This window comes from Pristis pectinata, chromosome 17, assembly GCF_009764475.1.
Source record: "Pristis pectinata isolate sPriPec2 chromosome 17, sPriPec2.1.pri, whole genome shotgun sequence".
NCBI classification, from domain to species: Eukaryota; Metazoa; Chordata; class Chondrichthyes; order Rhinopristiformes; family Pristidae; genus Pristis; species Pristis pectinata.
Window position 1 is genome coordinate 9,073,571 of NC_067421.1, and position 141,604 is coordinate 9,215,174.

At 40.5% G+C, this 141,604-nt stretch overlaps 2 protein-coding genes across 3 annotated transcripts; both read left to right on the top strand.

Moving 5' to 3' along the window:
- The first annotated feature begins 1,401 nt into the window (after positions 1-1,401).
- Positions 1,402-40,959, top strand: top3b (DNA topoisomerase III beta). 2 transcript variants are annotated; one of them, XM_052031851.1, is made up of 17 exons: positions 1,402-1,520; positions 6,762-6,893; positions 10,289-10,395; positions 12,420-12,494; positions 13,885-14,081; positions 16,731-16,887; positions 19,277-19,390; positions 20,454-20,544; positions 22,167-22,321; positions 22,800-22,905; positions 25,736-25,882; positions 26,973-27,146; positions 28,320-28,448; positions 34,059-34,208; positions 36,194-36,294; positions 37,556-37,757; positions 38,685-40,959. In XM_052031851.1, exons 1-17 carry the CDS (start codon positions 1,451-1,453, stop codon positions 39,170-39,172), a joined length of 2,595 nt encoding a protein of 864 aa, XP_051887811.1. In that variant the 5' UTR covers positions 1,402-1,450; the 3' UTR covers positions 39,173-40,959. The 2 variants fall into 2 exon arrangements, with proteins under 2 accessions (XP_051887811.1, XP_051887812.1); XM_052031852.1 differs by lacking the exons at positions 1,402-1,520; positions 6,762-6,893 and adding an exon at positions 6,894-6,998.
- Positions 40,960-49,158: 8,199 nt separating this feature from the next.
- ppm1f (protein phosphatase, Mg2+/Mn2+ dependent, 1F) lies at positions 49,159-102,615 on the top strand. The gene is made up of 7 exons (XM_052031853.1): positions 49,159-49,485; positions 74,056-74,177; positions 85,994-86,193; positions 90,840-91,028; positions 92,072-92,215; positions 93,405-93,498; positions 95,841-102,615. Exons 1-7 carry the CDS (start codon positions 49,304-49,306, stop codon positions 96,257-96,259), a joined length of 1,350 nt encoding a protein of 449 aa, XP_051887813.1. The 5' UTR covers positions 49,159-49,303; the 3' UTR covers positions 96,260-102,615.
- Positions 102,616-141,604: the final 38,989 nt, after the last annotated feature.

Consider the following 141,604-nt stretch of genomic DNA (forward strand, 5'->3'; position numbering starts at 1 on the left):
CAAGTAATACTTAAAAGGGAGGAGTACTGATTCATCAGTTGTGGAAGGGTGGTCATCCGAGAGCGGTTTTCATGCCCATGTTTTACCTGCATGCCATGAGACCACTAAGGATTTCCAGAGCCATTCCTTCCTGACTGAGTACCACTATGCTCCCACCTCTGGTGGGTCAGGATCTACCCATGGATTATAACATTGACTAAAAGGTACAAATCTGTGAGTACTTCTATGACAGGTTGCTATTTTGACTAATCAATGAGATGGCTCTCCCAATTTAGGCATATACTCAGATATTCATGGAGCAGACTTTGCAGAATTGACTGCTTCTAGATGTGCTTTTGCTGTGACAAACCCTGCATCTTGGTCATTACCCGATGCTCTGTCCAGTTCAATTATGCTTTGACACAGCAGTTCAATACCATTAGGTGATATGTTCAATCATATCAGAAAGGCAGTTGAGAGTCAACTTGATAGGTTGTCAAGTATTCAATATTTCTGTTCCTTTCAGGATATTGAATACCTCCAATTTACTCAGTTGGTGTGGGCTGGTTGAGGGCCTGTTCAGTCAATTTAACTGGGACCATTGTCAGAGAGCCATACAACACACAAACAGCCCTTCAGCCCACCATGTCTATTGCCAACCATCAAGTACTCATTTATACTAATCTCATTTACCAACATTAGTCTGTTTGGCTTAGTGAATCAAATGTTTATCTAGATACTTTAAAAATATTATGAGAGTACCTGCCTCTATCACATTTTCAGGCAGTGTGTTCCAAACTGTAACCACCCTCTGGATGAAAATAAAATTGGATCCTCTCTAACCCTCCTACCTTTAACCTATGCCTTTTTTTTCTATGTCTCCGTTATGGGGGGAAAAAAGGTTCTCACTATCCACCCTATCTATGCCCCTGCGAATTCTGTCAGATCCTGCCTCCACCTCCAGCCTGGGCATCCTAAACATTGGTCATCTTCATTCACATCAGGACAGGTGTCTGGTTGGGAGAAGGTGGCTTCGCAGAAATGTCACCCAGGAGCAGGGTGAGCAATGGAGGTCAACACCTAGGCTTGACTTTTAAGGACGGTGGATCATTGATTTGAAACCCTGATCCTATTTCTGTCTCCAGAGGTGTTGGCCTGGCCTGCTGAGGGTCTGAGGCTTACCTCATGAAGAGGAGGATAAGTTCGTGAGGCGGAGGTCACACACAATGAACAATGACTGGGCTCCACGAGTGGCGTCTGCCTGAACTACTACTGCATCCGATGGCGGCACCGACTACGTCCTGAGGTACAACAGTGCCTCCTGCTGCACCTCCCAGCGCTGGGCGGAGGGGACGCCGCGGTTGCCCTGGCAACAGCGGCCTCCCCATCAGGCGGGAACCGGAAGCCGCTGCGCTTGCACCGGAAGTGTCGCTGCTGCGGAGCGTGGGGCCGGTGGCCCGGGGCTGAGGAGATGAGGACGGTGCTGATGGTAGCGGAGAAGCCGTCCCTGGCTCATTCTATTGCCAAGATCCTATCGCGGGGTAAGTGAGCCGCAGCGGTCCAGTCCGATGGAAACCTGGAACTGCTGAATGTATGGCTGGTCCCTTTGAGCTCAGGTTAAAAATACGGGCATCAGACCCTGGCTGCCCGGGGCCAAGCTGTGGTATTTATAAGGTGAAGGAAGAAGAAAGTCCCCGCTGACAAGTTAAACTGTTTGCCAACTTTGCAAAGTTTGGTATGAAAACAGCACATGCTGGAAATACTCAGCCCAGACTTTGGCAGCATCTGTGGAAAGAACTTCTGACGAGGGGTCTTGGATCTGAAACATTAACTCTTGTTTCTCTCTCCACACATGCTGCCTGACCTGCTGAGTGTTTCCAACATTTTCTGTCTTATGTTTCAGGTTTCCAGTATCTGAATTTTTTTTTATTTTCATTTGCAAATTTTACTCACATGATTCCCAGAAACATGAGATAAGCCATCAGTTCTTTTCCTTTTGATGTTTTAAGGATAAATATTGGACAGGACACTGGAAATTAAATGATAATTAAATAAGAAATACATTAAACAATAAATATTAGTGACCTGATTATTTTAAAACGTCAACAATTAAGGCTATTTTAATTAAATAATTATAGAATAAACATGTTTTTGGATAAACAGTATGTAGACATATGTCGAAATACATGCAGTACTTGTGGATTTCTCACTGAGTGGTATTATATCATGATGTACAAGATAAAATTAATTGTGCTATTTCCAGCACATGCTTGTGTCCATGATACCAGCAAATGCTTACAGTGCTCCTTGAGTTTAAGTTGGAGACCTGGACAGTTTCTTTTTTCATACCCACTTTTACTGCTGAACACATCAGAAACAGCCAAAATACACTGCTGATATTTCTGGTTTCTTCTGACCTTAGCTGAGACAGCAGCAGAAATGCAGCAAATTTTATTTTTCAACCCCCTTTGGCTAGAAGGGGGAACAAGTCAATATTAGTTTCATGATCAATATCTAGTGTGACCTGCTCCAGAGACCATGTGGGATTCTGCTGTGAGCAGATTTAGTCTTGGCAGATGTTCGCAGTCAAATACTTTCCAACACTCATCATCTAGGTTCATATGTGAAATAGATAGTTGGGTGAAGAACCAGTAATATATCTGGTATCAGTTATAGAATAACAGCACAAAAGGAGGCCATTCAACCCATCGAGTCTGCTAGTTCTTTCAAAGAGCAGTCAAATTAGCTCCACACACTATAATTTCTCTTAATGCTGTAATCTTTTTCTCCTTGAAATGCTTAACTAAATGACAGGGTAGATGATGAAAGGCTTTTTCCCCCACCTGGAAAGTCTAGAACTGAGGTCATGGTCCTGGAGTTGTACAGTCTTTGCACTTCCACACGAAGGCCCCTCTGTTCCTCAATACTCCCTGGGACCTTACCATTCATAGCCTCATTAGTACTCCCAAAATGCATCACCTCACATTTATCCAGATTAAACTCCATCTGCTATTTCTCACCTATTTCACCAACACATCACCTAAGACTAACCTCCACACTGTCAACGACTTCATCAATCTTAGTATCATCTGTGAACTTACTGATCAAGCTTCCTACATCCATATCCAAAACATTCATGTGTATTACAAACAGCAAGGGACCTAGCGTTGTTCCCTGTGGAACACCACTAGTCACAGACATCCAAGCACAAAGGCAGCCCTCTGCCTTCACCTTCTGCCTCCTATTGCCAAGCCAATTTTGGATCCATTTTGCCAATTTGCCCTGGATCTCGTGCGCCAAAACATCTTGGTCCAGTTTCCCACGTGGGGCCTTGTCAAAGGCCCTACTGAAGTCCTAGTAAGCCACGTCTGCTGCACTACCCTCAACAATACACCTTGTTACCTCCTCAAAAAATTCAATCAGATTGGTCACACAAGATCTGCCCTTGACAAAGCCAATGCTGGCTCTCTGATCAGTCCCTGCCTTTCCAAATAATCATTAATCCTGTCCCTCAAAGTTTTTTTCCTGATAACTTTCCTACTACAGATGTTAGGCTCACAGATCTGTAATTACCAGGCTTTTCCCTTCTGCTCTTCTTGAACAGAGGGACTGCATTTGCTGTCCCCCAGTAATGTGGTACCTCACTTGTGGCCAACAAAGATTTAAAAATCTCAGCCAGAGCTACAACTGTCTCTTCCCTTGCCCCCCTCATTAGCAGTCTGTGATAAATCTCATCCAACCCTGGAGATTTACTACCTTTAAGCCTGCAAAGGAATTGTGTGCCTCCTTTTTATTTATAGAGATTTGAACTGGAATTTCACCTTCTCCTTTGCTGAGTTCTCCAACTACAAAGTCTTTTTCTATAATGAATAATCTCAGGATGTGGCATTGGCTATTTAGGGCTGAGATAAGAAAAACTTCATTCACTGAATAATATGAGTGTTAGAATTTCCCTACCTCATTGGAGTTTGTATCTTGCTCAATGAGTAAATTAAAGACTCATCAGTCATCATGACCATAGAGGGGGTATGTATGGCCAAGATGATGTCCTTTGGATGAGATGTTAAACTGAGATCTTAAATGCTCTGTGATTTGAATGTAAAAGATCCCATGGTTTATTTTAAAGAATAGCAGGTTATTCTGACCAAACACTACTCCCTGACTTAACAGCGCTAAAACACATTATTGATCATGGTTTCATTGCTGTTTATAGGAACTTAGTGTGCACACATTGCCTTCTGCATTCCCTACTATGCAACAGTAAATGAACTTCAAAAGTACTTAATTATTGGTAAAGTTCTGTAGGACATCCTGAAAGGGATGGAGAAAGTACCATAAGAACGCAAATCTATCTTTAAAAGTTCAGTCATGAATTCAATGAATGGCAGAAAAAGTTTAAGGGATCTTGTGGCCTGCCTGAGCCTCTATTAACTTGACTGCCTTCGTCTATCTTGTCAATTATTTCATCAAACAATACATCAAGTTAATCAAATGAGGATTAATGACTTTGAGAGTATTGGTGGGGGGGGGGGGGGGGAACAAATATTATTTTGGGAGTCCCAAAATTATTTGGGGCACAAAGAATACTATTGATAGCTTCTGCAACACACAGGACTAAGTGGAGATTTGTTTGGGTATAGAATATGGTAATATGGCCTTATACTGTAAAATATTATGAATTTACATAGCCATCCTGAGATCAAGAAACTGCATGCAATATTGCAACCCTTATAAGATGTGGTTGTCCTCATCGCACAGACCTCTGAATCCAGAACATCTGTTGATTCAGTAAAAAGCTCTGGTGAATGTTCTGTTTATCCAAAGCAAGACTTTTTATATATAAGAGTACCATAATGAATTGGATCACTAATTGAATGTTTACTTATTTTAGTTACTATATACACATTTTAACGCTTTGGAATTTCCAGGGTAATTTCTGTGGTAATTTACAGGAGTTGGTAGGGGCATCTGCAGTAATGGAGAGCTTTTGGAACTACTGCTAATGTAATCATGTGTTCTCACATGCAAATTTATGAGAATTGAATTTGTTACGGTGATTTACATCTGTCCAGTGAGACTGCAGCAGCCCATTGTCCTTGTGAAATACTGTACTTATTTTCAAATTCTATTCATTATGAGTGTAAAAGCCATTCATCCCTTATGGTGTAGTTGTTTACAAGCAGGCATTGGATTTTCATAAATATGACTAATGCTTCCCCTTGGTATCTCAAGTGCTTCTTGACTAATGGGGGGGGGTTGTACAAATGAGGATTTACAGCTCTGTGTAAGTAGTGAACTGTTGAGCCATGCAAACTTAAATGATTCCAGATTGTTGCTGGCAAGGCTGCAATTTAATGGCTGTCCCTCTATACGATGCCAGTCTGCTGCTGCCTTGTGATGTGAATATTCCCAGAATTCGAATTTTTTTATTCCAGTGATAAAGGAACAGTGATAAATTTCCCATGTTAGGATGGTGTGTGATTTGTCAGTGATGACATTCCATGTACCATGTGCTATAGGTGACAGTTTTGATAGCAGATATTGAAGAAACCTCAGTGAGTTGCTGCAGTATTTTTTTCCCTATTGTTTGTAGAGCATACAGTACAGCTGTAGTGGCAGGAATGAGTGTTCAGGCTGATGAATCCAGTGGGCTGTTTGATCCCATATGGTATGGAATATTTGTGTTTTGTTAGAGCAGCACTTTCCCAGGCAAATGTAGAATATTATATCATACTCCTGATTTATGCCTTGTGGATAATGGAAAGAATCTGGGGAAATCCTCTTATTTCCTTACGATGTTTGAAGGAGGCCAAATCTATGCTGGCCCCATCAATCCTATTCCTCCACTTATTTTCCTGTGTTATTTTTTTCTCTCATGGCCATAAGCTCTCCTGATTCTCCTGCTATTCACCTACTGCAGGGGCAATTTACTGTAGCCAACTAACGTACCTCCACGTCTTTGAGATATGGGTCAAAGCTGGAGCACCTGGAGGAAACCCACACAGTCACAGGAGGACATGCAGACTGCACTTGCACAGCATTAGAGTTTAAGGTAGAACTCAGGTCACTGGAGCTGTGTGGAAGCAGTGCTAATTCCTATGCCACTGTGCTGTGAATCAGATGCTGCTAAATATCTAACTGCTAGCATGTTACTGTACATACTGAATGTTGATATCACCCATTATCTAGCTGTTTGCAGACATGGCCTGCTTCACCCTCTAAGGAATTGGGTGCTACATTGATTCTTTGTGGTCTGTCTTAATGGACTGCTAGGCCAATCCAGAGGTTAAGTATAAGTCACATTACTGGGGCCTGGAGTCACAAGGGTTAAACCAACACTTCAAAGGGCACTGGTGAGAAAATTGGGCTTTTATATCAATCTTATTGTTTCATGGCCACCATTGTCAATAATAGCTTTTTATTGTCAACTTAGTTAACTAAGTGAATTTAAGTTCTCTCCCTGCCTTGTGATTATTTTTTGGATCATTAGTCCAGTTACTCATTGACTGCCATAACCATAGTGTAACCACTCCTGTTTCAGATGTACTGGTTTCTTTTTTGATGCTTGGTTTCTCCTTGGCTACAACTCCCATCATGTATTAGCATCATATATTATTGATAATTAGTGTGTGTCCTTAACTGGGGGGAAAAAAAGCATTGTAAATTATTCAATTTGAATGTAACGCTTGGAAACTCATTGTATGAACTCCTGTGTTTTGCTTCAATGGATCCCCTGAAAAAAGTTGTGGATTAAACTTGTTTCTCTTCTGCGTTCCATTCAGGTACCTTGAACTCCCGGAAAGGTTTAAATGGAGTATGCTCTGTGCACGAGTATACTGGGACCTTCATGGGGCAGAATGTCCGATTCAAGGTGACATCAGTCTGTGGTCATGTGATGACCTTGGACTTCATAGGTAACGTGGATTGTGGTGCAGCTTTTACGTGGGTAGAGATGGGAATTATTGTCTAATGATTGAGGATACAGAATACTGCCGTCTGCTTACAGTTACAGTCTTCAAGTGGGTATTCCTCATTTTTTCTTTGTTTTATGAGGTCATGGGTCAAAGGGTGCATTTCATTGAACTGATCATATCTGTGCAAAAGTAAGCCTAACAACTTGGATTGAATGAAAACATTAACATTAGGGTTCTTGACTTTAGCTCAATATGGTCCTGGAGGTTTCATTGATTTCGTACTTCAAGTCAACCCCACGCGATAGGACAGTTTTTATTTTTAACCTCCTCCTCCATTATTTTTGTAACTAATAATCAAAAGTTCTGAAAAAGAATGTGAAAAATTAATTATCTTTTCCCCACTGGTTACTGTTAGCAGTGCCCTGCAAATTTGTATCAAAATAAAACCGCAGAATCATCTTGGTGTGTTGGCATTCCCAAATAAATTAGGCTTGCATGCCTGCAGATGCTGATCTAAGAATCCTAATTTAAAGTTAGATAGATCTTACCTTTCAGTCTGATTGCTGTATTTTTTGTTATTTTAGTGACTGCCATTCAGTTGCTAATAGCTAATTCAGCATGAAAACAAATTCCATTTTGCCAGTGAAAAATGTATGCTGGTTTGCACAAGATCACAAGACAAGGGAGGAGAAGTAGGCCATTTGGCCCATCGAGTCTGCTCCAAGGAAAAGGGAAAAAAGAAAAAGAAATGAGAAATTTGTGGGGGGGGGGGGGTTCAGGCACAAAAAAACACTATTCTAACCCCAATTTCTGGCCTTATCCCCCTATCCCTTGATACCCTGACTATTTAGATATCTATCTACCTCTTCCTTAAACGCCTCCAATGATCTGGCCTCCACTGCTGTACCTGGCAAGGAATTCCACAAATTCACCACCCTCTGGCTAAAGAAATTTCTCCTCATCTCTGTTTTAAACCTGTACCCTCTAATTCTAAGATCGTGCCCTCTGGTCCTAGACTCACCCACCAAGGGAAACAGCCTAGCCACATCTACTCTGTCCAGTCCTTTCAACATTTTAAATGTCTCTATGAGGTCCCCTCTCATTCTTCTGTACTCCAGTGAGTACAGTCCAAGAGCCAACAAACACTCATCATACGTAAGCCCTTTCATTCCAGGTATCATCCTCGTAAATTTCTGAACCTCCTCCAACATCAGCACCTCCTTCCTAAGATATGGGGCCCAAAACTGTGCACAGTATTCCAAATGAGGCCTCACCAGTGCCCCGTAGAGCCTCATCAGCACTTCCTTACTTTTATACACTATACCTCTCGAAATGAATGCCAGCATAGCATTTGCTTTCTTTACCACCGATCCGACCTGGTGGTTAACCTTTAAGGTATCCTGCACGAGTACCCCCAGGTCCCTTTGTACTTCTGTACTTTGAATTTTCTCTCTTTCTAGATAATGATCTGCCCATTTATTTCTGTTTCCAAAGTGTACAACTGCACATTTCTCAACATTGAATCTCATCTGCCATTTCCTTGCCTATTCTCCTAAACTATCTAGGTCTCTCTGCAACTTCCCATCTCCTCAATACTCCCTACTCCTCCACCTATCTTGGTGTCATCCGCAAACTTAGCCACAAAACCATTTACTCCATCATCCAAATTGTTAATGTACAAGGTAAAAAGAAGCGGCCCCAACACTGACCCCTGCGGAACACTACTAGTAACCGGTAGCCAACCAGAACAAGATCCTTTTATTCCCACCCTTTGCTTCCTGCCAACCAGCCAATTCTCCACCCATTCTGTTATCCTATCTGTAATTCCATGACCTCTCATCTTATTAATCAGTCTCTTATGCGGCACCTTGTAGAAGGCCTTTTGAAAGCCTAAATACACAACATCTACTGCCTCTCCCTTATCCACCCTACCTGTGATTTCTTCAAAAAACTCCAATAGGTTGGTCAGGCAGGATCTTCCCTTCACAAAACCATGTTGGCTAGGACCTATCTTGCCTTGCACCTCTAGGTATTCCATAACCCCATCCTTGAGGATCAATTCCAATAACTTTCCCACCACTTATGTCAGACTAATAGGTCTGTAATTTCCTTTATGCTGCCTCCCACCTTTCTTATACAGCGGAACTACATTTGCGACCCTCCAGTCCTTTGGAACCATGCCGGAGTCTATTGATTCCTGGAAAATTATCACCAATGCCTCTGCTATCTCTAAAGCCACCTCCTTCAGAACCTAGGGATGCACCTCATCTGGTCCGGGAGACTTATCAGTCTTTAGCCCATTTAGTTTTCCTTGCACCTTCTCTCTAGTAATCTTAACTGAACTCGGTTCTATTCCATGAGACCCCTGACTAACCGGTATATTGCTGATGTCCTCCACAGTGAAGGCCGATGCAAAATATTCATTTAGTTCTTCTGCCATCTCTTTATCATCCATTATAATCTCTCCTGCACCGTTATCAAGTGGTCCTATATCAACCCGTGTCTGTCTTTTACTCCTTATATATTTAGAAAAACTGTTAGTATCCTTTCGAATGTTATCTGCCAACTTCCTTTCATAATTCATCTTTTCTTTCCTAACGACCTTCTTAGTTTCTTTCTGCAGGTTTTTAAAAGTTTCCCAGTCTTCTGTTTTCCCACTAATTTTTGCTTCCTTGTATAATTTGTATAATTCCTGTGCCTTACTTTCTTACCTATTTGTTTTATGTTAGTATTTGATACAGTGGAATGCTACGCTTGGTAATTTCAGAGAATGACCAGCTGTTGAGGAGCTGGTACTATATAGGCTAGGCTCGGTAGGGATGGCTTATCTACTTCCCCGAAGAAGGAAAACAAACAGTAAACCAGTTTAGCTTTTTATTTCGTGTTTATTTACTTGACAGAGTTCAAATTCCACAACTGCCATGGTGGCACTGGATGACTAATTTAAATCTCTGGATTATTAATCCTGTAACATGACCACTATGTTACCCTATCTGGTGCATTTTATTAACTTTTTTAATATATGAATAAAATAGCCAATAACTTATCCAAATGTGGAAATACCTGTAATGTTAGTTTCAAATTTTATTGCCCAGTTCATTACCGATAAATTTAAGAAAATGGTAAATTTCAGGACAGCAGATTTACAACTGAAGTAGAATATTAATTGTAGGAAGACTTATTTTGTTTTGATGTGACTTAGTTTCAGCAATGCTGACATACCCTGGCCATTGTAATTTATCTGCAGATGAGGTTCTGGAGCAGGCTTGAGTGACAGGGAAGTAAATAGTTTTTGTTCTGGTGCATTGTTGTTTTCAGTACTCTGTGATAGTAGGATTGTGGATTGTGTGGATCGCTTCAGCCATAATTTATAACATCTTATTTTCATTTTTCAGGAAAATATAACAATTGGGACAAAGTCGATCCAGCAGAGCTTTTCAGCAAAGCACCAACAGAAAAGAAGGAAGCCAACCCCAAACTCAATATGGTGAAGTTTTTACAGGTGCCTAAACCATCACTGTGCATTTCAAATGATTATATGTACACTTGTGCTGTATGTGGTACCAGACCCAATTTTGTCAAGTGTAAGCAAATACTTTGAAGAATGTTTAAATACAGCTTATCGTCAGTAAGTTCTGGTCAATCACTGTAGAACTGTGCAATGGTTCATTTAATTAAGAAAGGTTTGGTCACTGTCTAAGTGAATGAAGTTGCTATTTATTCATAAGAATCAGGAGCAGGACAAAGACGATCAGTCCCCTGAGTCAGATCTGCTGTTCCATATCTGTTGAACCAATCTTGGTGTGACTACCACTATCTTTCTCTCTATATATACTACTACTCTCCCTTGCAGTTCAAATGTGCATCAATCTTTGCCTTGAATATTTTCGTTAACGCTACCTCTGCAACTCTGTGTTTGAGAATTACAAAGAGTCACAACTCCCTGACAGAAGAAATTCTTCTTCATTTCTGTCTTAAATGGGTGATCTTTTATTCTGAAACTACACCTTTCTTGTTCTTAATTTCTCATATTAGGGGAAAAAAAACTTTCAATATCCACCCTATCGTTTCCCCTCAGAATCTCTTCTATTTCAATTAAATCTTATCCCGTTCTTCTAAACTCCAATGAGTATAGGCCCAATCTGCTCTGCCTTTCTTCATATATCAATTCCTTCATCCCAGGTATGAACTCAATGCACCTTCTCTCCACTGTCACCTGAGCAAGTACATCTTTCCTTAAGTTTGAAGACCAAAACTGTACATAATACTCCAGATGTGGTCTCGCCAGTGCCCTGTAAAGTTGCATCCAAACTTTTATCCTCTGTACCCCTTGCAAAAAAAAGGCCAACATTCTATTGTGCTTCCTGATTACTTGCTGTACTTTTTGTGTTTCATGCACTAATGCCCCAGATCCCTTTGTACTGCAACATTTTGTGGTATATTCTACTTAAGTAATGTTTTCTTATTCTTCCTTTCAAAGTGGCTGACCTCGCACTTTCCCACATTCTGCCAACTTCTTGCCTATTCGTATAACCAACCTTTGTCTTCTTACGGGCTCTTTTTTGTTAGGCTCTTTGTTATTCAGCAGGTTAGTCCCTACGGCCCACAATGTTGTGCTGACCTTTAAACCTCGCTTAAGACTATCTCACCCCTTCCTCCCACATTTCCCTCTATTTTAAGTTCCTCCGTATGCTTATCTAGCAATCTCTTGGACTTGACCAATGTACCTGCCTCCACCACCACCCCAGGCAGCGTATTCCATGCCCCAACCACTCTGGATAAAAAACCTTTCTCTGATATCTCTGTTGAACTTCCCACCCATTGCTTTAAAGCCATGCCCTCCTGTATTGAGCATTGGTGCCCTGGGAAAGAAGTGCTGGCTGTCTACTCTATCTATTCTTCTTAATATTTTGTATAGCTCTATCATGTCTCCCTTCATCCTCCTCCTCTCCAAAGAGAATCTTTCCTCATAATACATACTCTTTTTATGCATTATGGTTAGGAATTATAGTAGTTTGGTGTTTTCATATGGTTAATACCTTATGTGCTCTCAACTTGTGTGAGATTCACCTTTTTTTTAAATGTTAGTTTTTTTGCTTGTCCAACAACAACATCCATTCTTTGAGTTATTGCTTTAAACAAATACTTCTTCCTTTTTTGTTGCCTTTCTAGTTTCTTTAAGTTCTTCATAAAGTGCTGGACAGGCCATGGTGTATTCTTGAAGCGTACCCCATTGCGGGGGAAGAAAATAAACACTAATCAACTTGCATGCAGCAAGCTTTCACAAGTGTCAATGTGATAATGACAAAAATATGCTGATTAATGCATTAATGTTGGCTGGGATATCAGTGATAATTTGCCTGTTCTTCAAAATGGTGCCATGAATCCTTTATATCCATCTGTGAGAGCAGACAGGGGCTCACTCTAACTTCTCATCATGAGGATAGCATCTCCCTTAGTATTGCACCAGAGTGTCAGTTTGAGTAGTTAATCCCATTTATTCACACACTTGTCTGTTTTGAGCAGGTAGAAGGGCGAGGCATTGACTACATTGTGCTCTGGCTGGATTGTGACAAAGAAGGAGAAAACATCTGCTTTGAGGTATTTTTTTTAAATCCTGTGTTTTAAAAAAGCTCATTATATTTCATACCACCCAAAAGACAGTTCCTTATCCACCTAAACATGAGAACTGGGCAAGGATGGCCTTTGCAAACAACTATACAAAAAGAGAGACATTCTTCTCATTAGGAATAATCGAGACATAAAGGTTCAGAGTTTGAGCAGATAGAAAATGATGGCCAAGTAGAGATAGCCAAATAGTTCCAGAAGAGTTTACTTGCAAGATGCTTCAGAGTTGTGTTCTGAAGTTTTTCCAATACATTTGCTTATTTTTAAAATTTTAATTGTTCTTTTGGATCCATTGTGACATAACTGTTAGTGCTGAATTTTAGGCAGTTGGCTGTGTAAATTCACATTATAAAAATCAACATAGTCTTGGTTTTAATAAAGCTACATTTTTTGAGGAATATGTGTGCATAAATGCAGCTATATTCAGCAAGTGACATTTATTTCTATAAAACTATACATTTTTTTATCTAACTGGGCAAGGTTTTCTTATTTTCTAAATATGTATAATTCTTGATGCAAGAATTATATATATTTCAACTGTTCCAAAGGTTTTGAATAGCCTTAAAGAATTGACAATCAAGCCACAAAGATCAGCCAATTCTGATCAGAATCAGAAATGAATCTTCATTAATAAAAATTTGCTTTGTTTGATGTTGAGAAGGTACTGATTTAAAATAGCATTAAACTGACAATGGCACTGATTGGAAACTGATATGTTATAAATGAGGAAATATGAATTTGATTCTTCTAAGTATTAGCTAGCGGTTTGGGCTACTCTCCAGCCACAAAGGACAAATCCTGAAGCTACTTGAGAAGATTTTCAGAATTTTTCCAGGTTTTGATTAATGCCAGGTATATCCTGACTATAGGAATGTTGCATATGCAGGATAAAACAAAATATCTTTGAGGAGAATCCCACTTACTATGACCAAGGAAGCCCAATTCAGTGTTTTCATGGTGATGGTTATGTAGCCGTCTAATAAGTCATAAGTCCATTGAACTAGTTCAGATGTGTCTGAGCAAACTCTTGGAAGGAAATTTTCAGGAATTAATCTTAAATCTGGCAACCTTTTTTTTGAATATTCCTTGGAAGTGCCAGTTTCAAGAACCATGACATGCACTATGTGCAAAATCAAAAAAAAATGTATGCACACTCTCTCTCCAGAATGGCCAAGAACATTTTCATTGATTGATTGCTATTTGGAGGTAACAATTCCCCAAGGGAAATAAGGAGCATTATTGTAATGCATACTATATTTTGTTTCAGAAAATCACACAGCAGGCCTAATTTGGTGCATTTTCCTACAGTACGTATTCTTTAACATTTAGACTTGCACTGCGCTGTGTCTTTGTGTTCATTCAGGTACTGGATGCCGTTCAACCCGTTATGAACATTCCACGTGGAAATGAAAGGGTGATTTATCGTGCAAAGTTCAGTGCTATAACGGACAGTGACATTAGCAAGGCCATGAACCAGTTGGGAGAGCCTAATCGGAACGAAGCACTTTCAGTTGATGCACGTCAAGAGCTTGACCTGAGAGTGGGTTGTGCTTTTACAAGGTACAGCAAGAGTCTATATGTGCAGTGTTCAGAAACACCAGGTCTAATATTCAACTATCAACTTACAGATCTTGAAGAAGTAGATTGGGTTTGATAAATAAAATATCATCAAACAAAGGCCTTTGAATTGTTGGTAAACAATCCAGTAGAATAACCCTAGTACCTATAAGGTATCTGAATCTAGTACTTGTTTTCATCCAATATAACTTGAAGTCATTGTAAACTTGTAAATATTGCTTTGTTAGGAACTTCCTTGATGATTCATTTAAACATCCTCCACAACAAATCCAATTTCGTCTTTAACAATATTGCCTTTTCTTTGACACTCAATTAGTTCATGGATTTAAAAAAGAGGTTCTAGTAATATTAGCAATGGTCTTGAATTTCATTTCAAAAGTAAAATCAAATTTCCACTGTCAAGCAAAAAAGTCTAGCTACAGTAAAACCTTTGATAATCTGATATCCGACTGTTTGGAAATCCTGATGGTTTGGCATCGGGCTCACTCATTAGCCTGAAGTGTGAGCAGGGAGTTCATAATGTGTGGCTGGTGCTGGAAGTCCAGAGGGTCCAGACAACCCGCTGTCAGGCTGAAATATGCAGACTCAAACTCACTAAGTTCTATTTCCCACTCCCTTTATATTCACTGGATTCACTGAAAAATACAAGAAGGCGTGGCTTTAAAGTAATGGGGGCGGGGGGCAGGTGGAAGTTCAAGTTCAAGGGAGATATCAGAGGAAGGTTTTTTTACCCAGAAAGTGGTTGGGGCATGGAATGCACTGCCTGGGGCGGTAGTGGAGGCATGTACATTGGTCAAATTCAAGAGGTTGCTAGATAAGCATATCGAGGAAGTTAAAATAGAGGGATATGTGGGGGGAAGGGGTTAGATAGTTTTTGGGTGAGGTTTAAAGGTCGGCACAACATTGTGGGCTGAAGGGCCTGTATTGTGCTGTACTTTCTATGGTTCTATGAAAAATTTATCCTACTACTGTGTAACGTAAAAACAAAAGGAAATACAAGTGTGTTGAGGTATTAAAAGGAGTAACATCCAATAGTCCATAAAATGTACTAGATTGCCACTGCCAAAGTCCTGAGGGTGCCAGATTATTGGAGTTTTACTCTAGCTGATCCTTTTTTTTTGTTAAAAGTAAAACTTTTTTGCAACAGTAAAGGCAGGTATGCTCACTTCCTTCTGTCAGTCATTTTAAGGACTGCAAGTGCACTAGTCTTCAAAATTTGTTTTCAAAATATGACAACCCCCACCTGCTTGCTGCATTGTACTTTGCAATTTCTGAGCTGGACCCTTAAAGACCAATTCCACTGAAAGGTTGTTTCAGAAGTTGCATCGGTGTTCTTTCAGCACTGTTTATAGGTATAGTCCAAATGCAGTGCAAAGTGAATTATTTCTTGAAGGAATTACCTTAACGGTGCCCCTGTGTAGTAAACACAATTGAGTGGTGGCAAGTCCCACAGTGAAGGATAAGTATGTACTGTATAACGTGTATCTGCATATATAAATGTGCACCCGCTTGACACGGAGGTTCCAGAAATTGACAGCATGCATTGGAATCGCAGAGCAAACTGAATGATCCATTCGGCCTAATTATCAGTGTCTGTTTCCAAAGTGAACAGTGTACAGGAACAAATAGGGGTTAAGGGGTTCCTTGTACAGTTTACAGTTGTATATTTAGTGAAACTGTGGACGAGCATCCCTGTCACAGATTTTGTGGACTTCTTGTATGGTGCTCCTGAAATTTTCTTTTTTTCATTTTTTTTAGGTTTTTTTTCAGGATTTAGTTTTTTCAGGATTCTCCTGAAAATTTCACTTGCTTGAACTCTGGTATTGATTAAAAAATACTCAACCACTCTATTTGATAGAGATAATTTTATTACCCTACTTAATTGTTGCTACAAACTAAGAGTACACAAAAAGCTTAATTTCACTGTCAGTTGTATAAAACAACCTCAAATAATCATCTGTGCTTCGAATGCAAACATGAGCAATCTTGGCATCTTGAATCATCTCAAGAGTTTCCTTACCTGCGGGCTTATATTGGAGTTCTCTGTATGATTTGCCCAATAACCCAATTTCCTCCCTATAGTCACCCTCACCAAGCTTTTTGGCTGCTTACAATTTTTTTTATATAGAGAGTTGTTTGTTTTAATTATCTGAAATTAAAATCGTAAAGTCATTGCAATGCAGAAGGCAACCATTCAGCCCATGAAGTCCTTCTGTAGAGCAATCCCGTCAATCCAGTTTCCCTGTTCAGTCCTCAGAACCCTGCAAGTTCATTTCCCTTAAGTATCTAACCAATTTTCTTTTAAGATCATCGATGACATCCTTTTTTTTATTACTCTAATAGGCAGTGTGTTCCAGGTTATTGCTAGGATGCAAGCCATCTGGACAAGCTGATGTTTCCAATATCATCTGTCTATTAATTATCACTCCATCTCCATAATCCGATACTTCTACTGATATCTTATCAACACAAATAAGTTTCTTTACGATATTGTTTACACAAAAAATCTTCTGTATTAGAAAAACCATATACAAATGGGTTTTTGAATTGAATTTTAAAGGCCCCTATACAAGGGCACAAACCTATTATTTCCCAGTAAGTGACCAACATTTCCACTGTTATGTTTTTCAGGTTTCAGACCAAATACTTTCAGGGTAAATATGGGAATTTAGACAGTTCTCTCATCTCATTTGGACCCTGCCAGACACCCACTCTTGGTTTCTGTGTAGAGAGACACGACAAGATCCAATCTTTCAAGCCTGAGGCTTACTGGGTCCTGCAAGCAAAGGTTTGTGATGAAGTCGTAGTGATGTATGGACAGGCCCTTCAGCCCACCAAGTTCTTGCTAACCATTAAGCACCCATTTGCACAATGTTGTACGAATCCCTTTTATTTCAGAAGGCTGATTATTTAGAGAGGAGGTGATCATAGACCTGAGAGACTCTGGATAGAGACTCTGGATTTGCACTCTGGATAGTGTCCTCAATCTGCTGGAGAGCAGTGTCTGCTGTGGCTGTGGTGGCCCACACGGGAGTGGCGGTCCCTGGTGCATCTGGTGTACTTGAAGTTGGACTTAATCATGCCTGTGTGCTGTTTTATCTGTGCACATGTGGAGTATTCTAATGTGAATACTATGGATGTTACAAATTTTGATTCACATTAATGATACTCCAGTAAGTTTTGAATGTGATAATATGTTTATAGAGCTTCAGGAAACCAAGAAGCATTTTCCATTCACAGACAGTAAATGAGGTTTGTAATTTGCAGTGTCCATTACCCAGATAACACCATATTTAGGAAATAGCTAGATCTTATCCTTGGTTGCTTGCCATTCATAATGCATACACATAAAGTTGCCTTATTCATTTCAAATAATAAACAAACAGTTGTCTTGGTATGATATGTTGGAACATCCTACTTTCACCAGTTTCTAGATGTGAGTGTTGCAACCCTTTAATTGCCAGTGGTCATTGTGCAAGTTGCCCTGCCAGCACAATGCATCAGAGCACCTTCACTGACCATTGCCTGCTGGGTTTGAGCACTGTTCTGCTGGCTGCGGGGTATAGGACCTCCTTTTTGTTGAGTGTAGAGTTTCATAGCTTTCTATTGGATACAGGATGTCAACGTTGGATTACTAACACTTTCATTTTTGAATCATGAGATTGAGGATTCGAGCCCCTTTCTAGAAACTTAACCCAGGCTGCCACTCCAGTGCTTCATTGTCACTGTGGAAACATTAAACTGAGAACCTGTCTACCTCCTAAGTTAGAGGGAGGTCTGACAAAACTTTTCAAAGAAAGTTACATTTTTTCTTCCTCATATTCCTCAACCAGCATCATTATCATTAACATGATTACTGTTTCCTTTACAACAAAGAGCCATGGGTATAGAGGTTGAGTGTCCTGGTACAAGGTAATGCCAAGGCTGAAAGGGGTAAAGAGAGCAAAGTAAATAAATGATTTTGACCCAGAGTTTGGGTTTCAAAACACTGAGGATTATATATCAAAGTTTTGTTTCGGGGGAATGGTAGAAGTGGGGGCAAGAGGAGGTGGTTATGAGGATTTTATCTCAAAGTTGTTGTGGAACAGGTGAAGTGAGGATTCTTTTTCAAAGTGGGGATTCTACCTGAAAATGGGAGGTTGGTTGCTCCAATTTTGGGTATTTCGAAAATAAGAGAAATTTATGACATAGGAGGAGCCATTCAGTCTATTATGACCATGTGGGCAAGGAAAGCTTATGTTATCCCATATATCAATTCTTGGTCCACAACCTTATATGTTAGCAAAATTCAAGTGCTCATAAATATGTAGAGAGTTTCTGACTCCATGAGCCTTTCCGCTGGTGAGTTCCAGCCCCCACTGTGCTTGGGGTGTTTTGTTTGCCTCCTCTGACTCTGCTACCAATGTCCCCTTGTAGTATTTGTCCTTTGCTAAGGGAGGAAGGACCTTCCTGTTCACCCTAGCATTTTATATGCCTCAATTAAATCTTCCTCAGCCTCCCTTTGTGCCAAAGCAAACAAGCCCCAGCCTAGCCACTCTGTCCTAATTACTAAAATTCTCCAGTCTTGGCAGCGTCCTTGTGTTTTGATGGGTGATGCACACAGATTAGGATGGAGTGAAAATATGTAGGATAGCGTATTTATTGTTTTAAAACAGCTTAGGGTTCTAAAGCATTTCACCCCTTTTCAATTTTATAAATATCTATCATTGTGTTTGGCACATAAGATTCTTTACAAATTGCTAAGTATTGCAATAATAATTTATTATGAAATCATCAATGATTCCTTGCCCATCTCCACTATTCCCAAGTGCTGCAGAATACCTGGCATATACCTTACTAATTTATATATATACAGATTAATTTAATCATTACTATATATACACACTGATCCACCACCTTGGAATTACCAGTTCATCCCAACAGATTTATTGTTAACTCTTTGCAATTCTTTGGCATCTGGTCTGTCCAAAATTATCTCAACCTTCTCTCCATTGTGTAATGTAAGCAGACTTGGGTTCTGATTGATACCCTGCAGTTGTTACTGGTATTATCACTCCAGTGTTTCCTGTTGCCATTCCAATTTTAAAAATAATGAGCTTCTGAATGATGAGCAACTCTTAGGCACAGACGAACAATTTGGAGGTCATTCCATTCTCAACCTCTTTGTTTCACTCCAGGTCAGTAATTGTGCTGGTGATTCCATGGTTCTAGACTGGGACAGAGTCAGAGTTTTTGATCGAGAAGTGGCACAGATGTATCTGAATATGACAAAATCCACAAAAGAAACAAAGGTAAGTCGGGGAAAAACATGGATCAGTCCCGTCACGCTCACAGTGATTGTGTCCCTTGGAATGTTCTTGAGAGAACAAGAGTGCATTTAATGTACTGGGTACAATAATTTAATAATCATGTACTTGGGAAGTGATTCAAAGACTTAGATGATTCACAGACCGAGTCCAAAAATCCTCTGACTTTTAAGAATTTTCATTGAGTTTAAGAAACCTAGATATAAAACCTAGGAAAGTGATCATGATGGCTATGGGTTGTTATAAAAGCCCGACATGTTTATTTAAAGTCCTTTCAGGAAAGAGGTCCACAATGTTTCTGATCTTCACGTGACTCCTCCCTTTTAAACTGCCTTGTGCTGTGATGTAAAAAGTACTCTGTTATTTCAAGACTGCTACAAGCAGGGTCTGCAGACGTTGAAAAAGACCCTTAAGGGCAATGAGTGCTGGCCTTGGCAATAACACACGTCATGAGAATAAAATAATCTCCTAAGTGTATAGAGAGGTAGGAATCTCCTTCATAGAAAGAATGCACTTATTTAATATAGGAGTGTAGAAAGAATTGGAGTGAGAGCAAGCAAGGGAGAGGAGGAGGAAATAAGGGGAAAGGTTAAGTTAAGTGAGGGAGTGATGGGCAGGAAGGGGGGGAGGGAGATGCAAGGGGCGTGGGTAATGGGGAGAAGAATGGTGGTAGATTCATAAGGAAGCAGATGGGGAAAAATGGAGGAAGAGGAGAATTTTAAGTTGAAAATAAAACTCTTAAGGTGCTGACTCTGCAACCTATAGGGAAGATGCCTTTGTGCTAGCTGACACACCAGGGTAAAATTGCAGTGTGCATGCAGCTCACTGGAGTCCTTGAACAAACACAAGTCCCTTCAGTTTTATACTTCCAGCTACATGCTTCAGACATTCAGATAATGTTATGCTGTCAACTCCAGGACTTTTGATTTACAAATAAATGCCATTCCTGTAGCATAACCCTACTTATGATCGACAGCATCTAAAGTTCTCGTCCTTAACTCTAGAAGTAGTTTGTGACCTGGTTATTTATTTTCATGTGTTATTACAGGTGCAGTCTGTGAGTAAAAAGGAGAAGGTGAAGCAAAGACCACAGGCACTGAACACTGTGGAGATGTTACGTGTAGCAAGCTCTGCCTTGGGTATGCCTTGTATTATTAACAGCTCTTACTGATGAGTTGGGTTTCTTCAGCTGAGTAAGACCAAAGTGTCTGACTATTTCGAATGAATAATACCTACTTTATTTCCTTCAACCTTTCTGAATGAACAGCTGTTTCGGTGCTTGTCAGAGTGACAGGTAACTGGTGGGGAATGGATCATTGAGCATTTAAAGCACCAGTGTTAAAAACAAGCACTTCCAGATCATCTCATCTCACCATCCCACCAGTATTATAATTTCCTCAACAGACTTCCTGTGTTCTCACTTAGTGAGATGAATTGCTTGCTAGATAATGAGCTTTTCTTTCCCTGTGTCCTTTTGGTTTGAAGCTACCTAATTTATCTTCAAATCCTAGAAATAAATGAGGAATCTTGTGTCACATTTTCTTCTCTATTGTAGAAAGTCCCCAAAAACAAATTTAAGTCTGCAAACAAGTTCTTCGTGCCAACGGCATGATCCAAAACAAAAATGGAGCAAATGAGATACAGAAACTTAACTGTTCCTTGTTTATAACTAACGTGAATTTTTTGCTTGTTAACTGCTTGATTAGCTTCAGGAGATAAAATAAATGTGGACAATATACCACAATGTAATTGCATGTGTTTATCACAGTTACTGCATGCGTTACACTGTCAAGGCTGTATGATGTTAGAGAGTAAAGTGTTATTAGTAAATAATTGTAAAAATAAAGAAGAAAAATTCTGAAAGTCCACAAGAATTGAATGAACTATTTCTATGGACTCATTCCTGCCGGTTGCATGCCATTGATAATGGACAGGATTTTCCAAAGAACTTGAATTTGTTTTTGGGGACCTTCTACAATAGAGAAGAAAATGTGACACAAGATTCCTCATTTATTTCTAGGATTTTGAGCAAAATGTAATGTAGCCATTAAAATTGGGCAGACATTTTGAAATGATGGAAGTTAGACTTTGGATGTATTTCGTAGACATCTCAGTTTCAGGAATGCTGTTGGTTGAATGTGACAATCTTCAAGTCAGTCCATTGTGATTATTTCTGCTATTTATTTGCCTTATTTTGCCTTTAAAGGCTTATATGCCTTTTATTTTCATTCTACAAAAATTGACATTCAAAGTGGAAACTGCTTTATTCTCTCCATGGATGCTGAGCGGCTTTTGTATTTTCATAATTTTCTCATTTTGTTTCAAGTGTCCAACATTTTTTTGGTGCATTCGTGGTGTGAAGTGTTGCTGATAGAGCCAGAGTACATCTTTCATTATTACTTTTAACTGGTACCAAATTCAATACAGAGTAACTTGATTCTGATGAGAAAGATGTACTTTTCAAAAAATTGCATTGGGTGGACATATTATTCATCTTTACACTATTGCATTTCACATTGTAGATATTGTAAAACGCAAATCAATATTCTTCTTCAATCTATCCAAAGGCCTTACTCGTTCAACAAGGCAGAATAGCAGGTTGCCAGGAAGATATAAAAATTAAAACCCAGCATTTGCTTTCTTATCAAAGTTTATCATATTATGCCATATCTATGCAGAATTAACTGTATGTTGATTGTTTTTGTCTCTGACTTCATGATGTGTTTAATTAACATTATCCTTCATATTGTTGTCTAACCAGGGATGGGCCCACAGCATGCCATGCAAATAGCTGAGAAACTCTACACTCAAGGATACATCAGCTACCCTCGAACAGAGACCACACAATATCCAGAAAACTTCGACCTCAAAGGAACCCTCCGACAGCAAGCAAACAACCCCTACTGGAGTGATGTGGTTGGTAAAAGGAGACTTGCATTTACATACATAAGCATCTTTAACATCATTCAGGATGCCCCAAAGCACTTTGAAACTGACACTGCAGGTCAACAAGTGATCCCCTTAAAGGGTGAAGGGTTTGCTCCAACCTCTGTTATTTTGCTTCCCAACTGGGATGCAACCAACACATTTTTTTCAGTCATTTGTTGTTTTGCAAATTAGCTTTAAAAATAATCTCAAATTGCAAGTCAAAATAGACGCTTTCCCTTGCTTGCTGTACTGCTCCCATTGTGCCTTAATATGGTACCTTATTATCTCTTTGTTCTATTCTCTACTTGTTCGTCAAGAGCACAGAATGCCAATTTATTACTTGTTACATAATTTGCATTTTGTCACCCTATCCCAATTATTATTTTGCAGGATGAAATTAAAAAGAGTGGAGCGATAAAGGTGAAATCTCTTATCTGGCAATGACAGAATTAAATATATTTTGTAGGTGAAGGCATTACTTGCTGAAGGCATCAATCGTCCTCGGAAGGGTCAGGATGTTGGTGATCATCCACCCATCACCCCAATGCGTTCAGCCACAGAAGCTGAATTAGGTACGTCCGAATTGCATTGCAACAGCAGATATGTCTAAACTACAGTCCATGTGTGGGCTGATCTTTGTGCTTGTTAATCATCTGTGGGTGAATTTCATGGCCCTAGAGGTTTGGAAAGGATTTTTTAGTGCTGCCTTGATTGATTAATTCTAAATCAAAGTGTCAGATGTACACCTAATGGTCTGTGGCCTATAAAGTGATGTAGTTTGCAGGAAATTAACTCAGGATATTAAAAATCAAGTATACAATTCCTGAAAGTGAATGGGTTGAATTAAAAACAGAAGATGTTGAACATGTGCAACAGGTGAGGCAGCATCTATGGAGAGAAAAGCCAAGTTTACATTTCAGGTCAAAGATGTTTCATTAGAACTGCATAAAAATGGGGGGAAAAAACGGAATAAATTCCTTAAAAGATTGCCAGACTCTGTTCTCAAGGAGTATGACTGTACAAAAAGTATGACTGTAAAAGGAAAGTATTGCTGGATATGGCCATGCAATGAAATAGCTAAGGGAGATGAACCAATTGTGGGTGAGTAGTTCAGTCGTAGTAATGCATTCTAAAGTTTGAAATTGAACTAGTAAGGATAAAGGTTAGCTTGAAAGCTGTTTATACCAAGATTGAATTTGGGCAGATTTTAGAAGGATGAGGCACTGGATGAGGTCAAATGGAAGGAGAAATGTGTACACAGTGGAATGCTTTGAAAGAAATTGCAAATGTATGGAATAAAAAGGTTCTACTTTCTAAAAATGGGACTCAATTTTAGGATATCATGAATAAATATAGAAATTTAAATCCTCCTGACACCTAGGTATACAAATACTGTAGGCATTTAGAGTTGCAGACCAATGTTGGTGTGAGGAAAGTCAAGGGAAAAGAGGATTTCTGTTCAGCCCCGTCTTAGACCAATTCAAATTCTCCATTTGGATATTTCTGGTCTTTTTTGGATTTCCCCAGATTTCCCTGGCAGGTTTGACACTGGGTGCATTTCCCCTGAATCATTATGAAAATCTCAAAGCAAAACTGGAATTTAAATTAGGCCCTTGTTTACTTTGCCTGATCTCAGTTGGTGGACATATAACATGTCTAGTTGGGGATAGTGACAGCATAATCCTGATCTGCATTTCTCTGTCACCTCAACAAATCGTTCTTGCTTGTCAGTGGGGTAGTTAAAATTGACTTCTTTGTTATTCTAAGATGATGCTTTTTTATTTTAAAAAAAAATAACTGCGTAAACTATACACTTAATAGAAATAGTGGAAGAACAGTGCCACTTTGGAGTGGATGCTCACAATGTTAAAGACAGAACCTATAGTAGCTAGAGGCATTTATGTTTAAAAAAAAGGACATAAGATTCTGTTCGAGAAGTATAGAATATAAAATCAGGAATAACAATCCACCTGTTTAAAAGCTCAGAGTACAATATGCAGTATTGTGCATCCAGGCTGGTACTTGCCATGACAACTGTTGCCTAGAGCTGAGGTAGCAACTATCTATCTCCCAGACAACTCCAAGCTTAATCAATCTGCTCGCTCTTAAGTGAGCAGGCAGCAAACTTGAAAACTAGGTCAAATGATCTCCTGACAGTAATTTGATGAATTTTGGGACGAAGCCCCAATTAATTTGCCAGTCCCTATTTTATTAGGACGTCTGGTCACCCTAAGACTTAAAGGTAGACATTACTTAATATTGCAAAATTCATCTAAAAAGATACAATTTCAAGTTAGGACTCTTGTCAAGAAATGCTCACATATGGTGTAGGCTCCCAATTAGAGCTGTGAAGGTGTAAACCTTCAAATCATTTAATTTGTTGCATTGTGTTTTGGATCACTCTTACAATTTCATGACTGCAAGAGAGATTCAGCTGAAAATGGTAAATCCATCTCCATGTTGGATCTTACCAGTGCTAAACTGGAAATTGTGATCTCTGATTTGGAAGTGAGCTATCCAGGAAATCGCTGGTCTTTGCAAAGTTAGCAATCAACTGAAGTGGTGAAGTACACCCTGTGCTAGGAAAATAAAACAGCAAAGCTTCCTGCTTCTGATTTGTTTTCCTTTGATTTGGACTCGTAAGGATACCTGTTAGATTACTAGCTTAAACTAATTTTCTCTGCTCTTTGACAGAGGTTTGTTATTTAGATAATCAACTTTACTTCCCCATTCATGTCAGTAAAGTCTTCAGGGTACCAAGTTTACCCAAAAATGCTTATGCCAAGTTGCTCCTAAACAACATTTTAGAATTTATATTCTTTAATGGTAGGTTTCTGATGATACTGATTGACCTAGCACCGTGATAGTTTATCTTTTCATAGTACTTCCAGATGCAAACACTATTCAGTAATGGACAAGGCTTGATTCATAGGAAATTGTATGGAATTTTGGAATTCATGATGATTTCGAAGACATCAGAAGCAAAATACCATATGGTATTAAAAAATGTTATTTACGAATCACTGAAAAGTAAATAAGCCCACTTATAATTGGGTTGAATTGTAGAATGTAATCTCAAAAATAGGGACTTCATCAAGCAGGAATGAAGTTTCACTTGGTGGCTTATGATTGTCTGCTGCACGTAAGATTTGGTACCATTCTTTTCCTTTTAAAAATTGTTTTGACAATAAGTAAAGATTTGCTTCAGAGCAAATAACTGGTCAATAATTTGAAGGAAAATTTTAGATTTGGAATAATTTTTTAAATGATTGTGTTTGCCTCAGGGATGCACAAGCCAATTGGACTGATACTGGAGCGATCTGATTGGGTTTTGTTTGCTCCTCCTGTCCTTGTGAACTCCAGCTTACCTCTAACCTGTTGTTTTAATGACTGCTATTCCAGGTAGTGATGGCTGGAGGCTTTATGAGTACATCACCAGGCACTTCATTGCTACAATCAGCTATGACTGCAAATACCTCCAAACCACAATCACTTTCAGTATTGATGAGGAACATTTTACTTGTACAGGGAAGACTTTACTATCAGCTGGTAAGGACTGAACATCGGTTAAATGTTGTCTGCTGGGTACAATAGTGTGGTGGTTGAATTACTGGACTATCAGTCAGAGTTCTGAATCATCGATCCAGAGATGTGTTTGAATCCCACTGTGGCACTTGGGGAATTTAATTTCAATTAATTAAATGAATCTGGTTTATTTTAAATAAAAGACTTGAGTTTTTTTTTGTAAAACCCTCCTTCACTAATGAGAAGGTAGTCTACAAGGAATTCTGTCATCCTTACCCATTTTGGCCTATGTATGACTCTAGACCCACCATTATGGTAGGTTGTTAACGCTCTCCTCAGTTCTGGAACAATTGAGGATGGAAGCATTGCTAACAATGCCCATGCCCTATGAAAAAATAAAAATAGTAATTCCACTGGAGTGAGGGGGCAGTGGGTGATATTTATTGGAAAGTGGTTAGCAAACTCATCACTAGCTAAACCATTCTGCCAGAATTGGAACAGCCATCATTTAGTTATGGGCAAATTTCATGCATTTCCAGCCTAAGTTCTCTTTGACAGTTTCTGATGTATAAGTGTGCACACTTATTTACAATAGAAAGTTGACAAAAGTTCTCATGGACATTGCAGAACTTTAATAAATTGATATTGATAGTTTCATTTTTGCTGTAGACTTCAGTATATCCCTGTTTTCACAGGGCAATATTACCACAACAAGCAATGAAAGGAACTGGCACTGACTAGGATGGAGTTCTTTGATAGTTTGGTTCAGGCAAAAGTTTTATAAATTACTAAATGCTAAGCTTATAGGTATTTTTAAAGCCTAATTAAATTAAGGTAAAAAAAAAGCAATTGCTTGATTATTCACTGAAGGAATTTTTAACTGAGAAGAACTTTCAGTGCAACCCAGAAGCTTTTTGTTGCATATACTGTATACCTTCTTATTTTTCATCTATTCTCCAAGGTTTTGTTTGCAAAGGAAACAATTGTTAAATATCTGTGTTTGCCTCTTGATGTCTAAGCATTTGTTAGAAAGAGATTAGAAAGACCATTTCTTCTTCAAGATTGCTGGGTGTGCTCCATGCTCTGTATGTTTGACTTTATTGCTGTAATCCAGGTTACACTGCAGTGATGCCATGGCAGAGCCTAGCAGATGAGGAGACCCTTCCAGTCTGTGAGCGAGGTGATGTGTTTACTGTTGATGAGGTCAGGTTGTTGGAGAAACAGACAAGTCCACCCGACTACCTGACAGAGTCAGAACTCATCACTTTAATGGAAAAACACGGCATTGGTAAGTTCATCTTGCTATTCTAGTTTGACTTTTAGATTTCAAACAACATCACTACCTCTGGGACATAAATCATGGTGCATTGTATCATTCACCATTATTGTGTAGAGTTCTGAGTCTTGGAAGTGAAGGCCCTAGCAATGGTGGGTAACTTGCAGTATGGCAAGCAAAGGTCGTTGCTTCCACCTCAAGATGAATAAAGCAAAATCCACAATTTACAACCATTGATAATTTCAGCCTTTGCTTCTCTGCTTTCTCCCATTACTTAGTATGCTTATTTCCATATTGGATCTCAATATTGATTTTAGTTTCTGATAATCCATCCCTTCCTTGTGTCCATGTATAATTTTTAACCTCTCAATCATGCTCCCTCACTTCATTAACTCAGTCTTGCCTTCAGCTGATGTATTAATTTCAGCTTATTCCATCAATTCTAAAACTAATTTAAGCAAAAATGTATATTTTGTGTTTTAAGCTTGTGCTGCTTGATCTATTTTATTTCTCCGAGTGGACACACTGTGTTTTTGTGGCATCTTCTATTCTGGTGTCAGATTTACTGCACAAACCTTTCCAGTTTTCTTCCTTCCTCCATTTCCCAGGATTTTTTGTTTTAATTTCACAGTTGCAGCCTTTTTTATTTGACGGACAGATTCTTAAAAAGGAAGTGTTGCAAGATAATTTTCTTTAATTTATTTTGTGCATAACCAGTCTGTGTATGGGGGTTGAAACACTTTCAATGTGTGAAGAATTTGCCATCTGGTGTTAGTACATTTCAGTAAAGTAGCAACTAAATTTCTATTCTCTTAACATTTTAAACTTTTATTCTCTACTTTTTTCAAAAGGCTGCTGACAATTTTCAATTAAACCTCGCAGTCTTATGAAGCTTTTTTCTCTTATTTTACTGAACTTTCCAATAGATGGCTTTGTGTGGGAATGGTGGCAAAGCAGAATCTCCGTGTCTCCCCCACCGCCCCCCCCCCACCCCCCAACCCTCCTCCTCAGATAGATAGTGATTTGATGTAATGGCAGCTCTGACATCTCCCCTCAAAGACCTGGGCTGAAAGTTTATCTCAGTCGTGGTACAGCTGTAGGTTCTGAGGAACGCAGCATCAGAAACTTTATCTGAAACTTAACCTGGAAATGCTTAACTTAAAATGTGTTTCTTTTCATTAACAGGGACAGATGCCAGCATCCCTGTCCACATCAACAACATCTGTCAACGCAACTATGTTACCGTGGAGAGTGGCCGCAGATTGAAACCCACTAACCTTGGGATTGTTCTTGTTCATGGATATTACAAAATTGGTGAGGAATGAACTGAACCCACAGTTCTGAATCTAGGATCTTATTTGCAGGCCTATATTTAACCTTCAGGAGTGCTAATCTGCCTCAGGGGATCTTTTCAAAATGTTTGCAAATGGAAGGATATAATAGCTGTGATTTTGTGGCAATAAACTATGGTTGCCCCTCCAAGTAAAGTTGAACACTGATTAAGAAATACAACAACAAATGCTTTGCGTATTCCCATGTTGTTTCAATCTGCTACTTGACATGAACGATGAAGAATGCCAGCTTTGCCAGCATCTCTTAAGCTGTACTAGAATGGTAACCACCAATTGGGTATGTGGTCATCCAATGATAGCTAATGATACTGAGGTGTTGCTAAGAGCTAGCTGAGATGTACCTCTGGTACATTGCCAAACTGTATTGCTTTGCAGTTTGGCATTATTTGTTGAGAGAATTGTGTGAGCTGGCATGCCAAAATATGTAATTTAGTTGTGATGATCATTACATATTGCAAGTGTACATTACGGCAAAGTATTTTGTGTTAGAAAACTAAAAGGGAGATGTAGATTATCACAAAGTGAACCTAATACTAGGTGAAATCAAGGACAGGTGTTCTGTTATGACACAGTTCCTCATGACTCCCATTGCTTTTTGGCAGACTACTGATATAGTAAATTGGTATTGGTAAGAGAGGGCGTACAATATTGCAAAAATTAGTGGGAAGCTGGAGGATTGGGAAGCTTTTAACAACTAACAGAAGGCAATTAAAAACGCAATAAGGGGAGAAAAGATGAACTATGAAGGTAAGCTACCCAATAATATAAAAGAGGATAACAAAAGTTTTTTTTCAGATATATAAAGAGTAAAAGAGAGGCAGGAATGGACATCGGACCACTGGAAAATGATGCTGGAGAGATAGTAATGGGGAACAATGAAATGGCAGACGAACTGAATAAGTATTTTGCATCAGTCTTCACTGTGGAAGACACCAGCAACATACCAGAAATTCAAGAGAGTCGGGGGGCAGAAGTGAGTGTAGTCACTATTACTAAGGAGAAGGTTCTTGGGAAACTGAAAGGATTGAAGGTAGATAAGTCACCTGGACTGGGTGGACTATACCCCAGAGCTCTGAAAGAGGTAGCTAAAGAGATTGTGGAGGCATTAGTAGTGACCTTTCAATAATCAGTAGAGTCAGGAATGGTTCTGGAGGACTGGAAAATCTCAAATGTCACTCCACTCTTTAAGAAGGGAGGGAGGCAAAAGACGGGAAATTATAGGCCAGTTAGCCTGACTTCAGAGGTTGGTAAGATGTTAGGGTCCATTATTAAGGATGAGGTTTCAGGGTACTTGGAAGCTCATGATAAAATAGGCTGAAGTCAGCATGGTTTCCTTAAGGGGAGATCTTGCCTGACAAATCTGTTGTCTATCCTGCCTGCTACAGAATTCCAAAGGGGAGTCAGTGGATGGTGTTCACCTGGATTTTCATAAGGCCTTTTGACAAGGTACCACATCTGAGGCTCCACATAAGGAGCCCCTGGTATTACAGGAAATTTAGCATGAATAGAAGATTGCCTTCTGCTGGTCAGCCAAAGAGTGGGAATAAAGGGGGCCTTTCCTGGTTGGCTGCCAGTGACTAGTGGTGTTCCGCAGGGTTAGGTGTTGGGTCCGCTAGTTTTCATGTTATATGTTAATGATCTGGATGATGGAATTGATGGCTTTGTGGCCAAGTTTGCGGATGATACAAAGATAGATGGAGGGGCAGGTGGTGTTGAGGAAGCAGGGAGTCTGCAGAAGGACTTTGACAGGTTGGGAGAATGGGCAAAGAAGTAGCAGATGGAATACAGCATAGGGAAGTGTATGGTCTTGCACTTTGTTAGAAGGAATAAAGGTGTAGACTATTTTCTAAACGGGGAGCAAATTCAGAAATCAGAGGTGCAAAGGGACTTGGGAGTTCTAGTGCAGGATTCCCTAAAGGTTGACTTGCAGATTGAGTCAGTAGTTACGAAGGCAAATGCAATGTTAGCATTCATTTTGAGAGGACTAGAATATAAAAGCAAAGATGTAATGCTGAGGTTTTATAAGGCGTTGGTTAGACCACATTTGGAGTATTGTGAGCAGTTTTGGGCCCCATATCTAAGGAAGGATGGGCTGTCATTGGAGATGGTCCAGAGGAGGTTTACAAGAATGATCCAGGGAATGAAAGGGTTAACATATAAGGAGCATTTGATGGTTCTGGGCCTGTACTCACTGGAATTTAGAAGGATGAGGGGGGAATCTCATTGAAACCTACTGAATATTGAAAGGCCTGGATAGAGTGGACATGGAGAGGATGTTTCCAGTGGTGGGAGAGTCTAGTACCAGAGGGCACAGCCTCAGAATAGAAGGACATCACTTTAGAACAGAGATGAGGAGGAATTTCTTTAGCCAGAGGGCGGTGAATCTGGAATTCATTGCCGAAGACGGCTGTGGATGCCGTCATTGGGTATATTTAAAGTGGAGGTTGATAGATTCTTGATTATTAAGGGCTTCAAAGGTTATGGGGAGAAGGCAGGAGAGTGGGGTTGAGAGGGAAAAATAAATCGGCCATGATCGAATGGTGGAGCAGACTCGATGGGCCGAACGGCCTATTTCTGCTCCTACGTCTTATGGTATTCTGTGGCACTGTCATAGAGCCATGATTCACTGCTACATTTTTTCCCCTTAGCTATTCTTGGCCATAATTCTATTAAGCAGGATCCTGCAGAAAGAGACAACACTAAAGACAACTTGTGTAACCACTGTGGCTCACATCAGGGAGTGTACTGGCAATAGCTTGCTGGCTGTTTTCACTGAGAATGGTATGTTTTACCCTGTAGTATACAAGGGAAACAGGTGATTTGTTTTAAATTTATTTGGAAGTGACTTGCACTTCTCATTTTTGTGAGAAAAGGTCAGTTTTGTGTTTAACAATGGATTTATTCATTATTTCCTTTATTTAAACTGCCCTGTGTGTAATGAGAGAGTGCTGGCTGGTACAAGCTTTAGCATGGGAGTACACAGGAGCAGCCCCAAACTGGAAACATTTATTTTATTCAATTTCCTTCAGATTGTTGGTAATCCCCCCCCGCCCCCCCCCCGATACCTGTTATTTGTGTTCAGCTTTGAACCTGTCCTTGTAGAGTAATGCTAGGCAAGATTCATGGAGCTGAACAACTGGGAATCTTTAATAAAATTTATTAAAATTACTATTTATATAAGGTAAAATGTTATAAATAATACAGCTGATTTCAAGAAACTACAAAGAAATTATACAATGTATATGTGATAGGTAATTTTATAAACTATAATAAAATACCATGCACTGCTGCAGCTTTTGTAATTAGCTTGAGCTCTAATTCTGGACACAACTAGATTTGTTTTTGACCCCAGCCCCACCCCATCTCCACAGGCTGATTGGATCTATTCATAGTTTCTTCACAGGTTGCCCAGGTTTGCCCTCAAACTTCCCTTTTTATAATACAAAAGAACGAGCCCATGACACTTGATTGACTCAACCACCTGCCTTTGTGACCCTGATTATTCCTTATAAACTGAGGAAGCACACTAGTCCAATTGTTCCTGTGTCACTAATTTTCACTGAACAGTTGTTGTGGGGAAGAGCTCTAAGCTTATCAGCACCTGGAGAATTTCCTACTCTACTGAAATTCCATAGGCAGCCAGACTGTGGGGAAAAAAAACTAAATGTAAATTGTGTCCTTGGGTAAATGTTTGTGAAAAGAAAGACTTTTTCCTCACAACATTTTCAACTTGCAGCCCTAATTTCTTTTTAAAAGGTGTCTCTCTTGGTTTAGAATTTTGGTCAATTTTTGATCAATGATGGCCCATCTTCATGAAGGTACTGCCTACATGATGAAGCAACACTTTTTTTCTGACAAAGGGTCTTCAGTCTGAAATACTAACTCTATTTCTGTTTCCACAGATGCTGCTTGACCTGCTAAGTGTTTCTAACATTATCTCTTTTATTTCCAGCTTCTACAGTTTTTAAAATTTGCATTGTTTTTCCTATTGCTTTTTCTTTGCATCATCTCACACTGCATAGTTTGCGATTTTACAATAATCTAACAGTTGCGTGGCCACTGTGGTAGACATCAACTCTTAGGTAGTTGTACTGGAACATACAGTCACACTTTTTTGATTAATCTAGTAGTGTAACACTACATCATTATATCTGCATGGTATGTATTATCCACATTGTTTGTTCTATAGGGAAAGAGTGTGGAAATGTCATTGCTCTGCTTGGAGCCAGCACAGACTCAACAAGTTGAATGGCTTTGTTTCTATACCACAAAAATTATTTAGATTTCTTCAGGCCAGATTCAACTACTGATTGCTATGACGTACATAGCATGCAGATATAATGATGTGGTGTTACTCTAGAGTAATGAAGAAAGCGTGACTTTATGTTCTAGTACAACAACCTAAGAAGTTGATTTCTAGCACAATGGCCACGCAACTGTTAGATTATTGTAAAATCGCAACTGCTATGCCAGTGCCTGCCGAGGAAGGAAACCTTTTTTTACTGGTGTGTAATTGACCCTTACTAATGTGGTTAACTCTTAACTCCCCTGTGAAGTCACTTAGCTAGTCACTTAGTTGCACTAAATTGCTACCCTGTAGTTACTTAGGAAGCTGGTCTGCCACTGTCTGCTCAGGACAGCTGGGGTCAGGAATTAAATATTGGACTTGCCTTCAGCTACTGAGAATTAAAGTTGGAAAGGACACCCCACCCTTCGTTGATCTGAGCCTGACAAGACTCAATTATAGGTGTTGGGTTCAGATGGTGTTGGCTATTGAGAAAGAAAAGGTCCATGCACCACCAGCTACCAGCCCTTTATGCATCAATAAGGTCTCCAGATATTTAATTGTTTTAAAGCAGACTTTGTAAGTTAAAGAAAATCTGTTCATTTAGTCACACACTGATCGATTTTCAAACTGCAAACTGCTGGACCTACTCACAGGTCAGGTAGCATCTGTGGAGGGAGTAACAGAATTAATGTTTCAGGTCAATGACCTTACATCAGACTGCCTGAGTCAGAGGGCGGCCTTTAGTATCAAGGGTACTGTGTCACCAGACACACTGTGAGGCGGCCTCTCTGGGTGAATGATCACTGTTCTCAAAGCAGGTCAAGGGTATCTAGCCAGGCAATGGGAAAAGTTGCTCTGGAAAGGGGCACGAGCTGTGCACTCAGGACTCCAGGATGGAGAACAGGTGAGTTTGACTGGTAGAAGAAAAAGAAAAGCTCACGCTTAAAGGTTTAGCATGGAATACAAATATTGAAAGTTGATCGCATATGGGATCCCTGCAGTGTTGGGTGGATTGGACACGTGTCAGATTGTGTGCCCATGCCAGAATCTCATTTTTGGCAGTGATTGGGTCTGGTTTCACTAAACTTTATGCTGGGGTCAGCGTCAGATTGGTTGGGGTCAGATCAGGTTTTAATTTTGTCCTTAAGCACATCTCTAGGATTGGGCTGGAGGGTGGATATCAACCAATCAAATTCCATCAGTTATTTGCAGCATCCTGGTTCTCTTATTACCATTTATTCTGTAGCATCGAGTAAAATATATGATCTGTTTACATTTTGACAGACCAGGAGCTAGTCCTTCCTACCATCCGCAGTGCAGTCGAGAAGCAGCTTGGTCTCATTGCTGCAGGCAAGGCTGATTTCCCCCCAGTACTGGAGCATGCTCTGAATATCTTCAAAAGGAAGTTCCATTACTTTGTGGACTCCATAGGAGGTATGAGTGAATGTTTTGACATATTGTATAAAATTCCTAATTGCTACACTGTTCAACATCATTCACAAGGACATATTTTGTAAGGCTTCCCTCAGATACAGATCTGCAGGTATCTAATCTGTGCTCCTGGAGTAGAAGTGCCCTGTACTTTGTCTCAGCAGATATCCCAAACCAAAGCAGATTGCACCATACAATGTAGGCCCTACAATGACAGACGTTCCACATCAGACTGGGAAAATTACTTGAAGACTGTTTACCTGGTAATCAACCAGGAATGGTTGAAGGAGTCCAATGTGATCTAATCTAGCAATGTACTGGTTATGTTTCCTTGTTTCAGAGGGTAATTCTTCTGTGGGAGATATTTGAAATTGTTTACTTATTCAATATTGCACTCGGGTAAATCTAGATTACCAGCTAGGAGCATCCAAGAAAAGTTTTTTTTAAATTGGCAGTATCTGGTATTTTGAATGTTTGACTTTAACTGCTGAGATGTATTAAAGTGGCACAATTCCTCATTGCCACTTTTGGTGGACAAACCCCATTTGACATTTCTCTTCCAGTGAGTCACTGAGGCCACTTATCATGTTCCTCCTTGTCCTCGGTTAAGCCAGGCTGCCTCAGTCCTGAGACCTGCTTGGTCGCTTTGTTTTAGGGTGTTAAATGAATTAGTGTATTCACATACCAGATGATTGGGGAATCCTCAGCTTGCATCTTATGCTGATAAATAATTCAGCCTTTATTAAAAACGTAAGATTTTGAAGCAGTAGTAGGCCACTTGGCACTTCATGCCTGCTGTATCATTCAATAAGATCATGGTTGATTTTTTACCTCACTACCACTTTGCTGCACTAAGCCCATATCCCTTGATTCCCTTGAATATTGAAAAATCTATTAATGTCTCTTTTGAATATACTTGGCATCCATGCCTTAACAGCTCTCTTGGTAGAAAGTTCTGAAGATTTACATCCTTCGGTGAAGTAATTTCTTATGATCTCAGTTCTAAATGGCTGACCTTTACTTTGAGTCTGTGTTCCATGATTCTAGGCACCCTGCCAGGGGAAGTATCATCCCTGCATCTATCCTGTCAAGCACAGTAAGAATTTTATGTTTCTGTGAGATAACCTATTATTTTCTAACTCATGAGAATGGGCCCAGTCTGCTTAACCTGTCCTCAAAGCACAAACTCCCCATCCCAGGAATCAATTAGGTGAACCTTTTTTGCACTCCTATTGCAAGCATATCCTGACTTAGATAGGGAGACCAGACCTGTACACAGTGTTCCAGATGAAGTCTCACAACACCCTGTATATTTAGAACAATGTGTCTTTACTCTTGTATCCAAATCCTCCTCCAACGAAAGCCAATATATCCTTTGCCTCCTAATTACTTGCTGTACCTGCAAGTTAACTTTTGTAATTTATATACAAGGATATGAATACCAACACTTTTCAATCTCTCATCACATTTTTAAATCATTTTTCGAGGTTTGTTCTCACAATGTGGATGACCTCCCATTTCTCTACATTATGTTCCATCTGCTTTGATCCTGCCTGTCTGTAATCCCTGTGAAGCCTCTCTGCATACACCTCAGACTCCACACTGTGGCTCATCAAAATTAGATGATAACATTGTGCAAAAATAATCTGCATTCCCAGATTAGAATAGTCTCATATGTTGCAGCAATGCATTTTCAATCACTGAAACATATCTTTTTTTAAAAAATCAATTGATGCTAAGTGAACTGCAGATATTAAATCTGAAGTTGATAGATTTTTGATAACCAAGGAATGTGGGAAAATGGCAGGTACGTGGAGTTAGGCCAAAGGTTGAATAACAGAACAGACTCCAGGGGCTCAATGGCTGAATCTTGTCTGTCGTTGAAAGATTGAACTCCATGATTCTCCTCTGAATGTCAGTGAAGGAATCATGGTGGCTAGTGCCCTTCTCTGGCTGTTTTGCTTAGTTTGCTCTTGTTCTCTGTGCAGGTATGGATGAATTAATGGAGGTGTCATTTTCTCCCATTGCTGAGACAGGGAAGCCTCTGTCCCGTTGTGGCAAGTGCCATCGATTCATGAAGTACATTCAGGTTGGTAAAGGGAATGTGCAACATTAGGGCGCAGGGATAATTGATTAATTTTTAATTATCACACTCATGGTTTCTTGCAAATGCATTGCTTCTGTTGAGAATACCATGAGAATATCACACATATGCTACCCAAATCAATGCAGAGCATTGTTAGAAACTAAGGAATTCTGAAATTATGTCAACTTCCTCTAAGAACAGATGGATTCCTGAAGCAGTAAGTTCGAGATTGTGTTTGGAACATCAAGTTACAACACTAGTAGTGATATGTGAGTGCCTCGCAATGATGATTGTTTTAAGTTTTTATGGTGCCATGGTATAATTTATAAAAAAGTGAAAAAGAATACATTGTCACAATCTAAAAGATGACTTATGTAGTACTTTGTAAAATATGTTTCGAAGTGCTTCGCAACCAATTAATTAATTTTGAAATCTAGGCTCTCTTTTAAAAAAAACAAACACCAGGTTAATGTGTACACCCATTGGAAATGTATATGGCCTGTCAAATGTCTTCTTGGAAATATGGCACCTCTAACAATACAATATTTTGTTAATAGCACAATTTATATTCATAAGAGCAACACAAAACGCTGAGGAACTCAGCAGGTCAGGCAACATCTATTGAGGGAAATGGACAATCGATGTTTCAGGTCATGACCCTTCATCTGGACTGCTCCAGTCTTAGACAAGGAAAGTATAGAACAGAGTCAATATACAGTAGGTGAAGGGCAGGGAATGGAAGTACAACTTTCTCTCTTTGTAGTTATGGATATTGGTAAAAAGTCCATTGCACCCTCTCTTACTATGGCTATTGAGAAGGGAATGGATGTCCTGTCCTATCACACTATAATTACTGAGCATGGAATTTGATTCTACAGTACACTATATTTACCGGGTAAGAAATGGGACTCCCATATTCTTATGCTGTGTTTATCAGATATTGAATATAGAGTGGTTACTTACACTGGCTGTGAATGGAAATACAAGACTGATGGACCATCATTCACAGATCTGTGACTGGGAATCCGAGGATCTTGTTTTGAAGTTACCAGACTTGTGGATGGAAGTCCAATGCTCTGGTTGTGCAGTTACCAGGTCTGGACATAAAATCTTCTAAATGTAGTTAGTAGGTAGGTGAATTGAAATGCAGGGTTCCGATTGTAGTTGGCAGATATTTGTAATCCCATAAATAAAAAAAATGGTCATTCTGCAGCAATAACCCAATTAAATAACTTACTACTTAAACCTGATTCTTGTCTTGCAGGCCAAACCAAGCCGGATGCACTGTTCCCATTGTGATGATACCTACAGCTTACCCCAGAATGGAACAATCAAGCTGTATAAGGAACTCCGCTGTCCTCTAGATGAGTTTGAACTGGTTCTCTGGTCTTCTGGTTCCAGAGGAAAGAGCTACCCTCTGTGTCCATATTGCTACAACCACCCACCATTCCGTGATATGAGGAAAGGTAAGAAGTCTGCCAACATCATTGTTGACTGAGTTCACTTTGTTTTGTAAATCTGCTGTAAATGGAACATAAACAAGGAGAGTCAGGATTAATTTATTTCCAACTTACATTTTTCCTTGAGCATGCTAACTGTTGCTGGGGGAGTTCTATAAAGTCACTGGTACATGCCAGTTCTTAATGGGTGAATCAAGGCAGTGACCACTAATGGGCTGTTTTACTGTATTAGGTTTTATGGTATTTGCCCAAACTATCCAAAATGATTCATCAGATAGAAAATTAATCCCACTCTTTAGAGCATAAAGTTTTATTGCCTGATAAGTGCAGACAAGAATTGAGAATGCAAGAACCAACAAATTTGAGAAAAACAGAGAAACGGTAAACCAGGAAGTTATAGTGAATGATGAGCCCAGGCTTTGAATTGTGGGTGGAAAGGAAGATTGAAGGGGGTATGAAGCTGGGTGAATGTACTTCTCAAGATTAACTGTTGACGGGTGTCACGTAAAATGGGTTGATATTATGAATAATTTGCATACAATGTTTTTGTGATATTTTCCCCACTTTGGATTCATTGATATTGGAAGTTTGATTTTTTTTCATTCTCTGTCCCCTCTTCCTTTTTGGAAATGCCCTCGTATTTCATTTCTGGTGTCTGCAGATGGGTATGTGATACCATACAGTGATAGTTCTCCTTCCACTCTTGTGTTCTGTTAACAACTGCTACATGCAATACAGACACAATGTGGAAAAGGCCATCAATTGGTCCTGCAAGAAATGTGGCAGCTGATGGCAGTCATCAGTGAATTCCATGTGGTGTTCCCATCCATCCATCTTTGAAGGCAATGTGGATAAATCCTAAATCACAATGCTAAAATTGACTGAGGTGAGGGAGATTCATTTTGTGACACATTTGTTGTTTTTCTTTCTTAGGAATGGGTTGTAATGAATGCACCCATCCGACCTGTCAGCATTCATTGAGCCTGCTCGGGATTGTCCAGTGTGTTGATTGTGAGAGTGGTGTGCTGGTCTTTGACCCCACCTCAGGCCCCAAATGGAAGATGGCTTGTAACAAATGCAATGTGGTGGTACACTTCTTTGAAAATGCTCACAGAGTGAAAGTATCATCTGAAACCTGTGACGTATGTGAGGCAGCGATCGTTGATGTGGACTTCAACAAAGCAAAATCCCCACTGCCTGGTGAAGCAACACAGCATTCAGGGTGCGTCTTCTGCGACCCAGTGTTTCAAAACCTTGTGGAACTTCAGTATGCCAAAATGAAGCACCCAATGCACAGAAGCGGTGGAGGACAGGGTCGAAGACGGGGCCGGGGGAGAGGCAGGGGACGTAGACCTCCAGGCAGGAGCAATCCGAAGAAACCCAGAGACAAAATGGCTGCACTAGCTGCTTATTTTGTGTAGGTGTAAACAAGGGACTTGAATAACCCATGGCTTGCATTTTCATTGGATTGTTTAAGGAATTTGTAGTCTGCTTGTTTTGTTCCAGCTAAAAGGCTGAAATAGAGCTCGAGACCCAAAGGAGATGAGGGAGAAGAAAAGGAAACTCAGAAAAACTGTGGAATCTGCAGGCTGTGTAACTAGGATTTGGGCACATTACTCTGTCCAACTAAAATAGCTCACTTTTAAAATAAAATATGTGGTTCATAAAGCCTCCAGATATATACAAATGGTGCTAATTTTCTGCTTATTAACTTAGACCTGTTGTTCATACAATATGCCATTGCCCTTCAGATGTTTAATTTTGTGCTTAAAATGTGTTGAATATGTTCTCTAATTACTGAACTGGAAAATGTATGACAATATAGCATTGAGCCAATCAGTATTCAGTACTGATCTCAGCCAGGGTAGGAATGGCAGTACAAGAGTTTCCTTTTGTATCCTTAGTTTGGTACAGATCAGGGGGAACTGATAGAGCACTTTATTCTCGGGAGCTCCTTATGCACAGTGTACATGCAGGCCTATAAAATGAGAACAAGTCCTTCAAAATGGAAATCCAATATTGACTATCTCTGCTCATGAACTAAGAATTATCAATGTAATGATTTAAGCCTCGGATTTTTGTTGATGAAATGTGCTAAAGTTGACCAGTTAAATGATAAATCTTTGCAAGGTTCAGGAAATAACCACTTGGGGATGAAACAATATTAAGCATGTTGTACCTATCTATACTAATCCTATTTGCCCACATCAGGTCCGTAGCCTTCTATGTCTCGGCTATTCAAATGCCTGTTCAGGTGCATCTTAAATCTTGTGATCGTATCTGCCTCCTCTGACAGCTCACTCGATAGCAACTAATTAGGTGAAATACTATCCCCGCCAAACCTCTTCATACTCGCCTTAAACACATGCCCTCTCGTTTTAGAACCCCCCCACTCCATGGGTTAAAAGATTCTACCTATGCCTCTCATAATTTTGTATACTTCTATCAGGTCACCCCTCAGCTTCCACTACAAGGAAAACAAACCCAGCCTATCCAATATCTCCTTATAACTAGAGCCCTCCAATCCAGGGAACATCCTGGTGAATCTCTGCACCCTCTCGAGTGAACCACATCCTTTACAGTCATCTTTCAAGACTGCAGAACTCATAGTTCAGTGAGTTTAATAGGAGTACAATGGAGGCTTCTTTTGCAAAGTGCATTTTCCACCAGTTACAAAAAATAAATTTCTCACCAAAATGATCCAATGAACTTTAACATATTTATTGTAGTTTACATCATTAGGTTGCTGAGAGTTTCTGGCACTCCCTGGTTTAATGAGTATCCAATCTGCACGTGTTCTCCCAACGATTGTTTAACACTGTTTGGGTGATGATGGGTAGTTTTGAAGTTGCCCTTGATTTTACCTGTCCTCACGGAGATACTTAGATGAGAGATTGGCCATTCAGGACTAATATGAGAAGAAATCTCTTCACCCAGAGTATAGTCGATCTCTGGAATTCTCTGCCTAAGGTGGTCACTGGCTATATAGGCTGAGTCACTGGCTTATATTCAAGACAGGAAGTGACAGATTTTTCAAAATCAGGGAAATCAAGGGGATATGGGGTTAGTACAGGAAAGTGGCACTAACTTAAAAGATGAACCATGATCTTTTTGAATGACAGAGCAGGCTTGAGGGGCGTAATGATTACAGCACTTCTATTTCTTATGTCCTATTCAACAGCATTCTGATTAAAAACACAAAGTATTACCTTCTGTGTTTAAGTCCTTTTTGAATCCTTGGGTTTACCTGCCAGAATAGCAAACACTGACAAAACTTCTCAGTATCACTACCTTTAGAAACATGGAAAACAATTTTAAAGAATAATACTTGTTCTGTATCAATGAGACAGCTCAAACTAAGCAATGACCAAAGGATGTCAATGTTCTAGAGAAGGTGGGATCTGCAGAGGAAATGTACAAGGCTGCAAAATCTGAGGTGTGATGTAAAAACACTGGTTACTGTGCACGTATGTGAATTGGCACTCGAAATTGTTATCCCCTTCAATAATTGAGCAAATAAACTAATTTTTCTGATATTTCTATTTGCCAAATTATCTTAATTAGTATCCTTGTCTTTCCTATTTTTGTTCTACGTGTATACATCTTTTAGCCAGTAGGGTGAGGTGTGAGGCTTGCAATATAGTTGTTCCAATTCCTCAAGACAGTTTAGTTGGTTTGCTTCAACCTAAATTCTTTAGGTAAAGCCACTTGAGGTTTGCTCCAGACTGAGATCAATGTTCCTCTAACTCCCTAGCAAAGGAATAATTCATAACCAGTAGATATGAATAATAGACACCCTGAGATTTTATTCTGGAATGACATTATTACTTTTTGCTGAAAGCCACTATACCAAATAGTGTTTTGCTCAAAGGCATAGTTTAAGGACCAATCTCTCACCGTATCAGTTTGAAACTGAGATTCATTAGTCTTAAAAGCGTTTACTTCTGTAATATAAAGATGGGTTGCATTTATTAAACTTAGCAGGAGTTATAACTGGTCTGACAATGTTCCCGTGATCCTTTCGCAATATGGAGGAGTAACATCTGTAGTTTTGACTGACAGCAAATGAGCTGTCTGAGTTGCCTCTTGCCCAGTCCTAATGGCTCACTGAGTCGAGCCTTTCCTGGATGGTCCTTTACTCATGCCACAGGCTTGCATGGTGTTTCCTCAAGTTGAAGATGAATTTTTTTCTTAGATGATAAATGAAAATGTTGGAAATACTCAGCAGTTTAAGCACTATCTCTGGAGAATGAACCAGAGCTAACATTTCAAGCTTATTGCCCTTCATTAGCCCTGATTTTGTTTTTATTCCAGATTTCTATTATCTACAGTTTCGTTGCCTTTTGATGTTTTACTTAAGTTTTACATTTGTACTATTATGTAATATTTGGTATGATATTATACCAAATATAGAATAATGTATATGGAACTGTTTTGCAAACGAGAATCAGATATTCTCAAGGTTCTTTTTCCTTCATGTACCTGAGAGTGTGCAGTTGGCTGGGATTTCATGTAGGTGATCAGATTATTGAAGTTTTTGTTAGACATCCATTCACACTGACATTATTGCTTCATCCGGTAGGGGGTGGAATATCCCTTTGTAAGCAGGCTCTCTTCATCCTGCATTGAACTGGTTTGTGGTTGCCACCTGGAGAAAAATCATGGGAATTACAACAGCTTTGCAGATATTCAATGTTGTGCTCTGAGAGCAATTTTCAGACAAGTACATTACTTGTGCCAGACCAGATAAAGACAGCTGGTTCCCTTTTCTGATGGACTGGGTGGGTTTTACAACACTGGTAAATTAATGGTCATTGTTAGTAATGGTGGCTTCTTAATTCAAGAATTTATTTAATTACTTGAGTTTAAATTTCTCAGCTTCCATGATGGGATTTAAAGTTGGGTCTCTGAATCAACAGGCCTCTGTGCTCTTTCAGTAACTTAACCACTATTGCTACCTTACACATTTTACTGAACTATTATTGCTGAGCATATCTTTCAATTTTACTTTTGTTATCAACCAATGGATCAGACCAAAGTTCTTCCATCGTGTTACACTGGTTGGCTACAATTAAACAATTAGCTAGGGAAAGATGTTGCAGAACTTCCTCATCCTCAATCAAATACTTTTGGCCACTGCAACCTTCTGAGAATCTAACCATTGCAAAAGCTACTAAATTCAATTTTTTTTCCACATGATATTAAGAAACAGCTGAAGACAAGGAGCAAAGAAAAGATTATGGATCCTGATGATATCCAGCTATTGGACTCCAGAACTAGCTGCATCACTAGCCAAGTAACTTCATTAGATCTAGAATAATGGCAACTATCCAACAGTATGTGACAAACTGCCCAGGTTTGCTCTGTTGACAAAAAGTAAGGTAAATCCAATCTGGCCAATTATCATTTCATCGGTCTACTTTCAATCATCAGTAAGATGAAGGTGGGTGTATCAAATGTGAAACCAAGCAGCACTTATAAATAACTTGCTCTGTAAATTTTGTGTTGTACTTGAATGATTCCACAGCAGACCCTATTACACCCTTGGTTCAAACATTAACTATAGAGCTGAATTTCAGAGCTGCTGTGAGAGACCGCAATTAATATTAAGGCAGCATATGAGCCAGTATATCAAGAGCCCTGGTAAAAATTAAAGTCAATAAGAAGCAAGGAAAACTCTCTACCTACAGGAGTCATACATTGAATCATGGCACGAAAGGAGGTCATCTGTCCCACTAAGTGGATGGCTGGTTCCTAGAAGGGCAATCCCATCATCCCTAGCCCCCTTTCATCACCACTACTGCCCCCCCAGCCCTTGCTTTCCTTATAACCTTGCAAATTATTCTCTCTCAAGTGTCTAATTCTCTTTGCAAAGCTCTTATTGATCCAGTTACCACCACTCCTACAGATGGTGAATTACAAATCATGGCTACTCTCTTCATAAAAGAAAAATGCTTTTCCTTGCATACTACTGTTTGGCCAGATTTTGACACTATCTACTAAAGGGAACAACTTCCCACTATTTACCCTAGCTAAACCAGTCATGATCTTATACGTTTCGATCTCAACCTTTGCTCCAAAGAGAAAATCTCAGCTGCTTCACCTTTAACCTGAGCTTAAATCTTGCAACTCTGGAACTATTCAAATAATTTTTCACTGCATCTTCCTTTGGACCTCCATCTCCTCCCTAAGTTTACCTAGCACATAGGAAGATGATGATATCTGGAGATTAATTATTTCAGACCAGGATATTAGAAGAGGAATTTCTGAAGTACATTCCTAGATCCATCCATCACCAGTTGCTTCTTTCATACCCTCCAAAATATCTGAAGTGAGGATGCTTGCAAAGTTCAGTTCCACTTGCAGTTCCTCAAACAATGACTCCCATGCTTTATGGCCCAGACACTGTCCAAACTTGGGGTGGTATGTGGCAAGGAATGTGCTGCACCAGCCAGTAATTGTAGCCAGTAACAGCCTAACTACTTTGCCTTGACATTCAATGGCTTAGCCATCAATAAATTCCCTAACATCAGTGGCCAGTTATATATGCCTTTTACAGTAACACTGCCGACAGGTCCTCTTTACAGGCGAGCTTATCTCTGACTTCCAATGCCTGATCACTACAAGTGGAGGTCAGATGAGAGACCTGCACTTTGCATCCCACCTCCTGACTTTATGCCACCAATTTATTGTATTGAATGGGATCACGAACCTTGATTGAAACGGCAAGTGCTATTGACTTTTCTTTCATTTACTTTATGATTAATTCTCTGGTTATTTAATGTGTTTATGAATAAATTTATTACTTTTATTTTAAAAATGATTATCAAAGGATATTCAAAATGAGTTCAAAGGCCTTTGAGAATGATGAGATGTCAGGGTTCTAGACAAGGGGCTGATACCAGAGATTGAGATATAGTTCACAGACTGCTCTGTGTTGTAGGATGGCAGCAGCAACACCTGCAGCTGAATCAGTCTCAGAGGGTCAGAACTTAAGTGCAACCCTATGGGGTGGAGAACAAGCACAGATATGTGCTCACTTCAGCTCAATATTTTGGGGGCATGCTGTCAAACATAACCTTAAGTGGACCAACCATATTAATAGGATGGCTGCAAGAATAGATCAAATGCTGGGTATTTTCCAGTGAGTGACCCATCTAATTCCCAATTCCACCATTTGCACAGCATAATTTGAGTATTTGCTGGAGTGTGCACAACATCCACTGCTCAACAATATTGAAAATAAAGCATCACCTTTTACTGACAACCCTCTGCAATATCTTCTCTGTTGTGGGTAATGTTTATCCTAAAATCAGCATCACTAAAGCAGGTTAATTGGTCATTCCTGATGGTGGGATCTAACTGCTTGCAAATTGGCAACTGAGTTTCCTATGTCACAACAGTGACCACACTTCAAAAGTACTCCATCGGCTGCAAAAGACTTTGGGACATTCTAAAAGGAACACAAAAGGTGCTCTGGAAATAGAAGTCATTGCCCTCCCTTGTTTCCACACAATCCCAATTCTCCCTTTGTTCTCCTCCACCACCATTTGCCACGCAGTATTCTAAGCTGGTTTTGATAATGAAAAGTGGCTCAACACCAATGCTCAGAAATATGTCATACTGAACCACTAAAAACCTAGGGCTGCTGTGGGACCAGTAGAATAGATGCTGTACTAAAGACAATAAGGTATTTAAAGCTGCCAGGGTTTTGTAAAAGTGGATTGGTCTTTTATTGCAAGATAGAAGGACCAGCATATCCCCAAAATACCAATGCACCCACAAAACCATAGACTCGTATTATTATTTTCTCATATTTTCTCACGAGGTGCAGGGAGGCCATTCAGCCCATTGATCTGATGCTGGCTCTCAGTCCCAATTCCCCACTAATCTCCCTGTAAAATAATCCCACTGTTACATCTTTGGGCTGTGGGAAGGAAACAAAACACCTAAAGGAAACCCATGCAGTCACAGACAAGACATCCAAACTACACACAGACTGTACCAGAGACCAGGATCAAACTTGGGCCACTGGAGAATGATACAGCAGAATTAACACTGCTGCCTATTTGAATTTAATTTTGGGAGGTGGACAATCCTAGCTACACCAACGTGCCCTGCCACCCTTTGAACAGGGTACTAGGCTGTTTCAGAGAGCAGTTACATAACATTAGTGGGTATGGAGTCATCATGGAGACCAGAGCAAGTAAGGATTGGATATTTTCATCCCCAGGGACACAGTGGCTCAGCTAGTACAGCTGCTGACTCCCCAAGGACCTGGCTTCCATCCTGACCTCTGGTGCTGTCTTTGTGGAATTTGCACTTTCTCCCTGTGGGTTTCCCTCTGTGCTCCATTTTCCTCATCCATCCCAAAGACATGAGGGTTGGTAGGATGGTTGGCCTGAGTGTAGGTGAATTGTAGAATCTCAGGGGAGTTGATGGGAATGTGGGGAGAACAAAATAGGATTAGTGTGGGATTAGCATAAATGGGTGCTTGATGATCAGTTTAGACTCAGTAGGGGGAAGAGCCTGTTTTTGTGCTGTATAAATCAATGACTCTATGAGAGAATGAAACTGATGGGATTGCTCTTTTGGGATGGGCCAAATGGTAATAAGTAGTTATTGTACATGAATTTGTCCTCACACAGCATAGGTAGAAACTAATCTTATCATCTAAGTGTTTATACCATCCTGACAAACACTCAGAGCAAGTACAGTACTGCAAGGGTTTGATAAAATCAATTGGTAAGTTGATATTTAATTTTAGTTACCATTACCATTTAAAATGAAATATGTACACACAGATCCTCCCCAGATTACAACAGATTCCTGAGAACTTTTGTAACACGAAAAGTTTGCAATTTGGAAATGCAGCCAACCAGGGGAAACGTGGAGTAAAACCAGAACATTTAACTCAACCAATCAGACTTCTCTTTAAGATGCAATGATATAACCACAAACCAAGTTTCCACACAGCAGAAGATGCCTGCAGCTCCGCAGCAGTTGGCAAATCCATCCTGCCAGTCTCTCAAACGCTCGTTCGTATGTACATACTGTATCTAAGTCGAGCATTTGGAACTGGGGAGGACCAGTATACCATATATGTAACGTGACCAGCTTTAAGAAAGGAACGTAATAAAAGGGAGCAGGAGTAGACCATATGGGAGATCAAGCTTGCTCTGCATTCAATAAAATCATGGCTGATCTGATCACAGTCTCAGCTTCACTCTCTTGCCTCTTCCCTATAACTGCTATAGACCTTTGATTAGGTACACCTCGCTGGTGTTGACAATTTCAAAGACTCATGGCCCTAAGGGAAAAGAAATTCCTCACTGATTCTTAGATGACTCATTATTTTGAATCTATGCCCCTCTTGTTCTAGGTTCTGTGAAGGGAAAATCCTCTCAGAAGCTACTCTGTAAAGCTTCTTCAGAAACTAATGCCTTCCTATTTTCCAACCAAAATGGAAAAGTTTCACATTCCCCCATGTACTCTGGCTGCCAATTTTTTGTCCACAGTTAACCTCTCTAAATCCCTCTTCACCCAGTTAGTTTACCAACTAGAAAATCATCTGTTTATCCTGAGTTTCCTGTTGGTTAGTATAAAGCCATGAAAAGGATGTTATCTTTTGACTGGAAAAAGATGGCTAAGCACCTGAGAACATTAAAAAAAAACTTTATTTATCCCATTCATACTGAATTGGGTAAGCAGAGTGTAGAACACATGGAAATCAGAGTAGGTCAATCTGCACCAGGCTAGTTCTGTCATTCAGTTTGAGAATGGGGAGCAGATTGACATTAGGGCTGTCGTGAATGTAATCAGGGTTCAGCTAGTAGCTTGGGGGGGTTGAGAGAGAAACAGTATCCCAATTCCAATGGCTGCTATCACGTTAAAGTTATTGTGATCTCTCAATGTCAAGTAAAGGTATTTCAAACAAATTAAGGATTTGTTATTTATTAAAATCACCTCCCTAGTCAGGACTTCTGCACAGTGGATAGTAATTCAATTATTAGTGCGTTGTAAATGTAGGTACCAGTCCTGCAGAAGAGATTCAAAACAGATGTTGACCGAATTATAGATATTAAAGGAATTAAGGGTTACGGGGATCGGGAAAATTTGGTGTTTTTTGAGGCAGCAGATCAGCTATGATCTTGTTTAATGACCTGCTCTTTCTCCCTAGGTTTTTTTTGATGAACTATAATGCAAAAGCACTGCAGATGCTGGCAATCTGAATTAAAGACAGAAAATGCTAGAAGTGCTCAACAGCTCAGACGCCTTCTGTGGAAAGAGGTACTACCTGTACTGTTGAATATCTCAAGCACTGACTGTTTGATGACCTACACCCGAATTGGTTGCTGGCGCCGAAGCGTGGCGACTTGTTGCAAGCTGCTCCCTGCAGATCCACTCATTACTTTTACTATAATCGTTCTACACTTTTAAATTTAAATTCTATGTCACTTACTATTACTCTGTGACACTACTCTGTACTCTGTTATTGTTTTTACCCTGTACTACCTCAATGCACTCTGTACTAACTCAATATATCTGCACTGTGTAATGAATTGATCTATATGAACGGTATGCAAGACAAGTTTTTCACTGTACCTTGGTACTGCAGAGAGTTGTGGACACAGCCCAGCGCATCACGGACACCAGCCTCCCCTCCATGGACTCTGTCTTTACCTCTCGTTGTCTTGGTGTAGCAGCCAGCATAATCAAAGACCCCACCCACCCAGGACATTCTCTCTTCTCTCCTTTTCCATCGGGTAGAAGATACAGGAGCCTGAGGGCACGTACCACCAGACTTAAGGACAGCTTCTACCCCACTGTGATAAGACTATTGAATGGTTTCCTTATACAATGAATGGACTATAACCTCACGATCTACCTTATTGTGACCTTGCACCTTATTGCACTGCACTTTCTCTGTAGCTGTGACACTTTACTCTGTACTGTTATTGTTTTTACCTGTACTACGTCTATGCACTCTGTACTAACTCAATGTCACTGCACTGTGTAATGAATTGATCTATATGAACGGTATGCAAGACAAGTTTTTCACTGTACCACGGTACAAGTGACAATAATAAACCAATACTTTCGACGACCTTCACCTTTCAGCACCCCGCACACTGACTTCAGGCGCCCAGACTCCAGGGTTCTGCCGCAGCTCCCAGATCGCCAGGGGGCGCCGCTCTCCCGCGCACGCGCACCGCGTCCGGCGCAGAACCGGCTGCTCTGGCCGGCGCTGGAACCCGGTTTATATCTTCCTCCAGCCGTTTCTTACATCTGCCTGAAAAAAGATGGATCGCCCGGGAAGGGGGCAACTTACTGAAATTTCGACTGACGACAACCAGCGCCCGCCGCACCGCCACCCAGTATCGGGGCGCGCATGCGTGTGAGGGGGGGGGCAGTGGCGCGGGAGCCGCGCGTGCGCGGTGCGGCGAGTGGCGGAGGTTGGGGGAGCGCGCGGGCTGGCCGTTAGTCCGGCGCTGGCAGCGGCCGGGAATGAGGTGGGCGTGAGTGCTGCTCCGGCGGAGACCGAGCCGTGGATGGAGACCGAGCCGTGGATGGAGACCGAGGCACGGCGACTCCTGGACTCCTTGGCGCGGGAGTTTCCAACCCCGCTGGCTCCTGAGGACGCGTTACCCGTGCGGCTGCAGAGCGCGATGTTGACCTGGCAGGAGGTGGAGGGAGAGAGCGTCGACATGGGGCTGAAGCTGCTGAGGGACAGGTGAGGGCTCAGCCCCCCCCCCCCCCCCCCCCCCCCCGGGTGATGGGTCTCTGCTGACCCCGTCCCCTGATAAGTAGCAGCAGTCTGAAGGCTACACGTGGGCTGTATCAATCAGATTTATGGGCAGGGTTGTACAACCACCAAGTCGGTATATGAGCGAGGTGAATGGGGCAGAGGGCCCTCGTAGTTAATAAGTGTCATTTTTCCAACCACTTCATTGCATTTGCAAACAAAAGTCTGGTTAAACTATGACAGTAGCTTCAAATTAAACTTCAGTGCAAATAAATAATGGGAAAATGCCGAAAACATAATCTAAAACAATGCAGAGGATGCGGAACTACAATGCTACTTAGACAGGAGGCTTGAGTTTACAAAAAAGTTAAGCAGAAATGTTCAAAATCATGTACTGTTTTGATAGAATGAATATAGTGGAAAGGGCAGTAGCCAGAAGAGACAGAAAATGCTGGAAACCCTCAGCAAGTCCAGCAGCATCTGTGGATTTCTTCAGATTTCTGACATTTGCAGCTTTTTTTTCACCTAGAAGAGAGAGAGTTAAAGTGACTAGCAGGAAAAAACATGGCTTGAGGGAACCTATTTTACACAGTGTTGTGATCTGGAATGCACTGCATGAAGGATAGTGTAAAATTTCTAAAGGGAAAGGAATAAGTTATGAAGAAAATGGTAAGTGAGGGGATTCTGAAATAAAGATAGAAATGCTGACTCAGCAGGCCAGACATCATCTGTGTTGGTTAACATTTCAGGTTGATGACCTTTCATCAGGACTGAGAAAAGTTAGAAAACAAGTATGCTTTAAATTTCAGAGAAGGTGAAGTGAATGCAGGGAATGTCCATGATATGGTGGAGACAGAGAGAGACTGAATAATGTGAATTGTAGTGGTTACAGTGAAAGAGAGTGAATGTTATTAAATTTGATCTTTTTGGGGAGGTGAATGAAAATGCAGAAGGAAAAATCTGATTCTGGAACTATATAATACAGAACACAATATTTGCTGGAAATCTGAATTAAAAGAAATATTGAAAATACTCAGTGGCATCAGAACAGGAGAGTTCTGCCAGAAAAAAGAAGGGCTGGTTATCTGAAGTTGCTCGATTCATTGTTGAGTTCTAAGGATGTAATACATCTAGATGAACAATGCAATACTGTTCCTTAAGTTTCTGTTGGAACAGAAGAGACCAAAGGCAGAAAGACCATTAGCAGAAGTGGGGTGGCAAATTAGTGAATGGCAACTGGAAGCTCAGGGTCAACCTTGCAATCTGAATGAAGGTATCTTGAACAGTTGTTGCCTAATCTCTGTTTTGTTTCACCATTGCAGAGAAGGTCACATTGTGAGTACCAAATTGGAAGAAGTGCAAGTTAATCACTGCTTCATGGGAGCATTTGATCCTTGAACGGTGGCAAGGGAAGAAGTAAAATTGCATCTCCTATGGTTGTATGAGAAAGGCAGTGGGTGTTGAAGGAGATGAAAGAATGGAATGAAAAATGCCTTTGGAATGTGGGAGGAGAAGGTATGGTGGTAGCAGTGGCATCTCATTTTGAGTGATGGAAATTAGAGAATGATCCATTTAATTTGAAGGCTGGTGAGGTGGAAGGTGAGGAGAAGCGAACCTTATCCATGTTTTGAGAAGAGAGAGGTTAAGAGCAAAAGTGCAGGAAATTAAAAACAGTGGGGAGCTCTGTGAACAGTCGTGGAGAGCTAGTCATTGTGAAGGAGAAAGAAAGACCTCTTGGAAGCACTGGTGTTAAAAGTCGTGCCATCAGAATGACTGAACTGGAGAAACTAAGAGAACGGGATGGAGTCCTTTGGGGAAGCAGGATGGGAGGAGGTGTAATCAAGACATCAGCGGGAATCTGTGGGCTGGTAATGGATATCTGTCACTAGAGATGGAGTTAGAGGTTAAGAAAGTGAAAGATCAGAGATAGACCATTTGAAAATGGAGCAGTATGGAAATTGCCAGCAGAAGTGAAACTTTTGAATTTTATTGAGAACAGAGCAGCAACTATACTGTCATCAGTCTGTTAGAAAACAGGTGAGTGATGGGACCTAAGTGGTACTGCGATTAGTACTGTATCGTATTCCACAAGGAAACATATGGCTTGGACTTGTGCAAATTTCCACAGTTATACCTTCAACTTGGAGAAAGTGAGTAGAGTTAAAGGAAAGGTTGTTAAATATGAGAATGAGTTCAACCAGGTGGTGGACATTGGTTGGTTTCTGTTCAAGGAAAAATAAAGGGCCCTCAGACCATTCTGTGTGGGATGAGGGTGTAGAGGGATTGGATGTCCATGGTGAAACAGAAAATTGTGAAGATGAGAGCTGTCACAGATGTAGGTGGGAAGAGACTGGACAAGGGGAAAAAAGAATAGTCAAAGGTATGAAGAAATGAGCTCTGGGGCAAGAACGGCCTGAAACAATGAGCCTATCAGGGCAATTCTGCTGTGGAATGGGGAGAATGTAGAAGCAGGTGGTATAAGGTTGGGACAGTGAGGGTGGAGGCTGTGGTGGAAAGGTCTGAGGAAATGAGGTCAGTGGTTGACAGACTGGCCTGATGTTTTGGTCCAGAAGGAAGGTGTCATAGAGGTGGTATTCAGCCTTTGTGAGGTAGAGGGACATTAGGCAGCTCTAAAGAGCTGGCACAGACACATTGGGCAGAACCATGTATTGCATAATTCTGAAGTTGACTTTTTTGTTTAACCCTTTCTAGCTCTGCTTAAAGGTGTCCAACATTCTTTTGTCTGCACAGTTCATTGTTGGGTGTGAATGGACATTAAAGATTAGTATGTCTTTCTGTTACCAGCTTATTTATATATCTGTAAGTAATTAACTACATCCTCCAAACTTGAGCGGTTCACAACTTGATCTAAATTTTAGATGATTGTTTGTTACAACACATGGTTAATATTTTTTGCAGAATTAGAGGCCAACTACATTTTTTAAAACAGGGAAGGATCATTAGGCTTAACTTTTGAAACCTGGGAAGCTCCTTGAAATGGGAGCTAACGACTTCCTGAGGAAAAAATAATGAACTGTTTAGAGCATTGCTCTTGCAGTTAAGCAACCCTTTCACTGTGATTGGGGGTGCATCTCTTAGAAGAGATGGGATCACCAGCCTTTGGTTATGCAGATCTGGAAGTGAAAACATTATGCAACCGGCAGACCTTTAGCTTTCAGTGTAGTAGGAGGAGGAGCACTGTGTGAAGCTGTTGCAGGAAGTAGCAAGTGATCTGCAAAAGAATTTTGAAGGAAACTATTTATTTAGTTGTTGCACTAGTGTTGAAGCTGCTCTTCTTTGTCCTAGGGTCATCTTTATCACCCTGTGAGTAGAATTAAGCAGGAAAATGCCATTCAGCCCTTTGGGTCTGCTCCTTCATTCAGTGGCTGATCAGTCAGTTCAGTACCCTGTTTTATACTGTTGATTGTTTTAGCGTTAAGAAATGCGTCTACCTCCTTCTAGAATACGACTTGGCCTCCACTGCCTTCTGTGGTAGAGAAATTTCTCCTGATCTCACTTCTAAATGGCACACCCCATATCTTGACCCTTGTTCTGGACTCCCCAGCCTTTGAAAACATTCAACCTGTCACATCAGTCCTGCTGTCTCAGGAATTACTCTCGTTAAACTTCCTTGCATATCCTCCTTATCCTTCCTCAGATAAGGAGACCAAAACTGCATACAAAACTCCAGATGGGGTTTCAGCAAGATTTTGTATTATTGTAGCAAGGTGTCCTTGCTTCTGTACTCAAATCCTCATACAATGAAAGCCAACATATCAATTGCTTGCTGCACCTGAATGCTTGCTTTTGGCAACTGGTTGAACTCTCCTTTCTAATCTATCATCGTTCATGTAATAATTTGACTCTGTTTTTAAAACTAAAGTGTATAACCTCACATTTATCCATGTTACACTGCATCTGCCATCCATTTGACCACTGCTCAATCTTATCTAAATCATATTGGAGCCTCTTTGCATCCTCCACAGCTTGCGTTCCCTACCTCCTCTCTGCCCCAGCTTTGTGTCATCTCCAAAACTGTAGGTGTTACATATGGTTCTTTCATCTAAGTTGTTGATATATACCATGAATAGCTGTGGTATGCTACTGTACTTGCCACCCAGTAAAAAGATCCATTTATTCCTATTGTTTCCTGTCTGTTAACTAATTTACAATCCATGCCAGTATATTATCCTCAATTCCATACACTTTAATTTTACAATGTAACAGATGGTACCTTATCAGAAGCCTTTTGAACCTCCAAATACACTGCATCCACTGTTTTTCAGTGTTTATCTATTCTACATCCTCAAAAAAAACTCCATTATATTTGTTAAGCAGGATTCTCCTTTCATAAATGCACACTTTTAAAAATTGTGTTAGTGCTTTCTAAAGGTTCTGTTATTACATCTTTTACGTTAGACTCTAGTGTTTCCCCATTATTGATGTTAGATTTACTAACCTGTAATTCTGTTTTTCTCCGCCCCTCATCTGTGGGAACTACTCTAGAGTCTAAAGAATTTTGGAAAATGACCACAATCTATCAATTATTCCCAAGGTATTTCCTTTGGTACTCTGGGGTGTAGATTATCAGGCCTCAGAGGTGTGTCAACCTTTAGCACCACTAATTTCCCTATCTTTATTAATACTAATTTCCTTCAGTTCCTCCCTCTCAGCAGATCTTGGGTTGAGTTTATTTCTGTTCTCCTTTGTGAGAACAGAAGCAAAGTATGTGTTTAATTGTTGTCATTTCTTTGCTTCCTATTACAAATTCCCCCATTTCTGACTATAACAGCCTACATTTGCCTTCACACTAACCCTTTTCCCTTCAGATATGCCTTTAAAATCTTCATTTCAACATCCTAGAGACAGGAAATAGGAATGTGTGCTGTGAATTTGGAACCAGAAACATTCGGAGACCACTTCAATTTTATAAAAAGAAGCATCATTAGAATGATGACACAAAAAAATTCTGCAGATGCTGGAATCACAAAGTGCTGGAGGAACTCAGCAGGTCAGGCAGCATCTATGGAGGTAAATAAACAGTCGATATTTCTGCTGGACCATCTAGAACTCTGGATACAGCCTCAAGGTTGAGATCAGCCATTAAGAGAGGCTTGGATGTGGCCCATGTATTTGACCTCTTATCCAAAGATTGTTCACTCTGGGCCTGGTGACACTTTTGCACTTTGCTACCCTATTAGCAATGTGCTTAACAAGATTTTCAGGAAGTAATAAGCTATTATTGGGGAAGCACAATAATAAAAATAATTAAACTTTCCTGATTATGCATTAAATCTTGTCTAAATTGCTAGAACTCTATTGTAATGACCACTCCAAACCCACTGAAAGGACAGTTACTTGCAAAGTATTAAGCAAATGTAAATTGTTTAATAAATTTACTGTCAGTCAGACTTGTGTAAATTGCAGTCAAGTTTCACTAAGTAGGTTTATTAGGTTACATATTACATTTGTCTTCTGTTTTCTCAGTTCTTATCCAAATGGATAAGCAGCAGCCAGTTCCATAACCATTTCCATCACCCTGACAAGTGTCGTGAGGGTTGGGCCCCTGCTGCTTCCTTTGTATATTGTTTATTCTTGTGTTATACAAGATAAAGGAATTTACTTCCTTTGGGTCAGGTGGCTTTTTGTCTCAAAAGTAGCAGCTTTTTTGTTATTTCCTGTTCTGAACTGTTCAGTGTAGCTTGTTACTTCCTTGTTTGTAATCCATGATGTGCTGAGTACCACAATTATTCTCTTGTTCTGTGTAAATAGGAGGTAGGGTAACCTATGAATAAAATTTGGCTGCAGGGAAAAGGATTTATGTGACTTGCAATTTTATGAAATGATCGTGATGTTGGCCAGGTGATAAATCACATATGGAAACTGAACCAAGGTGTTAATTGCCTATTATTTATTGTCTGGTGCACATTCCAGGAATTTTTACTTTGCGAGTGCTTCTCATTCAGTGTTTGACCTTGTATACAGAAGAGACATTGGTTCAACTGATATGAGAGTGGATATGCAAAGCAAAGCAAAGCCACCAGAACCCACTGATTTATTGAATTAATAAAAACAGGCTCAAAGCTCCTGTTTCTAAAGTAGACAGGGTGATCTAACATAAATGTCAACAATCTGAGCTGTGTAGCTCCAGAACTGAGAGCTGAGACACATTCTTGAGACTGATGTTCTAGAAATTGTGCTTTGACATGGAGCTGGATCATCCTGTAAGCAGTTATACCAATTTTCTGAGTTCTGCCTGAACCTATCTGGCAGGGTAAAACTAGTCAAGACTCATAAAACAGCTCAACTCGGAATTCTTTTTAAAAGTATATTAAAACTAAGTAATCACTAAAACCAGTTTGAAGCACTACAAATGACATAACTATTTTGAGGTATTATGTAACATTTTATTACATAAAATTGTAAAATATACACCAACATACTGTGCACTGGTATAGTCTTTGTACACTAATGACCTGATGCAGATTTCTGTTAACTATAACTTCAACTTGTACGTATCTCCCTCCAGCTCTAATTCTGAATGCAATTAATCCCAGTGATCGGTCAGAGAAGCCCACTCTTTTATATACAGGTGATCGATTCTACCCAATGTCCCTTGCAGATTCTCCTAAGCTTGCTGCCAAACATTCCTTTCATAATACAAAAATCACACCCAAAACAATTGTTTGGAAACCCCTCTTGACTGTGCCAGGTCTACATATGTTCATATATTGCTTTATTTAAGTAGTCCTTGTTGATTTTTCACAGCTTGTTTTGCTGTGGAAGAACTCTGAGCAAATCAGTACCTTGAAAAGTTCTTGTTCTCATGAACACTTATCTGTTAACTTGAAAATTACATGGGTAGTCAGAGTGGATAAATGAACTATCCTTGGGTAGTCCTGTTAATTTATAAAGCTTCTCCTTAAGCTGATTCTTCAGCTTGCAGTCTGTTTTAAAAGTTTCTTTATAACATCCCACGGAGTTAAATGCATTCATGATTCAGGTTTGGTTACAGTATTACTATAGTTGATGAGTACAAGTATGCATAGCTTTAGATTCTGCTGAGCTAGAGGTTTCCTTTGTAGTTTGCCAAGCATGTATTTTCAGTCTGTGGATTTTACTGTTTTCTTATGTGTAGTGAGCACAAATGTATGTTTTACATCTATGTATCGTAGGGGAATAGAATTTGGCACCAGCGATCTATGATTTCTTCATACTGGTGAATGGCTAATTGGAAGAGGAAGTGAAAGTTTAAACCAGATGGTTGGATTTGGGATTATGAGGAGTTAGAATTGTCCTTTTTCTTTTGCTCATTGTATTTGACAGATGTTCCTTGCAATTTAGGATGCAGTAACAGTCTTTTGAAATTGGTGAGAATTGGACACAAAGATGGGTTCTGTGATTTCTTTTTGGTCTTGTACTATAGCAATTAAAGCAGGTGCTAGGGTCATTTGATGAACAACTATATGACATAACCTAAGTTACTATGTCAGTGCCAAGGGTATAATTAACTATAGCATAGCATCACAATCAATCATAAATTTTACTTCTACTCTGACTGGAGTTTTATAAAAAGATTAATGGACACTTTCATATGTCAACATCTGTGATTACTTCATGAATTAAAAAAAATTCTGGCAGTATCAAGTGCAATAATATTGCATTCTGTAGTAAAAATATTGTATTTGGTAGATTAACCTAAATTTCACTAATCCTACATTAATCCCACTTTTTTTTATTCTCCCCATGTCCCTATGAACTTCCCCAGATTCTACTACTTACCTGAACACTAGAAGCAATTTTCAGTGTCTGATTAACCCACCAACCTACAGATCTTGTGATATGGGAGGAAACCCATGACAGAGAGAATATGCAAACTCCACAAAGCACCAGAGGTCAGGATTGGACCCTGGTTGCTGGAGCTGTGAAGTGACAGCTGTACTAGATTAGTCTTTGTACTTACCAGGTAAATCAGCCTTTTTTTGGCATGCTTTTAATATTATGCTTTTTATTTCCTCCACATTATGCTTTTATAATCACTAGATGCTGGAAATCACTGCAGATGTTAGTGGTAGCCTAACCTGTTTTTAGGGTCCCCTATTCAAGAGAGGATTGGAGGTGGTGGAGTTCAGGGAAGAAGGTGATAGAGGAGGCGGAAGGCAGAGATCTGAGCTTGGCAATAAAAAGAAAATGCTGAAAATATTCAGCAGGTAAAGCAGCACCTGTGGTAAGTTAATGTTTCAGGTCAGTGTTGTTTGCTTGAAGTATGACAATATGAAAATTGAATTTCATTAAATTTCTTTGTTACACAGCACAAATACAATTTTTTCTATTTATTGTACACTGCGTGCACACCACACAGTAATCTCTGATAAAAATGTTCTTGGCTCTTTCTCTTGACCACTTGTTATGGTTGTTTAGGCATCAAATAACATCTAATATCTTTTAAAGTAGATTACCTGAATTCCTCTTTTGGCCTTAGTAATGTTTGCTGATTAGTTGATCACCGAGAACAGTAGAGAAATTCCCAGTTGAGCATGATACTTTCCTCACCTAATATCTATATTAATTTCAAGCAAGGCCTCTGAATAGGAATGGAGAATTGGAATTCAGCTGTTTCTTATACTGACCATACAATTATGGCTGAATTTAACTATCAGCACAGGCTCTGAATTAAACAGAAACGTGTTTCTGAACTTAGTAATTCAAGCTTAGCTCATTTCCCATCAGGGAGTTATAGATCCAGCAACCTAATTTCTTAGTCATAATTCTTAAACCACTTCCTTTATTCCTCATCAGTAAGTTATTTCAGCCTTCTCTTTAATTACTAATCTGCTTTTCCTTGGGGGGGGCGAGAAATGAATGTTTAAGTACTTTGGATAGTATCTTTTAACTTGTATTTGGAATCTGGCCATTGCTGGCAAGACCCAAAATTTATTGCCCTTTCCTAATTGTCTGTGAGAACATGGTGATAAGGCAGCTCTTGAATTGCTGCTGTTTCTTCTGATTTCCCCATACTGGTGTTATGCAGGGAATCCCAGGATTTAGACCCAGTGATAATGAACCAATGGAGATTTCCAAGCCATGGTTATGTATGATGTGGGGTGAGGGGGAGTTGAAGAGCCTACAGTTAGCAATGTCATCATGCATTTGCTGCACTTTAACTTCTTGGTGGTAGTGGATGTGGGCTTAGGAGATGTTAGAGTAACCTAGATGTATAATAGCAGTATATTTTATAGCTGGTACAGTGTCCTGATGGTGGAGGCAATGAATGCTTATAGTGATGGGTTGGGTGCAATTCTAGCAGGCTGCATTGCCTGGATGGTGTTAAGCTTCTTGAGTGCTGTTGGAGCTGCTCTCATGCAGGCAAGTGGAGAGTGTTCTAACGTGCTTTTCACTTGAGTTTGTGGATGGTGAAAAGTTCTGGGGTATCAGTAGGTGAGTTGCCAGCTGCAAGATACCCAGCCTTTATATATGGGTTTGTAGGTACAATACTTGCATGCCTAATCCAGTTGAGTTTCTGATCCATGGTGACCATCAGAATTTTGATACTGAAGGACTCAGTAATGCCATTGAATGTCAAGAGTAGGATGTCGGATTTGCTGATTGGTCAATATAAAAAAATCAAAAGTATGTATCTAAGTTTGTATAAATCATTGGTTAAGCTACATTTAGGATTTTCCGTCCATTTTTGCCCACTGATAAAGATGTTTTCAAAAATTTTGAATTCTGGGGAGGGTACAGTAGTGTAAGCCATGGCTTTATTTATAAAAAGAAAGACTGGGGTCTGCATTAAACTGGAATCTTTCAACTTTTTGCAAAGAGTTACTCAAAAATATTGAATGATTTTGATAAAGTAAGTAGAGGGAAACAATTTCTATTTTCATTGACCAGATGATACAATTTTTAGATACAGATTAGAGGATTTTTAAGGCTTGGAATGACAAGTCAGAATCAGTAGTTAAAGGAGAATAGCCTTCAAAAGTGAAGTGAATAAAGACTCAGTGGATAGCTCTTTCAAAAACTGATTTAAATGTAATGGAAGAACAGGCCTCTTCCAGTCTTTAAAATTATTTTGCAAAGGAAATCTGTCAGTGACTTCTAATTTTTACATTGATTTGTCCTGTTTTTGTGAAAGGGAAACACTAATTCACTTATATCGGAACAACTTTTTACCCAGATTAAAAAGTGTTGGTCACTGCACTTTGATTTAATGAATGGAGAAATGTTTAATCCCTTTGGGCTAGATTGAGATACAAATTTCATTCCCATTTTACATTCAGCCTTCTCCCACTTCCTTGCACCTGCACCAATCACCTCCACTTTAACGTATCTCCTGCTGTTGCCATACACAACTCTAATTGGCTATGAAAACATGCACATACTGCATACTTTTCAGCTGAGTGAGTGAACACGTGGCATCGCTCTGTGCATTCTCACGGGAAACATTGGTTACTTATCCTCAGTTCATTTTGAGGCGTCCATTATAGTGTGGGTTTCTGTTGCCACTAGAACAAACTAAGGCAGGCAGTTTCTATTTCCAGCTGAAGGTGATAAGGGACAGATGGCATATACTGAGTGGTTAATGTTGGCTGCCTGTTTTAAATTTAAAAAAGTGTATTTTTGGAATCTGAATGGGATTGGATACAAGGATAATTAAAAAGATAATCTGAGTCGTGTGATAACCAGTTTACTTTTTGTTGGCATTCATTGGAGTTGGCTTCTTTGACAGGTTTTAGGGGAGCTATGTGTATTGCTGTGTATATCTAATGTGCAGATGAAACTGACCATGGCTAGAAATGATGTTTTCATTGTGACTTCTGATTCTTGGCAGCTGTTTTTCTATGTATTGTATCATTGTCAAGCTGTCCTATGTGAATACAGCTTGAGTCCTTTCATTTGGAATGCTGCAACTTAAATTATGCATATTGCACTCTTCTGTCTGAGCAAAATCAGTTTATAATTGCTAGCATCTTTGCAGACAGCCTGCCTTAATAGTGTTAATCAGCAAAGATGTTGAAATTAAGTCTAATGTCTGGGGTTGCATTCATTTGATTGAAATGAATGTTAGCGAGTGATGTTGATGTATTTGTATAATTGCATGTGTCCAATTCCATTAGTTCTCAAAAGGGCAATAGGTAAGTCAATTAAAACCAAGTATCTCCTGGATAACCTGGAAGAGAGAATGAAATACAACAAGAAAAAATGGTGCATGTATCATGTATCAGGCTAATAACAAGTGAGAAGCTGGCTAATTATAGAAAGTTCAGATGGGATATTACAAGGGAAGGGACAAAGAATATGGAAAAAACACTGGCAGCAAACAAAGATAATTTTTGGATTCCCTCTTATTTATGTAAACATAGTAACAAAAAAAAGAGTGGGACTGATCAGGAACTAAAAAAGACTATTTAGGGAGGCAGAGAGAATGACTGAGGAACAGTTAGCATGACGCTATTACAGTGCCAGTGATCGGGGTTCATTTCTCGTCGCCGTCTGTAAGGAGTTTGTATGTTCTCTCCATGTCTGCTTGGGTTTCCTCTGGGTGCTCCAGTTTCCTCCCATGTTCCAAAGACGTACGTGTAGGTTAACGTGGGTTTAAATGGGGGGCGCGGATTTGTTGGGCCAGAAGGGCCTGTTACTGTGCTGTATAAATAAAGTTTTGAAAAAGTTTAAAACTTAATGGTTGCTTTACATTGTGATCTTTTACCAAAGGAATGGTGCTTTTGTAGTTGAGAACTGGATAGGCTAAAAATTAATAGAGCAAGTACCAGAAAGGCCACAAAAGAGACTGCAGATGCTGGAATCTAGAGCAAAAGAACAAACTGCTGGAAGAATTCAGCAGGTCATCCAGCATCTGTGGAGGGAAATGGACAGTCAATGGTCAAGACCCTTCATCTGGACCAGGTGAAGGGTCTCAACCGGAAATGTCAACTGTCCATTTCCCTCCACAGATGTTGCTCAACCTGCTGAGTTCCTCCAACAGTTTGTTTATTACTGGAAAAGCCAGCTGTACTCAGTGGATGAATCACCCTAATTCGGATAGGATATGTTGCTGAGGGAAGCAAGGATAGAAATTACTTAAGTTTTGGCCTGTATCATCCAGGCATCAAGTGGTAGGTTTTTGAGAACTGAAGAATCGAAAATATTGCACCTTTGTTCCAAGTGTGTTGGGAAGAACCCAGCCAGTCAATTTAACCTCATTGCTGGTGAAACTTCAAGGCATAATCAAGGACATAATGAACAGTTACTCAGAGAAACATGGATCAATTAGGGAAAGGCAACGTAGATTTTTTTTCAGGGCAAATTGTGTTGAATAAACTTAATTAAGTCCACTGATGAAGTAACAAACGGTTGATGTGAATATATGATCTCCAGTGCTGTCTGTCTGGAGTTTGCACATTCTCCTTATGATTGTGTGGGTTTCCTCCAGATGCTCTGGTTTCCTCCCAGATCCCAAAGGTGTGTGGGTTTGTAGGTTAATTGGCTACTGTAAATTGCCTCTAGTGTGTAGGTAAATGGTAGAATCGGGGGGAGTTGATGGGCATCTGGGTAGAATAAACTGTGATTAGTGTAGGACTAATGTAAATGGTCAGTGCGGACTGACTGGCTGAAACAGCCTGTTTCTCTCTGTATGACTCTAAGGCTTAGGCCCATGGAATAAAAAGATGACTAGCAGAATGAATAGTTATTTACATACTGTAGGAATGTGTACAGTGCTGTTCCCTAGTGCTGTCAGAACCAGGAGCCCTATATATACATATAATGATGTGGACCTGGGTGTACTAAGCACAATTTCTAAATCTGCAGTTAACACAAAATTTGAAACTAGTGAATGGTGAGGGGCATGGTAATAGACTGAGATAGGTGGACATGTGGCGAATTAAATTTAATACAAGAAAATCTGAAATGTTGCATTTTGGCAGGAAGAGTGAAGCGAGGCAATGTATAAACTGGAGGGCACAATTCTAGAAGGGTACAGGATCAGAGAGATCTGGGAATATACATGCATGGAGGAGTGGCAAGATTACAGGAAACAGTAGTCATAAATGGATTTTATTTCTGGTTGGCAAGATCTCCTCAGTGATGTGCCACAACAATTGATGCTGGTACTCTTTTTCTTTTATATATAACTTCTGTAAATGATTTGGATAAAGGAACTGAAGGTAAGTTTGCTAAATTTACCGATGACACAGAGGTAAAGGACACAAGAAAAATGCAAATGAATTTAGATGGGTTAATTGAGTGAAAATGTGGGAAAAATGTAATTATCTTTTTGGCAGGAAAATGAAAAATGAAGCATATTATCTAAATGGTGAGAGATTACAGAGCTCTGATATATAGAGGGATCTGGAGGTCCAAGTGCATGATTTGCAAAAAGCAATAATGCAGGTATAGCAAGTAGTCAAGGCTAATAGAATGTTATTGTTTATTGCTTGGGGAATTGGAGATTATTATTCATTTATGTAAGATTTTGGTGAGACCCCATCTGGAGTGTTGTGTATAGTGTTGTTATTTAAGGAAGGGTGTTAATGTATTGAAGTAGTTCAGAAGGAGGTATACTCGTGTAATACTTGGAATGGACATTTGTCTCATGAGGGGAAAAAATGGGCAGGCTGAGCTTGTGCCTATTGGGAGTTTTGAAACGAGAGATGACTAGATTGAAGCACAAGATCCTAAGGGATCTTGATAACAAATGTACAGTGGATGTTTCCTCTTTTGGGAGAATCTAGAATTTGGGGTCTCTGCTTAATATTGAGAGGTCACCCACTTAAGACACAGATGTGATTTTTGTTTTCCTGAAAGATCTCTCTTTCTCAGTAACGGGACCAGAGTCTTTTAAGACACAGATAGATAGATTCTTGATAAACAATGGATTGAAAGGTTACTACTTGTAGATGGGAACATGATTACAATCAGATCAGCTAAGATTTAATTAAAAAAAAGGCTCGAGGTCTCAAGTGCCCTACGCAGGCTTCTAATCCGTGTGTTTATAAATTATTGAAAGTGGCATGGCAGATTGAGAAAGTTTTTTTTAAAAAAGCTTATGGAATCCTGAGCTTTATAAATAGAGGGAAAGAGTTCAAGAACAACAGAATTTATATAATAGTAAATTGGTTTATTACTGTGACATGTACTGAGGTACAGTGAAAAACTGTTTTGCAAGGGAAAAGCAATAACAATGCAGAATAAAGTGTTACAGTTACAGAGAGTGTAGGCAGACAGTAAGGTGCAAGGCCATGACAAGTAGATTGTGAGGTCAAGAGTCCATCTTATCGTCTAAAGGGACTGTTTAATAGTCGTACAACAGTGGAATAGAGCATAATAGTGTTTCGTGTGCAGCAGAAGGATTGTGTGCAATACTAGCCACTATATTTTAAGGAAAAGTACTTAAATGGTGCAGAAAAATTATTAGAATGATTCCGGGGATAAGGGACTCTAGTTGTGTGGATAAGCTGGAGAAACTTGCATTATTCTCCTTGGAACAGAGAAGGTTGCTTGGAGATCTGAAAGAAGAGTTTAAAATTGTGAATGTTCTAGACAGATTAAATAAAGACAAACTGTTCTCCTTGGTGAGAAGGTCAGCAACCAGAGGACATAAAACAAAGGCAATAGAAAAGTGATAAAGATTTTTTTAAACAGGTTTGTCTTTAGGATCTGGAATGCAGTACAATAGCTATTGGTGTGGGAAATGGTGGCAGGTTCAATTATGGCATGCAGAAAGGGACTTGAAATGGGGGAAAAAATTTCAGGGCTATGAGGAGAGAGTTGGGGCTTGGGGTGAATTGAATATTTCTGAGAGCTGGCAAGAACTAGATGTCTTGGAGCACATAAATGTAGATAAATCCCCAAGGCATGATGAGATGCTATGGGAGGCAAGGGAGGAAATTGCTGGGTCCTGATGGAGATTTTTGCATTTTCATTTGCTACAAATGAGGTGCCAGATGACAAGAGGATGGCAAATGTTGTTCCTTTGTTCAAGAAGGGCAGCAGGGATAAGCCAGGTAAATGAGTCTTGTATCAGTGCTGGGAAAACTATGGAAAATAATTCGTAGGTCTTATCAATCCCTGTTTTTCCAAGTGTAGCTAGGGGATAGTCACCATGGCTTTGTTTATGGGATATCCTTTCTACTAATATAATATTTTTTGAGGAGGTAACTAAGGATATTGATGAGGGATGTGTGGAGGCTGATATTTAAGAAGCTTGTAGACAAGCACTTGAATCACCAAGGCATAGAAGGCTATGGACCTAATGTGGGTAAATGGGACTAGTATAGATGAATACGATGATCAGCATGGACGTGGTGAGCTAAAGAGCCTATTTCTGCACCGTACAACTCTGATTCTGAAATGTCGACTGTCCATTTCCCTCCATAGGTGCTGCCTGACCCGCTGAGTTCCTCCAGCGCTTTGTGTGTTACTCCATATTCCATCATCTGCAGTCTCGCTCTCGGATTCTATGACTCAGCGGATTAAATGGCCCTTCTCCATGCTGTACATTTCTGTGATTGTTCAATTAACCAAAAATTTACTTAAGCAATTTCCATTATTACCCTGACTGTTACTGACACAGGATCATGTACATTATTCCTTTCTACAGCTGATAGTATTAAATGATTTGGTACATTAGGGATAGAATGGTCATGTGCTTGTGTTGAAGAATTTCTGAAGGTTGGGGGGAAAAATCAGCAAAAGGAAAAAACTGAATCTTGAAAATATGTGTGGAGGCGTGGGTGGGGTTGGTTAGTAACAAACAGTAGTCAGCATGGGTGGGAAAGAATCTAAAGAATGTGGCACTTAGTTGAATCTAACCTTTCATTCTGGCAGGCAGTTTTTATTTCTGCAGGATGTATTTAGTGACCTGGGAATAAAACTTACTGAGAAAAGAAGTAAACCCCAAATCAATTGTAAATGTGACCATAAATATGTTTCAAAAAATATTGATCTTGCAGACTACCATTTGTTTATAATTTGAAAAAGTGATTTGGAACTGTTAGACTCTGCTCTGGGTTGATTCCCAGTTGAGTGTTCTTGATTATGTACTCTCATTAAAAGTCGGCAGGTCAGGCAGCATCTGTGGAAAGAGAAACCTTTTCCAATTTAGTGTACTAGATTTGGTGTTCACAATATCGTCCCCTATACATTGGAGAAATCAATGAAGATTGGATGATGGCTTTGCAGAGCGCCTGCACTCAGTTGACAAGAGTGACCCCGAGCTTTCAGTTGCCTGCCACTTCAATTCATGATTCCACTCCCACTCTGATCTCCATCTTTAGCCTCTGAACAGTTACAACAAGGTCTAACAACACCACATCTTTTGTCTGGGCATGTTGTAGCCTGCAATTCTCCAGCTTTAGGTAACTTGCTCTTTCTGTTTGTATTCATTTTTGCCTGCCTTCCCCTTTTCCCCTCTTTCTGGGCATGTCCCAATAAGCCAGACTGTTCAACATTGCATAGACTTTACAAAGCTAGCAACACATTACACAGACAAAGGAGCTTAATTGTCGCATTAATTCACCCTATCAAAGAAATCACCCAAACAGAGAAATTCCCCTTGTTCCATGCATTGCCCTCCCCCACCACCTTTACTCACTAGACTAACTTGTTTCTCTCTCTGTTTTGATAAAGGGTCCCAGATCTGAAACATTAACTCTGTATCTTTCCACAAATGCTGTCTGGCCTGCTGAGTGTTCCCAGTTTTTTGTTTTAATTTCACATTTTCAGCATGTGCAGTTGTTTCGATTCTTATGTATTCTTATTTCCTATTATGACAGAAGGTTCAAAAAAAGTAATGAGAAAGGTAGAGCTGTAATTTTACAATGCTTAAAATGTGAAATTTTTGTGACTATTCCTGAAAAATCTTTGGAACAATTCTCATGCAGTTGAATAGTCCAGAGCATTTGACAAAGTAAGGAAAATATTGTGAAAATCAAACATCTATCAATGCTAGAAATCTGAAATTAAAACAGAAAATGCTAGACGCACAGCAGTTTAATGAGTGTCAATTAAAGAGAAATAGTTAACGTTTAATGTTGCAGACACTTTCTTCAGAACTGAGGAAGAGAGAACAATGGACAGAAGTGGGATGGCTAGGACAAGGGGAATATCTGTGACTGGGGGAGGCCAGTGTTGCTGGACATCTATCCAATGGGTTATTGGGGGGGGATGGGGTTGCAGTTAGAGAAAGAGGAAAAAATGAACAAAAGATATGGAATGCAGGGACTTGGAGAACGCACATGAAGGAATGTAAAAAGTGCAAAATGCAGGGCCACAGGCTATCCCAGGCTGTGCTAATGCAGAAGGAAAATCTGACCCAATCTCACAGATCTGACCCAATATAACAGTATGACTTGCAGTAAATGACCAGTTCTGATCCAGACAGAGAAGACGAGAATTTGATATTGAGTCTGGAAGGCTGCGATGTGCCCAGAAGGAAGATGAGGTGTTGTTCCTCAAGCTTCTGTTGTGTTTTGTCATCATCATGCAGGTGGCCACAGACAGACTATTTAGAGTGGGACTGGGATGGCAATTTGAAGTGGCAGTGAACAGAGAGCCCAGGGTGACCCCTGTGGACTGAATACAGATGTCATCGTCATCACAAAATCTCATCATCAGAGCAAATACAGTAGAGTGTGGGAGAATAAATAGAGTCCTTGTGGCAGACAAGGTGGGAGGAATTACAAGTCACTGTTACTAAAGAAGAAGGTGCTTGGGAAGCTGAAAGGTCTGAAGGTGGATGTCAACTGGACCGGATGGACTACACCCAGGATTCTGAAAGAGGTAGCTGAAGAGATTGTGGAGCTATTAGTAGTGATCTTTCAAGAATCACTAGATTCAAGAACAGTTCTGGAGGACTGGAAAATCACAAATGTTACTCCACTCTTTAAGAAAGGAGGGAGGCAAAAGACAGGAAATTATAGGCTAGTTAGCCTGACTTCAGTGCTTGGTAAGATGTTAGAGTCCATAATTAAGGATGAGGTTTTGGGCTGCTTGGGAGCACATGATACAATATGCTGAAGTCAGCATGGTTTCGTTTACTAAATCTTGCATGATAAATCTGTTGGAATTCTTTGAGGAAGTAACAGGCAGGCTAGACAAAGGAGAGTCGGTGGATGTTGTTTACTTGGATTTTTGGAAGGCCTCTGACAAGGTGCCGCACATGAGACTGCTAAACAAGATAGGAGCCCCTGGTATTACAGGAAAGGTACTAGCATGGATAGAAGATTGGCTGACTGGCAGAACGCAGAGAGTGGGAATAAAGAGGGCCTTTTCTGGTTGGCTGCCAGTGACTTGTGGCATTCCGCAGGCGTCGGTGTTGGGTCCGCTGCTTTTCAAGTTATATGTTAATGATCTGGATGAGGGAATTTATGGCTTTGTGGCCAAGTTTACGGATGATACAAAGATAGGTGGAGGGGCAGGTAGTGTTGACGAAGCAGGGAGTCTGCAGAAAGACTTGGACAGGTTAGGAGGATGGACAAAGTAGTGGCAGATGGAATACAGTGTAGGGAAGTGTACGGTCATGTACTTTGGTAGAAGGAATAAAGGTGTAGACTATTTTCTAATTGGGGAGCAAATTCAGAAATCGGAGGTGCAAAGGGATTTGGGAGTCCTTGTGCAGGATTCCCTGAAGGGTAACTTGCAGGTTGAGTTGGTAGTACAGAAAGCAAATGCAATGTTAACATTCATTTCAAGAGGACTAGAATATAAAAGCAAGGATGTAATGCTGAGGCTTTATAAGGCATTGGTCAGACCACATTTGGAGTATTGTGAGCAGTTTTGGGCCCCATATCTAAGGAAGGATATGCTGGCATTGGAGAGGGTCCAGAAGACGTTTACAAGAATGATCCTGAGAATGAAAGGGTTAACACAGCATTTGATTGCTCTGGGTCTGTATTTGGTGGAGTTTAGAAGGCTGAGGGGAGATCTCATTGAAATCTACTGAATATTGAAAGACCTGGATAGAGTGGACGTGGAGAGGATGTTTCCAGTAGTGGGACAGTCTAGGACCAGAGGGCACAGCCTCAGAATAGAAGGACGTTCCTTTAGAACCGAGATGAGGAGGAATTTCTTTAGCCAGAGGGTAGTGAGTCTGTGGAATTCACTGCCACAGACAGCTGTGGATGTCGTCATTGGGTATACTTAAAGCAGAGCTTGATAGGTTCTTGATTAGTAAAGGCATTAAAGTTTACAGGGAGAAGGCAGGAGAATGGGGTTGAGAAGAAAAAATAAATCAGCCATGATCGAATGGTGGAGCAGACTCGATGGGCCGAATGGCTTAATTCTGCTCCTATGTCTTATGGTCTTATGGAATTATAGTTGAGATAGTTGTAAAAGTCTGTGGTCTTGTAATGGATGTCTGTCATTATCACACAGATTCAGAAAGGGAAGAGTCTGAGATGGGCCTTGTAGAGGTGAGAGCAGGGTGGAAATTATCAGCAGAAGTGGTGAAATTTTCAAGAAATCTTTTGAAGATAGTACCAGCAGCTGGTAGTAATTTTGGGAGCATGGCTCACTGCTGATAATTTAGAGCAAGCTGAATGATTGGTAACTGGATATTCATGAATGTAATATATCTGAATATTGATGCATACATAGAAAGATGCGGCTGCAGATTTAGCAGCCGTTAAACATTTAACTGGGCCCTATGTTTCAAAGTTAACTGGGTATGTGTTTGGATAATGTGATGTTAAGGAGCTGACAGAGCACTACGTGGAAAAAGTGACTAGAAGCTGGCAAGTCACTTGGGAGATGTTATGTTTAATGTAAGAATTGTTAGTATTTGGAAAATCTGTTTTGTTTTTGGATTTTGCATCTAGTTTTAACATTAAACCTCCTCTAAAGTTGATGAAATATAGATGAAGAGCAATGCCCCTTTTACTTTCAATGACTTACCTTAAGCTCGGCATCAAGATTTTCGTTTTTCCTTTCTAGAAATGTGGGATTGATGGCCAAACCTGTATTTATTGCCCATGATGTGGTGGGGAGCCAAATTCTTGAACTGTTGCTGTTATTATGGTGAAGATGGTCCCCAGCACGGTTGGTTGGGATGTTCCAGGATTTCGATGTTGAAGGTTAGCAACCTACTGACAGGTTGGGATGCTGTATGACTTGCATTGGGAGCCTGCAGATGGGTAGTGTTTCCATATATTAGCTGTCCTTCTCACTGGTAGAGTTTCAAAGTTTGTGGGGTACTATCAAAGTAATATAGTGAATATTTCATAGCTAGTAAACCCTCCAGGCTATTTGCATTAGTGCTGAAGAGAATAAATATTTCAGGTGGTGGATGAGGTGCTATGGTATTGTCTTGCATGGTATTTGGTTTTGATTGTTGTTGGAGCTGTATTCATGCAGGGATGTGTGAAAAGCAGGTGAATGGAGATTAGGTGAAAAACTTAGAAGCTGACAAGTGCAGGAGATGAAATGCCCTCTTCCAGTGCTCAAAATTAATTTGTGGAGGAAATGTGTCAGTGGCTTCTAATTTTTTTTTACTTTGAATTGTCATGTCATTTTTATATAAAAGAGAAACATTTATTCATTTGTATTGGTACAAGTTTTTAGTTGGATGAAAAGACAGTGTTGGCTGCTGAGCTATACAGTTGTGTAAAAATGTTCTCTTTGGCCTGTACTGTGATTCAAGTTTCCCACTTCCAAGTTCCTGCACCACTTCGCCCTACCCTGCCCATAACGTGGCCTCAGTTGTTGCCCTACAGTGCTTTAATTGGCTACAGGGATTTGTATAAACTGAAATAAAAACAGTAAGCGCTAGAAATGTTTCAGGTCAAACATCCTTCAGAAGTGATAAAAGGTCTCTGTTTCTTCTTCCACACATACTGCCTGATCTGCTGAGTGTTTCCAGTATCAGCAGTTTTTGATTTTCAAATTTTGTACTAATGGAGGACGATTCAACAGGGTATTGCAACACTTGATGCCAGTCCATACATCTTTATGGCATGAGAAAAAAATACCCTTTTTTGAGGCATACATTATGGTTTGCTTTTCTAATGCCTTGGAACAAGTTGGGACAGACGACATGTGTTTAATGCTGGCTGACAGTATTAAACAAATTTTTGTTTTGTTTTCAGAATGTGGGTGGATATGGATCTCAGAAAAATACATAATCTGACGTTGTGTGCCGTCCTGGTCACTGAGCTGAAGGAAGGATGTCATTAAGCTGGAGAGGGTGCAGAAAAGATTCACAAGGGACTGGAGGGCTTCAGTTAAGGAGAGGCTGGATAGGCTGTGGCATAGGAAGCTGAGGGTGACCTTATAGATGTGTATAACATTGTGAGGGACATGGATAAGGTTAACGGTCACAGTCTTTCTTCCAGGGTAGGGAAGTCTAAAGCTAGAGGGCATAAATTTAAGGCGAGAGGGGGGAAAAGTTTAGAGAGTATGTCAGGGGCAACTTTTTCACATGGAGGGTGGTGGACAGGTGGGACAAGCTGCCAGAGGAAGTCGTAGAGCAGGGTACAATTATAAGATTTAGAAGTCATTTAGTCAGCTACTTTGATGATAAAGGTTTATTGGGTTATGAGCCAAATGCAGGCAAATGGAACAAGCTCTGGTAGGCAACATGGTTGGCATGGAGGAGTTGAGCCGAAGGGCCTGTTTCCGTTCTGCATAATTCTATGACTCTGTGACATCCAGATTGGTTTGTCAATGTTCATTTAGCATTGGCTCCTTTGATAGGATTTATCAGAGCCATAAGTATTCCCTTTGTGTGTATGCAGTGTGATGATGAAACTGACCATGGCAATAAATGGTGTTTTTATTGTCACTTCAGCTTTTTGGCAGTTCTTTTGCAATGTATTGAGGGGTTGCCAACTATCCTGTTCGAATAAAGCTCAATTCCTTTTGTTTGGGCTCTCCAATTTGAATTATGCATAATGTCCTGCTTTGACAAAGTGACATTAGTTAATAATTGGCAGTACGTAACAGAAAGTCTGCCGAATCAGTGATATTCAGGAAAAACAATCAAGTTATTTGCAACATCAGGGTTACATTCATTCATTGCAACTGAACTGTATAATTCTAATTGTGTAATGTTAGTTCCCTTGCAGGACGGAGGTAATGTAATTAAGCCCAAAGTGCTCTAGATGATCAAAGAAAGAGTAAAATAAAGCAAAAAAAGGTACATCTGATGGATATCAGATTGAATTTTTGGTCACTGGTGTTCCCCAGATTGTTGATGCTGAGGGATTTGGCAGCGGTAATACCATCAAATATCTTGTTTCACTCTTGTTTTATTTGGTTTACATTTGGGTCTTTCTAACTCTCTCAAATCACAGTGGGAACAGAATCTTTAAATCTTTGAATATTTTTGAGGCAGGGGTACATGATGCTTGATAATCAAGGGAGAAAGGTTACCACAGGAATGCAAAATTGAGGTTGCAATGTGGATCAGTTGTAATCTAATTAAATGGTGGAGCAGGTTTGAGGGACTAAGTGGCCTACTTCTAATTTTTATGTTTGTAATCCCCCCCCCACCTTTATATTGCCAAATCTGAGTGCTCCATCCTGCTGCTGAGACAGGAGAGGCCTAGGGATTATGATGGCATCAGGCTTATTGTCCAACGTGTCTGAGTATATCAGGATGTTGCTTAATTCATCTATGGGACAACTCTGTTTACACATCAATCCACAGATGTTCATGAGAATTATTTTGCAAAGTTGATTGGGCTAAGCATGTCTTTGAAGTATCTCTCCAGTGATGAGGTTGATGCTGAAGATCCACATTGATTTATTCTTACTCTGTGGCACCATACAAATAGAAAAGTAACAATTTACTATGGTTGTAAATAATTAGCAAAATTCTCAACACTAATTTTTGCATCACATTTGTTTTCTATGCTTTACCTGCCATTGAGTCATTTTGGAGGGCAGTTAATATTGCTTAAGTTCCTAGTTGCTGTGGATCTTGCATAGACCAGACCAGGTAAGGACATGTTTCCTCCCCTGAAGAACATTAGTAAACCAGCTGGGATGTTACAACACCTCAGGTTTCATGACCATGGTTACTGTGTTTTAATTTTAACTTCTTAATATGTCTCTAGATTGTTGGGCTGGGCTTCCAGATTACTAGAGACACGAGACTGCAAATGCTGGAATCTGGAGCAACAAACAAGGTGCTGGAGGAACTGTGGGTCAGGCAGTATCTGTGGAAGGAAATGGAGTCAACTAGTCCTTGTTAAAATACAAGTCCAAGATAAATTTTGTTACGTCAGAATGGCACTTCTGTTATGTTCTGTCATGTCTTTAGTCTCTTGTTAACACAAATTATGTTCTGTGGGCTTGATGCACCAAGGATTTGGTTAAAAGTGTCTTGTATTCATTTTGCTGTCAGTCCTAACCACCTGAAATAAGAGGCCAACTGTCTGTACTGAGCCCCCACACAAGGTTTTAACCAGTTGAGCAATGCCAATAAAGCTATTTTTATTGTATCTGCTGTGAAGGTTTCCTGACAGGAAATTAATGTAGTGTTATCTTGAGTTTCTATATGCCTTCATTATATTTTTGTAAGTTAGTATCTATGAATATAATTACAAATTTAATTTTGAAATAGATTGCACAGGCTGTAATGGATTTCACAGTACTGGGGCATGATCTATAGAGCCCACCTTTCAAGGCTTAATTGTAGTACTCTCTGCTCTGGTTGAAGTCCTCCAAAAGAAATGGAAGAAGTTAGACAATAAGCAGTAAACCAAAGTGAGGGGAACATGAATTTTGATATCAATGTTCTTTTAAGTCAATTCAGTTGAACAATGGGAGTCAAAGGAGTTGGGCAAGGGTAGCAGTAGGTGTAGAGATGCAGATTAGCTAAGGCTTCTGGATGGGGAATGGTTACTGATTAAGCATTTGAAAAAATATTGTTAAGATTGATGATATAGACAAGTGGTTGCAGACATAATTCAAACAATGCAGCAAGGAAAGGATGTCTTTTGACTGAATATTGGCTTAAGTAAATGGAACATGTGATTGTGTATCATCTGGGTTATGAAAGATCCATATAGGTTGAGTCATAGCTAGGAAAACATTAATAGCAAGAGCTAAACAAATGTCTTCAGTGTTACCATTAGTGAATGCCGGAGTTGCAAGGCATCCACTATTTAATGTTGGCCAAATAATTAGTACATTAACAACTGGAGCAAACAATAAGGGCAAAGAGGAGGTGGGCAATGTTGTCACTTGCTTAGAGGCAAGCCCTTAGTTGGAGATGCTGCATGCATACAGAAATTAATTGTGAATTTCTTAATAATATTACTGAATGACAACACATCGCATATAAATAGAAAGACACCAGAGAGACTGGCCCATGTATGCTAAAGGTGGCTGTGAGATGATAGACAAAAAATTCTATGGATTTACTGAATTATACAGGAAAACTTAATAAAGTGAAACTGCAAGAAATAACTTGTAGAGGTTGTGGAGCAGACTTATTTGGACATGCCTTCCCTCTGTTGCCAGTGATGTTCTAATATGATGAAGGAGGAATTTCTTTGCAAGTCTGTTCAAAAATGAAAAATGATGGTCTTACATAGCTTTTTATCTCTCCTATAGAAGAGTGCCACCCATCCTTGCTGCTGCTCTGATGCATACTGCCATTACTCACATACAACAGCTGGATATCTCTGTCTTTAGAAACAAAAAGGAACCTGATCAGGATGAAGAAGAGCTTGTCTGTGGGTATTTGGATTTTTCTTTTATTGTAATTAAAATTTCAAATGTACGATAACTACTGATCATTTTGGCCAACCCATCAACAATATTGATTAGATACCATCTTTGGGATGATGACTGTTTAATGGGTATCACATTGTACCTGCAAAACAATTAAAACATCTTGAATAGTGATATAAATTGTGTAATCATACAGTTTAAGACCTTATAAAATAGATAATACAGGTAAAAGACATAGTTTGTGATTTTAGTTGTATTAGTTCTCTCCAAATTAAATCTTTGAAAGGTTTAAAATCAAAATGCTGAGCTTGTAACAGTAGAGGCAATTCTACTGTTTTTGAGGCTCTATCTTTGAATCAGAGGTTACCAACTCTATTTTGGTAGCAAGGGTGTCTGAAAAGGTAAAGCTGTAATAAAAAATCTGCCTGGTTACATAAAAACGCCTCTTAAGTCGCTATAAGTGCAAGCTGATAACTGCATTGGTAGGAATATGGCATCTGAGAAAAGGAAAACCAACAGGATAAACCATAGAATGACCTGAGGAGAGATCTCAGATTAAGAGAGGACAAGAGTTTTGGTAACTGAAGAAATGGGACTACACACCTACAAGAGCTAATAAGATGAATAGTAATTATCAGTTATCACTTTGTTAATGTGTAGCTCTAAACATGTGGGTAGGGTTGGTTTGTATCCACACATACAGCAACTTCCTGACATTCAAATGGCAGGCACGGTAGCATAGTGGTTAGCATGATGCTTTACAGCGCCAGCGACCCGGGTTCAAATCCAGCCACTGTCTATAAGGAGTTTGTACGTTCTCCCCATGTCTGTGTGGGTTTCCTCAGGGTGCTCCGGTTTCCTCCCACATTCCAAAGACATACAGGTTAGGAAGTTGTGGGCGTGCTATGTTGGCGCCGGAAGCATGGTGACACTTGCGGGCTGCCCCCCCAAATCCCTACGCAAAAGATGTATTTCACTGTGTGTTTCGATGTACATGTGACTAATAAAAGATCTTATCTTAAAATAACTTTCCTACTCATTTATTGGATACGGTGCATGAGTGTCACTGGCAAGGCTGGCATTTCTTTCCCATCCATAATAATCCCAGAGTAGCTCGTGGGGAGCTGTCGTCTTGAATTGCTGTAGTCCCTGTGATGAAGGTGCTTTTGGGGAGGTAGTTCAAGGACTTTGTCAAAGTGATGAATATGAAGCCGTGATCTATTTCCAGGTCAGAACAGTGTGCAAGGACAATGGACACATGATAGCAGTCAGAGCATGCAGAGTGCTGTCAAAAAAAAGCCTCAGTTAGATTGTAGATGGTACCATAGTAGCCTTGGGTGGAGGAAGTAAATGTGTAAGATAGTGGAGGATTTAAGCATGGTTTCTCCTGGATGTTGCCTGATATATTTAGAAACCCTTTCAGCAACCCTTTACACTAGGATTTGAATGTCAGAGGTAGATTTTCAGACAAAATTATTGGATAGTCATTGACTGACACCTGTGTACTCTGTTATTTGTAGCTCAGCAATCATCTGGATGTTGTCCAGGTCTTGCTACACTTAGGCATAGAATACTTCATGGCTTGACAAGCTGCAAATGGAGCTGAATGCTGTGCAATCACCAGCAAATATCCCACTTCTAACCTTGCTGATCCTGACATGCTCTTCTACATACTTCATTGAATCAGGGCTGGTCCCAGGTTTGCTGAACTGATAGCTTAAAGGATATCCCAGGGCACAAAGTGATTATGGTACATCACATTTGCTACTGCCAACGGCCTATCTTGCCTTACAGATGAACAGTTTTGAGCTGGCAGATTTGTTCTGAAGCTATCAAATGATGAACATCCTCAGTGCGAAGAGGCACTTGGTCTTCACAAGAAGTGGTAACTCCTACCAATACTGTAATGACAAGATGCATTGGAGGCAGGTAGACTGGTGAGGATGAGATCTAGTTGGTTTATCCCTCTTTGAACCTGTGGCAGGTGGTAAGAGAAACAATCTAGTAGCTTTTAATGTTTTGTCCAACTTAGAGGAAGGTGTTGATGAACCTTAAAGTCACCCACCATACCTGCTGAGAATGAGGATTATGATTACAGAAGTTAATTCAAAACAGAAAATTTAAAAAAACACAAACTTAATGTTTTTCAATCCAGGTTGGTGACCCCATTCAAGTGCCATAAAAGCCAACCATAGTTGGCATAAAGCTGAGGGGTCAGATACAAAGTACTCGTCAGTATGATTAAGCTTCACCCAATGAGTACAATGATGAAGCAAGAGGTCAGATGCCTAGTCAACAGGTCTCAGGTGTGGTCCTGACTTCTGAGTTGCAATATGGCAGTTAGGACCAGGCTAGACTGCACATTAGCTGGCTGGCAATTCTCCATCAGAATTATCTGACTTATTTTCTTATATCATAGAAGTTGTTTATGCTTAATCATTAAGGCTACTTTGGCTACTTCATTAAATTCCTTACCTTTCCTGTAGACCATTTTAACTTTGTATATTCAGTTACAGAAAACATTTCTATCTTCCACCTTAATTCAGGAACAGCTTCTTCCCCTCTGCCATCAGATTTCTGAACGATCCATGAAAACTACCTCATTATTCCTTCTTTATTGCACTACTTATTTTTGTAATTTATAGTAATTTTATGTCTTTGCACTGTACTGCTGCCACAAAACAACAGATTTCCCATCAAATAAGTCAGTGATAATAGATCTGATTTTGATTCAACTCCCCAACGTCTTTCTGTAGCTACAAGACAGGAATGTGATGGCACACTCTGCACACTTGCCAGTTTGAGGGCAGGTTCAACACTAGCAAGAAGCTTGACACTGTCTGGGACAAAACAGCATATTTGAACCCTCCATCATCTTAAACATTTGCTTCCTCCGTTTGTGCCTATGTTTCACTTTGCTTTATATCCTGCATTTTTAATGAGGGAAACTGAATTGGGTCACATGTGCCAACCCACACTCACTAACCTGCTTTCTTCATGCATTTCTTAATCCTCTCTTAAATAAACAGCTTTATCCCTTGTAGTTTTCCCTTTATATAAGTTGCCAAAAGCTCATTTCTGACTTGCTCCACTGGATTTTTTTTGTTTTAAAATTATTATTTGATCTAACTATATGCACTTAAATTCTACCGACTACCAACTAGTTTAAAATCCTCTGATTGTTCTACTTATCTTTGCTGCTGGATTTCATTCCCAGACTGATTCAGTTGAAGCCCATTCTCACATGACAATTACTGCATATACTGGTGGCTGCTGCCAATGTCCATATCCCACTTAATTTCTTTAGAAATGTGTTTATCTCCCTCATCTGTTTATTCCTTTGCTAATTATCACATAACTTAGGTAATAATGCATCAATTTATAACCCTTTGTCCATTTTTTTTAAATGCTCTTTCTGGTACTCTGAACTGCTTCCCTATTCTTTCTTCTATTGCTCTCAAAGTGCACCATAATGACTGGATCCTCTCTTTCCAAGATCTATAAATATTTTTCACACCAGCACCAGACTTTTCCAACACTAACTGTGATGGCTTCCTTGTTCCTGCCACTTTCTCCTCTATCACACTGTCTTTACCTTGAACAACTTTTTTTGCCAGAAGTTAGACACTACAAATGAAGGATCATGTACCAGCTACAGATTTCTGGAATGTGTGTTCCAATCAAAGATAACATGGAGAGAGTTAACTAGGTGCAAGTTTACTCCCATTTAGAATATTGCCTTATCCAGTTTTCTCATGGAGCACTTGGCAGAGATTGATTGTGGCACCTCAGCAATTGAGAAATGCTTCTTTGAAGTAAGGCCGCAAAAGGAAAGTGTACAATATTTCATTATTTTGGGGTTTTTCTATTGATTGCTATTGATTATTGGTGCTTTTAATCTGCCTTGGAATTAAAGTACAAAATCTCTTGTACTGCTTTGCATAACTTATTTGTACGTGGAGCTCAGACTAATGGGAAAGAATGTTAGACCCAAATTTGAAAAGTTGCTTGCACTTTGAACATGGTACAATTTCTACCTAAGAAGTATCCTTAAAAGGACACTCTTTTTGGTTGTGGGTGTTTTTAGTCCTTCTGAATAAAACAGAATGCTGGAAACACTGAGCTGGTCAGGTAGCATCTGCGGAAAGAGAAACATAATCAACATCTTCATCAGTTTTGATTAAATTCTGAAACATTAACTTTTCCATAGATGCTGGCTGACCACCTGAGCACTTTCTATTTTTATCTCAGTTTGTACAAATCTTTGTAACCACTTGGAGCAGTGTATAACAACAACTGGGGATGTGTTAAGGGCAGAGTGAATTGTAGGAACTAGTAAGTTGGAAACTTGAATTCGTAGTCCAGTGAAAGACAAACATCTTTTACATAACTGAATAGCACAGTGGGCATCACTGTCTTTTTATCCAGCTGTAATCTGTCCCAAAGTAAATAAATCAGTGTTCTTCAGAAAAAAGTCTTCGACTTGAAACTTAAACTCAGTTTCACTTCCCAGTTGCTGCCTGACCTGCTGAATGCTTCCAGCATTTACTATTTTTATTTCAGATTTCCAGCATCTGCAGTTTATGATTTTCACTTCTTGTATTTTATTAAACTGTATTCACTGGCTGGCTTACCTAACATTCAGTTTTCAACATTGGATCCTATTCTCCCTTCCATTTTTAATGGGCATTCATTTACTTAGGAACAAAGCCTCATTTGAATGAACTTAACAATCAAGCAACCTTGTAACAGCACTAGTAAAATGAACAAACAGCAGTTACACCCAATTCAATGCAACTTGCCTGGGGTTACTTCCTGTTGTACGGTTCAGTGCCTGAGTAATTTAAATCCCCCCCCCCCTTGTATTTGCTTTTGATAAATTGCATAAATGTTTTTGAGAATAAAAGAGTCTCTTTTGATGCAGGGTATGAAATATATCAGAGCTCAGTATGCTGCATATATAGGAGAAAGCAGGCAGCCTTTGCAAGCAAAATACATTTTTTAATTTTACTAACATTTATACTTTTGACAGCATCTCTTCTGTTGCTAGTGAGCCATAATTTGGGTGAAATAATATATCCAGCTGCCGGACTTATGCCCTCCTGCTGGAGCTTTATTTTGTCGTAAATTTGACATCAGAAAGATGTATGGCAGGTTGCAAAGGGACTGGTGATTCCTGGTCAAGGTTATGCTCAGTCAGAGTTACATATGTACTCTGTGGCAGAGGATTATCTGATGTTGAGGTAGATTAATTACTAGTTGTTGTGGTCATTATGTTACTCATATGTAAAGTATGCAACGCCTGAATTTGGTCCACTAGCAAAGTGCCACACGCTGGGAATGAGAAATCTCCCCCTTTGTTCATTGATAGGTGACTTCTGCTGGCAGTTGTCAAATTTTTTTGCAACACCTGTATGGCTAAACAGTGCAGGTCTAAACAGTCTGGGTACTGGAGTAGGAAATCTGATAAAAACAAGTTGTATCAACTCGAGGTAAAGAGATTGGATGTGATTCAGCATGGGCCAATGTATTGGTCTATGATCTCTCTGCCAGCTGGCCTAGCATTTACCTGTGGACAGTCAGAAAATACATTGGTATTGGTTTATTATTATCACTTGTACCAAGGTACAGTGAAAAACTTGTCTTGCATACCGATCGTACAGATCAATTCATTACACAGTGCAGTTACATTGGGTTAGTACAGAGTGCATTGAGGTAGTACAGAGTGCATTGATGTAGTACAGGTAAGAACAATAGCAGTACGGAGTAAAGTGTCAAGCTACAGAGAAAGTGCAGTGCAATAAGGCGCAAGGTCACAACAAGGTAGATCGTGAGGTCATAGTCCACCTTATCGTATAAGGGAACCGTTCAATAGTATTATCACAGTGGGGTAGAAGCTATCTTTAAGCTATTGCTGTTTATGTTCATTTATTTTTCAGTGTCTACACTTTGCTGGCAAGGCCAGTATTTATTGCTCATCCCTAATTACTCCTGAGAAGGTGGTGGTGGTGGTGGTCAGCCCCCATAAACCATTGTAGTCCTACTAGTGAAAGTATTTCCACAATGGGTAGAGGTTACCAGGAGAGGATGAAAGAATAGCAATATATATCTAAATCAGAAAGCTGTGTAACTTGGAGGGCATCCTGTTTGTGCTTCTGTTGCCCTTGTTGTCCTCAGTTATAGAGGTAGTATGTTTGGGGGTGCTGTCAGAGTAGATATAGGGAAATGTTGTTACAATTGTATAGCGCACTGTGAGGCCGCATCTGGAGTATTGAGCACAACTTTGGTCCTCTTAAAAGAATATACAGGCCCTCCCCGGGTTATTGACGCCCGACTCATAGATGCCCCATATATATGAATGAGCTCCCATAAATATTACTAAATCCAAACAAGAACCAGTGGGGTGGGGAGGAACCTCCCGCAGTAATCAGATACCATTGTCTCTTAGAATACAGGCTGCTAGTTTCAGCGCAGGAAGAGAGTTGCTTTGGAAATTGACAAGCAATCACTTGTATTGATACGTATGCAATGATGCTCTATTAAACAATGTAAAAGCCACTGATTCTGACCATCAACACCAGCCACTGAGGGTGGGAGATCCTGATTCTGTACCATTGTAACTAGGCAGAGGAAGACAAATGTTCATGTTAATGGGCCCTCATCAACACTATTCATTACAGTACAGTAGTGGTATGGATACTGTATCAAGTGATTTTGTGTATTTTCTGATTTATGGATATGTGTAAAAACAGAACTCATCTGTAACCCAGGAATGGACTGTACTGGCGTTTGGGGGCAGTGCAAAAGAGATTCACTTGGCTAATTCCTGAAATGAGAGGTTTGTTCTCTCACTAGTAACTAAAAACACTAGATCTATCTTTGGAATTAAGAACAGTCAGGTAGTCTCATTGAAATGTATAAGGTTATAATCAGATAACATAGATCCTAAGGGGGCATGGTACAGTAGATGTCTATGTTTCCTCTAATGGGAGAATCTCAAGCAAGGGGTCAGTTACAAGATTAGGGTCAGTCTTTTAAATCTGGGGTGAATCTCTGGAATTCTTTACCCCATAAGGTAGTGGAGGTTAGATCATTGTGAGTATTTAAAGAGGAAGCAAGTAAGTACTTGAAAGTTCAAGGAATTGGGGAACTGACACAGATGAGGCCTGGGGCATATCAGCCATAATACTGAATAGCAGGGTAGCTTGAGGGGCCAACGGGGTTACTCTTGCTCCTATTTTCTTAAGTTAATGGATCTTTCTACCATCTGTGCATAACATGCACCTGGGTTGAAAATAAACTGCACATACAAAAGATTATGGCATAAAAATAAAGATTGTTTGGAAAGAAAATCCTAAATTGAAAGGTGTTGGTCGAGTTAACTGAAACTCCACAGTTAACCTCAAATCTATTAAAGTATACTCAAGTTTTCTAGTTATTCTGATCAGCTGATAGGATCAACTTTGTAAATTGCTATTTACATTTATATCATTGTAAGGTTTATATTCGAACTTTTTAAAGCCAACTCGAGACTTAATTTTGGAGTTCTGGATTTATAAATTTTCTTGCAGTTCTGCATATCATGCTGATGTATCTACAGAATGGGGGCATTTAAAAAAAACACGAAAATCACATTATTATATAGGCTTTGCTAAGTTTCAGAAGTACAATTGCTTGTTAAATCTGGTTACTTCACAGTGCTGGATGAATTCCTGCTTGCTTATTAATTGAACAAGCTGTGCACTGGCCTGCCTTTGTTCCCTGGATAACATGGAGACTAAAAGGCTTTGGTGTTAAAATAAAACTCCTGTCATCAAGGACAGCGTGAAAGACATAACACTGGAATGTTTAAACTCGTCAAAGAAAATTACCTTGCATTTGCAAACAGTCCATAATGTCTGTCTGACCTTTTTTTTAATTGCTGAGCAAGTTAGATAATGAGTGTACGATTGTTGTCTATATGGACTTCCAGAAAGTATTTGATAGCAGTTCATCCAAGAGGTTGTCAAAAAAATTAGAATCCTTGGAATTGGAGATGATCTGTGGAGTCTTTGCAGCCAATTCTTGAAGGGGCATGACACAATACAACCCACATTTCCTGCTGCAGGGGAGGGTAGTATTGAATGAATGGATGCCACAGTAGTGGGGGAGTGCTCTCAAGAGGATAGCGGGACTAGGACAGGCTGATAAAGAACAGCCTTTCTGTGATTGCCTACACTGTGGGGAAGCTTGTGTAGCTGTATAAATAGATGGTGTGTTTGCTCTGAGCATGGAGTTCGGGTGATTTCCCTGATGCTGCAGTGAGCAACAAATTGTGAGATGTGACAGAAATCAGCAGCAGCCTGGAATGGTCCAGAGGCTGGAGAGCTGGAATGATCCTGATCTCAATAGGCATAACAGTCACAGTACATGAGTTTATATATGTGGCGCCAGAGGAAGTTATTGATTTCATTGAGGATAAAGTTTCAGACACAGGAAATAGTATTTGTGAAATGTGGTTATTATGTGAATAAATAAGAACTGCCATTTTTTTTAGACCACTTGAGATTTGAAAACCCCACTGCTCATGGATTTTGCATGTTACACTATTAACTGTATTGGGGAAATTTTATGCTGGAAATAAAGTGCGAAGAGAATAAATGGAATGAAAGGGCTTACATACAATGAGCGTTTATCAGCTCTTGGACTGTACTCACTGGAATACAGAATAATGAGAGGGGACCTCATAGAAACATTTTGAATGTTGAAAGGACTGGACAGAGTAGATGTGGCTAAGCTGTTTCCCTTGGTGGGTAAGTCCAGTACTAGAGGGCACAGTTTTAGAATTAGAGGGTACCTGTTTAGAACAGAAATGAGAAATTTCTTTAGCCACAGGGTAGTGAATTTATGGAATTCTTTGCCACATACATCTGTGGAGGCCCGATCATTGGGAGTGTTTAAGGAAGAGATTGATGGGTATCTCGGTAGTCATGGTATCAAGGGATATGGGGAAAAGGCTGGAAATTGGGGCTAGATAAGAATAGTTTAGTTTAGCTCATTGAGCAGACTCGATGGGCCGAATGGCCTACTTCTGCTCCTTTGTCTTGTGATCTTCGTGAAATGCGACTGAAAATGGGATGAATTTCTCAATAGGCACTGAAACATCCAGAAATGTGTGCAAAATTGCCTGACAAGTAAGTTGCTTTTCCACAGCACAACACTGATTTCTTTTGGAGTTGTGTGAATGAATTTCCAGCCCATGGTGTAAGTTGTATGCAGCCTTCGTTGCGAGAATGATATCTGCAGCTTTCAGTCAAAACTACAACTTGACAGCCATTCTGAAAATATGCTGGCATTCTCACTTCTAAGTCAGAAAATTGTAGGTTCAAGTCCCCTTTGAGGTATTGTTTATGTAGCTGTACCTGATAGTGAAGTGCAGTCTCATGGTGAGATTAGGCTCTCAGCATAAAGGCAGAATGACATTGCCATGTACTGTAAGTTGGACTTGTCGGTAGCAGAAGAATAAAGATGTTTGTTTTCTGAAAATGCATTCAGCTAACAATAGTGAAGTGCAGTCTCATGGTGAGAAATGCATTCTTTCAGATTAGGCTCTCAACATAAAGGCAGAATGATATTGCTATGTACTGTAAGTTGGACTTGTCAGTAGCAGAAGAATGAAGATGTTTATTTTCTGAAAATGCATTCAGCTAACAATTTTATTTTGTTTGCTTCTGATAACTGTTTAATTGGCCATTTGGACAAGCAGGTTTTTAAATTTACATCTGTTGGTTCACTAAAATTAGCCAATCATTCATGTGAGCCAAAAAGGAGTATTTTGGCTAAACCAATTTTCCAGTTCTTAGCCATATCAGTTGCAGCCCATAAAGTGCTCGTCCATGATGAGGGGTTTGCCTCCATCCTGTGGACAGTGAGTTTCACACCACCTCTGCTCTTTTGATGTAAAAATGCTTTCTCATTTTTGCTGATCCTTCAACCAGTTGTGATTAATCTATGTCACCTGGTTATTGATCCCACAACCAAGGAAATAAATCTTCCTGTTCATTGATTCTCAGCTTCTCATAATTGAATACACTTCAATCACATCTCCCTCGGCCTGCTTTGTTGTAGGAGTGTGCAAGTATGGCCAAGTTAGTATTTTGTATGTCTTCAGCATAATCTACTAGTGTACCCAGTGCTTCAGCCAATAAAGGCAAGCATCCTGTTTGCATCCATAACCCGAAGGTTGGAGAACCAATAATATGAGCATGCACTCCATGCATCTAATGTAATATCGTACCATTTATGTATTCCTTTCTTTTGTTTACCTTCCCAAATGCATTATCTCATATTTTTCAAGATTGAATTCTATTTGCCAATTTCCAGTCCATTGACATTTATGCAGCCTAAAAGTTTCTTCCTTTGTTGCTATAACTCTGACAATTTTGCTATCATCTTCAAAATGGGGATATCTAAGTTGGTAGAGTGGTTGACAAAGAGAATCTATTTCTAATCATAGAATCTACAATTCAGGTCTAAATTACTGAGAGGTGCAAAGAAATCCGGGGAATCTGGTACTGAACCCCTTTGTATCCCACTGTATGCAGCCTTCCAGTCACCAAAACTCCTAACTGTTGCTGTTTGCTTTCTTGCTTTTGCATCCATAATTGTCACTTTCTCTTGGATTCAATGGCCTTAACTTTTTGTGATTAATCTGCGATATCCTCCCTTATCAAATACCTTGCTAAACTTCATATGAACTTTACCCTTTTCTGTTGCTCAACAGTACTTTCTATACTATTGTGATAGCATGGATTCTGCTGTATTATAAGGACAGAATGCTCATTTAGCCCCTGTGGTGTCCAATTTCGGGAAGTACTATGGCACAATTGAAGTTGCTTAGTTGCCTGATTATAATACAGGTTTTGTGGGGTATGTACAGGTAAAGGAAAACCTGATGCACAATCCACCACCTTCCAATTGACTTTTCAGTAAATGTCATGTTGCACAATAAGCTCAAAGAATAAGGAGGATTCTTCCCATAGCTGGTCTGCATAATAGCAGAGAGTAATAAACCCACATAGTGATGGATATTAATTGTCAAGGAGTAATTTACTGTGTTTGTAATGTACATTAGTTCCAGTGAGAGACTAGTATAGCCATTATCAACAAATCTTTCCAAATATAAATGTCCTAAAATATCTGCTGAACTATTGTTTGTTTAAAAGATGTTCCCCATATGTTGATGTGAATTAACTTTCAGAAGCTTTTAATCATTTATTTCATTTTCATCATGTTTTCAATGTTCAGAAAAACTTTTATTATCACTGGAGGTAGAATCCCCTACCTTTCAAAAGGACAGTGCAGTTTGGGAGTTGCTTTTGCAATTTAGGACTTAGATATAAGATATTTATTTATCAGTCACGTACATCAAAACAATGAAATGCATCTTTTTGCATTACTGAGAATGTGCTGGGGGCAGCCCACAAGTGTCGCCACTCTTCCAGCGCCAACATAGCATGTCCGCAGCTCCTAACCCGTACGTCTTTGGAATGTGGGAGGAAACAGGAGCACCCGGAGGAAACCCACAGAGACACACGGGGAGAACGTACAAACTCCTTATGGACAGCGGTGGGAATTGAACACTACACTACACTACCAGAAGAAAATATTTTGTTTGAAATTAATAAGGGATTTGAAAATACAAAACTTAAGAGGAAGATCCTCTAATTCTTGTAGCTAACTTAACATTGTTGAATTTTATGCCACTTCAGTTAATTTACTTATTGGTTAGATCTATCTAATTGTATTATTGTTTCCTCTCTCTCTCTTTCTCTTTTAGTGCTGGATGGAGAACTGGTGGCTCGATCAGTATTTAACAAATTGCTGGAGACCTGCTGTGACTGGATAAGAGAACCACAAATGCTACAATTACCAAAGCAGTACTTAAAAGTTTCCAGTCATGCTATTCGTAACACACGGAGGAAGATGGAGGATAGACATGTAGCATTGCTTGAGTTTAATGCTCTGTTTGGCATTAAAGTAAGTTGTTTCATTTTCAAAAAAAAACATTGTTATGCTTTGGCCCCAGAGGTGAATGAATGTAGCTTAAACTGATCAGCCATAAATATCTAGTCTACAAAAAGCTCTAAAAGAGGCAGGTAAATGAAATTGACTTGCATTTAGTGCTTTTCGTAACCTTGATGTACTAAATAAAATTGCTTTACAGCCAAAAAAGTACATTGAAGTGTGGTCACTGTTGCAGTATAGGAACAGTTAATTTGTGCACAGATTAGTCACTATATGTATGGTTTCAATCCCATTCCAAATGGGTACATGTTTACACCATAAAACCATCACACATTATAATTGCCAAAGTTGGCAGTTGGGCTGTACCTTGCATGTAGGATGTAAGCGTGCTCCTACAATTTTGAAAATCTGTAGCAACAAACAGTCTGTGGGAGCAAAGGAATTGTCAATGTTTCTCTGAATTGCTTCCAATGCATTAATGCACAGTTTTCAGGTGTGTACATTTTGCTTCAGGTGTATCTAAACAGTAGATGTGTTTATTTGTACAATTATGGTGCAGTTGGGAGACTATAATGTTGTATAATTGCAAGTGGTAGTGGCAGATACAATTATAGCATCTAAATCTCACCCCCATCCCTCCCCTCTCAGCATGGAGGAGTTGGGCCGAAGGGCCTGCTTCCGTGCTGTATGATTCTATGACTCTACAAGAGCCATTTGCACAGATAGTAAGATAGGAAGGGCATAAAAGGATGTGGGCCTAATGCGGGCAAATGAGATTAATGTAGATGGGCATCACAGTCGGCATTGACAAGTTGGGCCGAAGGGCCCATTTCTGTGCTGTACAATTATCTAATATTGATTCTATGTATATGAAATCTATTATCACTGAATGTATAGAGCAGAGCCATAGTGTAAAACATTTGGCCCATGGTATGGGTCCATTCAGCCCACAATCGTCATCCTTGCTTTCCACTTCTGTCCTGTGGCCATTTGCCATGGTAGTTTACCCACATTTGTAGTCTGGCCATCAGTCTACTCCGGGATAGGGGCCCAAGGACTATTACATGCCAAGGCTGTTTCTCTGTACCAAGTACAGATCCAGGTTAATGTTCAACAGTAGACCCAGTTCTGCTGTACAGGTCTGTCACTGGAGATCACCAGGATGCTGTACCGATAGGCATAGATCTGGCAAGGTGAAAAAGAGCCACAGACATGTAGTGACTGAAGGAGCAAGATTTTTAACATCTGTATCCTTAGGCATGAGGCACTGTATCTAGTTACATACGGTTAAAATAAAATGCAACCCTCAGAAGTGGTTTGGATTGTAAATCTGGCCCTCCCCATAATTAAACTGTGCACAACTGCATAGGGACCTCTGGAAATGATGTTGGAAGGGACGATCACAGGGTGGATATCCTAGTGTATGATGCACAAAAGGCTAGAATGAAGGTACAGCACATAATTGGGAAAGTGATTGTTTATTGCTAGACAAATTGGGTTACTTGTACTTATAAAGGGTATTGGTAGGACCTCACCTGGTGTTCTGTGTACAGTATTGGTCTCCTTATTTAAGGAAATGCATTGGAAGCAATTCAGAGAAATTGACACCTGGAATAGGTGGTTGTCTCACAATGAAATGTTGGTTGCACTAGGCTTCTATCAGCTGGCGTTTAGAAAAATGAGGGGCACTTAAAACATAAGATCCTGAGAGGGTAGATGTGCAGAGGACGCAGAGAATCCAGAACCAGAGGTCACAATTTAAAAATGAGTCACCCATTTAAGGCGGGAATGAGGTGAAACATGCCCTCTGAGGATCACGAGTCTTTGGAATTCTTCCTTAAAGGGTGATGGAAGGAGATTCTTTGAATATTTTTAAGGCAGAGTTAGATGCATTCTTGTTAAGCAATATGTGGAAAGGCTACTGTGGTAGACGAGAATACAAACTTGAGGTTACAATCAAATCAGAGATGTTATTAAATGGCCGAGCAAGCTTGAGGGATGGAATGGCCTACTCCTGCTCCTAATTTGTACGTTTGTAAATCTCTATTCTAGAGAGAGATTGTAGAGTCTAACTTGAAATAAAGAACACTAGTGCAATCTCGTTGCCAAACCATGCACTGATTATGAAGATAGAAATAGTTAGGAATTATTATGTTGCTATTTGATGGCTGAAAGAGAAAGGCAAGAACACTTCACGTGAGGAACATCAGAACTCCAGAGAGACAGTTCTTTATATGGGAACAATGAAGTGAAGCGAGGGGTAAAGAACATAAGGTGTAATGGAGTCAGAAGTTCAAATATCTGAGCTACTTTTAATAAATTATTGTTTAAGGCAGGTAACGAATCTTGCTTACTGTTCTGGGTAAACAGCTAAAAGAAAAAAAAACTGGTTTTCATTTGAATGGTGTTTTTCACAACCTCAGGATTTCCCAAAATGCTTCTGAGTGTAGTGACTAAATTGTCACCCATGCCCTCCAAGTAGCCAAAAGAAAATGACCCCGTATTTGTGGTATGTATTTTCAGCAGTGTTGGTTTTATTGCTAGTATGCTGAGAAGTCTTGTTCTTTGAAATAGTGCCGTGACATTTTTTCTCACTTGATTAGCAAAATGGGGCTCTTTGGAAGACTTTGGTTTGCATTCCTACCTTTTCCTGTATTTTTTCCCTTCCCCATTTCTGCTGAAGTTGTGGATTATTTATTGAGATATGGTTATACAATGACAATTACTCTCCATTGCCTTTACATAAGCCAAGGAATATCAGCAACATATTGAGTACAACTTTGTATATGTCTCTCATAAACTACAGGAGTGGCTAGATAGATACTAGGAGGAAGAACCTGGCCAAATGCTTTTTCTTTTTATCTGAGGGGAAAAAGTCACTTGCAATGCCCTTGGCCATGTCTCTGGTGTCAGCTCACTCAGCATAAATTAAGGATTGCACTTTGGATCTTTTCTGGTGTATACAGTTCTGCTACTTGCCAGTGTCTTATGGGGAAGCCTGCAGTGTTGTCTAATTAAACCCTGAATTACTGCTTTCTTGTTTGCCATGGGAATGTGTAATGCAAGTACAGAATGACAATTTAACTTTTTTTTTACTCAGAGCCAATCATTTTATCCTGGCAATAACAAGTGTCTGTCCTTGTGCATTCATGAAGGAGAAAGAATTAGTGGAATTTCAGAGCTGAGTGAGAAGAGGTTGGTAGAATAAAAAAACAATGCTGGAGGGATTCAGTAGGACAAGCAGCATCTAGGGAGGCAAAAGGTGCATGTTGACATTTCAGGTTGCGACCCTGCATAAAGACCAAGGGGGGAAGAAAGATTGGCAGGACGTAGCAGTACGAGGGAGTGGTAGGACAGAGGCTGGTACGTGAAAGGTGGAACCAAATTGGGTGGGGGGGGGGGGGGGAGTGGGTGATGGGCAGAAGAGACCAGGTGTGAGAGGGAGAGGGTAGGGAATGGGAAAGGTGAACAAAGGGAGAAGAAACCTAGGTGGATAGGTGAGTGTTTGTGGGAGAAGAACAGGGGTATGAGTTACTTGTTAAATGCTCATGCTGTTGAGCTGTAAACTACCCAAGCGGAGTATGAGATGTTCTTCCAATTTTTATTTTGACCTTGCGTGAGCAATGGAGGAGGCCGAGGACAGGTCAGTGTGTGAGTGGGAAGGAGAGTTAAAATGACATGCAACTGGAAGCTCGAGTCAGCCATTGTGGACAGAGCATAGGTGCTCCACAAAATGGTCACCTTGTCTACGCTTGATTTCTCCACTGCAAAGCAGGCCACACTGTGAGCACCAAATGTAATAGACCAGGTTCGAAGAGGTACAGGTGAATGTCTGCCTCACTTGGAAGGGCTGTTTAGGTCCCTGGATTGTGGTGAGGGAGGAGGTGAAGGACAGGTGTTACACCACCTATGGTTACAGGGGAAAGTGCCGGGGTTGGTGAGGGGTGGGTGGGAAGGGATGAGCGAAGGGAGTGGTCCCTGCAGAAGGGGGAGGAGCAGGGAAAATGTGACTGGTGGTGGGATCACGTTGGAGTGCTGTTACTGTACAAAAATTCCACTCCCTTTTTCATTCTGTAGACCTTGTTTGGATTAGATTTGGGTCTGGAGTTCTCCTGCTGTGTAAATGTTTTTATCAAGTGAGCTAAAATGTCACCAATGAAAATAAAAAAATTAGAAATTAATCTGACTTGATTTATTTCAACCAAGAGTTGCATCTCCATAACTTTTTTTCAAATTCCCCATTTTATCTTTTAGAGATCATTTGTGCCTGAAATATGGTTTGAAATTAGCTTGTAGTACTGCAGTAAATGGCAGTAGAGGTCACTGCTTCCTATGGCCTGGTACTTGCAACTTATGGATTTGACAATGTTTACTGAATTAAAGAATATCTATTTTGAGAAATGGGGACAGTAGTTATTGAAAATGCATTGAGTGGTTCACATTACAGTATTTTGAATCGGAACAAAAAAAATTGATTAAGCATAGTCATACACATCCTCTTGACTAAAGCCTTAATGCTTTGTGTTCATGGCTTGTTTTTCCTAAGTTAAAGGGGAATGTTGGTAGAGCTGTGAGATATAATCCTGTTCTGTGTCAATAGTGAACAAAATTTGTGCTGCAAAAATACAGAAAAGATGTATTGTTGTTTTCTACTCTAGGATGAGAAAGAGAGAGCATACTTTGCTGTATTTGATGGGCATGGTGGAGTAGATGCGGCTGTCTATGCTGCAACGCACCTTCATGTCGTTCTTGCTCATCAGGAAGAGTTTTCTACACAGCCAGCTGAAGCATTAAGGAGAGCCTTCAAACAGACTGATGAGATGTTTCTTCAGAGGGCCAAGAGAAAGGTAACTGCAGGGAGGCTGAGCAGAGTTTGTAGGGGATGTTGGCTTCTGGCTTATCACCAACATTTCTCAGAGAGAATTCTTTTCCATAATGTAATTTGTGTTCATTACAGCAACAGAACAAAAATGGGAAATAATTAGCCTTAAGTTAGATTGAAGATGATGGCCCAGTTTTACCTGCCCTGACAAATGGTGGCCATTTTTGCCCATGTAAAGCACTTCAGATGGTCTGCAGTGTGGATTTAAGTTGGTGATTTTGCTTATTGTCGCTGCTCTGGAAAGTCTGGAGTCATTTAATACATAATGGCAGCAAGCATGAATCAAAATGGAACATATTCAGTGTCAGGTAGATGTACCATATTTGTTCAGATTTGTAATTTTATTGTAAACATAGGATGTGCAAGAATCATCAGAAGCTTGCTCTGGTAGATGCATGTAGTAGATGCATGGGTAACATGTTGAAATGGTCTACTTTTTCTGTGTATTGTAATGTTCAATTAACAGTACTCGATTAGATAATAAAAACAAATGCAGGAAATACTTTTATTTGATTTTCAATTCCTGGGCCGGATGATAATTGGAGAAAAAACTGCAAATGCTGGAAAACCAGAAACAAAGTGCCAGCAGCACTCAGCAAGTCGAGCAGCATCAGTGAATAGAGAAACACAGCTGACAGCATGGGTCAAGGCCTCTTCTTCAAAACTGGAAAACTGAGAGGACAAGTGTGTATTAAGTTGCTTCCAGAGTTTTCTGTTTTTGTTCTGGATTAGGTAAAGATGAGTCTAAAACTGAAAAACCAAAAGCTGCAGATGTGGAAATCTGAATAAAAACAAAAATTGCTGGAAACACTTCAACAGGTCAGATACCATCTGTGGAAAGAGAAAGTTAGTTTCAGAGCAAAGATCCTTTGTCAGACGAAGGGTCTTTGATCTAAAACAGAGACCAGATTCTATCGACAGTGGGTGCCATGGTTCAGCAGGAACTGAGATAGATGAATGTGTGACTAGCATAGTGCAGATGTTTTTAAATTACCAACTCTGTTGCAGAAACTACGGAGTGGTACCACTGGTGTGGCAGCCTTAATTGCTGACAATATACTGCACGTGGCTTGGCTTGGGGATTCGCAGGTGATGATGGTGCGACAGGGCCAGGTTGTGACCCTTATGGACCCGCACAAGCCTGAGAAAGAGGTGGGTATTTTATAAAGGTAGGGGGACCAGTGCAGCTGAATGATTTCTGGTTTGACTGTTATATGCAGACAAGACTGTGGTTGATAACACATATCCGTTACCAACTACATGGAAGTTTGGACAATAATGTGTTTGGCTAACTGTTTATATGTATGACTTCTTCAAAATACTATTGAGTATTCATCTGAGATTTTGAGTTGCAGGGGGTTGATTTACAAATCTTGCAATTCTGTATTAAGTTTACAGATAAGATGTTTATATATTTGATTGAAATGCCAAGCTGACATCACCATGTTCTTGATTGCTGGCAAGGCGAGTGATTATTGCCTGTCCTTAATTGCCCATGAGAGCATGGTAGAGAGCTGCCACCTTAAACCATTGGAGTCTCTTTGTGAAGGTACTACTATTATGCTTTTGGGTACTGTGCTCCAGCATTTGGATCCAATGTTAAAGGAATGGTGATATATTTCCAGGTCAGCATGGTGTATGATTTGGAGTGGAGCTTGCAGGTAGGAGGGGTTCCCTGACCCCTGTTGTCCTTGTCCTTTTGAATGGCAGATGTCACGGCCCTGGGAAGTACCATAGAAGACTGACCAACTTTCCATCTGATCTGTATCATGCTGTAGCCTTAGACAACGTTCCTTTCTATCCATTTTGGAGTCATCTAGGGAAGTGGAGAGTGCTCAATCATATTCTTGACTTGTGCCTTATAGATAGTGCAACAGCCTTGGGGAGTCAACAGATGAGACCCTAACTTGCCATTCACCTTCTAGCCATGTGGTTAGTCCAGTTAGTTGTCTCTGGTCAATGGCAAACCCCAGAATGCTAGTGATGCAACTGAGCATCAAGTTTAAATGGCTAGACTCTTATTTGACAAGAATGTTACTGTGTGCCGTTGCTACTCTGCTGCTTCCAGTCATGAGGGAGGATGGTTGGTGTTAAATCAACAAGTTTTCCTTGCCCTCCCCTTAAAGTTAAATCCTTTGCATCACAGCAAGTCTGATTGCTGCAGAGTCTCACTGTACTGAAGAATGTTTGGGTTGTTCTAGCAGGTTGTATCTTGTTCTACAAAAAACATACATTGGAGATAAATTGCTTTGTCTGGTAGATTTTCCCAATTGCATTTTTGCTTAATCTTAACTTTAAAACAAATCATTGGTTATCTCTGATTTTAATTATTCTACTATAGGATGAGAAACAAAGGATTGAAGAACTTGGTGGATGTGTGATCTTTCTAGGATGTTGGCGAGTAAACGGAACACTTGCAGTCTCTAGGGCGATCGGTGAGTTTTTGATTTTCTTTTCAGCAGGAATGTGCTTCCTTTTCAGCTAGCTATTTTAGACCAGCAGTGAATGAGAGGTACCAATTTTAGCAAACCTAACACTAAAATTTAGCTCCTTGTTTTCTCAATAAATTGTTAAATTGTAAATCTCAACAAAATTACACACAGTGAACAAAAGTTCAATGTACAGAAATCAAAAGTTTCCATTAATATTTCAAACATAGGTACCTAGCTTGGCATTGCCCCAAAGGTGACTTAGGGCACATTTGATCCTCCAGTCTGAACATTCTCACTCAAGTACTCCTCCCCGTGCATCTTTTTTTTAAAAAAGGCATCGTTTAGCCTGCACACCACTGTGCTGGGAACCTGGTGTGAATCCCTGCCCTCTGCTGGCAGTCTCTCAGCTTGGTGAAGAGAGGTAGCCTGAGAGGGCTGGCATTGGGCAGTCTGGGGCAAGCAGCGTGGCGCCTCAGTGCTGAGATGGGATCAGGGTTGCACCCTGCCAGCATGGAGACTATCAGCATTTGCTCCATGTATGGGCAGAATGCTGTAGAATCCTCCAGCTGGATATGACAGAAGCTACTGTCTGACCCTCTTATTATTTCCCTGCACACACTCAAAGGTCATTGGCAGCCACTGAACAGGTTAACATCGAAATTTCTGGGCTAGGTAAAGCAGTGCAGTCAAACAAAGAGGGGTAGATAGCAGGTTACTGGTTGAAGTTTTAAGATACTCCAAGTTATTGTACATTATTATAAAATCCATTTTTAAGGTGGGGGACATGGGTGTTGAATAGCGCACTTGTCCCCTTGTAGGTATTGGATATTGAATCGTACTGACATTGGGAGGAATATCTCTTCACAACACCAATGAATAAGAACATGTCTTCATGGTTTTCCAACTGCATTACAATTGTAGCTGGTATTTATATAGCTCTCTTAATATAGCAAAATATCCGAAGCAGTATTATTGAACAATATTGACTGTTATTGAGCAGCTACCATATTGAAGAAAACTTGTAGACACAAGCTGCAGAGAAATTTAGCAAGGAAACTCCAGAGCTCAGAGTCTTTAACAGCTGCCAGTGGAAGAGCTATTAAGATTAGGGATGCATATAAGCCTAAAATTGGAGCAGTGCAGAAAACTTGAGAGGATTGTACGGGTGAAGAAAGTAAGAGATGGGAAAGGTGGAGACATGGAAGAATTTGAATTTTTTTTAAATGGGGGTGTTTGGGAATTTAATGTAACCCTGTGAGTACAACGGGTATTGAATGAAAGAGACTTGGTGAATGCTCTTTGTCAGTACAACAGGATCGACGATAACTTGTTTCCTCTCTAGTTGACTGATGAAGCCAGTGTTGGACCTGCAAACTCTACCACGAGTCAGATGGGCAGGTAGCTTGTGAGGTAGTGTAATTCTTCTGCCATTTACGCTGGGCTTTCATGTGCTCAGGGTTCTTATTCTTGTTGTTTTCAGTACTGTCCCAAACTTTCTCTGAGTGGTTCTGGGCCAGGGCGTTCTCAGAAATCAATGGGGATGTTGCAGTTTTTTTTCAAGGAACTCTGAGCACAGCCTGAAATCTTTTCCTCTGTCTAACTGTTAATATATTCCACTGATGGAGCGGAGCATAGGGTGAAGTCAGAAAGTGCAAGATGGACAGCTGGCCAAAAGATCACTGAAGAAATAGTCTGGAGGTAACAATGAGAGTTTCAGCAACAGGTGACCTGTAGCTGCAGTAGAGACCAGCAGTGTTCCAGAGATGCAAGTAAACACTATTGACTGGTGGCCGGATTTAGTCTTGTACCCTAACCACATGGGTGGAAGATCATACCTTTGGTTTTAATATTTAATTGTTGGAAGTATTTGTTCCTGAACATAAGTTGGGTAAATAGTGTGATATATCAGAGAATAGAGGAAGTGGCTGTGGCAAGAGATATTATAGCGCCCTTGCAGATTGAAGTATCTGAGCAAAGATAACACCTGGAGTGGATGTGGAAAACTCACTGGAAATGCTTTCAACGTTTCAGTTAAGACTTGGTAAGAATTTCTGAAGACCATGCCGTGATTTTTGCCTCCCATTCCACATAAATATATACCATTATAAATTTATAAAGAAAGACCTTTTTCTTTAAGTTCTGATTGAGATATATTTTTGTATTATGGACCCCTCCTGGGTCTCGTATATATTAATGGGCGTTGGTAACAGTAAGATGAAAACTTCACCTTTGTGGATCAGATAAATCCAGGTTCCAAAAGGCAATGTAACACAGATGTTCTGCAGTGTACCAAATCATCGTGTGGTATTTTCTCTTGCTCACTTGTGATATTTTTAATTTTCTAGGTGACATTGACCAAAAACCTTACATTTCGGGGGATGCAGATTGTGCCACGTTCGAACTGGATGGCAGGGAAGACTACATTATTCTAGCCTGTGATGGTTTTTTTGATGGAGTTGAACCTTCTAAGGTTGTGCACCTTGTACAAGAGCACTTACGAGAGAATGCGGGTGATGGCAGTTCTGTTGCAGAGACACTTGTCACAGCTGCCAAAGAAGGTGGATCTAGTGACAACATCACTGTGGTGTTGGTCTTTCTGCGAGATCCACAGATCATTCTAAAAGACAGCCAATCGCAATTGAGCAGTGAGAATGCTGGCCTGGACAGTAATTACCCACAAGCCAAAGGAAACTTTGAAACAACTCCACCACAGTTAATCTCAAGTGAGGATAAAGATAACCAGACAAAGGATATGACTTGCTGACTACTGTCTCCGTGAGATGAGATAAGTGTTACATTCAGGGAATATATTTTACTCAGTGACACCAAAGAAATGGAGAGAAAGGGGATTGGTATTAAAATGCCTTCGCATCTTGGCAGACCTTTGCCTGCATCGTAAAGATGTGTCAAAGCTCAGTAACTGAGGGTGCAAGAAACTTCATTAGGAAAGGATAGAATAGTGTTGGCTGAGAGCATATTGAAGTCTGTTTATGACATTGCACATTTCCTTAAATCCCAGGTTTAAAGATATAGCTCCGAGAATCAAATGTAATCAAAGGATTTGTGCCAGATTGTGTTGTAATGGAGAACATGTAACTAGAATGTTTTCCTTAATCCCAGGACCTAGTTCATTCGAATGGATGATAGCATATTACAAGACAGTATTTCATCTGATTTCAGACATGAGCTATGCCCAGAGGTTGAAATGTTGCTTTCAGCTTCCTCCAAATTAACAAAATTGTGCTATTTGCACCAGATCTGTTTTGCAACATCTTCTGATGCAAGCTTTCCACAGCAACTAACCTAATGAAGATTTGGGAGCAAGCTGTTTCATCAGTTTCATCTGCTTGAAAATCCCAAGATAGGGATATCTGGAGCTGAAGTCAGTGAGTGCAAGTAGCAGTGCCATAAGATCTGCTTGACTAAGTGGGGGGGGGGGGGGGGGGTATTTTGAAATCATTTTTATAATAACTGAAAGTTATTAATGCCATTATGCCTTAAAGCATTTTATTCTACTTTCTTTTACTGGCCTAAATGAGCCATCAGTGATTAATAGAGAGATCCATAATGGGTTTTATTATTGGGCTAATTCCAGCTGTTCCTACTTCTACCATGCTGACAAGGTTCCCTATGGTAAAATTGCAAACTTGCATAATGATAAATTTTTCCAAATTGTTTTACTCAAATACGTGAAGTTCTCAAGCACCCTTATGTACTGACTTTCCTCTAGCAAAAAAAATACAGGTTGACGATCTAGTGCCTTATTCCAGTCTGTGTGTGCAGTACAAGCCATGTAATAATTTGTACTGTTCCATGGATCCATTGCAGACTAATTGTTTAGTGCCTTATGCATCTCTCCGCACCTGTGGTATTGGTATTTACTTCATTACCATTTTTCAGGAGAGGGGGAGAAAAATATCAAATAACCTTATTTAGGCATTTGATTTGATGCTTAATTTGGAATGTTCAATCTGTTGCCTATGTCAAAGAATATGAACAGATGAATGTACTGTGGTTTTGAATAAAGTTAACAACTGGAATTGATGTAGAAATATTAGGATTTTCTCAATAGCTTACTAATAACTGGATTAAGTAAATAATATGGTCTTGGACACTGTGCATTTTGAAGAATTTTGCTTGTGTAAAATTCTACAACCACCTGTCCTGAATTTGCATAACGAGTAATTTGCTCAAGTCCTTAAAAGGATCTGAACCCTCAAGTTTGTTTATTTAATGAAATATTAAAAGCTAATGTGCAAAGAAGCCAAATGCACTCCCAACAAGCTGAATATTCACGTTTTATTTTGAAACTGGAAAAAAATCTGCAATCTTAAGATAACTTGTTGGGATGTGGTTCAAAGGATGGTAGTAACCTCCAATACTACCCACTGCCCCACTTATTTTGGGAGCACTTGCTGCTGAGCCCAACTGCATTCTCAGCAATTTCCATCTCTTGATCCCTAGGCCCTGATGAGGGGAACCCCAAATGATTTCTTCTTCCTCTGCCCTCATCGCAAGTAGAGCAACCTATAGTCTGGGCTAAGATAAACTGACTAGGCATAAACCAGGGACATTGCAGTTCTTTGATTTTGTACTCTCCTGAACTATGTTTCTGGCCACCTAGCTATAACGGAACCTTTTATCTAATGTAAGAATAGGAGCAGGAGAGGGCCATTCAGCCTCCCAAGCCTGCTCTGCCATTTCAATGCTTCTTTTGTCATTTCACTTGGTTAGTTTCTGTTATCTTGATCTCTAATTAGTACAAGTTAACCAAGTTAACTTATCTTCAATCTGTGGTAATGGTTTGAGATGTTTTTGCAAAATTCGGGTTATGTTGCCCCAGAAAGTATAACCTCAGATGGAGGAAGGTCTTTTGTGCAGAACTTGGCAATGTAGATTTGTATTCCTATTTTGTGTCCAATTTTAGATCGTAGCTCCAAATCTTCGAACTTCAGAAGTTCATCTTGCTTGAACTTGTTATTGCTGAAGTGTTGTTGAGAAAGATTTGGAAATCCCTAAAACTTAAATGTGGCCTTTTGTATCTAATTTCACCATTGCATACTACTTATTGACAATGGGTATCTGTGTTTACTTTTTTTGCCTTGTCATTATATAAATAGAGGTTATCAATACATCAATTTGTTTTTGTCATTGCACGCTTGGCATTACATAGCTGATTTAAATCTGCCTGCTGATGCAAAGTCTTTTTAACTCTCCTGATTTTATCACCTTTAATGAATTTGGCATTTTGTGTTTCTGGATAACCTTTCTATGCAGGAAGGGGGGAACGAGGCAGTGATCTCTGTGGCCTTCTGACCACCACTTCTCTCCACTCTAACATGAATCCATGTACAGATTCCAGCTTGAATGCAGGTCCCACATTCCAACAGAGAGAATTGATAGAGGGAAACCTGTAGATGTAGTATATTTAAATTTCCAAAAGGCATTTGACAAGGTGCCACAAGAGGCTGATTCATAAATTAAGAAGTTCATGGTATCAGAGGAAGTGTGTTAGGATGGATTGAAAACTGGCTGTCGCATTGAAAACAGAGTTGGAATTAATGGGTCCTTTTCAGGCTGGAGGGTTGTAACTATTGGAATATCCCAAGGATTGGTTCTTGGCCCTCAATTGCTTGCCACTTGCATTAATGACCTGAAGGAGGAAACAAAATGTAAGGTTTCCAAGTTTGCAGACGACACAAAAATAGGTGGAAGGGCATGTTGTGCCGAGGACATTGCAATTGTGCAATGGGATATAGACAGAGTAATTGCATGAAAACCTGGCAAATAGAGATTATTGTGAGGAAATGTGAGATCATGCACTTTGGTAAGAGGAATCAAAAGGCAGATTATTATCTGAAAGCAGGGAGAATTCAAATTAAGTTCATAGACATCTCAGTGTTCTAGTACATGAATCACAAAGTTAGTTGGCAGGTCCAACAAGTAGTTTAGAAGACAAACGGCAATTTGGCCTTTATTACTAAGGGGTTGGAGTTTAAGAACTGGTGTACTCCTTGGAGTTTAGAAGAATGAGGGGTGATCTTATTCAAACATGATCCTAAAGTGGCTTGACAGTAAAGGTTGAGAAACAATCTGCTGGAGGAGTTCAGTGGGTCGAGCAGCATCTGTGGGAGGAAAAGAATTGTCGACATTTTGGATCGAAACCCTGCATCAGAGTAGAAGTTGAGATGTCGGTCATTTAAAACTGAGGTACAAAGAAACTTCTCTTGGAGGGTAGTGAATCTCTGGAGTTCTCAGCCCCACAGGGTGCTGGAGGCCAGATCATTGGATTATTTAAGGTGGAAATGGATAAATTTTTGAAAGATCGAGGAATCGAGGATTATGGGGAACTGATACAGAAGAGGAGGCCAGCATAGATTAGTCATGATCATATTGAATGGCGGGGCAGGTTTGGGGATTCTATTTTCTTGCGTATTAAGAAATTTTGGATTTGCACCAGTCTAGATTCTGTCTATTCTGAGACCCATTGGTTTGTTTATATACAAGCCATCATATTGGGCAATCAGTAGAAAATTGTAGGGGGGATAAAAAAGGTTAAATGACCTGCAGTTGACAGTGTTTTCTCTACAAGATATCTCTGGCATATCCGATTATCTTTGCAGGAAGGCTCTGCTGTGCATCTGAGAACATCATGTGCACACTGGTGCACAGCCTCTGTGTATAATGGGCAGAGAGGGCCACCATTATATACGGATGACAGCAAGATCTGGATGCCTTTATTCTCATTTAATTATGGACTTCTTTTGTGTCCTTTTGCTCTGATAAACATGTGCTCCATGAAGTAGTTGTCTCTGTACTTGTATCCTGTGGCATTGTATCAAATCATTTATCTGTCAAAACATGTTGCCATAGAGATTTTATATTAAAGTAAAACCACATCCCCGTTTAATATTATACCTGATGCTGGTCAGTTGAACTACTGATGACCCATTCTCTGAGAGAAGATAATTATTCTCAACTCAGTACTGACTTTTGCAATTTGTATCTGTGCACCCTTATTTTTTTTGAGGGTCACTTACTAAACGCATGATGTTTTTTGCACTGTATTTTGGAATGGCAGAGCTGGTGCCTATGTATTCTGATGTTTCATTTTACTTGCACATTTATTTGCAATATTGATGTAACCATAAAACTTTATAAGCTGAGTATATTATTTATTCACATTGCTTGATATGCACATATGTATTTGTTTTAAGTAAACCTGAAACCTGCTGGTTGAGCGGTGATGCCTGATGTGGTTTTGTGCAGATTGAAGTGTTATGCAGTTCTTGTTAGAGCCCTGGATGTTGTCCTGTGTACAATGAGAATTGCTTTTACTCATCAGCCAAATGTATTGTGGTGTTCAACATGTTAAATTGTCAGCTACTTAAGGTCTGAGGAAAGTGTGGTTGAAGTAGTCTTAGCGAGTTGCTACAATATACCCTGAGGTTATTACATTCCTAAGTGCTAGAAATGGATAATTCAGTGGCAGAGATGCTCATTAAACTAAGTGCTTTATCCTGACCCGAGTATTCTTTTAGGTTCTGCACAAGCTTCTAAAGTCCCACAACTGTGTATTTTGCATTATCTGTATGCCATATAGCCTCTACATCACAAGAAATATTTTCTGTTTACACGTGAGAAGAGTTGAAGCCTCAAGAAAAAAAAATCATTGTTTCAAAAACAGCTTTTAGCTCACTACACTTTGGTTTCCAATTTAAGTTTTAAAAGTACCAAATTGATTTTAATACTGATGTGTGGCTAATTCTAAATATATGAAGTGTGATGTGCCATGGGCTGATATCTCTGACTCAATGTTTTTGGGCCACCTCACTCCTGCAGTATTGGATGAGACCCCACCACACCTTAATGTGAATGCTGTATCTCAAATTTCAAGCTTGCCAACAACGCTGCCCCTGGGTTTGACTTGCACAGGATAGCAACAAGCCCTTGCTTGAAGAGCACTTTCAGGTAATGATGACGATCAAGAGTACTGTTACAAGAAAGAATACACCCTGATATTGCCAGTCAAAAGCACTTAGGACAGTGGACTGTAACTAATATTAATCTTGAGACAGGAAAGATAATTATCCATCTGTCCTACCACATCCAATTTTTCTTTAGATAGTTCTGCATTTCTAACTCTAATAATGAATATATGTCCTTCTAACTGCTTCCATTGCCAAAATCATTGTGTAAATTAATAATTGCTGATGGCAGGCTCAAGGACATCAGCTCCCAGAATGGGTTTGCTAAAAAAAAATCATGTCAATATGCACTTCTACCTTCTGTAAAACAAAATAAAATTGCCTTGCATGGCAACATTTTTCACAATTGGCAGCCATTAGCACACCCACACCCAGCTTGAGTAAGAAGGCACTGTAGTGTCCTTATTATTCTCCTTCAAAGGATCAAACCCTCCTACCAATTTTTGTTGTTCCATAAATGAGCCAGTTATAGTTTATCTGATAATGGAATTTAAAGTGGTACAGACATAACTATAAGTGGTAAAGGTTTTGCTTGTTTGCATCCTGTTAGTATACGATAATTGTGACTGATAGTAACTGTAAACTGGACTCAGTGCATCACACTAGGTGGCAGAAAAGAATGGAAAAAGGAAATAAAACTGGAATGACCATGTGGTTATGCTATGGTATTATAGCTGGATTTATAATAGCTTTTTATTCTGCTAAAGCTTGTCTTGTGGTTAATGTTAAAATACAATAATTTGTAGGAAAAGCCATAATAATCAGGTTTGTTTTAAACCTCAATGCATCCTCCCTGGATGATGATGATAGTGATGAGCCTTTATGGGGTCTCTGATCTATTGACATCTCCCTCCTGTCAGACTATTCACTAAGCAAGCTTATTTCAGTAGCTTGATTTTGGACTTTTGCAAGGACTCCAGTGAGCTGTTTATCTTAACAAAACTGCACAAAACCATAAGGAGCGACATTTAGTGTTGAAGACTACTCGAACGTCATTCTTTGACAATGCTGAAACAGTATAATAACTTACTAAGCTATAAATTTGAAACGGAGATGTTTCTTTGCCTTATTGTGGTTGAGGTTTCTCCTGAAATGCTTTTTATGTATGCAGTATTAATCTCATAATAAAGCAATTTATGCAACATTAATTTTATTACTGGGTTATTTCTTTTTAGCTGTCAAGAAAAAGTGGCGAAGCGTACAGCATACTTTCCACCCTGCACTGAAAATTAAGGGATGTAAGAAATTTAGCTCAGTAAGCCTAGGAGACGACCTTGTGTCCCAGCCGTAGAAAGTAGCAGGCAAAGGCCATTCAATACAATCCTGGCTGATCTATCTCAATATCATTACACTTGACACCTTTTAATGTCTTAAAGATGTATCTACCTCCTCAAATATATTCATCAATTTGGTCTCCACCACCTGAGGTACAGGACTCCACAGGTTCAGTACCATGTGTGAGGAAATTTCTTATCATTCTAAATGTTCCATCCAGGGTAATCACCCTCCCCACATCCAGTGTGTCCAGCCCTGTCAAAGTGTTGTACAATACAGGCCTAGTCGACCAAATCTCTTATGCAATAACCCTTGCATCCCAGGAATTGGCTGTATGCCCTCTGTGGCAAGCATAACCTTTCCAGAGGATATCACAAAGGCCAACTTCCCTAAATTAGTGAGAGTCCGGAAATGCTAAGCAGAGCTGGTCTTACATCAAATCTTGAGGTAGTGCTAAATTATAGACCGGTGTCACTTGCATCAGAAACATTTTAGGGACATTGAATGAAAAAACCAAAAGACCTGACCTGAGTGTTTCCAGTTTTTATTTCAGATTTCTGCATCTGTGGTGTCGTTTATTTTCAATTTTCCTCATTGCCTCCACAACCTTATTTGTCATGGAGATCAGAACTGTGCTCTGTGTTCCATGTGTTGTCTAATCAAGACTACCACATAATATTTAACCTATTGACTTTTAAATTCTGTATCTAGAAGTTAGCAGTAGTTGATCTGCCTTTTTGTGTTTCTGTTAATCAACATTGCTGCTTTTCCTGATTCGAATATCTAAATACCCTTGCAATAACTAACCAATTGAGAATTGTTTGCTTATGGCCTCCTTATTCCTTGTATCAAACAAGTTTTAAGAATGGAGAGAACTAGAGATCCAAGTCCATAGTTTCCTGAAAGTTGCAACACCAGTGGATAGGGTAGTGAAGAAGGCATATGGCATACTTGCCTTCATAGGGCGGGGCACAGAATATAAGAGTTGGGACGTTATTTTGCAACTTTACAAAACACCGGTTAGGCTGCATTTGAAGTATTACATGCTGTTCTGGTCACCATGCTATGAAGGAAGTGATTATGCTGGAAGGAGTGCAGAGAAGATTGACCAGGTTGTTGCCTCCACTGGAGAACTTCAGTTATGGTACTTACAGTAAATTGGATAATCGGCTTGTTTTCCCTGGAACAAAGGAGACCGAGGGGTGAATTGGTATAAGATTATGAGAGGCATAGATGGAGTAAATAGTCAAAATGTTTTTCCCTTGGTAGGGGTATCAAAAACTAGAGGGCATAGGGTTAAAGCAAGAGGAAGGAGCTTTAAAGGGGATCTGAGTATGTTTTTTATTTACACAGTGTGGTTGATATCTGTAACACAATACCAGAGGTGGTGGTGGAATCAGATACAATTACTACATGTGAAAGACATTTAGACAAAATAGGCAGGGCATTAGAAGGATACGGTCCTAATGCAGGCAAATGGGATTAATGGCAAAAAGATCGGTATGGACATGATGAGCTAAAGGGTCCCATTTCTGTGCTGTAGTCTCGCACTTAAACCACATTGAAATTTATTTGCTTTTAGTAAATTTTATGTAGGGGCACAAAAATGTTTTTTGTTGCACTCAGTAGTTACCACACTGCCCAAAGCATCCCTTCTCCAGCCCATTACTCCACCCCAACAGCTCTTTTCTCAGGGCAACACCACTTGCCACCCTCCAGTCATCTAACCCTTGATTCTCTTCTGCTTTGCAGTCAGCTTGCTATACATTATTTCTTGTCCAGTGACTCCACAGTCATGAGACCTTTGTAAATCCAGTAATAAAAGTGTTATTAATTTACCTGATATCAAAAGCAAGGATGATTCTTTAGCACCAACCTAAATTGATACTTGAAATAGTAAAGTTTTATTCATGTGCCATATTATCCTATAATGTCACAGAGGGCCTGCACCTCCCTGTTGCTGGCCTTAGACTAATTATGCATCCCCACTAATCTGTGATCCCTCATTCAAACAAGATTTGGGCTGAATTACTCTTGAATTAAGGTGCTCTTTCTTAGAACCTGTTTGGATATACACAGGATTCAAAACTTCAATTACACAAAGTTACAAATCCTAAATGCATTCTGTAAGCACTCCTAATGGATATTTCCAAATCAATTGAATAGGAAGATTGTTGGATAAGTTACAGAAGTGATTTAATGTCAGTCAGTCTCCAGTGACTATAGAAAGCAGAAATACAAGTAATTGTGTTTTGGGCACACCAGACCATAAATTATATTCTTTACATTATCAATTTTTATATAAGCCACATAGGGTGACATGAGCAACATTCATAAGAGACTTAGAAGGCTAAATCTTCCCAAAATAACTTGCCCAAAACCAGGGATAGTGGCCCTTCCTATTCAGTCAGGATATTCCCAACCTACAAATGTGGAATTGTGGTCCCCCACCATGTGATTATGGGACAATATTTGTTCTACAATCAACAGTCACCTGTTTCTCCGGAAGTGGCATCGTCAGGATACCTGCAGCAGCGTCACTATCAGAAGTGGGGCAGTAACCAGCAACCTGGAGAAGTCCTGATTACTGCTTCCTCAGTGGCAGAGGCTGGTGAATCTACCTGGAATGTTGTCATGTCATTTAATATAAGATATCTTTATTACAGGCAGCGGCCGGAATTGAACCCAGGTCGCTGTCGCTGTAAGGCGTTACGCTAACCGCTACACTACCGTGCTTGCCCATGTTCTCATCCCATGCTGTCATGTTCTCTCTCTTCTTAAGCAATCCCTCCATACTGACCATAACTTGCTTCCTCTGGCATCGCGCTCCAGATGTCAACCACGCTCCTCAGATCCCTTGGAGAGATACAGCACAGAAACAGACCCTTTGGGCCATTGACCATTTACACTCATCCTACATTAATCTCAATTTTTATTCTCCCCACATTCTCTTACACCCTCCCCCCCAATTCTACCACTCACCTCTGCACTAGGGGCAACTTACAGTGGCCAGTTAACCTACCAGCCCAGATATTTTTGGGGATGTGGGAGGAAACCCATGCAGTCACAGGGAGAACTTGCAAACTCCACACAGACCGTGCCCAATGTCAGGATTGAACCCGGGTCTCTCGCACTGTGAGGCAGTGGCTCTACTAGCTGCACCACTGTGCTGCCAGCATGATGTGGCCATGGAACACCAGCTACCACACAAACTTGGTCCAATGGCAAGGAGGCTGAAATAATTGGAGACTAGGCTCTGCTGCACCATCCTGGCGCACACACAGTCTTGTCCACATCCCCTTCCCTTGCATTTCCCTCCCTCCTACTTGCTTCTTTTCCACTCAACCCTCCTGCATTTCCCCCTTGCAGTCCACCCTGACCTGCCCAGGTCTCCAGTTAACGAGGACTCATTCTCTCTGAGAGTAAGGCTGCCCACTGCCCACAGGACCACCACCACTGCCCAGCACCCACCACCATTGGGCTCACCATCTGCACTGCTCAAAGCCTACGGCCTCACCCAGAAATGTTACTACATTATACACGTCCTATACTAAACTATCAAGTCAGGCAGCTAAAACAATACTCTGTAATTACTGTTATTATTTTAAAATCTAAAAACTAAATTGGTACTATAAAAATGACATGATGCTATTTTTCTGTCACCACAAGAATATATCATCTTTTCCTGTGCATTATTCTCCTCAGGCTCACCCATGTCTGCTAGCTACATTTTCTGGGACTGTCCTCGGACTCTAGAGGTTTTGTAGAGTTGTATCTTTCTAGTCAGTGATGATGCAAAAAAGCACTGTCCAAAGTTCAGCAGATCACAAATGAAATGAAATGCAGGAAATACTCAGCAGGTCAGGCAGCATCCATGAAGAGAGAAATAGGTTGGTGTTGATTTGGTGACTGCTTTGTCAAACATCACTACTCACTCCTCATGGTGACCCTGAGCTTCCAGTCGCCTTCATTTTAATTGTCCACCCCACTCTCATTCTGACCTCTGTCTTTGGCTTCCTATACTGTTCCAATGAAGCTGAACTTCAACTTAGGGAACAGCACCTTGTCTTCTGATTTGGCACAGCCTTTCAGCATCAACATTGAGCTCAAAGATTTAAGATAATCAATAATTCCCACTTTTCAATTTCATGTTTCCAAGATAGAGAGTTTTTCTTTCCTTTTGATAGCTTCAGATAATCATTCTTTTTGTACCCCCTGCAGACCTACTACCAGTTGTTCACTTCTTCCCCTCCCACTTTCTTTTGCACTATGTTATCTATTGGGAAAGAAGGAGCAGAAAAGGCCAACTCCAATGGCATATTAAATGAAAATCCAAAAAAACCCTGCAGATACTGGAAATCTGAAATAAAAACAGGAAATGTTGGAAACATTCAGCAGGGCCGGCTGTTCCCAGCAGTTTATATTTTTATTTCAGATTTCCAATGATTTGATTGCAGTTTTTCTGATTTTCATCACACTCACCCAACTGTCTTTCTCTTACACTTTTCCTTCCTTCCTACCTTTAGTTTATTAATGTCCTATCACAAATGGCTAAAGAACTTATACCTACATTCTTTGAAGTTTAGAGGAACAAGGGTTGATCTTATTGAAACATCAATCCTAAGGGGGCATGACAGGGTAGATGTTCAGTTGTTTCCACTAGCAGGAGAATCTCAGACATTATTACAAAGGATCAGTCATTTAAAACTGAAGTGTGTGGGAACTTTTGCAGAGGGTGGCGAATCTCTGGAATTCACTACCCTGAAGGATTGTGGAAGAAAGGTCAATGGGGGTATTTAAAGTGGAAGTAAATAAGTTGTTGAAAGAATGGAGCTGAAGGGAACTGACACAGAAGAGGAGATAAGGCCTGAGGCAGATCAGCCACGATCGTATTGAATGACAGGGCAGGCTTGATCTATTTTTTGTGTTCTTGCCCCTTTTGATATTCCTCAGGAATGCTTGCTAAATCAAAGGGGAAAACATTGTAATCTATGACCAGAAGGTTGGAAGAACTAAAGGTTGAGGGATAACCTTCAACAAAACGGCCACTTATTGCATCTGGATGGGTTCCAGTACACTTAAAAGAAAAAGCAGAGTAAAATACTAAATGTAGTTATAGACGGCAGGGGAGAATTTATTTCATGGCTAAGGAAAGCTTTGAAAAGCCATGTTGCATAAAGCAAAGTGCAAACGTATAAGGACATTATGAAATGGAAGTGATTAAAACAAAAATGTGCGGGCATGGGTCTATGGACCACAAGAAGCAGTAATGTCGGTTCTAAAGTGAAAAGAATATTGATCAGGGTGGAAACAGAATACAATTAGGATAACAATGAGATTTTAGGAGGAATGCTTTTACGGTAATGCAGATATATTACAAGTACATTTCCAGCCCGTACTTATGTTGGTGATATCAGAGAGATGTGGCTGAGGACTGATAATGGCCATTATGTGGAATTAGAAGGCTTCATAACATTCAATGTAAGTCAGAAAAGAAAACTGCAGATGCTGGAAATCCAAAGTAAAACTTGAAAAGAAAATGCTGGAAACACTCAACTAGTCAGGCAGCATCTGTGAAGAGATAAACAGAGTTAAGGATTTAGGTGGAGGACCTTTCAAGAGAGAAAACAAGTTGATATCAAGCTACAGGGAGGGTTGGATCGGACAAAGGGATTATCTGTGATAGGGTGAGGCGAGCGTTGCCACGGGGATAAGCTGCAAATGCGATCATCTGGTCGATGGGTTAATGGAGGCAGTTAGAGAGAGAACATAGCCCTTTGCTTATAAAAGCTATGAAATGAGGGTAGTTTGAGAGAGAGAACAGAGGCAAAGGAATGGAGGAGTTATATAAATGCAGGGCTGTGGGACAGCAGACTCTGCAATGGTCAGAGGAACCCCAAGCCAGTATCACAGATGGAGGGCTTACAGGCAGAGAATGAGAGTTATCTGAAAATGTAGAACTTGATATTGTCAAGTAGGCTGCAACGTGCCCGGGCAGACGATGAAGTGATATTCCTTAAGCTAGCATTGGGCCTTATGACAGTGCAGGAGGCCACAGACAGTGTGAGTGGGATGGTGACTTAAAGTGGCAGGCAACCAGAAGCTCACCCAATATGCATTTGGCTTGTCCAATGTAGAGGAGGCCACAATTGTAAACACCAGACACAGTCCACCAGATTGGAAGAGGTGCAAGTGAATCGCTTGGAAAAACATTTGGGTCCCTGGATGGTGGGAAGGGAAGAGGTGAAAAGACGGGTGTTGCAGCTCCTGCAGTCGCATGGGGAAATGCCATAAGACAGGGAGAGGTTGGTGGGGACGAAAGAGCAGACCAGGGAGTTGTGAAGCAGGCAGTCCCTTCAAAATGCTGAAAGGGGAGGCGAGGAGTAGCTGTATCTGGTGGAGGTATCTTGTTGAATGGAAAGGGTCATCCATCTGTGATACTTGCTCAGTTTTTCTCTCTCCATTAACACAGCATGTTCCATAGTGCTGTACTTAGCAATTTTTACATTCCTTTGTCTCTGCTCTCACTCTCTGTGGGCCCTCATGACATAGCTTTGAAGATGCTTTGAAATAGGACTGAATCACTCACCCTAAAGTCTCAATGTCAGCTACTGTCTGAGGGGACCAAACCAGAAAACTGTATTCCTATTAATACCCAACAAAAGTCTTGTACAAGAAGTTAGATCACTATGTTTTGTTTTAAATAAAGAGATAGATTAAGTTGTCCTTTCCCTTTTTTAAGTAACGGAATTGGGGAATTTGGTTTTGGCTTGGGTGCTTAAATGCCCCTTTGAACACTGTAGTATGATACTCAGTTAATGCTGAGACTATTAGAAGGAACTTCATTGACTTGCTGGTCAGTTTTATCTGCTCCTGGTTCAAAATCACTTCCCAGGGAGTTCTTGGATCGATTGTTCTTGGCAGTCATGATGTGTGTGTGATTGTAGTTCACTGCAGGGAAATGCACAAAGCGTTCTTTTAATGTGAGGAGGTGGTCGTAAACCAAAAAGGATGCTAACGTTTGGAGAGTGAAGGTTATGCAATAAAGTGACAAATGGCCTCCTGCTGGACAAGAAAACCTGTTAGACCAGCAACACCAATGTCCTAAGTGTGGCGCAATATCGGAGTTTTACTGTAAGTTAGATAACATAACAGAATTAACTTCAGCAGGTAGGTCTTTTTTATTCTCTGGTGTGAAGGAGGCTGAGAGGTGACCTGCTGGAGGTATATAAAGTTATGAGAAGCATAGAAGGGTAGATAGTCAGTGTCTGTTTCCCGTGGTAGGGGTGTCTAAAACTAGAGGGTGTAGGTTTAAGGTGAGAGGGACAAAGTTTAAAGGGAATCTGAGGGGTAAATTGTTGACACAAATAGTAGTTGGTATCTGGAATGAGCTGCCAGAGGAGGTGGTGGAGGCAGGAACAGTAACAATAGATGGGAGGCATCTGACACGTACATGAATGGGCAAGGCATGGAGGGGTAAGGAGTTAATGCAGGCAGGTTGAATTAGGCATAGACGGTGGGGCAAAGGGCCTGTTTCTATGCAGTAACAACTCTGTGACTCTGTACTGGGACATTATCGAGCACCTCCAGCAGTTAGATCGTAAGAAACTGAAGCAGGAGGAGGCCATTCTGCTGATGACTGATCCGTTATCTCTTCACCTTCACAGATCAACACTACCCTCTCATTCCCTTCCGATCTCAGCCTTGAATGCAGCGATCCACAACCCCTTACAGTAGGGAATTGCAAACCGTGGTAACCCCCTGAGCGATGAAATCTTTCCTCATTTCAGACTGAAATGGCTGAACACTTACTCTGAGACTGTGCCCTCAATACCACTGTCGGAGTGTGCCATAGACCCATCCTTGGGTCCCTCCACTTCCTCTCCTACAGGTAGCTCCATGATGGCTTCATCTACAACTCCTACATGACATCCGCCCTTACCTCCACCATCTTTCCCGATTCCTCCTTGTGGTCCCTCTCCCCACTCCCATTATCTCTCTGCTGCTAGATTATTTGTCTAATTTCTAATCTTGGATTTCCTTCATTTAAACACAAGAGAGACTGTAATCAGTGGGAATCATTTTGACTTAGAATAACGATGTAAAATGGGTGACATCTATTCAGCTGTCAGTTACGTGCTTCTCCCAGTTTTGATTTCCATTTATTTGTGATGATAAAAATAGGGAAACACACACATATACAAGAATATGTGTGAATATTCAGGGCAGGGGTAAGACACTCAAATCTGCTTCACCATTTAATAAGATTGTATTTGATCTCATTGTAAACCCTAATGCATTGCTGTTCACCCCATGTAACCTTTCACACACAACCACCATCCCCCCCCGCCACCACACACATCTTCTATCCATTTACCTTCTACCTTGGCATTAAAATTATTCAATGACTCTTCTTTTGCTGCCCTTTCAAGGAGAGAGTTCCAATATCCTCTGAATTAAAGTAATTGTCGTCTTACCTGTGTCAGAGTGAGCAACTACTTATTTTTAAACAGTGACTTCTTGTTCTTGATTCTCCCATAAGAAGAAACATCCTCTCCACATCCTTCCTGTCAAAACCTCTTGAGATCTTCTACATTTCAATTGTCCCCTCTCACTCTTCTGACTTTTAGTAGATAAAAACTGAGCCTGTTCAAACTTTCTTCTAAAGACAAACTGCCCATTCCAGATCTCAGTCTGGTACACCATAGTGAATTATTTGCAATACATTTACATTTTCCTTTAAATAAGTAGAGTAATACTGTATGCCCTACTCCAGATGTAGTCTCACTAATACTCTATGTAACTGAAATATAACCTCTGCAATGAGCAATAATATTGTTAGCTTTCCAAATGCTTTCCTAATTAATTTCAGTACACACACACACACACACACACACACACACACACACACACACACACACACACACACTAGCCTTTTGCAAATCATGTACTAGGACAAATAGATCCCTCCCCATCTCGAGGCTCTGCAACCCCTCACCATTTAGACATTATGCTTTTTTTGATTTTTCCTGCCTAAATGGGCAATTTCACATTTTCCCACATTATAATCCATTTGACAGATCTTTGCCCACTCATCTAACCTATCAATATCCCTTTGCAGATCCTTGTGTCCTCTGCACAACTTACTTTGCTATTTGTCTTTGAGTCATCATCAAATTTAGCAGTTATACCATAGTGCAATCCATATATAGTAACTGGAAGAAGTTGAGGCCCCAGGACCAATCCTTGTTGCACATCACTCATTACATCTTGCCAATCAGAAAATAGCCCAGATCAGAAAATAGCATTGGTATTGGTTTATTATTGTCACTTTTACCGAGGTACAGTGAAAAACTTGGCTTGCATACCGATTGTACAGGTCAATTCATTACACAGTGCAGTTACATTGAGTCAGTACAGAGTGCATTGATGTAGTACAGGTAAAAACAATAACAGTACAGAGTAAAGTGTCACAGCTACAGAGAAAGTGCAGTGCAATAAGGTGCAAGGTCACAACAAGGTAACTCGTGAGGTCATAGTCCATCTCATCGTATAAGGGAACCGTTCAATAGTCTTATCACAGTGGGGTAGAAGCTGTCCTTAAGTCTGGTGGTACATGCTCTCAGGCTCTTGTATCTTCTACCCAATGGAAGAGGAGAGAAGAGAGAATGACCTGGGTGGGTGGGGTCTTTGATTATGCTGGCTGCTTCACCAAGACAGTGAGAGGTAAAGGAGGGGAGGCTGGTGTCCGTGATGCGCTGGGCTGTGTCCACAACTCTCTGCAGTTTCTTGCAGTCCTAGGCAGAGCAGTTGCCATACCAAGCCGTGATGCATCCAGATAGGATGCTTTCTATGGTGCACTGATAAAAGTTGGTGAGAGTCAAAGGGGACAAACCGAATTTTATGTCTGTGCTCTGTTTCCTGTAAGCCACACAACCTAAGATTCACGTCAATGTGTTGCCACCTACACCATGAGCTTTTAATTTTCTGCAATAACCTTTGAGGCAGCATCTTATCAGATGCCATCTGGAAGCCTTAAGCATAATAACCAGTTCCCCTTTATCCACAGCACATGTTACTTCTTCAGAAAAACTCAAATAAATATACAACAAATGCTCACTTCACATTGACACTGGAATCATTTTTTTGCCTGCACTACAACAATCACTTCTTGCCACAGATCAGTGCTGGCCATTTTATTTGGCGGAACCGGACTGCTCATGTTATATCCTGCACCGAGCTTTGGCTCATGTTGTAATATCTGTTTACTTCCACTTCCCCAATGTTTCTGGTTTCCTCTCCAATGTCTTGAAATTCTGACTGCTGCCTCTTATCCCAGGCTTAATTATTTCTATAGTGAAGTTGCCAGAATCACACTCCTTTCTCTCCATAAAGTCCACATATAAGATTATGTTGTACAGAGCCTGTTCTGCACTCAATGACTCAGCATTCCACTGCTTGTTATCTACACTAAAACACAGAAAATACTAGAAATACTCAGCAGGACAGGCAGCATCTGTGGGAAGGGAAACAAAGTCGACGTTTTGGGTCAAAGACCCTTGTTTACCTGGCTTCTCCTCCCTCAATCCTTCAAGTTCTAAAATGTTGCATGTTTTCCACATATTCCTCTAGAATTCTCCTTGGGGAGGAGCAATCATGATGTAATTATTCCTTCTATCTTAATATGATAGAGTTCTTCCTTAAGATGGAGAATAATGGAGTTGATTCTGTGACAAGGGCCCTGAATTTAAATAAAGGAAACTATGATGGTGTTGAGGTGCCAGTGGCTAAGATAGATTGGGGAATGTTACTTATAGAGTTGATGGTGGATTAACAACTGTAGACGTTCAAGGAGTGCAAGGTTGAATTACGACAAATAGTCTGGCACATACAGAAAACAGGAAGGATGGCTCAACTGTGGCTAACAAGGGAAATTAGGGATAGAATTGGACCTAAGGAGGAGACACATAAATTGGTCCAAAAAGGTGGCAAATCCGAGGTGTTAGAGCAGATAAGAACTCAGCAAAGGAGAACCATGGGATTAATCAAGACAGGGGATATAGAGTTTGTGAGCAAGCTTGCAGGGCTCATAAAAATTATTTGTAAAAACTTCCATATGTATGCGAAGATTAAAAGATTAATAAAGGCAAATGTAGTCTCACAGTTAGAAACAGGGGAACTTATAATGCAGAAGAGAGAAATGAAAGGCCAAATGCATAAATACGTTGGGTCCATCTTCACAAAGGAAGATACAAATAACTCCCAAAAATCTACTGTACCCAAGGTCTAGTGAGAGGTAGGAACAGCAGGAGTTCAGTATTAGTAGGAGAATGATGTTGGGATCGAAGGCCAATACATCTCCAGGGCCTGATAGTCTGTATCCCGAAGTACTTAAGGAAGTGGCCCTGAAAAATGTGGATGCATTGCTGGCCATTTTCCAACATTCTCTGGATCAGTTCCCATGGATTAGAGGGTATCTGATCCTACTATTTAAAAAAAGACAGGAAACAGGGAATTGTTGACTGGTAAGCCCGACAACAGTAGTGGGGAACAGTTTCTCCAACAACCATTTATTTTTTTTCTCTGAATTTAGTCTGAACCCGAAGGGGTGGTGGAAGTCAGATAAGGCTCACAGAGCAGCACAACTCAGAACTCTTTTACATGGTTTATTAAAACCTGACCTCACGCCACATATAAAATAGCATAATAGCAAGCACTACAAATGATATTACACACAATGTTACATGAAATTACCAAATGTATGATTTAAAATGTTGCAACTATTGATCTCTAAGAGGACCTCTGTGTGCCGCACCTGACATGCATTAACCCTGATATGTAGCTTTGGATCTCTCTCTCCCTGCAGGTGGTGAGCCTGGTTTGCTGCTGCCTCACAATGTACCCTCTTAACTCTACATATTACTTATTCTCTATCTCCAGATGACTATAAATAGAACTCACCATGCCGACTGCACAGGTTATTCAGCCTCTTACTTCTTGTAAGGTATACCTTACAAGACTCTTTCTCTTTCTCTCTCTCTCTCTCTCTCTCCCTCCCCCTCGCCCCCCCCCCCCTCTCTCTCTCTCAACAATCTACATACAATCCAGAAATCACACCTTTGATTAACACAATCTTCCCTTTTTGATTGTACCATTTCCATTCTGTATGTCCCATGTAGGAACCTTTCATGTCCAACCACTAGCACAACAAAGATGCTTTGACGGACAAGTAATTTTTTGAATGCATCAGCTGTCTAAAACTTGTTAACGAATGTTTACACTCATATTCACACCTGCAAACGCCCTTTGAGGACAGTGCTAAACACCCTACAAGTCATCTTGCTCTTTAACGTGGTGACTTGGTACTTTGACGACATTGTCCCCTACCACACGTCCAGTCAAAAAGTTTGTCTTTTGAATCAACTAATATTTCAGGATTTCCTTTGCAGTTTACGGTATCTTCGAAAGGTTCACCTCTGACACTGGGCCCCACAGCACCTTGGGATGGGAATTTCAGTCAACAATTTGGTCAATTTTTGGTTCTCTGTGGATTATACATTCCTGCTGCAGGAATCTGACTACAATGGAATTGCAGAGCATTTGGAAAACAGTAGCAGAATTGTTCAAAGTCAGCAAGGATCTATGAAGCGAAATCATGCTTGAAAAATTCATTGTAATTTTTTGAGGATGTACCTAGTAGAGTAGATGGGAAGACCCAGTGGTTGTGGTGTATTTGTACTTCCTAGACATTTCAACAAGGCAGCTTTATAGAACTCTGGTTAGGCCATATCTGGAATATTGCATTCAATTCTGGTTGCCTTATTATATGAAGGATGTGGAGAGGGTGCAGAAGAGATTTACCAGGATGCTGCCTGGATTAGAGGGCACATGCTATAAGGAGAGGCTGGACAAACCTGAATTGTTTTCTCTGGAGCAGTGGAGGCTGAGGCGAGACCTGATAGATGTTTATAAGATTATGAGGGGCACAGACAGAGTAGACAGCCGGTATCTTTTTCCCAGCGTCAAAATAGAAATACTAGAGGGCATGCATTTAAGGTGAGGGGGGGTAAATTCAAAGATGTGCGGGGCAAGTTTTTTTACACAGAGAGTAGTGGGTGCCTGGAATGTGCTGCCAGGGACGGTAGTGGAAGCAAATATTATAGAGGCGTTTAAGAGATAGGCACATGAATGTGCAGAGAATGGAGCAATATGGACGTGTGGGCAGAAGGGTCTAGTTTTGTAGGCTTTTAATTACTAGTTTAATTAGTTCGGCACAATATCACGGGCCGAAGAGCCTGTTCCTGTGCTATGTTCTCAGGTCCCATGTAAGAGGTTAATATGCAACATTAAAGCACATTGGCTTGGGGGTAGTGGAAACTGTCTGGTGGAAGGACACAAGTGGGAATAAACGCACCCTTTTCTGAATGACAGGCAGTGATTAGTGGGGCTCTGCAGGTTTCACTGCTTGGAACCCAGCTATTTACAATGTACGCGTGATTTAGACATAACATTTTCAAGTTTGTGGTCGACACAAAGCTGGGTGGGAGTGTGAGCTCCCAGGAGGATGCAGAGAGGTTCCAGAGAGACTGGGACGGGTTGAGGAACAGGGTAAGTGCAAGTATAAAGGTTATCCATGTTGGAAGCAAACACAGGAAGGCAGATCATTATCTGTACGACGAGAGATTAAGAAAGGGGCAGTTGCAACATACCTGGGTGTCCTGTGCAGCTGTTGATGAAAGTAAGCATGCATGTACTGCAAGAGATTAAGAAGGGAAATGGTATGTTGGCCTTCATTGTGAGAGGATTTGAGTCCAGGAGCAGGGATTTCTTACTGCCACTGTACAGGCCATTGATGAGACCACACGTTGAGTAATGAGCACCATTCTGGTCACCTTATCTGAGGGAGGATGTTCTTACAATGGATGGAGTGCAGCAACAATTCACCAGACAGATTCCTGGGATGGAAGGACTGTCCTGTGAAGAGAGTTTGGGACAACTGGGCTTATGTTCACTGGAGACACAGGAGAATGCAGATGCTGGAATCTGGAGCAACACACAAATCGCTGGAGGAGAGGAACTCAGCAGGTCGGGCAGCATCAATGGAGGGAAATAGACAATCAACATTTTGGGTCAAGACCCTACATCTGGACTTAGAGAAAGAGGGGAGATAACCGGTATAAAAAAGTGGAGGAAGGGATGGAACAAGAGCCGGCAGATGATAGGTGGATCCAGGTGAGGGGTGGGGGAAGATAGGCAGGTGAGGGAGGTGGGAGAGTGGGAATGATGTCAGAAGCTGGGAGGTGATAGGTGGAGGTGACAAAGGGCTGAAGACGATGGAATCTGATAGGAGAGGATGGTGGAGCGTGGAATAAAGGGAGGGAGGTGGGGAGGGGAACCAGTGGGAGGAGGGTGTGGGTGACGGGCAGGTGGAGATGGTAGGGGAGGGGAAACAGATAGGGTGATGGGGGCCAGGTGGATCAGGAGGAGAGAGAAACGAAAGGGAAAAAGGACTGAGGGAGAACGGTTACCGGAAGGTTGGGAATTCGATGTTAATGCTGCCAGGTTAGAGACTGCCCAGGCGGAATTATGAGATGCTGTTAAAACTAAACACAAATTAGAGGAAATAAATCCCCCTCCCACTCCAGGCACCCTCCCCGTTACCGCAAAGAGTGTAACACCAGCTCCTACACCCCCTCCTTCACCACCATCCAGGGCCCTAAGCAGCCCTTGCAGGTGAGGCAGTCCTTCACATGTGAACCCCGTGGTGTTATTTATTGCATCCGGTGCTCCCGCTGCGGCCTCCTTTACGTCGGTGAGGCCGGACGCAGACTGGGGGATCGCTTCGCCGAGCACCTTCACTCTTTCCACCGTGCCAGCCGGGATCTCCCTTCCCGTTCCCACACCAACGTGTCTATCCTCGGCCTCCTCCACTGCCAAGTCAATGGCTGAACACAAATTAGAGGAACAGCACCTCATATTCCACCTGGGCGGTCTCCAACCTGGTGGCATGAACATCGGATTCTCAAACTTCCGATACCCGCTCCCCCTCTGTCCCTTTTCTCTCTCCTCCCGATCCCACTGGCCCCCATCACCTCTTTACCCTCACCCACCATCTCCACCGGCCCGTCACCCACACACTCCTCCCATTGGTTCTCCTCCCCACCTCCCTCCCCTATCAGATCCCATCACCTTCAGCCCTTTGTCACTTCCATCTGTCACTTCCCAGCTTCCGACACCATTCCCACTACCCCCCTCCCTCATCTGCCTATCACCCCCTCACCTGGATCCACCTATCACCTGCCAGCTCTTGCCCAACCCCTTCCCCCTTTTTATACTGGCTGTCTCTGCTCATTCTTTCAGTCCCGATGATGGGTCTTGACCCGAAATGTCGACTGTCCATTTCCCTCCATAGATGCTGCCTGACTCGCTGAGTTCCTCCAGAACCGTGCCTTTATGTTCATCAGACTTTAGAAGAATGAGAGGGGATCTCATTGAAACATAAAATCCAACCGGAATCAGGGTCACAGCCTAAGGATACAGGTAATTTAGGACTATGATGAGAAGAAAATTCTTCACCTGTAGAGAGGTGAATCTGTGGAATTCTCCTCTACAGGAGACAATTGAGGCCAAATCGTTAAATGGATTGAAGATGGAGTTAGATACAGTTGCCCCCCGTTACAGGGTGAGTTCCATTCCTAGAAAATGGTCTGTATCACAAGTTTCTGTAACAGTGCATGCATCAAGAAATCCAAGTTGTCAAAAAATGTTGTCTTTATTTTCTTTTTTCTCACACAAATTCCACTAGAGCAAATTTTATTCCGCCTCTCAAGTTTTTAGGTAGTGATCTGTGAATTCTGTAAGGGGGAATTCCTGTAATACAAATGGCCATGACACTGGGGTCACTTGTATTGTCTTATTGCTAAAGACATCAAGGGGTACAGGGAGAAAGCAGGATTGCCTGAATTGAAGAGCATCTCTTATGAAGATAGATTAAGTGAGCTTGGGCTTTTCTCTTTGGAGAGAAGGCCGATGAGAGGTGACGATAGAGGTGTACAAGGTGATAAGAGGCATAGATCGAGTGGACAGTCAGAAACATTTTCCCAGGGCGAAAATGGCTAACACAAGAGGGTATAATTTTAAGGTGATTGGAGGGAGGTATAGGGGGTATGTCAGAGGTATGTTTTTTTACACAGAGACTGGTGGGTGTATGGAACGCACTGCTGGCAGAGGTTGTGGGGGCAGATACATTAGGGACATTTAAGAAACTCTTAGATAGCCACATGAATGATAGAAAAATGGAGGGCTATGTGGGAGAGAAGGGTTAGATAGATATTAGAGCAGGATAAAATGTCGGCACAACATTGTGGGCCGAAGGGCCTGTACTATGCTGTAATGTTGTGCTCTGGTTTCCTCTCACATTGCAAAGACGTACAGGCAGGTTAATTGGGTTTAAAATGGGCGGCGCGGATTCGTTGGGCCGGAAGGGCCTGTTACCACGCTGTAAATAAAATTTTTTAAAAAATTAAGGTACTGCACTTGGATGATCAGCCATGATCTTATTGCATGGGGGAAGTAGGCTCAATGGGCCTAATGGCCTATTCCTGTTCCTCTTTTCAATGTTTTATGTTTCTGTGTTTCCTTCATCCTATCTGAGGAACCCTGGTCCTTAGTGCGACCTTTCGTGACAGCACCTTCAGTTGCTCAATTCCTATTCCCTGGAATTTTGTCTCTAAAGTTTCTGCCTCCTTTCCAAATCTTTTCAAACTTATTTTTTCCACCCAACCTTTGGTCTTGCCCACCATGAAGTTAATTTGTCATCTATATCCTTTAAAGTGCTGAGGACAACTTCACATTAAAAAATATTTATAAATTACACTGGTTGTCAAATGGTGTAGCAGTGAAACAGACACTGGGATATTTAACATGAAGTTGGGGTTCAAGTAATGAAATTTGAATTCTAGGGAACAGGATTTGGTGGCTTTTTGATTTCATAGATTGACTTATATTTTTAGTAAACTGAGCTTATCTCTTCTTGTTTTCTTTCTTATAAAGTATCATGAACGTCCTAGATTGAATACTGACACTTTGAGATACTGCTGATCACTGATAGAGATTTTTAACTTATTTTATTTGCAGAAAGAGAAATATTTCAGTTAGCTGTTCTTGATCACTGTAGTGCTTACCGTAGAGGCTTCCATTGCCTGGAACATTCTTTTTGGTCAGTTATGGGAACTACTCGTATGGTCTGGGAAAGTGCCTGCCAATTGCCTGCTAATCAATCAAGGACTCAATGCTCAAGGAAAGATGATTAAATTATTCAAAACAATATCATTTTAAAGGAAACTTTTCTGTTTGTCCACAATCAAGTGACAGAGGGTCACTGACCTGAAAAATTAACTCTGTTTTCCTCTCCTTGGGTACTACCTGACCTGCTGAGTGTTTCTAGCATTTTCTGTTTTCACTTCAGATTTCCAGCATCTGCATTAAAAAAAATTCCAGTTGAAACCACAGCCTGAACTAGGAGCCACCTCTTGGCGGGTGATGTAATAAGACCACGACCCATAGGGCTTTATCTAAATGGTCTGGAACTGTCACAAATTGTGTTTCATTCATTTGGCCAATCATTTATCATTCCTCGGTCAAATGGAATCAACCGACCCCTATTGGGTATGGTCTAAACAGTCCAACCTCCGCTGTGGTATATTGTTCTTTTTACAAAAGCCTGCCTCAACGCTGGCATGTACTAATCTCACTATTGGAAAGAAAATAACTTGAGTCTGGTGAATGCAATGTGACAGCTCACTCAACATTCATTACTATTGAGTTCCAGTTCTTTGGCTTGGAAGGAAAATAAATACTAATCATATGTAGCACTGAGACTTTGCTTCACTGAGTTGGTATTTTAGGGTTCCAGTTTGTTGATGGATCTGAAATTTGGGATTCGGTTGTTGGGGTGGGAGCAGTTCTGTACCGTATATTGAGTCAAGGCACTAAATAATGCTCATTGGATTCTGATCAAAAGACGGCACAGTGCAGCGAGTAGATCCACTGCTCCACAGTGCTAGAGACCCGAGTTCAATCCTGATATTGGGTGCTGTCTGCGTGCAATTTGCACATTCTCCCTGTGACTACGTGGGTTTCCTCCAGGTGCTCTGGTTTCCTCCCACATACCAAAGACGTGCGTGTTGGTAGATTAGTCGGCCACTATAAGTTTCCCCTAGTGTGTAGGTGAGCAGTAGAAACTAAGGGAGAGTTGATGAGGAAGTGGGGAAAATAAAAAGTGAAGCTAATATGGGATCAGTGTAAATGGGTGGTTGATAGTCAGTGAGGACTCAGTAGGCTGAGAGGCCTATTTCCGTGCTGTACCTCGTTGACAGAGATGGGATCCATTGGAATTGGAAGGCAAAATCAAAACACCTGTTTCCAGTGATAGTGTGAAATATCTAAAGAAAGAGAATGTTCAAAAGAGTTGGTATATTGAGCATTATAGGTAATGCCCTACTCATGAGTGGTGTATTCTTGAGTGAAACGTTTGATCTCACTAATCCATAACATATAAAACAGGGGATGGCGAAATTATTTGGGGTATTTTAGCCTGATACCTTACTTAACATGCAGGATGTGTTCCTAGGAATCAATGCTAGAAATATCGAGATGTGCTACTGACAGTGCTGTTGTGCCAGGAACCTGGTTGAGGGTTCATGCCACCACTGTTGCTCCTGTGGCAACGAAGCAGATAATGTCATCTCATTGCTGCATGACTGGGCATGGAGTGAACCACCAGGGCAGTGTGCAGAGCCAGTCTGCGTGGGCTGGTGTTGGACAGGCCAAGGTGAGCGGCTGCTTGGCACTGAGGTGTGGGGAAGTTGTAATCTGGCACAGGAGCAGAATATCTTCTGTGCACTTAGTTAGAAATATTGTACTATTGATCAGAGTGTGAGCAGATTATTCTCAGAGATGCCTCAGGAAAGCAGACAACATATCAAGGACCCCTCCCACCCCAGTCATTCTCTCTTCTCCCCACTTCCATTGAGCAGAAGATACAAAAGCTTGAGAATACGCACCACCAGGCTCAAGGACAGCTTTTACCCTGCTATTGTAAGACTCTTAAATGGACTTCTTGTATGATAAAGATGAACTCTTGATCTCTCAATCTACCTCATCACGGCCCTTACGCCCTGTCTCCCTGCACTGCACCTTCTCTGAAAGTGTAACACTAACACTACATTCTGTTATTACTTTTCCCTTTGTACTGCTTTGATGTACTTATGTTTGGAATGATCTGTCTGGATGGCATACAAAATGAAGCTTTTCACTGTATCTCCGTACATCTGACAGTAATAAACCAATTACCAATGCTGTGCCCACAAGTAGCTACACTGGAATTTATGTAGAAAGAAGTGACAGTCAATATCAGGGTGTGATCAGGATTTGGATTGTTAGGTACATGGTAGAATCCATCAAAAGTGAACTGTCTTGTGGCTGTATCTAACAGGTGCCAACTTTCGAGGAGGCCAGATATGTGTTGTATAACCTCGTCACTGAGAAGTAATTGGTACTCATTCCCTGTTATGACGGAAGGATTCATCAATCCATCTTTAGCTAGATTGGCAGGGCACTAGTTTGGCCATAGGATTAAAATTTAAAATGTCAGAAATGGGATGACAACCTCAGTGCTTTGGCCTGTGTGTCAGGAAGATCAAGTGTTTGCTTGAGTCACACACCAAAGCCTTGAGCGATCAAGATAAGATATCTTTATTAGTCACATGTACATCAAAACACACAGTGAAATACATCTTTTTGCGTAGTGTTCTGGGGCTGTTTGATGCGAGTCCGAGAGAGCAGAGGAGCTAATGGTCCAGACTTCATGCCCAGCTCATAGACCTTCAGTGGCACTTCCAGGAATCACCAAATGCTCTGGCTTTTAAAGGTACCAAAGTATCTCCTTTTCCCAATGGCTACAGAAATCTGTTTTACCTCAGGCCTCTAGTTACTTGATGAGCTGCACATTGTATTAGGAAACAGATTTGAGTTTTTAAACGTTCTGTTGTATTGAGATCGTCTGAGGGCTTCAATTACAGACAGCATTCCAGGGATGTTTGTGGTTATTCTTGTTTCAGCAACACATTCCTGGCATAGTTTTGGCATTAGCAGATGTAAACTTAGGGCAAGAGATGAGCAAGAGGCAGGAAAACCCACAAACAGCACTAAAAGGTGCTGAGAGAATAAAACAGGAAAAGAGATCAGTTCCTTGTTTAAAAAGTGCTCAACATTCACCCTTGGTATCTTCATCACATTCTTCATCCAGCTCCTCTGTACAATCTGTTTTTGGGATTTTCATTAGGTGCCTCTCTTTTCATCAGATCTGACACTTCCCTCTTGCCGACTCTGTTAACATGCTAAACATCACCAAAAAGCTCCCAAAGTGTTTCCTCACATCCCTCTTCTCCCAGTTTGTTTGCTTCAAATGCTTCAGTTAGGATGATTCCACTTTCCACACTCAGGCATCTTTAGTTTTTATTTCTCTCAGCCAGGACTTTCCACATGTACCGGTGACTGCTACCTGTTCTATGAATGCCTTTGGTGTCCACAACTTCCACAAGGGCATCGATAGTTCTGGATCATGTCCTGTTATTTCCATCACCAACATGATCATCGCTTCTCTTAATCCTCTGCTTTTGAAAGACTGTTATCATGGATCAATCTTCCACTATGAATTCAAGCTGAAATCTTCCTGTCACTTTCCTGCGAAACTAACCCGCACACATTCTAAATGCTGGGTTGCATCTCTGGTATGTTTTTGGTTTGTTTTATTAAAAGTTTTCCACATTTGTTCTTGCATTTCTTTCTACATCTATTTGTGTGTGTGCGTGTTTGTGTACCCACATGCAGATGTGCTGTGTGTGCATGAGTACATACATTTTTGTCTGTGCATGTTTGTTTGTGCATATGTATTTGTGTCTGTGTGCCCACATCTATTTGTGTGCATAAGCAAACTCTTATCTGTGTGCACGCATCTGTGTGCACACATCTGTGTATATCTGAGTGTGCATCACACACATGCATTTATGTATGTATTTTATGTGTGTGTGTCTACATGTATGTCGGTGTATGCATGCACACATTTGTGTGTGTGTACATGCACTTGTGCCACATTTATACATTAGCACATGCATGTGTGTATATGCAAGTGCATTTGTGTGTGTGTGTGCGCGCATGTGTATACGTGCATGAACACACCATGTGTGTTAGTACCCTTTCAACATCTCCTCAAACTATCTTTGCAGATTAATTGTCAATTTTAACTTTTTCTCTAAAATCCACTTCTACTTGTGGATTCAACTCATAAATTGAGAAACGGTCTTTCCAGTTCTTTTCTTCTATTTCTTCTGGTGTCGTCTTTTCCTTTTATTGTATTTGGTCAAATAAAAGTATATACTCCCCTTTGAGGTTCCAGAGCTTCCAGCTGTCTTTTAAATACTGTCCACTTCCAAAATTTCCATATTCTATTTCATTAGCCTAGACTCAGTGAAGGACCAGCTACTTATACAGTGATCTGGGTTATTTCTCAGTATGAGTTTTCTTCTTTCTACGGTAAATGTATTAGTCATGGTTAGGTTTTTATTGGCCTTGTATTTTTATCTACAATGTATTCATATCTTGTCATTTCATTGCAGGCAATGGCAGGATGCAGTCTGATTCAAGCTAAGCAACACTTGAAGAAAAGGAAGCTTGCTCCATGCAGGCTGCATCTGTGGGCTTCAAGGCCACAAAATGAAAAACAATGTATTGCCCAACATCCTGTCCTTAAAAAAAATTGCTATTTGTGCGGTGTTGCAAAGCTTCGTGTACGTAGTTGTTAAGAACACAAGATTAGAAGCAGAAAAGGTCACACCGCTTGCCCTATCATTCAACATGAACGCAGCTCATCCATTTCAGTGTCCATTAACTGTGTCCAGAACCTTCCAGGGTAGAGAACTACAAAGCTTTACAATGAGTAAGAATTCTCATCCTCTAAATCCTAAGTGGTTGACTCCTATTCCCTTATCCAGACTCTCCAGCATTGGTAGAGAGCCTCTTAGCATCTACCCAGAATCTTCCGTGTTTCAATACAGCCATCTCTGATTGTACAGGCAAATCTTACTCTGTCTTACCTGATATAAAACCCCTCATCCCAGGAATCAATCTAGTGAATGTCCAGGACAAGTGGCTCCTTCCTTCAGAACAAAACTGCACTCCCAGTGTGGTCTGACCAAAGCCTTGTACAGTTGCTGCAAGACTTCATCTATGTGCTCCAATGCAGTATTTGTTTTGCTAATTACTTGTTATAACTACATTTTGTATTTCATTAACTTGCACAGGAAGATTACTCCCTACTCTAACATGCACCAGCTTCTCACTGTTTAATTTATTTTCCCATTCTCCCTTCCCAGATAAATACTCTCACTTTTCCCCACATTGTTCTTCATCACCACCTTTCTTTGCTACTTGCCTTGCAGGCTGTACATTCACCTCACAGCTGACTGAGGCAGCACAGTGGTGCAGCTAATAGAGCTGCTGCCTCGCAGTTCCAGCAACCTGGGTTCAATCTTGACCTCTGGAGTTGTCTGTGCTTTCACATTTCTCCCTGTCAACATGTGGGTTTCCTCCAGTTTCCACCACATCTCAGTTGGTAGTTTAATTGGCCCACAGTAAATTGCCCCTAGTGAGTCATTGAATCTGGGGGTTGATGAGAATGTGGGGGGAAATAAAAGTTTGGATTAATGTAGGAGTAGTGTAAATGGGTCCTTGATGGTTGACATGGACTTGCTGGGTTGAAGGGCCTGTTTCTGTTCTCCATGATACTATTCCCACTTAGTTCTATATCATCAGTAAGTTGGGTTGTGCTACACTCAGATCACAAGATGAAGGAGCAGAAGTAGGCCATTCGGCCCATCGAGTCTGCTCTGCCACTTCACCATGAGCTAAACTATTTTACCATCTGGCCCCAATTCCCTGCCTTTTCCCCATATCCTTTGATACCCTGACTAATTAGTTACCTATCAATCGCTTCCTTAAACACCCCCAATGATCGGGCATCCAAAGCTGTATGTGGCAACGAATTCCATAAATCCACAGCCCTCTGGCTAAAGAAATTTCTTCTCATCTCTGTTTTAAATGGGTACCCTCTTATTCTAAAACTGTGCCCTCTTGTCCTGGACTCACCCACCAGGGAAAGCAACTTAGCTGCATCTACTCTGTACAATCCTTTCAATATTCAAAATGTTTCTATGAGGTCCCCTCTCATTCTTCAGTGAATACAGTACAGAAGAATGAGAGGGGACCTCATAGAAACATTTCGAATATTGAAAGGACTGGACAGATGACAAATGTTACTAAGATAGAGTATAAATAACTAAGAGGCCAGCACTGATCTGTATGTCAAGAACAGTCTACAAATTTGAGAAAGACCTATTTACAATAAATAGGAGGCTATTCAGCCCATTGGGTCCATTTAAGCTTCCAATAGAATAATCCCATCAGTCCCATTCCCCCTTTCTTTTTCCATATGGCCCTGTAACTTCAGCACTCACCTACACCAAGGGGTAATTTACAGTGGCCAATTGACCCATCAGCATATCTTTGAGGAAACTGGAGCACCCAAGGTAAACAATACGGTCACAAGAAGAACCAGAGGTCATGAGCAAACCCAGGTCTCTGAATCTGTGAGGTAGCATTGTTAACAGTGTAGTGGTTAGTGTAATGCTATTACAGCGCCAGCGACCCGTGTTCAATTCCGGGCACTGTCTGTAAGGAGTTTGTACGATCTCCCTGTGTCTGCATGGGTTTCCTCCGGGTGCTCCAGTTTCCTCCCACATTCCAAAGACGTATGGGTTAGGAAGTTGTGGGCACGCTATGTTGGTGCCGGAAGTGTGGCGACACTTGCGGGCTGCCCCAGAACACTCCACGCAAAAGATGCATTTCACTGTGTGTTTCGATGTACATGTGACTGATAGATATCTTAACTGCCGCACTGCAGTGCCATCCAATCCTGTTTTCTGTCCTTTAACCAACACACCCTCCATGTTTGCATAACACCAAGTCTGAATCCTTTTATATAACAACCTGCTGCATGTTAACTTTTAAATGCCTTAAAAGAAAACAGATACAACAACCCCTTTGATTGTCTTGCTAATTACATTCTCAAAAAACTACATTAGCTTTTCTAATACAATATTCCCTTCATAAACGTCGTTGACTCTGCCTAATCATAATACAATTTTCTAAGTGCCCTGCTCCGCAAGCTTAGTAATGAATTCCCAGCAGTGAAGTACGGTTAACTGATAAAAGCCTATCTAGTTCCCTACTTTCTCTTTTCTGGAATAGAGTCATAGAGTCATTCAGCGCAGAAACACTGAGTCCCATTTACACCAATCCCATTTTATTCTCACCACGTCCCCAACTTTGATTCTCTTACCAACCCCCTACACTAGGGGTAACTTACAGTAGATCATAAGCCTACCACGTCTTTGGGATGTTGCAGGAAACTGGGAGAAACCCACGTGGTCACAGGGAGAACATGCAAATTCTACACAGGCAGTACCAGAGGTCAGAATTGAACCCAGGTCAATGGTGCTGTGTGGAATATTCATGTTTCATTTGCTAACTTCTAATTCGCTTGTTCTGTTTAATTTCAGAAATCTTTGAAGATGATTACTCTTTGTGCACCACATATCTTGGACTCCCAGTGTGCAGGATATCAGGTTTTAAGGAATTGTTGACTTTTAATCTCTTTAATTCCCCCAGAATTTTCTCTTTATGATTAATAGTCTAGGTTCATTACTATCATTGGATTCTCACTCATCCACTATTTTTGAAGTATCTTCTACGAGGAACACAGATATGAAATTCATTGAAAATAAAATCAGAAAATACTGAAAACACTCAGGTCAGGCAGCGTCCATGGAGAGACAAACTGGATTAATATTTCAGGTCAATTTCCTTCATCAGAACTGGAAATGTGAGAAGAAGTGTTTTAAGTTGCGAAGAGGGAGTGGAGAGAACACAGGGAATGTCTGTGATGGAGGGAGATGTCTAGGTGACACAATGCCCTCAGTGCTGTCTAGTTAATAGATAAATGATGGTATTGAGAGTGAGTAAGGCAAGTTGGAGAGAGGAGCAGAGCTTCTTCAAGGTGGTCAAATTTCCTTATTGCCTGAATCATTCCTTTATACCTTATTATAATTTCTTCTGCCTGATCTGCTAAGGGACAAAATTTGTTTTTGTTTCCTCCCAGGCTTTATGGATGGAGACAAATATTCACCTTACTGTAAGACTGGGGGACACCTACTCGCTCCTGCACCATAAGCTACTTGATTGGCAGGGGACAGTAGAAACCCCTAACAGGAGCTTCCTATCCAAAGATAAGGGCAGGGAAAACTGATTTCAAAGTGCAGGGCAACTCTGTCATTAAAGGTGGGAAAAAGAATGTATGGAATCAGTTGCCTGTCAGAGAGTCTAATTCCTCATTCCTCGTAGAATATACATAAAAAATAGTGGATGAGTAAGAATCCAATGAAAGTGATGAACCTAGACTATTAATAATAATAAAGTTAACTGCTGAAGACTGTGTTTTTCATTACTCTGCAGGTGTTGCATTGTTAGTTTCTTGTATGTTTCCGTTTCAGTACAATTTATTTTCTCATAAATAAATTCTACTTGCACTTTTGGCCTGAATAAACATCTGACTGTTCTTTTTAAAGCAAAGATTTGTGGAGACTTGCCCAATGCTGTTGGCCTCTCTTTTCTTGTTGGTTTGCTGTTAAGAGAGCCCACAATTGGTGGAAAAAGTGGGAAGTCAGATAAGACTGTTAAGGCATTGGAAATAAACTCTTTCCTTCTGATAAAGTCAATTGAGTATCAGACAAATATTCCAGTCAACTAGGTGACATTTCTCCACCGAGGACATGATTTTCACAAGGGGGAAGGATTGCTTAAAATGCATTCCTTTTCTGCTGAAGCAAATTTCTACAACATCCAACAGAATTCCTTCGACCCTCTCTTTTATTCCCCCAATTTCTCCTTTTCAGTTTAGTGCAAGGGAGTTGGACACCTGGGTTCATGAAGCAATAAAGAAAGCTGCCAAAAGTGAAAATGTCAGATGCACTCAGCAGATCAGGCAGCATCTATGGGGACAGAAACAGAGTTGATGTGTCAGGTCAATGACCCTTCATGAGAAGAAGAAAAGTGAGTAAACAGGGGTGTTTTAAGTAGCAGAGGGGAGGAGCGGAGGAGAGAACAGAGGGGATTGTCATTGATAGGTTGCAGACAAAATTCTGGCAATTAAAGACAAATTGAAACTGAAATATGCAGAAAAATGGGCCTGTTACCTGCTATGGTTGAATTCCATATTGTCCTGAAGGACACAATGTGTCCCGATGAAATGAGGTGATGTTCCTCCAGCTTATAGTGGGCTTCATTGGAAGGGAGGCAGAATACAGAGAGGTCAGAGTGGGAAATGGGACAGAGGAATGAAGTGACAGGTGAATGGAAGCTCAGGATCATCCTTGCAATGCAATCACCCAATTTGCATTTGTTCTCTCCAATGCCGACCACTATTGTAATGCATTAATGTAATCATTCACATTAAGATAAAGTCTAGAAATGAAGCTTGTTTTCATTGGGTCCAGGCATTAAATAGGAAGCAGTAAACTAAAGGGTAACTCACAACCATAGCTATGCTGGGGATACTACATGGCTGACATGGAGTTAAGTTGGACACAAAAGATAATGCAATAATTAATAGAAAACCACATGATATATGAGTAATAAAAAAATCCACCTTTGGTATCAGAAAGAACATGTGGTACCCCCAAGTAAAACATCCTAAATCATTCCAGTGATTTTGCCTTTAATCGAATATCTGAAAAACATCCCGTTTTTAGAAATCAATGCTAAATTTTGATTTGGTTTGTCTTCCCTCCAGTACCTTTCCCCATGTGGATTTGTCCGAGGTCCTCTTCTGGATTTGCTTTTCTTTTCTGTTCACTTCTGATATCATCCTTCAGGCCTCTGTGTCTGACCCAGAACCCTGCTTTGCTTTTTTTTTGGTTATATAATCAAGTTTTATTCACAATTGCATGACATTGTTGCGATTTTTGTGTAACGAGGGTGCTGTCTGTGTTGCTCTGCATTGAGGGGAGTGTGGTCCAGTGCTCCTTAATTGGAAATTATATATTCCTATTTTTGTCCATTGTTTATAAATAGTCCTTTATGGAAACAAGTCAATTTCATGCATTTATCATATGCAGCTAAAGCTATTTTAAGAAAAGTTAATAGATGGCAAGTCTGTCAAGAAATATTTAAGATTAACCATCAAGATGTATTTGTACAATCTATGAACTTCTAAACATCTCATTGGGAATTCTAAAAGAAACTCTACAGATTTGCAAAAGACATAACTCAAAGATAAAATTGTTTATTGTTTGCCTAGAGTCACCAGATGATTGAAACATAACTACAAGACTGGTTGCTACATCAGTACTGTGGTTATCTACCCAGGTTTTGAATTCCTTCTCTTAGTCGCATGATGAGTAAGGGATTAGCTGTGAAGTTCCTTCCTGAGATCAGATTCAGATTAGTTTATTGTCCTTTACACCAAGGTACAATGAAATTACTTGCTCGCATGAAGCTCACAGAGTGAACAGTATACATGATAATAATAAATACAAGTGCAAAACATCAGAATGGTGCAAAGATTGTAGTGGAATCTGCAAAAAGAGCTGCGAAAGCGACAATAACAGAGAGAGACCAAGAGAGTTAGAATTAAGAGTCTGAGAATGTGGTAGCAGCACTGGGAAGGGGATGTGAAAGAGGTGATTGGTACAGAAGTCTGATAACAATGGGGAAGAAGCTATTCTTAAGTCTGAAAGTCCAGGCTTTCAAGTTTCTGTATCTTCTCCCAAAAGGTAGGAGAGAGAAAAGGGAATGGCCTACCATACTTGAACATTCCCTTGTGTCTTTTACTGATACTGCTAAATTCCTTTCAACTGCATCCATGGCTTTTTTAATGCGATTCTTGGACTAATGTACAGTTAATCTCTCTCACTTCCCTGAATGTAGGGATGGTCTCCCACACTTGGCTCCCCAAATGTACTGATAGATCAACTGATCCCTTTCATTAAACTGCAAATGGACCCTCCAGTCGCCCTTACTGATGTCCATTTGGATCTCCTGCTGTGCAGCTGGATCTCTTGATCCTCCTTACCAATAAGCAACTGGACCTCCCTATCACACCTACCAATGGGCAGCTGGATATTCCGATCACACCAAATGTTGTGCAACTGGATCTCTCAATTGCACTTACCAGTACACAGCTGGATCTCCTGATCCCTCTGACTGATAAGCAATTGGATCACTCAATTGCACTTAACTCGGATATCTCCTAGTATCAGATCTTCTTTACTGATGAACAGCTGGATCTCCTGAACATGCTTACCATTGCACAGCTGGATCTTCCAATCACACTGATGAGCAGCTGGATCTCCTGAGTGCGCTTACCATTGCACATCTGGATCTTCCAATCACACTGATGAGCAGCTGGATCCCCTGAGCATGCTTACCATTGCACAGCTGGATCTCCTGACTCTCCTTCCTGATATTCAGCTGGATCCCTTTATTTAGCACGTTTTTGAACAGCTTGGAAGCAATAAGATCAAGATTGTTGTTACTGACTCTCAGAGAGACAACATGGTTTTTACTTTGACGGAGAGCTTTGAAAATCTATCTAGTTGTTCGGGATTCTCTTATTACTGAAACAAAAACAGAAAATGCTGGAAACACTCAGCAGGTTAGGCAGCATTGGTGGAATGAAATAGAGTTAATATCTCAGGTTGATGACCATTTGTCAGAACTGGGAAAAGTTAAAAAGTGAACATCTTTTAAGTTGCAGAGAGAGTAGGAGTGGAGAGCATAAAAGGGGAGAGATTGAATGCAACAAGTAAAGCTGGTGCCAGCTGCAAAAGTGTGGTAAAGGCTGGTGAAAGACAAAAGCCATGTGTGGGGAGAGTGAATATAGGAAATGACTAATGAGATCTGGAATACAATAGCATGTGATAGGAACATGTGAATGCTGGAAATGCGAGATACAAGCTGATGAACTCAATCTGTATTAAGTTTCACACAATGTAGAAAAGACTACCTGGTAAACATTAAGTGTGGTAAATTGGAAGATGCACAAGTAAATCACTTCATTACCTGGTAGGACTATTTGGGTACCTAGATGGTGGAAAGGAGGGAGATAAAAGGGCGGGTGTTGCATCTCCTACAGTTGCGTGGGAAGATGCCATAAGAAGGGGAGTGGATGTTGGTGGAGATGGAAGAGTGAACAAGACCATTGGGATGCTGAAAGGGAGTGGGGGGTTGAGATGTGCCTAGTGGTGACTTCACATTGGAGGTGTTAGAAATTACAGAGGATGATCCAATAAATGTGGGGACTGGTAAGTTGGTCAAGGGGAACACTATCCTTGCTCTGATGGAGGAGCAGGTATGAAAGCCAAGTATGGGAAATGGAGGAGTCTCAGTGGAGGGCTCTGTCAACCATGGTGACCATGTTTGAGGAAAGAGGAAGACATATTGGAAGCACTGCTTTGACCAGTGGTGCCTTCAGAACAGAGGTGCCTAGAAATGAAGACAGAGAGATCGAGAAAGGGAAAGGAAGAGTTGGAGAAAGCAAGAGAAGTTTGGAAATTGGCAGTAAAACTGATGAAACTTTGGAAATCAACAAGAAATAGAGAAAAAAGAAAGAAACAGAAAATGCTGGGAAAATGCTGACAAATACTTTCCTCAACCTGAAACATCAACTATTTCTCTTTCCACAAATGCTATGTGACCTGCTGAGTATCCCCGGCATTTTCAGTTTTTAATATTGATGAAACTTTGAATTCTGTACAAGTCCAGGAGGCAGCACTTCTTTGCTCCATGTTGTCACCAATTACCAGATGAACTCAACATTCGTTTGTGTTGTAATTACTTTTTCTGAGAGATCGGTTACACATTTCTTTAACATTAATATGATCAAAACTGTAAATACTCAAGAATGTCAGCAGCCTTGTGTTGCTGATCAGATTGGAAGGTCACATTTTTTTTAAATTCTTCCTGATTATGAGATGATTCTCCCTGTGGACAGAGCAGGCATGTGGTAAGTGCCCACTGCTGGGGAAACTGAAAGGAGAAAGTCACTTCATACAAGGGGCTCAAGCGACCTGTTATGTCCAAGCCCGACTCCCTTGATCTTTTTCTACAGCCTTACAACTTTTGCTGTTTTTTATGTTATTGCTCAATCTGCTTGTGAAGCAATCCACTCTCACCCATTTGCAAACTATTTTAAGTCTCGCTTCTCTGGTCGTATAGCTTGTTGCCAATGGAAACAGTCTCAACCTGTTTACTCCAGCAAAATCCCTCGTCATTTTGAGCCTCTCTATTAAATTTCCCCCTTTTGCTGCACTAAGTAGACGATCTCATCTTTTCCAGATAATTGAAACCGCTCACTCATCAATGGCAAACACGTGGTAAATGTTTGCTCTATCTTCCCCACAAACACAAAGTATAGCATATGCAGAATTAAACACAATGATTTATATTGCCACCTATACTGTCTGCTTTTTCCTTTTAAAAAGAAAACAACTTTATGAATTTGTTCTGCTATCCTCAAAGATTTGAATTAAGAACAACCAGTGCTGGAAATACTCAGCAGGTCTCAGAATATAAAAGCAGGGAGGTTATGGTACAACTTTATAGAATACGAGTTAGGCCACAGCTGGAGTGGTGTGTATAGTTCCTGTCACCACACTTCAGGAAGGATGTGATTGTACGTGGAGAGGCTACAAAGGAGATTCATGAGGATGTTGCCTGGAATGCAATTTTTTCAATTATGGGAGACTGGATAGACTGACTTTCTTTTTAATAGAGCAGAGGAGGCTTGGGGGAGGGTGGTGTCTACTAGGTCAGTCATGAGGGGCAATAGATAGGGTAGATAGTAGGAAACTTTACCCTGTAGCAGAGGTATCTAAAACTAGAGGGCACAGGCTTAGCTGACACAAGAAACTTCAGATGCTGGAATCTGGAGCACCAAACAATCTGCAGGAGGAACTCAGTGAGTCGAGCACCATCTGTGGGGGAGAAGGACATCAATCCTTCAGGTCCTATTACAGGGTTTCGACCTGAAACACCGATTATTCTTCCATCCCCCCCCCCCCCCCCCCCCCCCACAGATGCTGCTCGACCCTCGACCTGCTGAGTTCCTCAAGTAGATGTAGGATCAGGGGTAAGAGATTTAGACGGGATCTGAGGAAGAACCTATCAATCCAGAGAGTGGTTGGAACGCACTGCCCGAGGAGGTAGTGGAGGTAGGTACTTGCACGACATTTAAGTAGAATCTACATGAGTACTTGAATTGCCAACACATGGAAGGCTATGGACCAAGTACAGGTAAATAAGTACTTGATGGTTGGTATGGACATGGTAGGCTGAGCAGCCTGTCTCTGTACTGTACGACTATGAGGTCAAGCAACATTTGTAGAGAAAAGCTAATACTTTGGATCAATGGCTTTTCATCAAAACTCAAGTGGTCATTTATGTTCGGAGAGGACAAGGTGAGAAGGGATAGTTAAAACTTATCAAGGGGTGTAGTGTAACGCTATTACAGCGCTAGCGACCCGGGTTCAATTCCAGCTGCTGTCTGTAAGGAGTTTGTACGTTCTCCCTGTGACTGCGTGGGTTTCCTCCAGGTGCTCCGGTTTCCTCCCACGTTCCAAAGACATACAGGTTAGGAGCTGTGGGCATGCGATGTTGGCGCCAGAAGAGTGGTGACTCTTGTGGGCTGCCCCCAGAACATTCTACGCAAAAGTGCAGTTCACTGTGTGTTTCCATGTACATGTGACTAATAAAGAAATCTTAAAATTTGAGATAGGGCTGGAAGATTATGTTGGGGAAGAAAGACACAGGAAACTTTTAATCCAAGATCTATTGAAGTCCTCTCTCATGAAAGAAAAAGAAGTCATTGTTAATGCTCTGGACAAAGTTAGGATAAAATCCACTGCAGACAATAAGAACTTTGGGATACAGTGGTGCAAAAGAGGTGACAGGACCATGTACATGTGGATCTTAGGATGTGTTTGAGCACATGGCTCAAAGCACACTTAGTATCTTGAAGATACCCATAAATGAGAAATTTAGAGGGAATCAACATGGGTTTAGTTGGAGCTGAAGATAGTTGTTCAGTGAGTCTTCACAGATGCTGGATCAAAGACAAGAAAATAAGCAGAAAGTCAAAGGAGTAAAAAAAGTTCAAAGAGACAATGGAAATCCTGTGGGCACTCCCAGAAGAGAAGCAGCATTGAATTAAATAATAAAATAAAAGCAAAATATTGCAGATAGCGCAAATATGAAATGAAAATGAATCTATGCAATGAGAAAGGATTGCTGAAACATTGTTTGGTTTTCTCTGCACAGTTGACTGACTTCCTGAGCATTTCAGGCATTTTCTGTTTTTATTTCTAGCATCTGCAGTGCTATACTTTGGTACTACTCTTTAAAGATTTATATACATGAACACCTGTGTCTCTCTGTTCCCGCACTCCCATTAAAAATGTACAATAACTTTACAGCTCTTACAGCTACAGACCAAGGGGCATTGGAATAGGGGGCTTTAAAACTTTGAATGTGTTTGGTGGACGTAGGATGTTTTGATCATCCTATGGGTTGCACCAGAAATGTAAGATAATCACTAATAAATCCAGTAAGAAATTTTGGAGAACAATCTTTACTTAATAAGTGATTATAAAGTGGAACTTGCTACCATGGAGAATATGTGAATCGCATAGATGCTATTGAATCACATGGCAGACAGGAACAATAGGATATGTTGTTGGGGTTGAATGAAATCCTGCCCTTCATTTAACCCCAACAACATATCCTTTTATCAATGAGCACTAACTATGACAAATAGCTGGTCTCTGTGCTGGAATATATGGAGACAAAAAGGTAACACTTAAAAAAGCCATTAACATTTCTATTGTTGGTTTCACTCTTTCCTGGAGGAAAATACACAGTTATAGAATTTTAGTTGGATCATGCTTGGAGCATTGTACAAAGAATTAGTCTTTGTACTAAAGAAAAAGTTATTGAAGCTCAGATAAAAAAGTATGTAAGGGCATTACATGGATGTTACCAGATGTGAGAGATGTAACTACTGGGAAACATTCAGCAGGTTTCTGCTTTTCTCTAAAGGGGAAGGACTCAGATATCACTGACTGCTGTCTTTAAAACTAGGCAGGGCCACGATTAGTATAAGCAAATGCTTGAACATGTATAATCTCCTTATATTTATAGAAAAGTTTGAAACATGGGAGCATCATCGCAAGACTGTCGGGAACAGATCAAATAAAGAACTCAGGAGGACTCTGTGGTGAGAACCTGAGTCTTTCTGCCACTGAAAGTGGTTGAAGCAATTAACATTAAAAGCACTTAGGGGAAGCATGATGCTTTCTTGAAAGGAAAAAAAAGTAATATAGGAGCAGGGTGGGGCAAGAACATTATCGTGAAAGAAGATTCATTAAAAATATAAACACTTTGCACTAGTTGGCCCAAATACCACTGTGCTGCAGGCTGTATGTAATTCAATCTACTTGAATTAGATGCTAAACTTAGTTTCATATTCTTTATTCCGAACCAGAAGTCTCTAGAACCCCCACTCAAGAAGCTTGTCATAGAGAACGGAAATGGATCCTTAAGCGTCTCTGCCGACCATCAAATGCCCACTTATACTAATCCAACAATCATCCCACTTAGTCTCCGCACATTCCCATCAACATCCCCCCCCCAACACAGATTCTACCATTCACCTACACATTCCCTGTAACCCTCCAAATTATTTTCTCTCACATGTTCCTTTGATTATTTAACCATTTAGGCACATTAGGGGCAGTGGCCAATTAACCTACCAATGTACATGTTTTGGGGATGAAGGACGAAACCAGAGCATCCGAGGAAACAATCACAGAGAGAAGGTGCAAACTCCACACAGACAGCACTGCAGGAAGGATTGAACCATGGTCACTGGAACTGGGAGTGCTACACTGCCTGTCATACAGACTATTAATCCAAGCACAGCCTGCCTTCTTAGGTGAACACAAAACAAAATCACAAGACAGTATTCAAAAGCTGGTAAGAAAGTTGTCCCCAACCCAATGAATTAACATTTATCTCTTAACCAACATGAATGAGAAAAGATTACATAGAGTGAGGAGCAATCCAATCAACCCATTGAGTTTGAAGCACTGTCCAGTTAGACTAAGGCTGACGTGCATCTCAACTTCATTGAAATGACTTCTAATAAGCTTAGTCTAAGGAAAACAAAATCTGTATCTTAGTTTTGAAATCTCTGTCCACACCAAAACTAAATTGTTGGAGAGTGTTTCAAAGATTTCCTAACTTTACACATCCTAACATCACCACTGAATGGCTTGGAACATAAAAAGTAGGAGAAGTAGTTCATAAGGTCTATCCATAAATCTAATGTTTAGGCTCGGCTCCATTTTCCTGCTGCATCCCCACAATCCTCGGTTACCTTGGAGTTGAAAAATCAATTCACTTCATGGACTTAATGATCCCAAATCCACAGCTCTCTAGAGTAGAGAATTCCAAAGACTTAAAGTTACTCAAGGAAAGGAATTCCTCTTCATCTCAGTCTTAAAAGGGTGTCCCTTATGTTAAGGTTAAGCTCCCTGGGAAAAACATCCTCCCAGCAAGTTTGATCAAGCCCCCTCAGGATCATATGTTTCAGTAAAATGTCTTTTCATTCATCAAACTCCTAAGAGTATAGGTTCATTTTTCTCAATCGCTCCTCATAAGATTACCCTTCATTCCAGAAAGCAACCCAGTGAATCTTCTCTGAACTGCCTCCAAGTACATGCTCTAGTAAATAAAGCAACCGGAACAGTACACAGTGTTACAGGTGTGGTCTCACCAACACTGACACTGGTAGTATTACTTGCTTAGTTCTGTGCTATTTCTTTTTGCCTTCTTGATGACTTGCTTTACCTGAATGCTAAATTTCTGAATGTTTTGTACCAAGATCTCTCTTGAACGGCAACATTTAATTTCACACTATTTAATGGCACAGTGAGGGAGCTAGTGGAGCCACTGCCTCACAGCACCAGAGACATGGCTTCAATCTTGATCTCCAGTGCTACCCGTATAGAGTTTGCACATTCTCCGTGTAACCATGTGGGTTTCCTCTGGGTGCTCCGGTTTCCTCCACATCCCAGACAAGCAGGTTAGTAGGTTAATTGGCTGCTGTAAATTGCCACTAGTGTGCAGGTGAATGGTAGAATCTGGGGAGTTGATGAAAATGTAGGGAGAGTAGGATTAATGCGGGATTAGCACGTGGGTGTTTGATGATTGGTGTGGACTTGGTGGGCTGAAGGGCCTGGCTCTATGCTGTTTCTCTGAGACTCTAAATAATACACTATACTTCCCATCCAAAGTGGAAAATCTAACGTTTCTGTCCTTGTATTTCTTTTGCCATTTCTTTGCTCACTCATTTAAACTGGTTATATCCCTTTTTGTCTTCCTCAAAACTTATTCCCACTTTTTTGTGAGCTCAGTAGAGGGAGAAAAATTATACTTGGTTCTTTCATTCTGTAATTAGTACAGATTGCAAGAAGCTGAGTAACAGCACTGGTGCCCGTGGCATTCCACTCATCACGGCTTGCCAACTTGAAAATGACCATCTACTGCTTCCCTTCAATTTTTTTGCCTGCTAAACAATTCTCTCTTCATGCTGATATGTTGCTTTTATCTCATGCAGTAACTGTTTACATGGCAACTCATTAAATGCCTTTTGGAAATCCAAGCACACTACATACACTGGCTCTCCTTTATCTATTCTGCTAATTACTCCCTCAAGGAATCACAGAGTAGTTATAGCATGGAAGGAGGTCATTTGGCCCATTATGTCTGTACCAACCATGTAAGCACAAACTACCTAGTCCCATATGCTCACCCCTCACTCAGCCAGTTCTTTCCCCAAGTAATTATCCTTCTGTAGACTACAACTGAATCTGCCTCCACTACTGCCCCGGAGGTGATTCCAGATTTTAATCACTCCCTGCATAAAAATGTTTTCCCTCATGTCATTTTTGATTCTTTTGTCAATCACCTTTATTCTATATCCACTGGTTCTGCCAATGGGAACAACTTCTTTATGTCTACTCTGTCTAGATTGGTCAAGATCTTAAATAGTTTTATTAGAAACAGTTGAAACCTACTCTGTTCCAACAAAAACAATTCCAACATCGCTAGGCTAGCCACATATTTAAAGTCCCTCATCACTGGTATGATTTTAGTAAAGCTCTAAACCTTCTCTAAAGCCTTCATGTTTTTCATAGAGTAGTTCCCAGAATTGAACGCAATAGTCTAATTGTGGCTGTGCCCAAAGTCTTATAAAGGTTTTTGTTATATTATGATCTCTTTATTCTTGTACTTCATGTCTCTATTATAAAGACCAGGATCTCATTTGCTTTTAACCATTGTCTCAACCTGTCCTGCAACTTTCAATGAAGTATGCACATAAAGCCTTAGCACTCTCTATGTACCCCTTTTAGAATTGTGCTCCTGAGTTTATATTGCCTCTTCTTAGTCTTCCTCAGCAATAGGTTTCACCAATTGGGAGCATTTTAGAATTCAATGAAGGATGACCGGGAAATTGATAAAGAAATGGAAACTAGAATATCAGTAAATTAGTGGGAAACACAAAACAAACTGTAATAACTTCTGCAGGTATCTAAAAAGAAAAAAATGTAAAAAAAATGGCAAATGTGGGTCAGTTACAGATGGAGACAGGAGAATTTATAAAGGGGAATAAGGAAATTAAATAAATATTTTAATCTGTTATCACAGAAGACTCAAAAAAACCCTACCTGAAAAACTGGAGAATAACATGTTCAATGCATGAGGAAAAAAAAGAAACAAGTATTGCTTAAAAATAATCTATGAGAAGTTAATGCACCTGAACATTGGTAAATACTAAGGACCTGATGAAGTACATCTGAGAATTTTGAAAGAGATGGCTGTAAGTGTGGTGAATAATCTGGTTATCTCTTCCAAAACTCCAGAGATTTTGGAATGGTGATAACTACGCTATTTAAGAAAAGGAAGAGGGAAAGAAAACAGATCAGTATTGGTCTCAGCCTGACATCAGTAGAAGGAAAAATGCTGAATACTATAATAAAGGATGGGATATCAAGGCATTCAGAAAATAATAATGTGATTGAGCAGAGTCAACATGAACTTGTGAAAGGGAAATTATGTTTGACTAATCTATTAGAGTTATTTGGGATGTATCTAGTAGAGTAGAAGGGAGGAACCAGTGGATGTGGTATATTTGGGTTTTCAGAAGACTTTCAATCAGGTCCCACTCAGGAGTTTGATGAACAAGGTAAGAGCATGTGGAATTGGGGGTAATAGACTGATGAAGATCAAGAGTCAGTTAACAAATAGAAAACAAAGAGTCGGAATAAATGGGTCCTTCTCAGGTTGGCAGATTTTGATTAATGGGGTACTGCAGAGATCCGTGCTATTGTCCCAGCAGTTCACAATCTATCGCCAGGATTTGGCTGAGGGGACCAAATGTAATATCTCCAAGTTTGCTGATAATAGGAAACTATGTGAATGAGTAGTGACGAGGAGGCAAAAAAGGCTTTAAGGGGACTATAGACAAGGGGACTATAGACAAACCAACTGAGTGGGTAACAACATGGCAGATGGAGTACAGCATGGAAAAATGTGAGGTTATCCAGACTGGGAAAAAATGCTGAGTTTTTTTCTTTACAAGTAAGAGATTGGGTAATATTTCAATTCAAACGGACCTGGATATCCTGATACACAAGTCACTGAAAGCTAATATGCAAGTGCAGAAGACAATTAGTATATTGTCCTTTATTGTTAGAGGATTTGAGCACAAGGGTAAAGGTGTCTTGCTACTATTACCTCATCCTTAGTAAGATCACACCTCAAATATTGTATACATTTTTGATCTCCTTACCTAAAAAGATTTGCTGTGGGGGAAGTACAACGGATTCACCAGCTTGATTTCTATAGAGAGACTGAGAAGGCTAAGCTTCAACTCTTTAAAGTTTTAGAAGAATGAGAGACGACCTTTGAAATGTACAGACTTAGAGGCTCCGCAGAGTAGATGTGTGAAGGATATTTCTCCCGGCTAAGTAGTCTATTAGTAGACAATTCAAGAGCGAAATGAGTCATCTCTTCACTGGCGAATCTTCTGAGGGCTGTGAAGACGCAGTCGTCGATTAAATTCAACAGAGATCAATACTTTAAAAATCAAGAGTTTAATATATTAAAGCAATAGACGCAGCAGGAAGACGATGGTTGAGGTAGAGATCAAAACGTTAACAGGTTCTCTTTCCATAGATGCCGCCTGACCTGCTGAGTTGTTTTGATTTCAGATTTTCAGTGTATTGAGTTATTTATTTTCAATTGAAGTAGAGAATCAGCTCTGATGATGCCGAAGGGGAGAGCGGGCTCAAAGGGCCAACTGGTCTATTCCTTCTACAAATTCATAATATTCTTGGACACACAAACTATCCCGTTAGTGGTTTTTTAAATTGTCTTATGCATTGCAACAGTGACGTTTCCAACGCTTGCAAACCGCCCGCAGGAGCCCTGAAACCACCCATGCGCCGACAAATGTTCGACGCCTTCACCAGAACCAAACCACCCCCCACCAAGGCTTTCCGGCGATTGCCGCGCTTTTCAATCCCGCGCTTGTGATCAGGTGATCGCTCCGG

Bases quoted from the DNA above. Each gene is read 5' to 3' on its own strand.
- top3b (XM_052031851.1), top strand. From the start codon at position 1,451: ATGAGGACGGTGCTGATGGTAGCGGAGAAGCCGTCCCTGGCTCATTCT. The intron at 27,147-28,319 runs GTAAGTTCATCT...TTTCATTAACAG, and splicing joins AATGGAAAAACACGGCATTG to GGACAGATGCCAGCATCCCT. The intron at 28,449-34,058 runs GTGAGGAATGAA...ACATTTTGACAG, and splicing joins TCATGGATATTACAAAATTG to ACCAGGAGCTAGTCCTTCCT.
- ppm1f (XM_052031853.1), top strand. From the start codon at position 49,304: ATGGAGACCGAGCCGTGGATGGAGACCGAGGCACGGCGACTCCTGGAC. The intron at 49,486-74,055 runs GTGAGGGCTCAG...TCTCTCCTATAG, and splicing joins CTGAAGCTGCTGAGGGACAG to AAGAGTGCCACCCATCCTTG. The intron at 92,216-93,404 runs GTGGGTATTTTA...ATTCTACTATAG, and splicing joins CGCACAAGCCTGAGAAAGAG to GATGAGAAACAAAGGATTGA.